The sequence below is a fragment of the Amphiura filiformis genome, chromosome 9, assembly GCF_039555335.1.
Source record: "Amphiura filiformis chromosome 9, Afil_fr2py, whole genome shotgun sequence".
In the NCBI taxonomy this organism is placed as follows: domain Eukaryota; kingdom Metazoa; phylum Echinodermata; class Ophiuroidea; order Amphilepidida; family Amphiuridae; genus Amphiura; species Amphiura filiformis.
In genome coordinates, this window is record NC_092636.1 from 27,099,340 (window position 1) to 27,243,518 (window position 144,179).

General features: G+C 38.1%; 1 protein-coding gene across 1 annotated transcript; it reads left to right on the forward strand.

Moving 5' to 3' along the window:
- The first annotated feature begins 6,363 nt into the window (after window positions 1–6,363).
- Window positions 6,364–91,343, forward strand: LOC140160822 (uncharacterized). The gene is given in 10 exon segments (XM_072184132.1): window positions 6,364–6,512; window positions 15,314–15,409; window positions 20,081–20,123; window positions 37,729–37,786; window positions 65,844–65,936; window positions 75,000–75,156; window positions 75,768–75,933; window positions 77,072–77,313; window positions 90,122–90,239; window positions 90,241–91,343. Coding segments are annotated over 10 exon segments (1,149 nt in total). The 5' UTR covers window positions 6,364–6,388; the 3' UTR covers window positions 90,293–91,343.
- The last annotated feature ends 52,836 nt before the right edge of the window (window positions 91,344–144,179 follow it).

The following is a 144,179-nucleotide window of genomic DNA, read 5'->3' on the forward strand; positions in this document are numbered from 1 at the left end:
TCAACAGATGTTGAAATCCAAACCGAGGATGGCAGCTTCCTGGAAGAAGTAAAAGACTTCAAGTACTTGGGGTCGTGGGTCAGGAGTGCTGAGCAAGACATCAGAGTAAGAAAGGCAATGGCATGGAAAGCTTGTAACAAGCTCAATAATATTTGGAAATCGTCTCTACCCAGACACCTCAAAACACACCTATTCCAAGCTACTGTAGAAAGCGTCCTGCTGTATGGTTGTGAAACCTGGACCATTACCAAGAAAATTGGCAAAGCAATGGATGGCTGCTATACAAGAATGTTAAGATCAGCACTAAATGTGAGCTGGAAAATGCATATGACCAATAAGGAATTGTATGGGGACATTCCACCTGTGACCTCAAAATCAGCACAAGACGGCTACGGTTTGCGGGACACTGTAAGAGAGCCAAAAGGGAGGATTACATCTGATCTGGTAAAATGGAAGCCCACCCAAGGAAAACGAACCAAAGGACGTCCCAAGAAGACCTTTGTGGACCTGCTTCAACAAGACACAGGATACACAGTGGCAGAAATTGAGACCAGCATGCAGGACAGGCGGTTATGGCGAGCCATCATTGATGCCCGACAGCAAGAGTCGACGGAGTAAGTAAGAGTACCGGTAAGTAAGCTTCAAATAGCCAAAATGGGGAGTGTGACATCCTAGTGAATAGCCAACTTTGCTGGGTCGGTCATGTCGTGAGGTCCGTGAGGATGCCTGGTGACATATTAACAAAAGCTATACTATGTATGGTGAGCTCACAGAAAGAAAGTGAAAGCTTCAGTATAAAGATCGTCATCTGAAGACAGTTCGATGTTACATGGGAGACGAAAGCTAGTGATCGGGTCACGTGGATGAAGAAAAGTAAGAAAAATCCACTATGCTAGGAAAAAGTACCTTGAAGGATGGAGAAAGAGGCATCCATCAACTTTGACAACTGAGCCTTCAGTCCTTCACCGGGTCACGATGGGCAGTCGATGATGATGATGATGAATGCAGATTGGACATAGTATAATGCCAAAATATATATGGAATTCCGGTCACAACTTCTAAACCGGATTTCCCAAATCCTCTAGCTATGCCAGAAATTTTGGTATCGAGATATTGTGAAGCGTTTTCTGAAGACAGCTGATTTTTTTGACGTTGAGAAAGACGAAAGCTAGTGATGGGTCGTGAAGATTTACGATGCTGGAAAAAAGGTGGAGCGGAAACTGAAGGAGAACTTCTCCTTCTCTCAACTTGAAGAATAGTATAATGCCAAAGTATGACGGAATTCCGAAAACTTCTAAACCCTGATGCAAAAGGGGGGCCTGAAAAATTTTGACTCTCCTAAGGGGGGCCCTGAAAAAAATGACCACAAATTTTCCTGGAAAAATTGAGTTTATATGCTTTTCTATGGGGTTGACCCATAATTTTCATGTCAAAAAGGGGGCCCTGAAATTTTTGAGGTCTGTAAAGGGGGGGGGCCGAACAATTTTCGCGATAAAATTTTTTTGCATCAGGCCCCCCCCTTACAAGTGTTTGTGAACGGTCCCCTATGTACCAGCTTACGAAATTACCTTGACGACTAAGTAAAATTTAATACAATCAATAAGTGACATGTTTGCCTAATACTCTTTTCTAAGGGACCGTTCACAAACACTTGTAAGGGGAGGGCCTGATGTAAAAAAAATGTTATCGCGAAATTTTTTTCGGCCCCCCCCCCCCTTTACAGACCTCGAAAATGTCAGGGCCCCCCCTTTTTGACATGAAAATTATGGGTCAACCCCATAGAAAAGCATATAAACTCAATTTTTCCAGGAAAATTTGTGGTCATTTTTTTCAGGGCCCCCCTTAGGAGGGTCAAAAAATTCAGGGCCCCCCTTTTTGCATCAGGCCCCCCTTACAAGTGTTTGTGAACGGTCCCTAAATTGTATACATTTTTTGTTACAACCTGATTATAGAGATGTTATGAAGTGTCAATTCTGAAGACAGCTGAATTTCAGGGGAGGGGTGGTAAAATAAAATGCTTGTAACTTTACTTCTTGAGATCACATGGGATTGCAGGATTAGATATTGTATCTATTATTTACCCAAAATATGGTTTAGTTTTAAAATTGGGATTTTCCCCCCAAGTGTTCGGATACTTTTTTGGCGCAATATACTATGTAAACATTACAAATATACCAAAAAATCAGTTTTGAAAAAAAAATGACCAAACTCGTTAATTTTTAAAAAGATCGCAGAGGCTCCGGAAGATGTTAAATATTAGGGGGGGGGAGCCACTGGATCGTACATTATGGCTCCAAGGAAGGAAAGAAAAGAGGAACCGATAAAAAGGGGGTCCCTGCATTGATATGGACTAACTTCAGGTGGTGACCATGACGATGGGGGCCAATTTGTTTGTCTACAGATCACTTTCAGAAGTTGGGTTGGTCGTTCGAGAAAAGAATTTTTGTTTTCGTTATATCTTTTTTTTTCAGTTACCAAAAGTAAGAGTTTGTATGTAGCACCCGCTAACCAAAGAAATTCACATCAAAAACCAATTCAAGGTAAAAGTTACTCTTTGACATGTACTTGTCTGACAGACTTGAAATACTGCATTTATAAGGAATCGGATAGTAACGTTTTCACAGTATTTTTTGTGGGACCTGAGAGCACATCAGATACACCAAATTGCCATTCTGAATACTAGTACTAGGAATGTCCTTCTGATATTAAATCATTTTCGTATCTCAAAATGCCAAGAAGGTATGAACCCCCGAGTGGTGTCAAATGAAAGCGAAAAAAGTAAAGAATATGATAAAAAAATAATTTTCCTCACCAGGGGTGACACTCTTGATAAGACCTGGGTCAATATTCATATTTTGGGTCCTTCTCATATCTCGAAATGCCAAGATGGTATGAGCCCCCGAGTGGTGTTAATTGAAAGAGAAGTAAGTAAAGAATGTACTAAAATTATTTTCCTCGCCAGGGGCGACACTCCTGATAAGACCTGGGTCAATATTCATATTTTGGGTCCTTCTCATATCTTGAAATGCCAAAAATGTATAACCCCCTGAATGGTGTCAAATGAAAGAGAAGGGAGTAAAGAATATAATAAAAAATAATTTCAGGGGGAGACACTCATCATAAGACTCGGGTCAATATTCCTATTTTGGGTCCTTTTATTTTGGGTCCTTCTCATATCTTGAAATGCCAAGAAGGTATAACCCCCCTGAGTGGTGTCAAATGAAAGAGAAAAAGCAAAGAATATAATAAAAATAATTTTAGGGGGAGACACTCATCATAAGACTCGGGTCAATATTCCTATTTTGGGTCCTTTTATTTCATATCTTGATATCCCAAGAATGTAATGATCCCGGGTGAAAGTGGTTCGAAACATGGTATTTTGGGCCCGGGAGTACTCACGTATATATGGGAATGTAGCCTACCGCTCTAGATGGTCGTTTTTTTGCAAGAAATCCTTAAGGGAGTGTTCAGAAATACTTTAGTGGGGGGCTGGAATTTTCATGTCAAAATATTTGTTAACCTCCCCCTATTCGTGAACCCAAACCTTTTTGACCCCCCTCTAAATGGACCTAAAAAAATTGACCCCCTCATATTAGGTTCAAAATTATTTTGCCATTCTACATCAAAGGACAGAGGAAACATATTAATGATACTAAAATTTGTATTCATATACAATGTCAAATTGTACCCATGTCATTGATTTTAAAATATGTGGAATTGTGGAAATGTTTTATCATTTTCTAAAGTAGCTCATAAGTATTTATGCAACCCAGTATTAATAACATTTATGATTGAAATCAGTGGCGATGGAAGCATTACAATTTAGGGGGGGGTCGGGGACAAGCATATTTTGTTCTGGTTTTACTGGGACTTTTTGTTGCGGCGAAGCGTTCAAAAATCTTAGACCATTTTAGCCCAAAATACAGGGGCGCAGTAGCGTAGCCAGCGGGGGGCAGGGGGGACTGCCCCCCTGACAAAAATGAAAGAAAAAAGTGCCCCTCTGACCAAAGGGCAAAGGAAAAGAAAAAGGGCAAGGAGCCCATTTTTCATCAAAACTCACCCCGATCATGGGCCAAAATAGTGTCAAATACAAAAATTTCGCACATTGTCACAATAAAGCAATTTTCGTCTCGATTAGGGGCAAAAATAGTGTCAAATTCAAATTTTTGGCGCGCTACGCGCGCATATCGTCCCAATAAAGCCTTTTGGAAGCTCGAAAACATGTACAGTCTCTCTAAAAACAAAAATTTCATGTTGCAACTGCAATTTTTTCAGCTGTGCCCTGAAATTTTTTGCCCCCTCGACCAAGAAAGCTGGCTACGCCCCTGCAGGGGCGTATAGCCAGTTTTCTTGGTGGTGGTGGTAGTGGGGGGGGGGGGCAAAATGAAATTTCGGGGGCACAGACGAAAAAAATGCAGTTGCAAATACACATACTATACCAGTTTTGTTTTTTAGAGAGACCGTACAATGTATTTGAGCTTCCAAAAAAGTCTTTATTATGACAAAAATGATGAGATGAAAATGCCTTTATTGTGACAATGTGCGCACACAGCGCGCAAACATTTTGTATTTTAACACTATTTTGGCCCAATATCGGGGTGAATTTGGATGGAAAAAGGGCTCCTTGTCCCCTTTCTTTTCCTTTGCCCTCCAGATTTTCTCTTTCATTTTTTGTCAGATGGGCACTTTTTTCTTTCATTTTTGGTCAGGCTTCGCTACTGCCGAAATGATGTGTTTTGCTATTTTGAGGGGCCAGTTCGCGTGATCGCGAAGCGCCAAATTGTGCAATTTTACCCTATATTTGGGCCCAATGAATACGGTGCTTTTCGATGTGCTAAAAAAGTTGCACATGGTAATTATTGCTTTATTTTTTCTTTTAGGATTTTTAGGGGATGTCCCCCATGGAAAAAAAAGGGGGGAGGGGGACGTGTACCCCGGTTCTCAGTAAAGCTTTCTCCGCCTATAATGGTAAAGCAACCTGATTTAGTTGTATATCAGTGATAAATAAATTAATAATCTGTAGGCCTATACTATACATGAAACATTAGTTGTAAAAATTGTCAACACTAAAGAAGAGCAAATAGGCCTATATTGCAGCTTTTTAGTGATAAGAGCAAACCAGAAGGAACTGATACAAACCTCAAGTTATAGACAAGATAATTTTTAACACTTCATAATTATAGGCCTATATCTCTGACTATTGAATGACTTATCAAAATACATAAAGCACCTTATCAAATGTACTTTTGTTCCGGAATTACTGGAACATTTGCGCGAGCAGCGCGCGAAATATTTTGCCCCCCCCCCGGCCCTACGGGCCAAAAAACTTTTACCCCCCCCTGTTCATATAGGCCTACCTACAACTTTTTTAACCCCCCCCCCCTACTCAGAACTCCTAAAATTTTATGACCCCCTACATATTTTCCAGCCCCCCGGCCCCACCAGAGTATTTCTGAACACTCCCTAAACTTGAGTGGTCCCGAATTGAGAACATTTGGTTGAAAACTGTCAAATCAGCTGTTTTTTATGTTTAAAAAAAATCAAAAGCTATCAAACATCTGTCCCGATTGGTCAAAAACTGTCAAATCACTGAGCCGTTTTTCAGGTTGAAAAAAAATCCCTAAGGGAGCGATCGTTATTTATGGCAGGGGGGGGAATGGGTAAATTTAGGGGGGAACACGAAATTTTTTTGTGGTCTTGAGGGGGGAACCTGAAATTTTAGTTGAACCAGGAGGGGGATTGTTAAATTTTAAATGGAGAAAATTGGGAAAAATAAGGGGAACGCGAAAATTTTGAGCGGACGCGAGGGGGAACGCGAAATTTTTGTCGATATTTTTGCCAAAACACCCATTCCCCCCCCTGCCGTAAATAACGATCGGTCCCTAAACATGGGTAGGGTTTCAGAGTTCCAGTGGTATATGCTATACCCCTGTTCGAGTAGGCCTACCCCCTGGTTTGGGGGCTAAAAAGGAAGATGAATAGGGCAATTATTATTTTATCTTTTATTGTGTTATAATTTTAGAGGGGGGGGGTGCGTTCCCCGGTCAAATCCCATGCCGAGCTCCCATACAAAAAAAAAAAAAAAAAAAAAAAAAAAAAAAAATAGAGCCTCCCCCTCCCCGCTAGCTATAAAATAATCTTTTGCATTTTAATGTTAAGGTGGGTGTGGTCCACATATTAAAAATTAATATTTATTTATATGCATGATTATTTTTTTCCATTTATTCCTCATTTTGTTAATTATTCCGATCGGCGATGTTCGCGTTGTCAAGTGGGTGTGTCCTTCGAAACGACCCGACATGACCCGCAGGTGGAGCCCAAAGTTACCCGGATGAAAAAGAGGGTGTGGCAGTCGCAGCTGGGGCGAGCAAAGCAGCTGAATTCCAAAATGGCTACCCAGGCCCATTACATACACAACTCCACCCCTCCGAGTGACGGAAGAAATGACAGTAACGGAACAAATCTAGGCGCTAGGAATAAGTACTGTGATTATGAAAAATGCAACGAAGATGGTGAGTTGATTTTAATAGTATAACACTAAAGAACTAAGTTTTATTTTAGTCCGTTTATGTTGTCCTGTCAAAAACCGTCTGCTTTGCCCGAATGGGCATTTAACACGGTACGGGTTGGGCACATGCATTGTAAACACACAGCACCGAACCTATACGCGGTGCAATGCCCTACCCAAAATTTATTATCACCCGCTACCATTATTGTTTGGCTCGAGTCCTTCGTAATTTTAACATATCGTTACCGAAATTAGTAAACTACTGTAAAAAAGATTTGTAGAAATAATCGTGACATGCATGTTAGTGAATATGTGAGAAGAAAACGAGTCTGATTCTTGCGGGATTTTCCTTCACTGTGATCGTGCTATGCTTGCGATTCCCACACCCATTCAACCGCACCCTGCTGTATGCCTGCATGTATACTGTGTACTGTATTTACGGATGCGCTCACTGACACCGGGTTGTCTTCCTGTTATCACACAGCACAGGCATTAACATGACATGACCAAAATCGGCAAGAAGCTAACAGAATTGATTTATATGACAGGAGAAATATGATATTTGGATATAAAATTATTTTCATGTTTAGGTGTTAAAATCAATTGTACTAGCTAGCTACCTGTGTGCTATGCCTGTACGAATTATGTCAAGGTTTCATGATTTAGTGCAAGGCCCAGGTTCATCATATGACTGGTTCATTGAGCATGTATTATGTATATGTGTGTGCACAACCTGCCTATAGTACAACCAGTACATGTTGAGTATAATTCTATACTACCTGTACAGGCAAAATGATCATAAAATTTGTATGATTGTGTTTAAAACAGAAGACAAATCTTGATATTTATATTGATGTTTGGATCCAGTACAATTTTGGAAAAACCACGGTCAAAAATGGAAGCGATTGAATGTTACTGTATTTTATGGGTATTTCCATTTATATACACAGTGCAAATTCTTTATCTTTTATTAGTTATTTTAAATGGACACCACATTTATTTTTTGATTTGGTTGTGTTGCTTTGAGCATTGAACTGAGTTCAGGGGGTTTTGTGGCACCTGGGCCAAGGATATACAATGCGGCCCTTTTTGGGGGCCTGGATGGGGTTTTCTCTCATAGTCGGAGAAAATTTAAGGTTTCAAAATAATTTTGTGTACCCCAAATCAAAGGCCAGAGGGGGGGGGGGGCATGCAATTTCTGGTATCAAACCATTTTGAGATACATTGTACCACCCTAACCCAGGGAGTACACATTTAATCGTATCGGGGGTACTCAACTACTCAAGCATTTTTTTTAAATGGAGCAATGCAAGACCTCAGATAAAACAATCAAACATTACCCTACCAGTATTGTACAAAAAGAGCTAGGGTGAAACTAATTGCATATTATTTATTATGGCTTCTAGGGCAGAGCCGTAGCCAGGGGGTGCGATGCATCCCCCAAATTTGCAAAAGTATACAAAAAGTCCCAAAAAGAATTTGCGAGTGTAGCAATCCAACAAATCAGATTTTTAAAGCTTTTTTGGTCAAAAAAGGTCCAAATTTGGGGAAGAAAGTCCACTTTTCACAAAATTGCTCCCCCCTGGAAAAAAGTCCACATTTTCAAAATCAGCACCCCTCCCCCAAAAAAATCCTGGCTATGGGTGTGTTCTAGGGGATTTGCACCACTCCTGATAGCAACCTCATTTTCACACACCCTGATCTTGAATGTATGTCATCTTATGGTGTTTTAACTTATTTGTCCCACTCCTGACACCAGTGTCGTTTACAGTCTACACCGCTGCTCCCTATGTGGCCCGTATGATCACACACTTGGATGCAATGGCATAGCCAAGGGGAGGGGGAAAGGGGGGTAGGCTCCCCTTGTGAGGGGGTAGACTCCCCTTGTGAGAAATCTTGCCCCCCCCCCTTTGCCAAAGTTTGCCCCCCTTGAAAGTTACCATGCTCCCCGTCCCTTTGCCCACCCCCTGAAAAAGAGATGGCTGCACCACTGCTTGGATTAGCACATTATATAGGGCTGGACCAAGTAAAGTGCTCCTCTGAAGCACTGGACTTGATGTAGTGGCAGTGCCAGGAATTTTTTTTTGGGGGGGGAGGGGGGGCAAAGTGAATTTTGGGGAGAGGGGAGAAATCAATGAGTTTTGTGCAAATTTGCTGCAAAAAGTGGACATTTTCGCAATTTTGTGTTTTCGCAATTTTGACTTTTTATTCGGGGAAGAGTTCAGACTGGGTGGGATTTGTCCCACTCTTGACACCAACTTCATACTGTCACATAGACTAGTCTTACAATTTTCAGCACCAACCCTCATATTGCCAGTGGTAGTCCCAGTGGTTGGTGGAGAATGTGGTGGGGGTAGTGACATGGGGGGGGGGGAGGGGGGAAGAATACCAATTTTGAATTACTTTTTAATGTCCAATTTTACCGTTTTTGTTTTCATGGTGACTGCTTGGAATGGGAAGCCATTTTCTGATTTTATTTAGCAGGCCATTTTGATATTTAAATACTGAGTTGATTTGTTTTTATGAAGTGTGAGAACAATCACCTTAGCAGCAATGTATGCTGAAAAGAAGTCAGAGGAGGTCACAAAGAAGGGGGAATAGGTCAAGGGTAGGCCTACTGAAGGATCCCCCACTACCACTGCTGCAACCATGGCATGTTTTACAGTCTATTGTTGCAACACAAGGCATTTTTCAAATGGAGTAAAAAAGCCAGTATATTTTGGTTTTATACATGCATGCATTAGGACTGCCTTTTGAGGGGGGGGGGGCAAGAGCAATCGCTTTCTACTGCTCTCCTTACATCTGATATAGGAGAGTGATTTTTAGCTCTCCTTAGTTGACCATTCTCTACTTACATTCTATTGTAAATGCTCTAAACAGCTCTCCTTGAAGACTCCAGAAGAAGGCAGTCCCTGTATAAAACATGTCTAAATTAATTTGAAAATGCCCAAAGAGTTTACTTCTCTGCAGGAAAAATACTGAAAGAACAAAGATAGAAACATGTACGCTAGAGATATGGTGTGAATAAAATACCAAACTTGTTCTGAATCAAGTTCAAGTGAACTGAAATGAAGGTTACAGACCTAGTGACCTTGATGTATTGAGGGGAAACCTGGTCATATCAGAGAGTGGGATTTTAAAATCGGATTTAAAAGGTGAATGTTTGAAATTAGCCTCAGGGTTGGTTTGTGATCAAGTTCAGTGGTCAAACCACAGGTAAACTGCTATTAAAGGAGCTGGGTTATAAGTATGAGCCCTGGGAGGAGGGTTAAATTGGGGGGGGGGGGCAGTGGGGGGGTGCAAGAATATTTTTGCAAGCCAAAAAGGTGGGGGGGGGCAAGCAATTTTAGCATGTCAAAAATGTCCTGCCTGCTTACACTTGCATTTGTTATACCATTTTAACCAGAACAGTATACCAGAACGAAATTACAACAGTGGCCTATGGAGCAGTACAATACACATAACCCATTAACCATGCATAACTCGCAAACGCAAAATCGGAATCAACTGAATTTTTTTTTGTGTGGCTCTACTGACAAATGTCATAAAAAAAAGAGGATGCCAGGATCGCGAAATCCTCCTTTAGGTTTGAAAATGGAAATCTAAATATTTGGCATACATGTACATGTGCAAAGGCCGGGGGGTCCAAGGAAATAAAATTCCATATTTTTAAAAATGAAACTCAGTTTTGATAAATCTGAAAAGAAATAGTTTTACATTGTGTAGTTTTACCTTGTTTTGATTTCAAATATTTCCCAAACCATGAACTGATGAAGGACCTTTGTGAAATTTGATCACCAAGAGATAATTTGAATACAATACATTGTGGCTGACCTCCTCTTCTGTATACCAGTATGTGTAGGCCTTGTAACATGGAGGCCTACATTTATTTATGCTAGTTGCCACTGACTTTCTAGGCTTTTTTTCAGGACAAAAAATAGTGGAAACTCATGCTCTATGATAAACATTAAAGGTGATTTTTTTAACTCTCCCTTCAGAGCAGTGGCGTAGCCAGTGGGGGGGCAGGGGGGCTGGTTCCCCCCCGCTCGTCATGGTCGTCGGTCCATGTAAGGCCGTCGGTAGACGGAATGCATTGGTGAAAAAAAAATTGGGTTAACAATAGAATGTTTTTTACCCATGGTGACAGAAAAACGGTGAGAATTGTAAAAAAATATGATGAAAAATTGTGAATATTTTTTTTTTGCTCTTCACTTTTTCAAACCATGCAAAACTTTTTTGGGTCAACGAATCACAACTTAATACATTGGCAAACATATTTCTGTTGGTACATACAAGTTGTGCCCCCCCCCGGTTCCAAAATCCTGGCTACGCCACTGCTTCAGAGGGATGCAAATTTTCATGGCCCCCTTTTTTCATCAGCCTCTCCCCTAAGGGGTACTACATTGTACACCCCTGCCTATTTTTTGTGCCTATTTTTGCATTTTTCTAAAAAATTATAGCACATTGGTGACAAGTAAGATTTGTATATTATAGGGGCAAGGACTACAACTACTGCACTGGAAATTTTATTTCAGCACAGACAACAGTTGTGGAGTTACAGTCAAAAATGAGGGAAAACCAATATTTGATCAATAAATCAATAACTACTTGCCTTGAGTTGCTGAATTTTCAGTGCAGTAGTTGTAGTCCTTGCCCCTATAATATACATATCTTACTTCCCACCAATGCGCTATAATTTTTGAGAAAAATGCAAAAATAGGCACAAAATTGGCCAGGGGTGTAGTACCCCCTTAAGGTTAGCAACAACTTTAACCTGTTGCGATTTGGTAGTTTACAGCATCTTGTGAATGGTAGTGAGCTTTGGCAAAAATTGCATTGCTCAATTCATAGCGAGCTTGTAAAAGAATCTAAATATCATAGATACACTTTTGTAGGTCCTGTGGTTCTTGAGTTATGTTGTAAAAAGGGCTGGAACAACAACACTTTTGTAAAACGTAGATAACTCATTAGCAGCAATAAATTAAGCAAGTTTTCAAAGTATATGATTTGTAGAATAAACTTTTGCAAACGATCAAAGTGTTATTTTTCAATAATATATTGATTTCGATAATGAAAATCGATTTTTCAGTTGCTTCGACCAACAATACCTCGTCTCCCCTTAAAGTGTTTGTGAACATTCACTAAGGCCTACATATTTTGGTCTTACTAACTGTATAGTCAGTAGCCTAAAACTGTATAGTCAGTAGCCCGATTGTGAAAGCAATTTTGGAACTACACAATCGACATAGACTAAATCTACTTCAATATTATTATTATTTTGGTTGGTGTTGTGTGCTGCCTAAATCCTATGTTATATTTTGTTCACCACGCCTTATTGTGTTTCGGAACCCACCCATGCTTTTCATTTGCCCTTTAGTCTGACATAGAACAATAGATATCAAGTTTGTGTGGTTTAGTTGGAATTTAAAGTGATTGAAAAAGTTGGGCAAGTTCTTCCAAGCAGAGTGCAACAAGTGTCGCTATGACTATGAGCCAAAAATGGTTGCATGTCCTATGTCGCATGTCATTAACAGCTATTAACCTCCATGTAATAATGTGCAAACGTCTGGGGTCAGATAACTGTGTCCTGAGAGATGAGCATGTTCAAGTTACAAAGTGTAACTTTCCTTTTACCTTGCCAAGAAGGCTGTTGTATTCAACACTCAACAGCTCAGTATTGTCATATTGGGGCCCTGTGTAGGGAATTGGAATGGGATCTTTCTTTGGAGTGAATTTCCCCCCAAAATTTTATTGAAAGTCAGAAGGTATACATTTATAATGCCCATGTTGAGTAACACCCTAGAGTCAGTGGCATGCCCAGGGAGGAGTCTTTAGGGGGGGGCTTCTCAGGTTGGCACAGGCACCCCTCTGCATCGTACACTGCGATCAAAGTAAACTTTCTCTAAAATCTCCCCCACTCCCACCCCACCCAAATATTATTCTTGGCTATATGGGCCTGGTCAAGCCCCCTGGCGACTGGCGAGGTTTCTGGCATACCTATGCGAGACGTTTATGAATACAGTGCGTCCATGCGTCTCAATGTGTTAGGATTTTTTTTTGCAATAGGCAATTGTTTAGGCCTTATACCCTCTTTAGGATCAAAATAATGCTAATACCTATGGTTTAATAGCGCATTCTGAGGACCCGATTTTTGGCCACTATTTACAGTTTCGCAAGGGGAGGGAGAGAGACAGAAGTTGAGAGAAACAATAGAATAAAATAAAATAATTACAGATTCTATAACTCAATTCTCAATAAAAATAAGGTCTATGTAGGGCTTGTAGGCCTTGCATAATTCATAAACCTTGAAGAGAAGGATACATGTGTTTAAAATGAATAATTAAAGGTAATTTAATAAGCTAGCTATCCATTAGACTAGGAATGTTAATTCATCTGTTTCTTGCTTTCTGGATTAAAATTTAGACTGTAATCCAGGGTTGATGATATACAAACATTTTGGAGTTCAATAGGGAGCTGGAGACCAATCAGATGAGGATCAATTTATATTGGACTATGTTTTGCCCCGCCCCTATGTCTGTTACCTTTTTACATTGTATACAAAAATGCCGCTTTTTTAAAGTGGAGTTTGATGAAATTGTTGCCCAGGAATTGCTGCTCTTGATTTTCTTGCTAGACCGGTGTGAAACCAAGACTTTTCCTGTATCCATGGTCGGGCCCATGGTACCAGGATTCAGGACATCTGCATCAATAGTTCATCAATGCAAAGATCCAGGATGCAGCTGCATGAACCATATCTCAAGATTTAAACATTCATCTCTAGGAATAATGAGTGTGAATCGACCCATGGACCTAATACAGAGCTAGGGATCTTCATATGGAATAACTGGTAACTAGAATGAGTTTTATGTGGAGCATATGTGCAGCACATCCCCAGCTTGTGTTAGTGTTACCGGTACCATGTTCCATTCAGGGCGGATACAGGATTTCTAAAACCCTTTGTATCTCATTTAACCATTTGCAAGTTACCCCAGGCAAGTTAAAATACCCTTAAATAGTAGATGTAACGTTATGAAGGGTCCCTGTCAGGGGTAGCACTAGGATGCATTTCACTTCTTTTCACTTTATATTTATAATCAAAATATGAAATGTACAACTATATGTAAAGATCCTTGGCGATTAGATAAAACGCTCCTAATCAGGGTTCGGTTTTTGCCGGCAAAAACCTGTTTTTGCCGCAAAAACCTGCAAAAACTATTTTTGCCAGTTTTTGCCTGGTTTAAACCGGCAAAAATGGCAAAAACTGGCAAAAACTCACATATAGTCACTCAAATATTAAAAAGTGACACAGAAAGCTCATAAACAGTAACACACAACTTTTAACGAATCATTCAACATATTTTTTGTCTCATTAAGTCCTTAAAATGAAAAAGTTTTGAATTTGATACATGCCACATTTCGGTTAACTGCACTTGAGCAATGAAAATGCATGCCTTTAATTTCTTAATATATTGCTTATAATTACAAAATCTGGCCTTGTTACACTCGGGAACTTATTTTTGTAACTTAATTATTTGTTTTGAGATGAAATAAATCCCTTTTTTAGTTTTTGCCATTTTGCCGGCAAAAACTGCCAAAAAATGTTTTTGCCAAGTGGTTAAAACCGCGGTTAAAACCGCGGTTTTTTCCACCTGCGGCAAAAACCTGCGAACCCTGCTCCTAATTTAGGAGAGTACGCACTCATTCATGTTAATGCCTGGTGCTCATGCAGAAACAATAGTATACCTTATTATTTTGCTGATAATCATTGGTCTGGCAAAATTTGATTTTGTTGTGTGCATGTGTGCGATATATGCATTCTTTTAAAGCCTTAATGTACGATCTTTTTAAATTTTTAGATTTTTCTTTTTTTCTTCTAAAATGATAATATGCAATCATTATGAAAGTTCCCAATACATTTGGACGCGAAAAACATTGGGAATTTGCAAAGAAACAACATCATAAACTTCACCTCTATCACTCGAAACATCTCGCACGATTTTGATTAGGACAGCGAATGCGGCCTCAGAGTTAGTCTCCTACGCGGCCAGTTTGGTTATGTTCCCTCCACATGTGGAGGGAGCGTAACCAAGCTAGTTTTGTAGGAGACTACGGTTTGCGATCGTGGCCGACATAAAGTCATAATAAAAATTATGACTTTATGTCGGACTAACAGAAAAATCGTCCCGTTTTACTACAAATAGGGACGAATTTGACAGTTTGCTCATAGATTTAAATTAGAACATGTGTAAGTATTACAAATATGCCAACAAATCGGTTTTGAAAAAAATAAAGGTAAATTCTGAAAAAAGATCGTACATTATGACTTTAATGCATTAATATGCTGATTACGTGCACTGTCACTAGGATCCACAACATGCTCATCTATCAGGGGAACAGTTCTTAAACCCCAATACATTTGTACATTCATTGAATGACCTTTGAAGATTTGGGTACAAAAACTCATACTCTGCAACTTGAGGTCAAATTTTGCACTATAATTATGTAATTGAGGTTATTGGACTATGACATTGGGATGAGGCTCTTGTAGTCCATAGTGTGTGCTTATCATTAATATACATGTGTGTGAACCTTTGCAAAAGGTTCAGAATACATGTATTGTTTATTGCAGGATGTACACAATTTGGTCCCCATCTGTGACATTCCAGTATGTAGATTGTCATTATGTTATGCAAAGAGCTTTACAGAATCTGGATGCTAATTATGTATGTTTTCTCTGGGCAGTTTTAGGTGGGATTTAAATTCCACAATTCATAATATTTTAATGTTGAAATCTCTATTTTTCAGACACATATGCCCTGCCCGGCATGGCTTATGACACAGTGACAAGCTTTGAAAATCCTTGTAATTTAGAAGGACCAGATTTATATTGTTGTAAAGAAGGTAAAACATTTTCTAGATTGCTTCGCCGCAATTTATCGCAAATGTAGCCAAGGTGGGGGATATTAATTTTGCATCTAATGCTGCTGCTCTGAACAATGTGTCTGTAATTGCCATGGTAGCGTAGGAAAGCCTTATTTCTGGATATTCATGTTCATCTTTTAACATACTGCCCAGGGAAAATATAATCCCATTTGCACTAACATTTAATTGGTGATGGGAGTAGCTCTAGCCAGAAATGGCAGGGACGGTGAATGTATTCTGCCATAATAATAGCCAAGTGCTAGGCACACAACCACTTACAAATTGTGATGAGAAAACGTAAGCTGGAGGGGGAGAGAGCCCGGGAGAGAGAGTAAGAGAGAGGCAGGGTAGGAAGAGATGGGGAAAAGAGAGTGGGTGGGAGGTGTGGTGATTAATATTCAGATTTGTGTAAAGTCCACAGTTTGAGTAGTGATATGTCATAATTTTTAATATCCTCAGTTGCCTTATATACATATTCAAACAGAGTGCCCCCCTGACAAAAAATGTAAGAAAAAAGTGCCCCTCTGACAAAAAATGAAAGAGAAAATCTAGAGGGCAAAGGAAAAGAAAAGGGGCAAAGAGCCCCCTTTTCACCAAAATTCACTCGGATCATGGGCCAAAATATTGTACGCGCTTACATCATCCTAGTAAAGCCTTTTGTTGAAGCTCAAAGACATGTACAGTCTCTCTAAAAAACAAAACCGGTATATGTATGTAACTGCAATTTGTTTTCGTGTGCGCCCCCAAAATTTTATTTTGCCCCCCCCCCCAGACCAAGAAAGCTGGCTACGCCCCTGCCTCTGGGAGAATCCCCTGGTCAATTTTCACTTTGAAAGCACAGTTAAAGCAAGATTTCATATTCATTGATTGATAATTGCATAGGCCTGGTAGATTTCAAGATTTTACACAGGTTGGAATCAGTGTGCATGTAGGCCAAGAACCTTTATTTTGTAACAAATGAACTTTGCCCGGAAAAATATAGCTGAGATTTGATTTCATTGTGATAATATCAGGGCCAGGCCAGGCAATGCAGGCATACAGTGTTACCTGGTAATACAGTCGAGCACCACACCCAAAAGTATATGCAAAGCTAGCTAGATATTATTGTGCAGGGGTGTGTGCAGTAAAATATTATTGGGGGGGGGGCATTGAGGCAAAGTGAATAAAAACTGTACAAGCATTCGTACGCATTCAGGGACTTCCACTTGCAGCCATGGATCTGTCTTCCGTTCTGAAACCTATGTCTCCCTCACCAAATATGTTATTTATTTTACTTGGCCTAAAGGAAAATATGAAGTACATGTACCTTTGTTTAAAACAGAATGCATGGACTGATATGGGGTTGAATGATAGTGTACATGTAAATAAAACATACACCTTTATGCATTTGTGGCTTTAAAAAAAATTGATTGAAATTGAATATGAAATTTTATATGTAATATTCCCAGTTAGGTCATTTTACAGAATTGGGGTCAAGTTGCGTTTCATCTGGCAAGATTGTGTTTTTTAATTCCAAAAAATTTGGCGAATTCTGTATTCTGGTAGTCTTCAGACAATTTTTATATCAACCTACAAACTACTGCAGTGGTGTAGCCCGAGGAGCAAAGGGGGCAGCTTCCCCTGTGAAAAGTCTTTGCCCCCTCTTGCCCCCCATGGGATAGTGGCCACCATGATATTTAAGAGTTTTAGGCCTCTTTTGTAATTTTTAGCCCATTTTTGGCCATTTTCGTCAATGTTTTCCCCCTTAAAATTTGTCTTGGCCCCCCTCTTAAAAAGTGCTAGCTTCACCACTGAACTATTGCATGTTAACATAACTGCCTTCAAGTCATTTACATAATTTTGGATATCAGGATCATATTCTGATTCGATGAACCTTCTAAAGTTTTTGTCAGAGAAGAATGGCACTTGTGCAGGGCGTAAACACGAAAGCGGGATTCTGATTGGCTGAATCAATCGTTTGACAATCATAGCAACAGACTGATAATCTGATTGGCCGATTGTGCGTCAAAATGTTGCTCGGCGCAGATCGGCGCCCTTGGAAGGGAACTCGGGAACACAAGCTCTGTGTATGTCGCTCATTAACAGGGCATGCACGTCAATTTGAACAAGGGACCGCCGTTCAAACCGTGACGCCCCTCGAATAGCACGAATGGGTGAAGATAATCTGTAGCCCTTTTGGCTGCTCTTTTGAGCGTTGAGAATCAGAGAGCACTGTCTCAGTCACCATTGACTAGTACCCACAACATGTCCATCTATGATGGGCACAGTTCTTTAACCCCAATACATTTATACATTCATTGAATGACCTCTGAAAATTTGGGTACAAAAACTCATACCCTGCAACTTGAGGTCAAATTTTGCACTATGATTGTTTTAATGAGGTTATTGAACTATGTCATTGGGATGAGGCCAATGTGGTCCATAGTGTCAGTGCTAGTTGGGTGTGAAATGTTGCATGTCAGCAACACCTAAACCAAAACAGAAAAGTGTATTGACTTGGGTGTGGCATTACCAACTGTGCATGGTTTAAATCTACACTGTGATTGCTGTGTTAATTTTAAAGGAGCAAAAAGATAAATAAACGGCTTGGTAAGCTTACAGTCTATGCTACTTACATTTGTAGATCATGCTACGTTTAATATGGACATTGAACTGTGCATAATCAATGAACTAGAGCAAAATGAAAGGAACATAATGTAAGTTACTAGTGCCGTCGTCGACATGCCTTATGTCGACATAATGTCAACATCGGCACGTATCCCGACATGTCGACAAGAAAAGCAAGAAAAGCAAGTTATAGGCCCAAAATTACTTGTTATTCAAGGTTGAAACCAGAGAAATACTGCTACAAAAAAACCCAAAAAAAAATGCCAATTTATTTTTACAAAGTTGGATAAAGTTGTATATTTTGATTACCTTTGCTTCTATTGAACAGTCAGGGACACATTGAATTAGTATGCATTGCTAGCTGTTAAATAGAAGCAAAAGTAATTATAATGTAAAACTTTATCCAACTTTGTAAAAAAAAATTGGCATTTTTTTTTTTTTGAGTAGCAGTATTTCTCTGGTTTTTTTTTTTTAAATAATTTTTTATGTCGACACACTGTCGACGTCGGTATACGAATTATATCGACATGTCGACATTAAAAAACGGTGCCGACGACAGCACTATAAGTTACTCAATGCAGGGAATGTTTTAGGCATTTTATGAAAAAAACTGGGATTTGGTATGTCTAAATATTGATTGTATTTTTAAGATTTATGAACATAAAATGTCATTTTTTAATTCAAATAATTTGCGGGGGTTCAAGACTTCGCCATTTTCATACAAAGCATACAAATTGTACATATTATTTTTACCAGAATACATAATACAATTTCATAGGCCTAATTTTCCTGCAGGGGTGGAGGATCACCATTTACTTAGTTAAATGTATAACATAGTTTTACCCCCTCCCCCTCTCATACATACAATTTGGAATTACATGTATAAGAAAATGTTTAACAACCCCTAATACATTTTGAACATAAAGTTTGACATTATTTTATTTTACTATGGACTCAAAAGCAAAAGCAAAGCAAAGCATAGCAAAGCAAAGCAAAGCAAAGCAAAGCAAAGCAAAGCAAAAAGCAATGCAGAGCAAAGCAAAGAGCAAAGCAGAGCAGAGCATAGCAAAGCAAAGCAAAGCAAAGGGCAGAACAAAGCAAAGCAAAGAAAAGCAAAGAGCAAAGCAAAGAGCAAAGCAAAGAGCAAAGCAAAGAGCAAAGCAAAGAGCAAAGCAAAACAAAGCAAAGCAAAGCAAAGCAAAATGAATTAAAACAAGGTAAAACATAACAAACAAAGCAATACAAATCATATTCATGACATGATTTTAATGTATAAATCTAGTTTGGTAAAATATATAAACCCCAAATGTAAACATAATAACAGTTTCATGAAACTAAACGTTCTACCACTTTGGTTTTACAACTTATTTTTTTATCCTTTGACGTTACAAGAAGAAATCAAGGGACTTAATAGTGCCAGAAGGACCTATCTGTAATAGCTGCCTCAATTCTGACAATTTGTGATTTCTATCTTGTACACAATCTAAAAATACATGTATGACACCTGGCAGCTATTGCAGATAGGACATTCTGAAATGTAATTGGGTTTGTATTGAAAGTGTGAGTGTGTTGACCACAAATTATATTTGAAGAAACAGTTTAGATCACGAGTCAATCATACATGTAGACAGTAGAAGGTACAAGTCATAGAACATGTTGTAGAAACTGTTGAATTCAGGAGGGGGGAAGGGTACGTGTGGGGGAATGAATGCCCCCAGTCAGAATTCTTTCCCCCCCGGTCTTTCCCCCAAATCAGAAGTCTTGCCACCAGTAAACCCCTAAATTACAAAAAAATTCACCTTTTGCAGAAATTTTGCCCAAAATATGTTGATTTTGCACCCCTTGAAATCCACTTTGCCTGCCCCAATGCCCCTGAAAAATATTCCGGGTGCTGCCGCCACTGAGTAGATACTTCTTGAGAATTAATCCTTTAAAAGTCCAAAAGTCCTACATGTACATGTAGACCTGAACATAAAAAACTAGTCACTGTTACTAATTTTATTTTTTGTTTTCTTGTTTTTCCTCTTCTACTTTACCCTACAGACCAAGTATATAATCTCTGTCAGCACTGTAGTAAAATGTATTGGTAAGTATATGCAATTGATGACTTTTTGGCATCAATTACAGGTCTTTCGACTAATTTGCTAATCATGGAACTCTCGGTGTGCATGCAGCTTTGCAGGCACCAACACAAGTACAGTACAGCAGAAACCTTTGCAGAACATAGAGGCCTATGCTATATCACGCACTATGGGTATGTTTCATAATGGCCACAATTATTTGAAAGACCACATAATAGATTTTTTTCAGTAAAATAACCATCAGAGGCAAAATAATGAGTGCTATTCCAAAACTTAATCATTCTACACCCCAAGTTTCTTCTTTTACAATGTATGTTAGGCCAAAAAAAAAGGTTGTTTGTTTGTCCTCCACCGCCCACTCCTCAGATCAAGGCCTGACCAATATTTTTTTTTTCTATTTTTTTTCTATTTTTTATAAAAATAAGTTAAATTCAATTATTTTTTTCAGATTTGGAGTATCTCTGGACCTAGCTAGAGCTAAATACTAAGATCTTTCATGGTTGAAAGTAAAAAAAGCCCCCCAAAAACATTTTGTGTCTTCAATATGCAAAGTTATAACTTGTGTTCATGTCATAGTCTAATATTTTAGTGACTTCAAAATACATTGGATTTGAAATCATTAAAAGACTATGACATGAACACAAATTATAACTTTAACTGCATATTAAGATTGTACTCGGACACAGAAAACAAATAAAACTCAAACTATTAGTTTGCCACTTATGAAATAAAAATTTGGAACACTAGTCAGATATGACTTCACTCCACAACAGCAGACATAAGAATGATTTGAAAACCCATTGAAACCAATTCAATCAATCAATCAATCAATCAATAATGCCAGTGGAAAATAACAGGCACTTAAACCAGCCAATTGATTACATGAACCAAGAAAGTTTTATCGCCTTGCCAATCTTAATCTGTGATTAAATGCAAAAATTTCATTTGTCATTTAACTTTATTTAAATAAACAAAATTTTTTTTTAAGTGACCATGAATGATTGTAGCATTTAGCTCTAGCTAGGTCCAGGAATGTGCCAAATCCAAAAAAAAAAAAAAAAAAAAAAAAAAAATCCGCCCGCCCGCACGTCCTCTTTCAAAGCTGTGGAGGACAAACAAACAATTTTTTTTTTTGGCCTTATTGTTAGGTTATTAGGTAACACAAGTCAGTATTTCATCAAAAATGGGGCTACAAAAAAAATGGATCTCTTTTTGGTAAAATAATACATCATTCCCAGTCAGGGATGCAAGTTTTCCGAATTAATCCTTCCCGATGTTTTTAAGTGTGAGCTAGTAGTCCTTATTTTTGTATTTTTTTCGGATTGTGATATTTCATTTGCTAAATAGATAATAATCCTAGCAAGCACTTTGCGTATTCACATTTCGCACCTTTAATCCCCCGATTTATTTCAACCGATATAGATTATGACTACAGAAACATGGTGGCCATCTCATCATAGTTGATCTCAGGTGGTGGTCACCGTGCATTCTCTAAATTCAGTAAATTTTCATCGTCAACCATGTAATTGAATGGGATTATTTTGAAATTTTAAAACGCTTGAAATATCACAAACAAATAGGCCTATGTTAATAAATAATGTAAATACAAGCTAAAACCGTTGGGGTTCGATAATGAACCCCACAAAACTAACCGACATATGGAAAATGCCATACGGCCGGGCGGTTTCACAAGTTGCCGGCTCTATCATGCCACTCGCCGCCTGATTTATCTTCTTAACATTAGTGATAACTTGTATTTGTTTGCTCCTATAAAAGACTAAAGGAATGAAAGAAAGAAAGAATGATGGGAAAAAAAGTGGGAATCCTTTTTTTTTACATGAATTTCAGCGGGAGACTTTATTTAGTGTTGTGTGCCCTTAGTGTGTGGGCAGATGTAACAAGACTGGACCCATACATATCAATAGAGGGCAGAGTGCTCAAATTCACAATTTGAAGAGTTGATAGCAACTGGTCGTAATAATTTTCCACATAATAATATGATATTAGCTGTGAGTGAGACAGCAATTTAGTTTTGTGGAAGTGCACCCATTAAAAAAAACCCTGTTCTTGCATTGAAAATTAGTTTTCCTCATTTTATGATTCAAAAGTTTGTTTTCATTTGAACATTTGAATGCAGGGGTGGAATTTCGGCGAGAGTCCGAGAGTCGACTCTCGCAGAGACTCCCGTAAAAGTCCTATTGCGAGAGTCCATGTGGACTCGCGCTGGACATTATCGGCTCAGCGAACTTACGTTTTTCCATGTTTACAACAAGAGCAGTTTCCGATTTTTATCAATACTACCAATTAGTCAATAGCTGCAATGACATATTGGAAGTGAGAGTATTATGATGACACATATATTAAAAACTTAACTTTGTCAGTTTATTTGTTAGTTTGTTTGTTTGAATGCATTTTACGTAGGCCTATTTGTAATACCTTTTGGACTCCCGCAAGATTGTACAACGAGAATCCATTTACGGGAATCCATGGACTCTCGTAAAACTCTCTTGCGAGAATCCACTTGGACTCCTGTGGCACTTTACGAAATTCCACCCCTGGAATGGGTAGTGTCATTGTTTTTGTTGCAATGTTGGGCTTTTAGTCAGCCGGCCACTAATAACCCTGTACGGTAACAGGAAGTTGAAGCTTCCTTGGGTTTACCACTCAGAATGAACTAGTCAGTCATTTACACAGGTCTAGATTACATGGTCAATGACCACTCTGATAACTATCGCATAATATGATCTCGCCACTGTGTATATAATCTACGTCACTTGGTTGAACAAGAGATATAATTAATGATAATTAATTTGTCCATTATTAAATCAAGGCTGAGATTTGCATGTTCTAAATTTCAGGTATTTGTTGTTACAGGCCTTTAATTAACATGATTACATTTGAACCGAATATAATAATATTAGTGAATAGAGATATTCATTAGTAGGTAATTCAGGTTTGTAGACTGAATAAATTTCTTTGGCACAAAACCAGAATTTTACTCATGATTTACTGGGACAATGCAAAAATCCTTTGTAAGGAGTGTGATACAAACTCTAGACACATATCAGAGATGATCCATTTGGACCAGGAGAAGAGGGATGAAGGGGCCCACTTCTGAAGTCAAATATGCGATCCCCTCCTAACTGATCAAAATACACCCTCTGTAGTCGGGATCCGGCAAACCGAAAGTGAGAATCATATCATCCTGAAGTTGTCTATCGACTATGAATGATGGATAAAACCGTCAATTGGGAGTAAAATTCTGATTTTGTGTAAAATTTTTTTATTCAATCAGATATTTCCCAAGTTTGGTTTAGGTTTTAAACCAATTTAAAAATCATTTTTTTGTTCAAAATTAACTGTCACTTCAGCCATCAATTGAATAAAAAGCTGACAAGTAATAATATCCAAAAAATTTATAAATTTATTAACTAAATTAATGAAAATAAAGTAAATAGTTAACAAAAAAAATATTTATAAATGATTAAGCAAATGGACAAATAATAGATTAGATAAATTTCAATAAAAAATATGCTGTAAGAAATATGGCTATAATGGAATTACCTATAAGCTTATACAGAGTCAGGACAGGGGCCCCATGGTTTAATAGATGTATCTATGTGTCTATGCATGTAAAGATTGTATTTCATGTGAGCAGTATGAAATATGCTATTCTAGTTGAAATCTACACCCCCTATGAAAGACATGACTTTTAAGCTTCCAAACAGGGAGTGTGAATTTCAAATGGGGTTACCTGAATGGGTGACTCCATTTGAATTTCATACCCCCTGTGTAGGAGATAAGTCATGTCTTTGGTGGTGTGTGGATTTTAACTGGAACAGCCCAATATGGATCCTGTTTTGGTTTGAGGATAGATTTAAGGCATGTAATTCCAGACTCCATAAGATTATAGAATTTGCGCATCGAAGGAAGCGACTTGATTAGGGGTTTCACGTCCCATAGCGCCTGGGCCATCATGGATCAGTGTTAATGCATGATTAGAGCTCCAATTTGTTGATCAAATATTTTGTGAAAAATGATCCTGTACTCATTTCTTGCTTAAAACAACTTTTAAACCTATTTGTAGTATAGATTCCAATATTAATTAATCAGTCGAAGCAATAAATAAAGTATTTGTGAACAAAACAAATATTGGAACCGTAAGAATTACAATTTGAACACCAACAGGTAGTGAAAAATATGTGTAAACAGTCGTGAAAGACCTACTTTGCAAGTTTTCACATCGGTGATTGACCCTGCGTAACAGATAAGACTAATTAGATTAATTGGGACCAATAATAGGGCTGGGCATTGAGGCACCTGAGGCATAAGGCAAAATGTTGTGTCAAAACAAACGTAACAAGTTTTTGTCGAAAAGTTGCAACAAGAAAGTTACAAATGTAGGTCAGAATAGACATGATTTTATTTGCACAGGGATTAAAGGTCAAACACTGTGCTCATCTGTAGAAATCTTGTCGTCGTTGTGGATCTGGTCTGTGCTATACATAGCAATTATTGAAAGGAAAGGGATCCAGAGTTTTACGCTTTGCGATATTTATAGAAAATTATGAAAATGAGCAGGATGAATAAAAATTCCTTTAAAAAGGAAATGGGAGTACAAAGAAAAAAGTGCTCATGATGTAGGGTGAATTATGAGTGAATGGTGATGCAAATAAAATAAGGAAGTTGTAGTACTTGATGATTTGAAATACATATAGCAATTATTGAAAGGGAAGGAATGCAGAGTTTTACGCTTTTTATTTATAGAAATTCATTCAAATTACCAGGATTAAAATGCTCGGTAAAAATGGTGTTCCATTTTTTGATAGCTAAACAGATTTACTTCATTTGTGGCAATCAAATTTGCATTCATTTCTCCAGGGGGTCATTTCCTTGTTTCTCTTTAATCTTGTTTCTCTGCCATATTTCCTCGTTTACAAGGCAAGTCATGTTAAGGAAAAGAGAGCTACTAAACAAGCTTATAACCCTTGAGAACTCACTTTCTGTTTTAGAATCGCTCAACTCCTATCGGAATTTCCAATATATGAAGAGAAAAGCTATCCGGTATTTGACTACTGAAGAGTGCAGTATACTATTTCTGGCATGCCCGATGCTACATGGCAGCTAATTTCCCTAGGAGCTAAGTAGCTCCAACTATGATTGCTCGTGGTCTAATAGCTATGGACAGTGCCAGGATAGGGTAGAACACGCGAGAGCCAGGAAAAGACGCATCAAGCTAGCTTACTAGGCCCCCGATCCTGATTCTATAGCATTGTGATGGGCAATCTAACACACTGCAATTTAAAAAGAAGACACTCGTGGCAAAAAAAGATATCCCTCATACATTAAAAAAAATCCTGAATCCCCGATTGACCATTATTAAAAAAAAAACCAGAAATTAAAGCATTCGTAAAATGGCTGCAACGATTATTTTTCCATGCGTGAAGTATAAAATCACTGTCGCTAACTGGTAGAATACTAGGAGTCTCTGTATCAAATTGTCATTGAATACTAGTAGTAGCATTTTGGTATGTGTTGAAATAGCCATAATGGATTTCAGTGGTAAAAAAAACCACTGAGACACATGATTATTGACCATAATTAATAATAATTATTAGTAATAAATTGCAGAAAGTTTTACTGTCCAATTTAAGCTGAAATCAAGGTAAAATGAAAGAGACCCTGGCATTAATGATCTTGGCAGTTTAATGTGGTTTATTATCTGAATTCCGTTTGGGGGGGGCTCGAATATGAAAGTGATGTACCTGTGCCCACCAGCATATGAAACTAGGGGTCTATCGGTGTAGAAATTTTCAAAAAAAAGGGGATCATTCCGTGTTGGCATCATCAAAAATAGGGTGATTTTGTATGTGAGCACCCAAAATTTCACATCATTGATAATCAAAAAACTCGTTCATTTTGCTGAAAATTTCAATTTCAATTTTGAGGACACAATAGATTTGGCTGATTTGGACACATTTACGCTTATTACAAAATGCCTGAAAGCTTCATCTGAAAAGTTTGAAAACAATTAACCAAATTCATTCAAAAAGATTTATACAAAAATTGCTTTAAAATTATTTGTCACTGCATTGTGAATATGATGTATTTTATAATTTATTGAAGAATAAATTTGTTTGTAATAAGGGTGCTATAGGTACATGTATAAACCACAGTATCAGCACTGGTAGGGCATATTTTTTCAACAGGAGTACATATTGTTAGTCTTGGAGCAAGTTGGAAGTATTATAGCAAAGATAGACTATTTAGTACATGTACAGGTAAATGATGTGGATGCAGGTATCAGTCAGACAGGGAAAAGTGATACTTATCATGGGGTGGGGAGTAGACCTACTTATTAAATTATTAATGAAGTAAAAGTTACACAAATGGGAATGTACATGTATATATGCATCACATTCAAAATACAATGTGTTTGAAGTCAAAATCATCAGAATTCTAAACTGGAAGGTTTCGAAAGGAATTTTATTCAGATATTTGATGGAATTTAGTTGCATTGAAAAGGGAGCGCTTTAGACAGTGATCGACATTTGAAAAATTATGCCGGGCGCTTGTTAGGGAATTTAGGGGAGGGGGAGAGCACTAAGTAGATCTAAAACGGTAGCTGATGAGGCCCTACTTGATTTTGTGAGGAAAATTTGTCAATGCAATATATTATAAGCCCCCGATTGTCAAAAACATTTCAGCTCATTTTGTGGGAGCCACACTTGAAAAGTTGAACAAATGCACAAAAATCCACCAAAAATGGTACCTTTTCAGAAGTCAGTTATTTATAGAAGACATTTTTTGTGTAATATTGTATGATTTTCTGTGAAGTAATCTTATCCAAAAATCATTTTAAAAATCCATGATAAAATCTTTTAGTACCTGCTGCTGTTCTGAAATAGAGCACTCAATATTACAAAGGCAAATTATTCAGTCATGTGATGTTTGATCAAAGTCACGCAATTGGGCTACCAAACCACAAGTCTGGCAACCCTGTTATAGCGGAAAAATCCAAGTCTGTCTCCCTCTATTGGTGGTTGCTAATGACCGCCTACACAGATGTCATGGAGCATCCGTCCCATCTGACAGTAAGTAATATGTGCCAGTAATCAATCATTTACTTGTAGAGTGAGTGACACGATCTCATTTCCAGGGGAGGATGGACGTGAGCTTGACGTTGTTTATCATGATTATCATTTCAGAGCTGGGTAAAAACTGGCATGGTTTAATGTAGCATTGCAGATGCGAGAAAATCAATAAAAGTGGTCTTTCGGAGGTAATTCAATTTCATCACTGCCCTGTTTCTAATATGGTGGACATTATAAATATAATAAAGGATGATAAGATGGCTACTGGCTAGTACAGTGTGAACTTTTTTTTTTGGGTGGGGGGGGGTCCAAGTAATTACATGTTCAGGGTCAGTTGTCTGAGGGAGCAAATATAAAAAATACTTGGTGGGCATAATTTTGGGCCTGTGATACTGCGACAATTATACCTGCTAAGCATGCAAAAATGTACTTTAAGTGGAATGTTGTCGATTATCAGGCCAATTTTCAATTTTACACTATGGGGGTTAGTGGTTGAAATGTTCTTTTGGGGGTTGGTTTTTTTTTTTTTGGGGGGTGAAATGTTCTTATGGGAGTTGAAATCATGTGGGAGGGGTTATACTCTAACCCCCTCTCCCGGTCAACTAAGAATGTAAATTGTAAAACCTTAAAACACATCTGTGATTCTGAAAGATTCAGAAGAAATAATACATATATGAAAGTCAAAATCAACAAACAAATAAAAATTAAACCATAAGGATGCTTAAATTTAATAGAGAAATCCAACTGCACATGTGTGTTAATTCAAATGTCATGTGTAAGTTTTGATCAATCAATGGGAAAGGCTGTGTTGTTTTAAAATAACACAACTGAAAATTTATCAATTTCCCAAGGAAACCAATGAAAAATATGCTTCTCATTAAAATACGAATCTAATAATATACAAACTCTATTTAGCAAAAGCAATATAAATGAAATTTTAGAGCCTATATTGGGACATGGTGGCTTCAACAAGTATGGAGTATGCCTAAGACTAAGAGGGTTGTCCTACAGGTGCCTATTTTGTTGGAACTGGTCAGCTATGCTAATATCATGAGCACTTACATTCTCGGACTTCCAAATGTAATCAAATGAGTTAAATTTCAAAAAATCGGGCTAAGACTGGAATTTCAAATCTACATCTGATTGCCTTTTGGAAATGTGACTACCTGATGTCCATCTGAAGTCCTAGTACTAGTATATAGTTACGCATTCCTATAGCTTCTACATGTAATTGAATTGCTGTCAGTTGAATTCAAGTTAATTTAGGGGCTGTGTAATAATTATGAGCTCGGGGGGGTAACATTTCCAAACGGCTCGCCAAAAATTGCTTGCCCCCTTCTCGGCCTGCCAAAATTGCCTCCCCCCTTACACATGCCAAATTTTGGGGAATCCAAATTGTGGATTGTCCATTGAAGACAGGAATCCTTGATTTTTGTGATGCCTGATGATGTCATTGGGCATAAATTAGGGGACAAACTTAGGGATTGGAATCCACAAGACATAATAGCAACCCGGACTAACAGTTCACACAGCAGATTATACTTCCAGTATATGATATGGATATCAATTTCACATGTTTTATCATAATGAGCCATCAGCTTGTATGCAAATTGAAAATTTGAATTAAAGTGAAGACTATTGATTTAATTTGTAGTTTTCAACCCTACTACATCGTAACCATGGTAACTGGTTATTTATACTTTGGATAGAATTTTGCAATGAAAAAGGAATCTATGAAGCTAACCTCATCAATATCGCTATATCACCATATCTTGCAACCACATTTACCTTTAACCCTTTACACGCGGGTGTCGACTGCAGACGACAAGTTTCAATTTTCTCTTTTCCAAAGTTCAAAAATTTCAGAAATGTAACTTTTCATGACCATATTTAGAATCAGCATGAAAAATGCATTAAAATGAGTACAAACAAGCCTAGTATTGGTTCAGTAGTTCTTAAGAAAGCTCTTGATATTTTGAGAAAATACCTCAAAACTTGGACTTTTTATGTTGAAGCTTTTGCTGTTGATGCAGAGCATTAAACATGTTGTATCTGTATCATGGGATTGGGCTGTGTTGATGTATACCGTTACAATGAGACATTACAACCTGCAATACAGCTTTATCACCCTTTTCAAATTTCCAAACGACTGGCCAAAATTGCTTTCCCCCCTCTCAGCCCACCAAAAAATGCTTGCCCCCACTCTCGGCCTGCCAAAATTACCCCCCCCCCTTGCACATGCCATATTTTGGGGATCCCAATTGTGTCCACACATACAACTCCTTTGAAGACAGGAATCCTTGATTTTTGTGATGCCTGATGATGTCATTGGGCATAAATTAGGAGACAAACTTAGGGATTGGAATCCACAAGACATAATAGCAACCCGGACTAACAGTTCACACAGCAGATTATACTTCCAGTATATGATATGGATATCAATTTCACATGTTTTATCATAATGAGCCATCAGCTTGTATGCAAATTGAAAATTTGAATTCAGTAAAGACTATTGATTACTTTGTAGTTTTCAACCCTACTACATTGTAACTATGGTAACTGGTTATTTATACTTTTGATAGATTTTTGCAATGAAAAAGGAATCTATGAAGATAACCTCATCAATATCGCTATATCACCATATCTTGCAACCACATTTACCTATAATCCTTTCCACGCGGGTGTCAACTGCAGATGACAAGTTTTAATATTTTTTCAAAGTTCAGAAATGTCAGAAATGTAAATTGTCATGACCATATTTGGAATCAGCATGAAAAATGCATTAAAGTGAGTACAAACAAGCCTAGTATTGGTTCAGTGGTTCTTAAGAAAGCTCTTGATATTTTGAGAAAATATCTCAAAACTTGGACATTTTATGTTGAAGTTGTATCTGTATCATGGGATTGGGCTGTGCTGATGTATACCGTTACAATGAGACGTTACAACCTGCAATCCAGCTTTATTACCCTTTTCAAATTACAAAGTTTTCCCAAACACCCATTGCGAGATTAGCTTCAGTTACACACCCAAGGACTGGGCTGTCCCCAGTGTGGTAAACAGGAAAAGGGAGGGGGTAAGGCAAAGAAGAATGGGCAGGTCTATGGATTGGACAGGATATTAATCGGAGTCCCCAATCTTTAGCTACCACTCCTGCTTTAGGCAATGTTTTACTAGTTGTGTTCACATTGTCGGACGTACGCCTGGCGGAACTTGGTTGTTGCAAGTTGCTACGAGTAGCAGTAGGTGCTGCCAGGAGTAGTTGCGGTGTGAACGATGGTCAGCATAAGTTCCGCCAGGCGTACGTCTGACGATTTACTCCTGACAAAAGTCGGGAGTAGCGAGCTGGGCGTAACCTTCGCCAGGCGTAAGTTACAACATGAACTCTGCTACGCCTGGCAACTGGTGTAAGTTTGACCTTTTGTTGGTCGGAACTAAGAAATTACATATCGCGTGGTTGAAAAAGGTCACGAAAACACCGGAAGTGATGGCCGATGTTTACGCCAACCAGAAGCAGAAGTTAATGCTTGGTGGAACTGGTCGGCGTAGTTGCCGTAGTGCTACATGTGTAGGAGTAGGTTAGGTGTGGACACCCGGTAGGAGAAGGGAAAATATTTGTGGAATTCTTATCAATGTTAGCGTAAGTTTCCTCTGGGTGTAACTCAAAATGTGAACACCACTACCATTTAACCCCTTCTCCGATACTTAAGTCAAACGGGGAGGAAGGGAAATACTTACAATGTGTTTTGGGCACATCATGCCATCATGTTCATAAATGGCTCAACATTCTGTGTCCTGTAGGGTGGTACTTTGGCCTACATAATTCATTCTATACAGTAATCATTACTAAAAAAGCAAAATATCATCATACCAATGTAATGTATACTCATTTATTTTAATTGCTTTAATTGTAAATTTCCTGAAGCCTTCGTCTAATGAAAGGGGCGCTTGTACCCCCCCCCCATTGTTTACCATCTTGCAAGCTTGGTTACACGAATATAATACCAAATGATGGAATATCAAGTGGGCCCATCCTTTACACTCATTTGCACCAGAAATCCAGCAGCGTAGTATCATAGGGGCACAGGTAGGGGGTGGGTGGACGTGCCCCCAAGCCCCAATCATTTGAAATTGTAGGAAAATTGCTGAAAATGACTTTTGCCCCACCAATCAGGCCCAGTGCTCCCCAATCATGGTTGGTGCCCCCCAAAATGATAACTCTCCTATGCCACTGCAGACAAGCACAACTTTTCTTGACCCCCATTGTAAGGCTGACCTCAAGGGACCTTTGAACCACAAGGGTCAGGAGATGGTAGGGTAAAATCCTACCATATCTTTCTATTTTTACTCTTCATGATTTCAAATAAGCTGAAAGATTTTGGACCCTAAATTGCATTTGGCACAAAATTGTAGCTACACATAATCAGTGGCGGTGCTACAGGGGGGCAAGGCGGCAAAACCCCCAACATTACGTAAAATTCCACTTTTGTGCAACATTTGTTGATTTTGCACCCCCCTGAAATTCGCTTCCCCCCATGCCCCTCAAGAAAAAAATTCCTGTTGCCGCCACTGCATGTAGTATAAAACCTGTTCTTCTTTCTCCCCCTTCTCCTTCCCTTTCCACCTGTAATCAATCCCTAAGTGACTAGATAGCCATATGGAAGGTAAACTTGTGGGTACCGTATAGGTAACCCAATACACCAGGGGCTTGGGATGGCCTACTTCTATAACATTGCAGGAAAAAGGTAGGGGGCAATTTGCGCTGGTGTTTTTTAGTCAAGCTCAAGGTTTACACTAGGGAACGGTGAATATGTGGGGCAGGGCATCTAAATATGAAAAGTAGGGCGAGAGCCATGGCGGACTTCATGAGACTTCATGAGCAACATGTGGTTTTAACTCGTGTACATCCCACATCATAAATGCTCAACAGGCTTCTGAAGAAGGGTTTTATTGATACTTTTGATTTTGACTAAACAAGCCATTTCCACTGTTTTATTGTATGGGTAGACATGAGAGAAAGAAAGTAAAATGATTTGATGATGATTTCAGGAACCATTTACAATATGTGCTCGCCATATGACCCCTGTTGCAAGTTTTTTATATCGATGGAAGCAAATTTTCTTTCTGAAGAGGTAAGGCCACAATTTGGGACCATTTACTCTTGATGTGTAGGATCATTTACAGGCTTTCTGATATCATAATTTTGTGAATGTGATTCTATGTGTGTGTGTGTGGGGTGGGGGTGGGGTGCACATATACAAGGGGTTTTGCAAATATTGGCAAACGCTGACACACATGACATTTCTGTGTAACCGCAGACTCACAGAAACTGGGCGTCTGCGGTTCCTGGACGGTCTTTCAAGACTGTAAACAGCATTTTAAAACATTGACCACAGTTAAAAGTCAGTCCGAACTTGGCTGTTTTGTAGTAGGTATTGAAGAAATTAAGGATTTACTTATGCACTGGGATTCAGGGGTAGCGCTAGGTTTTCAAACAAGGGGTCAAAAATTTGAAATTTTTTGAAACTATAGATCCAAAACAATAGATATAAAGGGTTAAAATGACCCTTCAGCAACCTCTAAATGGTAATTTTGTGCGCCAAAAGCTAAAAGAATGTGCCTATGACCCCATGGCGCAAGTTAGCGCTACCACTGCCGGGATTGGCCGTTGTTGATACCTAAAGACCCCATCATAGTTTTCACCCATTTCATAAAAAGTATAATAAAATTCCTTTAAAAAAGGAATGGGGCGCCCAATGGGAGCTTTGTTGTGATGTGCAGTGAAATGTAGCTGTTTGTCTGATAATAACTTGATGATAGAATCAGAAGATGATGTAGGACAGTCATGTGTGGTATGCATGCATGTGTCTGTAGCCATGGGATTGTTGTCTCAGCAGTTGGGTGTGGATGTGTTCCGCTCCATTCCCTTATGATTGCTACACAACAAATTTGACACATAAATAGTCAACATTTTGCTTGTTTATCATAACAGAGTTATGCTGAAGGGAACGTGACTGAAATTTGGGCATTCATTCATCCAATTTTCTCTCATGGATGGTCATCACGTTTTGTAAATACATCCCATCTTGCATGGTGCATGTTATTTTACACCGATTTGCTACATTTTTGATTGGCATTTTGACGTTAGATTGGCATCAGTTAAAGTCTGTGGGTAGTACATTTACTATTAATGCTCCATCTCTCATTATCTGTGTCAACCTGTATCTCTCTCCCCATCTTTATTGCAACGTCAGCTTTCTGTCTCTATTTGTATGTTGGGTTTGTAGACTTGTTTGTCTGTCTTGGAGGGGGGTGGGGATACTGGAGTACAAGTGACCATATGGGGATGTGCTGCTCATATGGGACTCATTTTAGGGCCTCCAGACTCCAGTGTAACACAGTCAATTTTGGTATAAAAAAGGGGAATTTTTTCAATATTTTGAAAAGATTCAAATTCACCTAAAGTGGAGCCCAAATTTCAATTTTTGTAAATCATTTGTGAACTTGTGTTAAACATAGCCAAAAATCAGCAAGGACCTCTGAAAGTTTTTAAAGTTGTGTCCAATCTTTTTTGAACATTGGACAAGGGTCCACTTTCAGATTGTTGGGGGGCACCTCCGTACCCAAACTAAACTTCAGTAGCCCCTGGGGTCTTTCTCTCTATTTTCCTTCTTTATCTCTCCCCCCTTCTCTCTCTCTCTCTCTTTGTCTTACTCTCTCTATAAATATCTCCTATATCTTTTTTTTTTTCGTTCCCCATCCCCATCTCTTTCTCTCCAACTCCTCCTTTCTTTCACACACTCATTTCTCACCCTCTTGCTTTCTCACTCACTCTGTCTCCTATGTGTCCTGTCATTCAGTACCAGTATCTTTCTCTATATTCTCTATATATATCTCTCCCTTTATCCTCATGTCTTTCTCTATTTTGTTTCATTAGTACCTGTCAGATTGTTCAAAGTCAACGAACTTGCCTGATGATGCATGTGATGCATCGTCATAGTGAGTTCCCACATCCATTACAAAGGAAATCACTCAAATCTTGGGCATGCACAACCAGTATGATTTCTGTATACAATCACTAAAAGCATCTCAAGTTTATTGGAATACCTCTATTTTTATCCATTTGAATAAATCTAAACTCAAAGGGATTTACAATGCTCTTGTGTTGTTTTATACAGGAAGGTTAACAGTATTTAACACACAAGGGATCATGGTTTAACTGTAGAGGATATATCAGTATTTCTACATCAAATCTGTGAGAAAATGGATTTGTAAAAGTTCTGCTTCCTTCTGTACAGGGAAATCATTCCATTTTACGCCTACATTGTACATTAATAACCCTAACACTACTACACTGTGTCTCATCTCAATTTGAGAGTAACGCCATATTAGATTTTGAAGTGGCAGACTCGAATCAGTGCGTTTAAGCGGTTGCGTCGTCAGTGTACGGACAAATCGTCCTTATACGCAAGTGGATACACCCCCCAGGATTATAGCGTGCGCGATTTGAATCTGCCACTATGAAATCCAACAAGGTGTTACTCTCAACTTGAGACGAGACACAGTATAGACCGTACAGCGACTGCTGGACCATGCATGCCACATGATACAATTGCATAATCCGACCAAACTATGCACGAAACCGTTGGCTGGGCAATGGTCACACGCGTGGCTTGCTACCCCACGATTTGCTGGTTGGCACCCAAGTGGTCAGTGGTTCAAAACCGGACAGAGAAAATAGCTTTTTCTTCATCTTCTTTCTTCCTTCCTTCCTTCCTTCCTTCCTTCCTTCCTTCCTTCCTTCCTTCCTTCCTTCCTTCCTTCCTTCCTTCCTTCCTTCCTTCCTTCCTTCCTTCCTTCCTTCCTTCCTTCCTTCCTTCCTTCCTTCCACATCAGCAAAAAAAGCAGAAAGGGAGCTGGGGTTAATGCATCAGGGATTGTGTGAAGTTCAAAGCAAACACAAGTTCGAGTCATAGGATGGCATCATATACATGTAATCAGCATAATTACCATTGCAAACTGAATACAAATGAATAATTTATCAAGAGAAATGTTACGAGTTACTGATGAGTATTCTTGGAGTAAAAATAAGTCAAAAAGGTCTCACGTCTAAGGACTAAGTTCATTTATCCTTATTCAACACTGAGAGCTCCATATTTGACTTCATATTGTGTGGGTATGAGATTTTGTACCCAACACATCCAAAGGTCATTCTATTAATGTACAAACATATTCGGGTTAAAGAACTGTGTCCTTCCAATGAGAATGTTTAAGATCCTAATGTTGTAAACTTTGCACTTGCTGTGTAACCAATTGAACCATAAGTGAAAAGGTTACTGCCATTCCCCCTCTCCATGATGTTACAGCTTCCTCTTGACCTCCCGCAGACTCATTCCTCTGTGACCACAGTTGCTACTGGGAGTCGCTAGTATTGGCAAGGGGAACCTATAAAGCATAGGCAAGCAGTAAAGCTAGGCAGTACAGGGAGGCAAGCAAGCCCCTTGTCATTGACCCAGTTTACCCCGGCTAATAAGACCTGTCAGTGAGTGAATCTCATGGTGGCTTGACTTCATAAATGTGCAGTTATCCACGTTGCCTGGACAGTTATATATATAGGGAGCTTCCTATGCAGGGTATGCTGGTTATAGCAGCAGTATGCAGTAGCAACGTCAAGTGTACTCTGTAGTAGTTACAGCCAGCTGTAGATGATAGTTGCGCACTCTGTCAAGCGCTTATAGTGCATTTGCATCACACCCAGTGCCACCTACCTCTTTGCGTTCTCAGGAGCTGTCCTGATGGATCATGGTTTACAGCCATAGCTATTGTGTCTTGCAACATCTAAAGATTACTACTGGATGATCTCAGAGCCTGGCTTATGAGTTGGTCATCCTACAGGTAGAACATCTATACTAGCAAAGGCCTACTAGTTCTACTGATGAGCTGCATCTTGCTGAAGATTTGATATTCCACCTGTGTGCCTATCATCTTTATCATCTAAGTGTGCAAGGATCACTGGGTTATTCAGTACAGTTGTTTATAGGAGGCAAGTTTAGGTGACAAAACCTTTCTGTGATAAAGGTTTGACTCGATTAAAGCTGTTAGTAATGTGTGAAGCCGTCCTAGGTGCACTTATGTTGCATGTAGCTGGTGCTAGGGCCTTGCCCTCTTATGGCTGTATTAACAGAGTTACCAGGTAGGCAGGGTGTTCTTTGAGTATACTATTCTTTTTAGGGAATGATAAGTTGCATGAGTCTGGGTATGAATACTACTAAAGGCTGATAAAAAAAGGATGGTGGAGCTGCCTTGGTTGCCTCCTGTTGATGAATAGTTTGTGAGCTTCCCCTTAATTCTAGCATATCCCTGATTCTAGCAATGAGATTTGCATGCGACTTCTAGGCCTTCTCTACCATATCAACAGGTGCTGTGATGCTTTCACTGGCAGTTTGTATGCCCAAAATAAGTTTGCCAATGCATAACTTTAAATTTACCTTTCCCGGTTCTACTGGAAGAATGTACATAAAGCCCTTTGCACTTGATTCCCCATCACATATTGGGCTGTTACAGAAAAATATGTATAGTCCCTGTAGAGGAGTACATTTTCAATCAAAGAAATGTCTGGATTTCCAGGTTTGCGTCTTGAAAACCGACTGGTATTCCAGTTGCCAATGTTACTGGAAAAGGCTTGGAAATGCAATAAAACATATAAAAAATGATGGAATTGTCTGAAATGAGCCCCTCAAATTTAGGATTTTTGTTTGTAATTTAAGTTTTTGCTATATGCTTTTGTGTGTACAGAAATTTTGACAAGTCTAGATTTCTAGCAATCACAACTGGTCAAAATGTCTGCAAATCCGAACTCCTCCATCTATTTCCTGGAATAGACCATTATAAAAAAACAAATGAGGAAACTTTTTCATTTTGCTTTATTCATTATTTTCCCCACGATTCGTTATCAGTCAAAATACTGAGTTTAACGCACTCTTCTATAAGTCAATTTACCCAAAAAAGAAAGGAGGCACGTTCCAGCAGGTGTTTTATGTGAAACAAATTCAGATCATGAGCTGATTCAAACAAATGTACAAATTCAGGGTTTTTACTGCAAACACGCAACTTGTTTTTTGAAAAATCGTGCGACTGAATTCAGACATGGGTGTGAATTTCAAACACTCTCTCTGGTTTTACCAATTTTATACCATTCTCAGTTGGACCAATAGTTTGCTCTGGTTTAAATTTGTTTTGCATATTTTTATTCTGCAATAATTATTTGGATCATTTGCAACTATTTAAAATGTAGGTAATTTCATTGGCAGAATGTCCGCATTCCTGCTATTGCTTTCTGTATTTTTGTTCAAATTTTTGGTTTTCTTTTCTCTTGCGACTTGAATCCCTAGGCAAAGGCGCATATAAATACTTCTTGTTATGTTATGTTATTCTTTGAAATGCATCATTCATACAATAGAACTGAATCAGAAGTGCCAAAATAATAATCAATATATTTTTTGTGTTTTTGTTGTTTCAGTGGTAAACATGTAATAAGTCAAGAACATCCGTGTATTAGTAGACTTTCACCATCTCAGGTAAGTTGGTTTCATCAGTTTTTTTCATCCGTTTTAAACTTATCACAACTGCAACTTAATGTTCCTGGACAAATTCAGATCAGGGAAATGCATGTTCCCGGGGGAGGAGGGGGGGGGGCACATCAAAAACTTTTGGTGGGTATGTTCCCCGGAATTTTGAGGTGGTGGGTCTTTGGGAACTGGTGGCGTACCGGTAAAAGGGGGTCTTTTGGAGCTGCGAACAAGTGAATTAGAGACTTTTGGAGCTGCAAACTGTCAAAATCATGGGTCTTTCTTGGCTTTCTGGTTGAAAATTGCCTAAAAGACCTGAAATTTGAGAAATGAGCAATTTTGGAATCTTTTAGAGCTGAAAATATCAAAATAAAGGGTCTTTCAGAGCTCTATTTTGGTGAAATACAGGAGCTGCGAAATCCAGAAAGGGGGGTCTTTCCAGGGGAACATACCCGTATGGTAATTTGTGTTAAGTGCCTCCCCCGGGGCATGTTCAGATTGATTCATGCCTTGATCATGTCCAAACTCCTGATATCATGTGGGTTGGCTATTTGCTGGATCAAATTGGATCACATTTGAAATGAGGAGGAAAAGTAATGGAACAATGTGAAGTATGTTGTGAAAAGTTTGTTCAATGTTTGATAAATTTTCTCCAAACTATCCACCGAATGTTCAGCGGGTCATGATTCAAAGCAGTGTAGGAAATCCAGCAAGAATCTAGCTACCTGTTTTAACAGGTATTAAAATACCTGTTCAGGCTAAAAGGTACTAAATTGTATTTATACAATTTCTCGGTACCAGTGCCAAATTTGACAAAAAAAAGGGTAAAAATTGGTGTAGAAATTCAGTTTAATTTACTCAAAGTATGAAAAGACGAAAATTATTGCTTCAAGATAACTGCTGGCCTAGACCGGACAGGTTCATTGGACCGGAAAACATATCGGATGAGAACATAAGATATGTGTACCATTCCTTTATACTACACATGCTCCAAGGCAATTGCATAATTGAATACCTGAGTGGAAGAAGGGCCCAACTCCATTTTTTTACGAAAATGAGTTAGACCCAGCATTTTATTGCCAGTAGACTGTGTTTCCTTGTGTGTGATAGATGAGCCAAAATCCACTCTCGAAATAGTCTTCCACTTAATCTTAATCATGGTTTTCATGGAAGAAAGGCCCAACTCCATGGAGTTGGGCCCTTCTTCCACAAATATTGGGTTAAAGAGGAATTTTGTTCATCCATGAATTCTGCTTTTCACTACAATAAACATTCTTGCTAACATATTACATGCTTCTATTTGTGCAATTAATGGATAAATACCAAATTTCTGTCGCCATTTATAACACATCTGCTTACGGAATTGGCGCTTGCAGTATATTAGTGGAAGAAGGGCCCAACTCCAGCTCGTATTAAGACCTGTACCGTTACCATGGAAACATCATATATAATTTCGAATGTACATTTAATATTGTTTGTTCATGTATCAAAGGTCCCCTGAAGATGAAAACATTCTGTCTATAAAACTTTTCCAAATATTAAGTGTTTTCTTAATATCTCGAAAACAGTTTTGATGGAGTTGGGCCCTTCTTCCACTCAGGTATTCAATTGTTCTTGCACTGTGAGAAGGTTGTCTCATTTTTGGCAAAGAAAACATGTCGGATGTCATTGTTGGAGAAAATTGTGTCAAATTCATGTTTTGTGTTCAGTGTATTCCTATCCCCCATTCTGATAACCTGTGTTTGCATGATTCTTTTTATACATATTCAAAACCTTTCATGGTGTGTAACATCTTTTCTTCAGCTGCAACTAACATTTATAACATGAATCTTTGTGTAGGAGTAGCACTATCCATACCTTTATGTTATTCTGGACTTACCATGAAATGAGAGATGGTCTCTTGTAGGGTTGGCGTCGGCACCATTTTTTTTAATTCAGTATACCGGCGTCGACACACGTCGACATAAAAAATTCTAAAAACTAGCTTTTCTGGCCAAATTTTTTGTTGAAAATTAAAAAAAAAAAAAAAATTTTGATGTCGACATGTCGGGATACGTGTCGATGTCAACATTATGTCGACGAATAAGGCATACTCTCCAACGTGAGGTCAACGCTGGCCTTAGTCTCTTGTCTCAACCATTGTATTCCTACTTTTTTTGTCACATTAAAAAGTATATATGTGACTCCTCGCCACAACTGAGCCCGGATGTCGCCAGTGCCACTATTGAGATATGCTCCATCGAACTTAACAATAAACAATAGGAAAGAAAGGATTTATTGACTGTTTTATTGATTTTTCACTACTTAAATGTCAAGTACTATAGACATGATATACATCATTTTAAAGCTAATTTCAAGCAGAATATTTTGGTTGAATATCTCAAAAATGATGATTGGCGACATCCGGGCTCAGTTGTGGCGAGGAGTCACATATATTTTCTACTAATGACCACTCAGAATAAACTAACTTTGACCTCTGGGACTCTTTCGTGTTCAGAAGCTAATCGGGTGTCGTTGACAACATGTTGTGCAATGTATTTCATACAATTATGTAATTCTCATTACAAGTTGCCTTCAGTTTATTTTCTATCAACTATTTCAAGATTTGTTCTGATGAAACAGTGGACCATATATGTGAGCGCCATGTTCTTTCCACGTACTGGATATTTTATTTTTTCTAACCTTAACTGTAATCTTGTACATGTACTATATCCCTAATCTCAAATCCTAACACCAAAACATGTAACCCTAATCAACACCCAAACCAAATTATATTATTCTAACCCTAAAGATTTTGACCAAGGTGATGTCGTTATTGGTTGCCGAATTTTGCTCCTTGACTCGCATTAACAAATGAAATTCTATATGTGGATCCTGGGTTTTTCTACCAATAGTCAGTTTGTACCGAAATTCCTCCCCACAAGGTAATAGGCATACCGTAAAAACTTGATAGTTAGCATATGTGCTTACTATCAAGCGCTTTTAAAACGTGCAGACATGAAGAGCCCCATCCACAAAAGTGTAAAGGGTTTTGAGCAAATCATCGATACACATAGTTATATATATGGACAAGTAAACCTGCAAATGTGTGTCACAACCCCATTAGCTCAGTTGGTAAAGCGCCAGACTTTGGTACAATTTCATATTTTCAAAAGAGCTTGATAGTAAGCACATATGCTAACTATTGAGTTTTTACATTATATTGCATAACAATAGATACAATCATACAAGGGGATCTAGATAGATCGCAGGTTATTGCATCTATCTCCTTTGTTATTGTGGGAAGGAATTTTGGATGACTTCTGGAGGACAAATTAACCCAGGATCCCAGGCCCAGGATTTGCGTATTGAGAACAACCTGTGATTTGACAGGTCTGTGTTCCCTGGTCTGTGTAAACTTTCCATATAGACCATTGTCATCAATATTTTGTAGGTTAAATTTACTCAATCCTCTTGAGTATAATAATTGTATTCATTTGTGTCAATCATGATTATATTACATTGAATCACAGTCCATACATTAACCTTTGACAAATTTGCCATATATTACAAAGATAAGATAGCAATGCAGACTATATGTATCAGAGTGAAAGCTTTGTTTTGAAATCTTGTTAAAAAATTGAAATTTGTTTGGTTTTTGAATTGGAATAAACGCACTAAGCACTTAGAAACCTTTCCAAAATGTGAAAACAGAAAAGTAATGTTGATTTTGAGATATAGTCGAGTTTGAAGCATTTTTTTCAAAGCACAGATCCCGGCACAGATGTGGCAAGTGGCACTGAAAAATGATAACAATTATTGAAGTCCTAAAAGCCAAGTGTGTTGTCATGGCAAGTCCTCAAAAAATTTGTCTTACGGAACAAGTCACCACAAGATATGAGAGGATGCTAGAGGGGTACGTAGTAGGGTTTTCATAAGACTTGTGTTTTGAGGACATGTGTCGTGCACAAGTTCTTCATTATGAAGGGTGTTTGTAGTTCAGGTGGAATTCCGGATAAATGCTAGGCAATCGTAAACACACAAAAATAATGAGAAGTGATCAACCCATCATTTATTATATGAAATTTGTTTAACCCCATAAGAACTACCTGCCGATTGGCCAAAATGAATATTGTGTCCAATTTTGAACCAATCAAAGAGGGTATTAATAAGGTCATATGCAAATACAAGTTTGACCATAAATAGTTGAAAGCCTTATCATAACTGACAATTGCATGAAATGAGCATTTCAAGTTATCAACCAATCAGAAATGCCGTAAGATGACCAGTAGTGTCCAGGGGGTTAAACTCCCATTTCTCGCCACTTTTATGGTGGAATTTAACGCTTCGCACAGCCACTCTGTTTTGCAATTTCGCGTGTGTAATGCTCATGTTATGGAACTGACATATATTATTACCATGTCTCGATGCAATATATTGGGGTGTTGTCACTCAAAGACCTGCTTACAGAAATGTATTGCAGGCAGTACTGCACCTTGCTTCAATATTATCATAATAGTTCAGGTTCTTATAATCGGGACTGACATATTTTGAATTCTTAAATATTTGAGAATGTTATTGCAATCTTATTGGTTCTTACCCATGTGACATGACACGCTATCACACACTTTGATGCGTGCGTGTTGATGCGATACTCGTACACGCTATTTGAACCAATCGGAGGTGCATAGCTACAACGGGACTAGAGTTATAAGAGCAAGTACACAAACAAATTTTGGAACTTAAATACCCTATTAATGTACATCATTTCCCCCCATATGTCCCCACCATATCAATTGATCAGGTATCCCAAGTATTCTGTACATTGTTGTGATATGAGTAACCCTGTTTTCCTGCATGGTGGTCAGCCTGATACCCAGTCAGATCCTGTGCTGCCAACAGATTCTAATCCAGCCATTCTTCCCACCCTCATCCATCCAACCATTTATTTAGGATGTCAGCCTTAGGTGATATATTTTATTGACCGTGAGATGACTTAACGAGAGCTGTCAGATAAGGAACTATGGACACAACCCGAGGAGGAAAATCTAGTGGCTATGTCTCCTAGCTTCTCCTTCAGGGGGACAACACGCTGTATGATTTTTCTTGGAGAGTTTAAAGATGCAGGAATGGGATCTTTAAGAATCTGACCATCCGTACTGGCCTGCAGTAAATAGGATGCTAATTACTTGGAGCATTAGGTCAGAATATTATATCATGTGAAGTTGTATTTGACAAATCAATGGGGTACCAGGGGGGGACTTTTTGGGACTTGAACCGTCCATGAATCAATTCTGAGAAGGTTCTGGGCATTGTTAGAAGTCGCCACTGCTTCTTCGGCTGTTAATGCCCCCCCTCCCCGCATGAATGTAATACCTATAAAATGGTGTGGGGGTGTGGTTTGAGCGGTGTTTCCTTTTAACTTTATGATGGTGATTTGTAACCCACATCCATACCTTAGAGTGGTAATCGGTATATAAATGATCAAACGGGGATGTGCCATAATCAATTTTGGGCCTCACCCTTTGCTATAACAATGGCCCCATTTTCATAATCAATTTCAAATTTTCCCCCGAAACACCCCAATTTCATGGATTTTCACTTTTGGAGTGGAGCCTAAATGTCAAAATTTGGGTTTCTTGTATAAAAATGGGTCAAATTTCATGGAAAATTGACCAGTATAAAATATGCGGGTCTACTTTCAGATTCTCAGAGGCACAAGCTCCGGGGGTGGGGGTGGACTCAATAAAAATGGGTGAGAGGGATGTGCAGCCACATTGACCCCCATTTTTCAACTCCCTCTCACCCAATGACCCACTTTTTTGTTTTACTGAAGTCCCTCTCACCCAATGACCCCCTTTTTTGTTTTTCTGTCACTAAAAGACCTCCTCTTTTCAAGAATTTTAGAAAAATTTCTCACCAAATTTCTCACGGTTTTTTTCATTAATTTTCTTTAAATTTTTCAAAAAATGTCAAATTTTGATGAATTTTTGAAAATTTTATATCAACTTTTATGTTTTGACCCAAAAATGTTCCCAATCTCACGGAAAGACCCCCTTTTTTGGTAAGATTTTTCCCAGTCTCGCCATAAGATCTGACATGTTTGGGGCCATCTCACCGAAAGACCCCCTGTTTTTGGTGTCTAGGCTCTCACCGAAAGACCCTTAGTTTTGAACTGCTGTCCGCACATCCCCGTGACTTCCAAAGTCGAGTGCCCCCCCTCCCCTGGGCCCAAACTAAGCCTGAATTATTGAACTGAGCAGCAGTGAGCCCCGAGCATACCTGTAAATAGAGTTTTTCAGTTCTTTTTTTTATTTCCCAATTGATCCCCCTATCCTATACATTGATAGCACAGGAGACTGAAGATGTCACTCTGTAAGAAGAAGCTTCATGCTAAAAGTACACTGACTTGAAGATGATACAGATAAACCTACTTGCGATAATTAACATCCCTTCAAATGTCATTTCCCGTAAAGTCAATATTTTTTTCTCTATTTTGATTTGAGAGACCTTGATTTGGTATTCTGATATTTAGATATTCTGATGAGCCAAAATGGTCTAATTTCCAATGGCAAAGTTCATAACCCCCCATTCAACGATCATATATTAAAATTTGACCTCATTTGTGGAGAATGAGTTTTTGTACTCATCGACACATTCAAAGGTCATTCTATGACTGTACAAACATATTGGGTAGAAAGAACTGTGTCCTGACAGATGAGAGTCAGAGAAGATTTCATATACTTCCCATAATGCATTTCTCCTGTTTCAGTTTTCTGTACTTATTTGCTATACATTGCAATATGGGTTGATAGTGATGAAATGTACATTGCACCTCAATGAACAGAGCATATATATCCAGATCCTGCAAAATATGTTTATTTCTTGACTATCGACCCATGTTTAGCCAGTCTGTTCTCAACATGAAAACAAAGGGAACCAGTTACAATTTAGTAAATGTAGGAGTGTCATTTGATGTAATAAGTTGATGCGTCATGTTGCAAAGGATTCTGGGAAGAAGTAAGATATCTGTGCATGAGAGTGTTTGAAATCCTCGGGTAAGTGGTAGTCTAAATGATATCGCACATAATTGCAATTGGTTGCTTTTGATCAAAATTATTTTAGACATTATTTGTTCTTTTATAATGCTTCAGAATTAAGCAACCATCTTTTCTAACCTGTCCATGATGCCCTACTCCGTAGGATCTTAGATTTTAAGGTTAGATGGCGGTGAAATTATCTGTTTTATTTCGGCACCAGAGTAACCGTGGCAACAAATATACACTAGCATCAATTGATAAATATGTAGAGATTGAATGAGATATGAAATGGATGTTGCTGTAGTAACAGGTTGGTTGTGTAAAATGTTTTGAACATTTTTGAAACATTGTTGTCAATCATCGTAGGCCATAAATGTCCTTTGGGTAATTTTGAAAATAGGCTGATGAATTCTGGTAACTTTGCTAGCTGGCGCATGCATATCAGCTGTGTTTTGTAGCACATACTCTGCTATAATACCTGTGTAATCCCAAATAAGCCATTTCTAAATTGCTCTCCACCTGTCGACACCGATTTACTCAGAACTTGTTCAGATTACAAAGTACAGGTTTGTCGTTACCGCAACCATTGTGTTAATTCCTCGACGTGTGAAAGTGCGTCTTTAGGGATTTCCCACCAGGGGAAGCTCTCTGTGCAGCGATGACAGGCAAGCCTGTGTCAGAGATCTCTCGCTCACTCGATGACGGGTCATGGGTCAATCGCAGGTGATGCGGGTCGCTCGGTTTTGGGCACCAGTGACGTGGTGCAGGGAGGAAAGAGCTCGTTGATTGTTGTCATTGCTTGCTTCCTTTAATTAGTGCTAGAGATATCACTAGCATCTCAAACAACCTCATCTACAAGGAAGCAGTTCATTTATCCAATACTTGTACACTTATAAAATGATCCAAGAAATGTATTGGGTACGCAAACTCATACTCTCCAACGTGAGGTCAACTTGTGAGGTATCCTTGTTGTATGGGGGTCATGCAATAATGCAGTTGAGAAGAGACTGTTTTGGTGTATGAGGTATGTTGCAGTGAAATTTCAAGAGCATGTCATCATGTTGATTTGAACCAAGTAACATGAACATGGCCGGGTTGTATGTTCTGAAACTTTAATTAGTGGTTGCGGAGTGGATGTTGCTAGCAGGGATAGCAACTCCAAAACATAGTAAATGTGATTGGTAAAGGGGCTATTCCAGTTGAAATCCATACACCAACTGTGGAAGACATGCCATTAATTTTCTACGCAGGGGGTGTAGATTTCAAATAGAGTCACCGTGATTCAGGTAACCCCATTTGAAATTCACACCCCCTGTGTGGAAGAATAAGGCAATGTCTACCATAGGGGGTGTGTGGATTTCAACAGGAATGTGAAGAGGTTCAGAAATGAATAGGCCTAGATATTGGAACAACAACATGAGCAAGCATTAAAATGATTATTATGCCAAAGTCTGATATTTATGTGGTAAAAGTATGGGCTGCATTTATTATTAATAAATTTATTAATTTTGAAATCGAAATAAGGAAAAGAACACTTGGCAATGAAAAATGTATGTACTGTACTGGTATACTTTATCAACCATTTATTGTCACAAATTATCATAGGCGTAGATCCTGGGGGGGATGGGGGGATAAATCCCCCAATATTTTGCCAGGGGAATGGTCCATACAATCATCCCCCAATGTTGACGGCTGTATGTGGGTTACTGACCATATTAATCTCATATTTGGCCATTTTAGCCCCCAAAGTGCAAGATTTTGTACGCTGCTGTGTTTTTAATATCCATGGACACTGGACAAATGGAATATCAAATATACATAAATAAACCATCCTTATTTTCTGTGTTAAAATATTGTGAATGCAAATTATAGTTCTTGAGCTGGACATGCATATAAATGGCTGCGATCATGAAAAAACACCCCTTTTTACACATTTGTTGGTCACGCATGTGTACACCATTGTACCAGTGGTACCACGGGGCATTTAACCAAATGAAAGTAGAAAAAAATGGAAATGTGATGAGCACTCGTTCTTTAATTTTTGTGCATTATGACAGTTGAAATCTAATCTGCAGTGTAAACATATCAGGTTACACTATGCACAATTATTTTCACAAAATGGGATTTACCTGGCTTGAAAAATTGATGAAATATCAGCAAAAATTGCTATAGGCAGGAATAGATGGAATATGTGAGTGACTGGTTGTATATTAGAGAGGGGGGAGCAGATGGTCACCCATAATGCTTTGTGATTTTTTTTAAATAAGAGGTCATTTTATGTGTGAAAGTATGGTAAAAAGCTTCAGCTTAGTACCTTTAAACTATACATGTTTCATTTTGTTACAGACGTCTCGTCACAAATAAGGGTCCCAGGAATAAAGCCAGGAATCAATTTGTAAAAAAGTATGTGTGCCAATTTAAAAAAATAAGTGTGTTGTTACAGTTCAGTTCAGTATAATTTATTTATCCACTAAGTCATACAAAATATAAATATAAATATATAATGGAAGGATGGTCAAAAGAGAGCACAGCTCGAAAATATTTGGCCACCCTATAACAAAGAAAATGTTGAAAAGTGCAAAGAGACTAAGGACAAGTCACACAAGACAAAAAGAGAGACATGGTGAAAACAACAAGAAGACAGGACAAGTGAGACAGACAACATACGTATGTTGGCATAGACAAATGAAATATGAATCAAGACTAATACACATTGAAAAGTATAGAATAATAATTATTACAATAAACATTTGTACTACAAGAGATTACTGATTTGATAATAAATGAATCTTATAAAGTGACTTAAACCGCTTGATTGATGTTGAATTGCGAATAGAAATATCAATGTTGTTCCACAATTTTGCAAAGATTGCAAATAACGCTGCAGGCATGCTGCAATTTTCAGAGGTTTCAACAGTAAACAATGGATTCAGAATATGATTTTAGATGCTTCACAACATGCTGCTTTGTACAGAATTATCTATTACCAGTACAGGTACATGTACTGTACATGGATGAGGTCTTCATTGGGGTAGCGTGAGTCCTCCTATTGGATGGGCACCAACTATAATGGAGGGGGGGGGGACACAGGGCTGATTGAGGGGCACAAATTATGGTATTTTTCGGCAATTGTTTTGTGGGATTTTCTAATTTTTTCAATGTTGCCCTTATGAGGCTATGTCACTGGAGGTCTTCTCAGTGAATTGTGGGTAGATGTAGTATGCCAGCTCTGGTTGAAATAGATGGTAGGACACTCCTGAATGACAAAATATGATTATGCAGGATACCTTAGATAGCTGTGTGGTGAAATGAAATACAGGTAACTGAATTTAGGAATTCGGAAATGTATTTCCAGAAAGGACAAAATTAAGCTAAATTAAATATTATTATAATTTGTAATCGAGTCATTTTGAATTTAAGAAAAAGAAAGAAAATTAAACATGCTATGATGCTAGTATTAATTGCTAGCGATTCATATATTTATAAGTAAATTTTAAATTTTAATTTTTTTCTGAAAGTAAAGGAATAACATGCTTGAAAAGCTATGATTTATAAGATATAAAACAGAAGAACAACATCAAATTGTTCTTTAAATTGAATACAATGGACAATGGTAAATCTTTATGCAGTAGAGCTTTGGTGTTATTCTGGAATTTAGAAAGAAAACCGCCAAGAAATTAATTTTAAAAAAATCACACATGCACAGAAAATGTGGTTTTATCGGACAGTGCTGTATCGCCCTAATCAGAGTGGCTCTGTACCACAGATACTTGTTTGTGGGCGATATATACATAATGCGGTGTCAATCCATCTTGTAAAGGGGGAGACATCATTCTGGCCTGAATTAACAAAAAGTGGCTCATTTTGCCAAAAAGTGTGGGGGGGAGATATGCCCCGTCTCCCCATCAGTTTGATGCCCCTGGCGATAAGCACTCCTCTATCCTTGTTGTCCCCCAGTCGGAACTCTTGCCCCCCTGTTTTCCCCCCAGTAAAAACCCAAAATTGCACAAATTTCCACTTTTTGTTGCAATTTTGCACAAAATTTGTTGATTTTGTCCCCCCCCCCCCCTTGAAATTCACTTTGCCCTCCCAATGCCCCGAAAAAAATGTCTGCCGCCGCCACTGATCACAAGTCTTGAAATTAGTGGTAGGACACGCCTAAACAAATGAAGTAATGTATTTAAGATGTAATCTATGCATTTTGAAACAAAAAATATAAGCCTATACAGTTATTGTAGAAAATGTGCTTTATAATCGGACAGTACGGTATCACCCTAAGCATAGTGGCTGTTTATCCAACACTGCTCAATATAGATAGATAGTTAGAGGGTGATAAGCACTCCCCTCTCCTCGTTATCATCACAAGAACCTTCAATGTGACAAGCTTAAGTCAGACTTTTTATTGAAGAGGAAATCCCGGAATTCGCGCCAAATGTGCTATCTATGATGTATAGTCGTACAGGTTGTCCCATAGTGCTTGGTCAGTCACAAGCAATAATAGTTGAGATGTGAGGAGTGCACTGGGTGCAAGGCTCATCATGGGACAAACTTGGCTCTCAAGCATGCTCATCTGACTACACAGTTCTTTAAACCTAATAGGCTTCTATGTGTCTAGAATGACCTTTGAGTGTGGTGGGTACCTAAACTCATACTCCATTACTTGAGGTCAAATTTTGAGCTATGTATGTTGAATAGAGGTACCTGAACTGTGCCACAGGTAATGAGAACAATTTGTCTCATAATGACAAGATATGACGAAAATGCATGGCTTCTACTTCATATACATGTATGTATATACACCCCGGGGGGTCACTCCCATTGTGGCCTGTACACCATCCGCGATAATCAACTTTTGAAAAGCACCCTAAACAAGGATTTAACCCTGGGCTAAAACGACACCCTAAACAGGGATTTCATTCCTAACATCAAATTTCATACCCTAAATTTCATTTCCGCGTATTTAAAAATTACAATTTTGCTACCCTTTTTCCAATTTTTCATGTTTTGACACCCTAAGCGCGACACGCAGCGTGATCGTGCCTACCCAATAAAACTACCCTTTTACAGCGTTTTTCATTATCGCGGATGGTGTACAGGCCACAATGGGAGTGACCCCCGGGATATACACACACGCTGTAGTCATTCATACTTTACAATTTAGTAGAAGAATAAGCAATTGTTTTGAAATTTGTTAGATGGTAGAATCAGTGTTCCTGAATAATAATTTTTGAATATGTATTATCCCTGAGGTTTGAAACAAAATGTGTTTATACAATATACATTTTGTACTATACCCCAAGATTCTGTAGAATTCCATCTACAAGCACTATAGGTTGTTGCCTTGCACCACTGAGTCCCGGGTTCAAGCTCCGTTCGTGCTCAAGGACTGTATGCGCACTTTATAAGTTATCCCGATCCATGCTCACTCTCGCAGGTTTGCTCTGGGATCTCCGGTTTCCTCCTGCTTGCAAAATCTGTGATTGTTGTTTAGTTATCAAAAACTTTTATTGGAATTTGGGGGCTGTTACAGATAATAGGTGGATGTTACAATCTTGGGTGCGGATAGGTTTACGCCGGGTTTCGGCTGCAATGGGCCTAGTTGATGAGATCTGATTGTGATGATTCACCAGTGGCAGCGAAATTACAGTGCTTTGAATCCTCTGGAAAAATGAGCTGTATAAATCCAAAATTTATTTATTACGCCTCTAAATGAGTTTTTTTTTTTTGACAAAAGAGACTTTTAAAAGGCAGACACCCTCCATGACCTCATACACATCACTCTTGTTGATGAAAGATAGAGGAACCATCTGAAAAGTCAGAGGTATATAGGAATAATTTCTTGTTTTTGGGTCAAAAGTTATAAACTTGAATCTGAGACATGAATAAAGAATGAGTTTTTTTTATGTTAGCAGGTAGGGGGAAGGGAAACTGGGGGACGTCTATAATTGCAGGGGTGTCCACAGTTTTTCTGTATTTCCAGGTGTGTGTTCATGTGTGCTGGTCTTCACAAATGCACCCACATATTCATGTCTTTTCCCATTTATTTTACAGTTCTTCCTCATACATTATTCCACTACAATACACAATAATGTACCTTCAGCTTTACCAATAGCTCAAACACACAAAGAATACAGTGTGTAACATCAATGCTGGCTTCTGATATCATTTTACACTAACTATCATTTATCCAGAGCCTTACAACATTTGCTATGTTATAGATCCCCCTATACACAGTCTAATTACGGAAACCAAATAACGTGTACCACCTGTGCGTTATGCCTAGCATTATAAGCTAATGTATATAGCCATATAAATACATGGGACACTCATGAACAGGATGGGACAAAGCTTATCGCCGCAAATCTATGGGATTCAACCTCAAAACAAAACATTATTTGTCCCATTTGCAAGTTGAATCCTAGCCTCGATGATGCTATCGCATAAGTCATAATGATGTTATCACCAAGCTTTGTTTGATTTAAGAAAACTTACTCTGAAAGCTTTGTGTATGTTTGAACTTGTGGGCTCGGCTCTTGCCGGCAACATGCGATTTTCATCATCTTTCTAATTAGGCAGGAAATGTTCGAGCGACTGTTTTCAAATCAGAAAAATCTGGTGCGGATCCATTAAAAGCAGAGAACACTAAAGGGAGGTACTGTGTTACGAGCAACCAACTATGTCTAAATAGTTTTATGAGGCTCAGAACAAAGTGTGTAGACATTTATTAGCAGCAAATAAATGAAAGGGTTGTTCCAATTTCTTGTTTTTGCTTTTTTATTTCTTTTTAAACTTTGCAGTTGATTATTTTGTGTAATTTGGAATTACGATGATTCAGAGATTAGGCAGGGTTTAGCAGGATTTGGGGTTAGTAGTTAATGTGTCCTGCGTGACACCATGCTCTTGGTTTCTTGGGATGTCGGGATGCTTGGATGGAATCATTGCCATGTTTGTAATGAAGTTCTAATTATTATTGTGCATGAGTTTGATATGTTCAGGTTGGCACAGTGCATATTTTCATTTGTTAAAACCAATTTTAATTTATATATAACACGGTGTAATGTCACCGTCTTTTATTATGTTCAAGATATTATTGATCAAAGATGTTATAATTATTTGACAAAAAATAGGATCATCATATCATAGAAATTTATCAGATACAGAAAATGACTCAAATGTTTATCAACATGAAAACTGGAGACACATTGAGTGTATGACATTATACAAAACAATTATTTGTTATATGAAACTCCAACAACTTCAGGGGGGACTCCATCGAGGGCACCACCCCACAAAAGGACCCCACCCTATTACTTTCATGACTTTTGTCATCCTAATAATTTCCTCAGGTATGAATGTATAGAGTTGGATACAGATTTCTTCAAAATAAAGTGCTTGTTAATTACACTTTATCACATTTTTGAAGAGTTTTGTAACCAAACTGATTTAAAAATGAACACAGACCTGAAGCCATAATTACTTTGTGAGGAGTTTGGAATTTCCAAACTGTTCACCTTATTCCTCAAAAATAATTTGCTTCTATGTAAAAAGTGGACTTAATGCCCTTAAAATGGTCTTAATGTGGCTCTTTTGAACAGTTTAATGTGAAAATGTTGTCTCTAATCTACAATTAGGATTTATAAAAAAACATAAACAAAGCAAAAACAAAGAAGATAATTCAGATTGTCCTATACCCCAGAACAAAAATGATGGAGGACAAGTAAACATTTTTTCCTAGCCTAATTGACTTGGATTTCTATAACTTTGAAACTAGCTTCCAGTGAGTATAAGCCATAACAACAATCCACCCACCACCGCATACATGAATCAGAGGATTTCAACGCACTCCACGTATCCTGTTGAGGCTCTAATGGTAATGATTTGTAACAGGCAGTTTCTGCCAAGGCAAATTTCTGGTGTGGTATCGCTGATAGTCTCTAGGCCTGATGTTGTGTTTGCCACCTAAGCCAGGCTTCCCATGTGTGGATTTTGCTAGCACCGTTGCGGTGTTTTCAACTACCTTTCATAAACACCAGGAGCTTATTCCTCTCTGAAAAGAAGAGATTTCCCACCAAAAATCTGTTGCCAGATTGGTTTTCAGATTCTAGTAATCTGAATAGTACAGATTTCCTATTTGCATATACAAATTGAATGTACCATGCATTGGGATATTCCAGTTAAAATCCATACACTCCCAATGGAAGACACAACCTTAATCTCCCACACAGGGAGTATGAATTTCAAATGGGGTTACCTGAATGGGTGACTCTATTTTAAATCTAAACCCCCTGTGTGGAGGTTAAGACCAAGTCTTACATAGGGGGTGAATTTTAACTGAAATAACCCATACATTTGGTTTCTGTAAAATAAATATGGGGCAGTGTTTAAGTATGAAAGGGATCATGTACTTGTCAAGTAGGTGCCCTCCCCCCCCCCATTTCTATGTAAAATCACATGCAAAAATGCTTTCTTTTAGGCAGATCTGATTCAGAGGTGAGCCTACTGCCCAAAAGTGGGGTTCAATTCCTCCCTTCCAAAAAAACATGAAAATTCAGCCTCTTTTGGGACTTTTTAACAGCCACCTCAGCCTCAGCTGAGTCATGTGAGTGTGTTCCAAACCATTTGGGGTTGGAATTGAAGTTTTTGGGTACACCCCTAAGATTTTTGTTCCCGATAGTGATATTGATACATGTAGTCCCAAATGACATATCAGTAGGAACAGTGAAGGGGTCCTGGTACAAAAAGTATTAGGTATGTCCCTGGGTGGGGCTTCATGATAAAAGTGTTTTTGAAGAGCATAATACAGAGATTAGTGCTATGAATTATGTGATCCAATTTGTAGGCATAAATATGATAATAAAAAGTATAAAGTTCACTGTCGCAACTTAGCTTCATCATACAAAAGGAGCACATTTATTTTTGCCCCACCCAACGTATTTCCCATCACTGGAATAATTAAATCTGTAATAGACTTGGTCAGTATTATTCCGTATTAGACCATGTGGCATTTTGTAAACCCGGAATCAGGAAACAGGGAACTCTGGCATCTATTTCTCCTGGGAGTGGAGGATTTAGAAACACAGGATGGCACAGTCAATATGGCAACAGATGGGTATTGCCAGCTGTCTTGTGGTGTTCTATCAAATTGACAATGAGCATGATACAGGAGGCTGAATGTTCAATGTAAAGAGGGTAACAAGCTTGTTTGGCAAATCATTCTTGTGAAGCTGATTGGTAAGAGTGAATAGTGCAAGGGGGGGGGGGCTGGGTGAAATTGTTTCAAAAGGAAGTTTCAAGTTGGACAGAAATAATTTCACAATCTTGGCTATCTTGTTGGGTCTTTGTTTTAGTTTAACATATAATTTTGGGGTTAGTTTTCAAAATACTGTGGTGGCACCAGGATTATTTTTGGAGGAGGGGTATTGGGGTGGAGTACGCGGCAAAGTTGACATTTTCATAATTTCAGGTTTTTACTGGTGTGTGGCAAGACTGGGGGAATTCCCTCCCTGTCTAGAAGAAAAGCAGAAATGTGAGGAATGTCCAATTTATGGGTCTTTTAGAGCTGAAATGACCAAAATCAAGGGTATTTTTCAGTGCTTGGTTTTCTTAAAATTCAGAGGACTTTGAAGCTGCGCGGTCCAGAAATAGGGGTCTTTCCAGGGGAGCATATCCGTATGGTCATTTGTGTTAAGGGGTGCCTATCCTTTTACGGCGCGGGTGTGGCTACCTCTGACCAAAACCTCCTGAAAGTAGGATTAACATTTTTACTCTTGCCTAATTGTAGGTGAAGTTGTCGAATTTGGAAATCATGGTTTAGCATGTACGAATGGGAGCTTACAGTTGATAATGGGGATATCACAGAGCAAAATATGATCAGAGCTCAGAGCAAAGTGCTCAGCTGTGACGTACCTGGTGTGAAAATAAACTCATTAAAAAAACCTGACACTTAAATATTACATTAGAACCAAGCATGGGTTTTCAATTTAATGTATGTGAAATTGATTTGCATGTTGTCAACATGTGATATGTTGAGATAGTTCTGCATGGATGGGTGGTGTATTTGATCCATCAGCGCTGACTGCATAGTGAACTCCACAGCCAATGTACATGATGTACATGTACAACTAAAATACAGGTAGAGACTTTAGTGGGAGTTGCAGCTGCGGGGGCAAGTTATTTTCTGGTGGAGGTGTATTAGGTATTCGAAAAGTGCTATCTGGCTTGATATCTAGTGCACATCTATGGCAATTTCTTCCCAAAATTTTGTTGTTTTTTTGACCAGAAATCCTGATTTGGGGGTGGGGAGTTTTTTATACGGGGGAGGGGTGGGGAGCCTACCCCCCTGCATCCCCCTGTGTACTGGCCTGTTTCTATAAGGATTTAATTTCATAGAAGTGGTAAGCAGCTTTTGGAGCTAGAGAAAGTAAATTACCACGTGTCCAGTTTTTGTCTCGCCTGAACTTTGTTCAGGATGGGACTTAGTAATCACTATTTCTGTCTGTCCGTGTGTGGGGGTGTGTGTGTGGATGGATGTATGTATGTGTGTCCGTCCGGAGCTGTATCTGGGGAACCGTAAGACTTATGGCGACGCTACTTGTTGGGAGGAAGGGTATCCAAGTTTGCTCCGTAACCGTATGTTTTCGGTGAAAAATATGCAAATTAACATAGCTAATTTGCATAATTTATGCAAAAAAGCAGCGCAAATTGATAGCGGAGTTTGTGGACAGACTATCTCAAGATCCGTCGGGCGCATGGTAACGAAACCTGGTGGCAGCTATGATACACATCTGCTGATCACCTGATTAGTTTTTCGGCGAAAAGTATGCACATTTAGTTGTTAATTTGCATAATTTATGCATAACGATTCTACAAATATGGTTGGAAATCTGAAGAAATCCGCCTTGTGGAGCTGTATCTGGGGGATTCAGTAAGAACCCTAAGCCCTATGATGATGAAGCGTGGTAGGGGGTAGTATGACCAGAGGATCTCAACCCGATTCGATTTTCAGCGCAAAATATGGTAATTAAGTACCTAATTTGCATAATTTATGCATAAAATGCAAAAACCTATTTTCTCAGAGACTAGGGGTTGCACGTTCTTCAAACTTGGTGGGTGGGTGCATCTTCACCCCAGACAGAACAAGTTTGTGTTGGTTAGTGCGTCAAGGTCATCCAGGGGTCATCTGAGGTCAAATGACTAAAAACTGTCGTATGGGCACGAAACGTGGTGGGTACGGTCAACATAATGTGGTAGGGGTAGTATGACCAGAGGATGCACACTAGTACCCCCCCATGTGGCCCCTCCCACACACTCAAAGTTGAGGGGGGGTCAAAAAGTTAATGAAATATTGGTTTTATATTGCGCATTACATATATCAATTTCGGTCGTGTAGGCCAAGTTATTAGGCCAAAAAAAGACTTTGAAGAATGTCTCTCATGTACAAAATGTCTAAAACAGGTTCACTAAGCCCTATGATGATGAAACGTGGTAGGGGGTGGTATGACCAGAGGATCTCAACCCGATTCGATTTTCAGCGCAAAATATGGTTATTAAGTACCTAATTTGCATAATTTATGCATAAAATGCAAAAACCTATTTTCTCGGAGACTAGGGGTCGCACGTTCTTCTAACTTGGTGGGTGGGTGCATCTTCACCCCAGACAGAACAAGTTTGTATTGGTTAGTGCGTCAAGGTCACCCAAGGTCATCCAGGGGTCATCTGAGGTCAAATGACTAAGTAAAAACTGTCGTATGGGCACGAAACTTGGTGGGTACGGTCAACATAATGTGGTAGGGGGTAGTATGACCAGAGGATGCACACTAGTACCCCCCATGTGGCCCCTCCCACACACTCAAAGTTGAGAGGGGGGTCAAAAATTTAATGAAATATTGTTTTATATTATGCATTACATATATCAATTTCGGTCGTGTAGGCCAAGTTATTACGCGAAAAACAGGCTTTGAAGAATGTCTCTCATGTACAAAAGTATAGGAAACTGAATAATTAAAACCACCTTTTTAGGGTGAAGGAAGTATTTTTTCAAAAAAAATGTCTAAAACAGGTTTTATGTCAAAAATGGTCTCTTTTGGGGTGCTACATCGAGTCAAATGTTCACAAGATTATTTCGGGGTCATCCGAGGTCACCCAGGGTTCATCTAAGGTCAAATCACTAAAAACCGTCGTATGGGCATGAAACTGGGTGGGTACAATCAACATTTAGAGTCAAATGTTAGGAAGATTATTTCGGGGTCATCTGAGGTCACCAGGGGTCATCTGAGGTCAAATTACTAAAACTGTCGTATGGGCATGAAACTTGGTGGGTACAGTCAACATTTCGAGTACAATTTTAGGAAGGTTATTTGGGTTCATCCGAGGTCACCCAAGGGTCATCTGAGGTCAAATTACTAAAACTGTCATATGGGCATGAAACTTGGTGGGTACAGTCAACATTTAGAGTCAAAGTTTAGGAAGGTAATTTGGGGTCATCCAAGGTCACACAGGGGTCATCTGAGGTCACATTACTAAAAACTGTCATATGGGCATGAAACTTGGTGGGTACAGTCAACATCTAGAGTCAAAGTTTCGGAAGGTAATTTAGGGGTCATCCAAGGTCACCCATGGGTCATCTGAGGTCAAATTACTAAAAACTGTCATGTGGCCAGCCGAGACCCACCAAAATTTAGGGATCAAAGGTCAAATTCCAATATTGGTCCAAGCAAGCTCAAATTGAACAGGCAAATCGCCATGGGTTGTTGCAGGTTCATTTACTTCTACCAAAAGTAATCGTAAAAGCAGGCGATCGCGAAAGCAGGCGAGACTCGTGGTTCGAGAACCGCCTTGTTCGTAAAAATGGAAAGTTTGTCTCCAGATTGCACAAACAAATTGTGCTGCAGTTTGTACTTGAACAAGATGGTATTCTTATCTTAGCTTTACAACCACCAAATTTCATTGATATCGGTCATTAAGTTCTGAAGACAAATTTAAATTATCACAGTAGTCAAAAATGACCCCAATGCAGTCATTTTGACTCCATTTTCAGGGTCAACTATACACCGAACCCAGAAGTGTCAAATTTGACCAAGGTGATCAAGTGAAAAATTTGACCCATATTCTAGTTAAAAATGACTACATTTAGGGTCAAAAAATGATTTGACCCCTAATAGAGTCAGTTGAAAAATAACCCTATTAGTGTCAAAAAATGACTATATCCAGAGGTTATGATTAGAAAATTACCCCTAATGTGGTTGAAATGACTACAATCAGGGGTCCCGGTTAGAAAATGACCCTGAACGTGGGTCGAAAAATGACTATTTGGGGTCATTTAAATATGACCCTTTTAGGGGTCAATTTAATATGATGTCAACAACTGAAAATGACCCGACAGTGGTTGATTTAACCACCAATAGGGTTAAATAAAATTGACCCCGTAAAAGGGTTGATATTTTGACCCCGTCGTTTTAAGTGTGTATGCACATTTGTACTTGAATCACTATGCAGTGTGTTGACCGTGAGTATATGTTAGGAAAATATGTGATTCAATAAGCAAAATAGGTCAACTGATGTGCAAAAATCTAATGTTTCAGTTTCATTTCACAATCTCATTATAATGTAGGCCTACATTTAAAGCCACAATTTTTCCGTGTTACAAAATGTAAATTCTGTGTTACAAGTTGGATGATTCCATGATTTTCCGTTTTACATTATAAAGCACTGAAAAGTGAATACAAACATGTTTTTAAAAGTGTAATTTGTCTTATATAATTATATGTACCTTTTTACTGTAGTCTCCCCTCAACATCCCCATTAAAATTAAGCATCATCAATTGTCTTGTGTGTACTTCCGATAGCTGTATCGGCCAGAATCTTGCATCGTAGGCCTAGAATAAATGCTAGAATGGATTGTTTAATGGTTGATTACTGCTAAATTATCACTTTTCTTTGTTTTCTTTTGCAAATCAACACAAAAGTTAGACATTTTACAGAGTTTTTTACTATTTTGTGGCATTTTCAAATTTCCGTGAGCAAACCCCGAATTCTGTGAATTTTTCTGTTTTTCCGATACGGAAAAATCATGGCTTTAGCCTACATATGCACTGCCAGAGGTGTAACATCATGGTACATGAGCCCAAAATCAAAGAAAATGTAAAAGTGAAAATGGTTGAAGAATGATCAAAGCCCAAGAAATTTGGTGCCCAACCCAACCCAACCCAATCCCCACCCCATACCCCATCCCCACCCCATACCCCACCCATTAGGTGACTCAATGTGGTTTCTGCATGCTATTCATTGTAGTGAAACTGTTGGACATGTTGCTCATTAATATCAAATTTTGGTGGGAAAATGATTCAAAATACATTAATTTGATATTCCTAAAGATCATATCAGAATGCAGGTTCAAAAGGTGTTTGGAAGAGTAAAACCGTTCGCCCCCCCCCCCCCTCTGTGAGGTGTTGTCCATTTCTATGGGTACTTTGAAAGTACAGTATTGACCCAAGCCAGGGTATTTGGTTTCTAGACATGCCCAGGTGCACTCTACACGTTCTTATCCTTAGCGAAAAAGGCTCAACAATATGGGAAATGTCAATTCTCTAGCCCTGTTCTCTAGATGGACTTTCCTGTAAACTTCAGCCTACTTATAAGACCTTCTGGAAACATTAAGGCGGGCTGTCAGGTGTGCTATTAAATTGCATTCTTTAAGAAGTTTAGGAAATTGAGGTGTGCTGTAAAAACAGCCAGGACTGGTGATTTAAAGTGTGCGTTCGCACTTGTACACCTTAAAACTCAATTCCTGCACATCAATTTTGATATTCATTGAAAAACCATACAACATTGGATACTCTTGAAATGTCTAGAATGTATAGTTTATGACTTGTTATGAAATTAGGTGGATCTTTTGTTGAATTTTTATCAATGAAAACTGATGGGTACCAATCATTTTGATACAACTTGCATGTGCTACATGTGCTATAATTTCCATCCTACATAGTCTAGATTACATTTATATCCAACCCATAAAAAGTGCAATGTTGCATTAACTTAATAGTATAATTGATTGAATACTAACCATGCCAATATCTGAACAAGTTCGACATTCTGATTTCTGTGGGAAGTTTTTGCCTTATTCCCAGGGCTGTTTTATTGGTAGGTATGGGACCACTCCCCAATTCACTGTTGGCTTGTGCTTGGACATTATTAAACAGAACTTGCCAGAAAAAAAGCTTGTGCTTGGACACTTCAGGAGTATAACCAGAAGTCGTCAGAAAATTAATTTGTTGTGTAGACTTGTTTGAACCAAAGACCAAGAGGCATATTTGAACAGTTGACCTTGGCAATAAAAATCCTCATTGGACAATAGATTTCTGGCAGTGCAGAGATTCAACTTCTTCCTTGTTGTGTATGTTGTACCTTTTGACCATTGACAATACACCTGTTGATTGTCTGGTTGTATATGCAAGAAGGATCTTCTGTTGCAGCTGACTCACTACACACTCAATCACCACACTAATTAAAAGCTAGTGCATTAAAACACAACAGTAACAAGAGTGGGGCAAGGGGAGCCCCCTGTGATACACCCTTTTTCAAAGTCATTTTCATTGCTTATTAACCTTATTTGTGGGGATATAAGAAGGATCTTCTGGTGCACCTGACTCAGTTATATGTATGCATACTCAATCACCAGGCTAACTGCATGTAGTACATTAAAAAACAACAGCAACAGAAGTGGGCCAAGGGGTAACACCTGTGATACACTCCTTTTTCATAATCATCATTTTCATGGCTTATGTACTTCCTTTGCTTGGATATAAGGATCTTCTGGTGCACCTGATTCAATTACATGTATGCACATTTAATCACCAGACAATACATTAAAATAAAACTGCAACAGGAGCGGGGCAAGGAAAAACACCTGTGATATATTCTTGTGTATACCTCACTTCCATATAGGTAGTAATACAAGAAATGACCTTGAATTATCAAGTCAATTTTGGCAGTGAATGAGATTCAGCTGATTGGAAGACTTAAGGTTCTGGGATAGAATTCAACCAGGTGGCATTCTGAAACTTGTTCCTCATTTTGGCAAATATTAATATTACAAGAAATGACCTTGAATCATCAAGCTGTTGAGCTAAAAAAAAGTTTTTCCAAATTTGAGCTTAAAGAGCTACAATTGTCAGAGTTTGAGGCTCAAAGAACTGGAGCAGATTCAATTGTGGGGCTTATAAGGAGCTGCCGGAGAGCCTGAAAAAGGGACCCTTGACCGCCGCACATACCCGTACCACCTTAACATGTGAGTGCCCCCCCCTGGAAAATTGGATGAAGCAGGTGGTACCTCTTTCATGATAGAGAATTCATTGCTTGTAATAGAGAGTTTCTGATCACTGTGGTAGTCGGAGTTGACTGCAAGTTCAACTAATTTCATTTTACAAAAAGGATAGATAAAAAGATTATTTGAGTTAACAGTAAACAGATAGACATTAGTGAGAAAACCTATAAATGCTACAGCTAAGTTGAATAAAATACATTTGATTGGGATTTACTAATAAATTGAATAGATTCAGTTCAGCTGTTGGACGGGAACAGAGCTGACATTGATCTTTCATTCGGGCTCATGCGACCCGCAGCTGCCATACAAGGCTTTTAAGAAGATATGAAATAATTGATTAGGATATTGTCATTTACTTTATTTTCACATAAAACCGTCAGTGTAGATGGGTCTTAGCATTTATGTATTGCCAAGTCTCAGGGGCTGGTTGGCATCAACATTTACTATGTACATTGGATTTTTCCTGATCCCACCTGCGTCACTCACTGTTGTATATATTTATAAACGGGCAAATCTACTCGTTTTAACTCAATTTCCAGGAATGTAGAAACACGTTATCAGAGTTCCTTCCAGATTGAAGCAAATTGATGTAAATATTATGGCCCAGCCTAGTCAGACCCCTAATTAGTTAAGTACATTGAACCTGTACAAAATACAGAAGAGCAAGTGGTCCATCATGTTTCAATGTCACCCATGAAATTCAAACTGATGTAACCTACGAATAAGTACAGCATATTATTTTCTGTAATCTTCATTTCTCATCCACAGTAGTTAGTATAAGCTTGAACATGACCTACACCATATAGACCCTGCCATCCAGGGTCTATGCCTACACCAAATGCATGGATCTTCCTCAAATAAGATAAACTGCTGATAGAACATACTTTAGTTGTTAGAGATCATTTAGTGAAAGATGGAACCCTGGATGTGAAATGATTTTGGACAGGGTGTATGAGTTAACAAAATGTTAGTGGCAGGCCTGGAATGGAAAAAATGTGGAAAGTGGGAAGCTCCTTCCCGGGAAATTTGGAAGTTTGAAGGGAAATTAAAGTCCTTAAACAAAGAAATACATAAGAATTTGGAGGGAAATTTTGATCATCTTCCAGGGAAATTTTCATTTTTTCTAGCCCTGGTTAGTGGATGGGGTCATGTTCAGAATAACCATATGAATATGAATATGATGATGAAAAACAAGTTTTTGGGTGTGGTCCATACACAAGCATGTTGTGGTTAAAGAACTTTGTCCTGCCAGATGAGCATGTCGACTGCACAGTACCAGAAGTGGGTAAGTGCAATAGCTGCCATGTGTAGTTGAGTACAATATACTGTGTGTAAATTGCCAAAAGTTCACAGGGCAGCTATTGTAGGCTACTCACCCACTTCTGGCACTGAGCAGTCGAAGTTATGACCTCAATCAGGTTCAAGTCAAATCGACAAAATTTGGGAGGATTTCCACTCATATAGATCCCAATATTGGGTTGATCCTCTTTGGTTGCCAGTGCAGGATGCTATCATTAGTTTGTTGTAAAATATTTTGTAATAGTCATTCCATTGATTTAGTAATCTTAATTGTAAACAAGTTGTATGTGAAGCCCGGGGTGTGGTGAGATGTGCAACATGGATTCAGAGAACAAGCCTAGAAGACATACCAAATTTGATGAAAAGAGACCTAAAAATATATCTGATGTTCTGAATTTGGAATGATTGTTGTTCAAAATTTTAGGACTTTTTTTGCTTGTTGTAAATTTGCTTGCAAAAAAGAGAAGAGGGGAAAAACGGTAACTTTTCCAGATTTTTTGGGATAATTTTAAATGAGCACCCCCTTGTCTGACCCATTTGTTAGAAATATGTGACTCATAGCTAAACCTACTAGAATCTGCCACACGAATCTGTACCCACCTTTCTGCTAACCACCACCCAAGTTGGCACTATTGCTCCTCCTGATTGGTCAATTACATGATATAATAATCTGAGTAACCACTTGAAATTGAGCTTCTAGATCTTTCAGGAATTTGAAGCTGAATCTGCTTCAAATCTGCAGACTATTCTTACCATATCTCTGATTGGCTAAATACATGGTAAAGCCCTCTTTGTAACCAATCAAAATAGTTGTTAGAAGCTATAATTTGGCTGGTAATGCCCATAAATATGGTAACTACTTTCTTGTGTTGACATTTTACAAACAAGTCCTGTGTTACAACATGGGACCATGGGACTTACTAAGTGTAAAAAGTTTTAACTGGCTATTTCTCTCAGTTGGCCTATTAGCATCAATCATCTTGTCAATCCGTCATTTAAGCCGCCAATCACGACTCAAATCCTTGCTGTAAACTTACTTAGGCTAGCTAAGGAATGAGACACATGGATGATGAAAATACTAGTCAATCTGAACAAAGTGTGTCAAATCACTGGCAAGTGACGCTAGCCACAGATTGATTCTAAAGGAATCTGTGCCCTACTATCTTTCTCTCAACCATACTGTGGCTATGAGATTGGAAACCACCAAAAATCATGGTGGTCAAATGACAAAAGGGCCCACATTTCCCCCCGCATTTTTCTTTCTTAATAATTGGTGAAAAACATCGTAAGTCGCCCAATTGGGCGATGAAGTGCTGGGCTGGGCAACTGTGGTGAGGCAGGAACCAAGTAATTTACCTGAATACCTGACTACATGGGTGCATATATGTTCACAGGACCCATGATGATGGAGACTTCATTTCCCGACACATCCTTCACATGACACAATAAATGTAAACAGTCTGACATTTTCAGCCCTTGTTAACTCAAGTTGAAGGGTTGCTTGATGGACTGGACTGAATAGCTATAGGGTGGGTTGGTTGGTTTTTACCGAATCGCATTATTTTTAGTTTTTATATGCGTCAGAGAAAAAATATGCCAAAATAGTAGCATTTTCTGGGCTTGTTAACTCAACTTGATGGGTTGCTCGACGGAAGACTGGCTAACTAGGGTGTGTTGGGTTGGTTACGGAATCAGCTATAAATGTGCACCAAGTTTTTTATTTTTGGTTTTTTAAATACATGTGTCAGAGAAAAAATGCCAGAATGATAGCATTTAATGGGCATGTTAACTCAACGTGAAGGGTTGCTCGACGGATGGACTGACTGGCTGGGTTGGGTTGATTTGTTACCGAATGGAAGATAAATACACACAAAGTTGTTTTTTTCTTGCGTCAGAGAAAATATGGTAACTGAAACATTTTCAGGGCTTGAGTAGTTGCGTGACTGACTGGTTGGGTTGTTAGTTTCACCATGCTTTCACTGAATCAAGGATGAATGCACATTGCACAAAAATTCTTACTTTTTAGTTTTTACATGCGTCAGAGAGTAAAATGGTAAATAAACAGGAATACTGAATCACTTTGGTAAAGAATAATATGAGGGGTAATACTAGAAATTTGATGAAAACTTTTTAGCAGCTTGTTGATTGAACAATAGTGATCACATTACTTGTAGGATTTTATGAACCATCGTCATGCAAAGATATTTGAAGACTGGGATTTCAAAGTGTGGAGGTGTTGCTGTATATGACAATGCCTATACTTGCATAGGTATTGCGTCCAATCAGGAAGCAGCTGCCTCATTTTCCTTTGAACTTATCCAAATGTAAAATCCTACAATTGGCTATTCCATTTAAAGTCCACACTAACCCTGTGGAAGATTTAGCTAAAGTCTTCCACAGAGGGAGTATGAGTTTCGAATCGAATATACTGTTGGGTAACTTCTATTTGAAATACCCACTCCAGTTGTGGAAGATAAAGGAAAAGCCATAATACAGAGGGAGTATGGGTTTTAAAATGATTAACCCTGACCAATTACATTTGAAAAACATACTCCCCCTGTGGATTTTCAATGGAATATCCCAATATACCTTTAGATTGGAAAGTGGCTTGCCCATCGATATATTACATGTAAATAACTAAATATTGTTACTGTATTGGTAACTTAGCTCACAGACCTTCTTTCTAGGGTCTGTGCACAGCTAATATATGCACAGGCAGGATACAAGATCTCTAATTAACTCAAGATCCAATTGCTATAATTGGAGTTCATGACATTACTGAGTTCAAATAAACACGAAAGGAAGCACGACCCGAAAAGTAAAAAAAAACATTTCTTCTTTCTTGCCCACTGTTGCTGCAGAAGTGGACAGAATTTTGTTTCACTTCAACTAGTGTGTGTCCATGTTTCAATGTCTTCAATCTTGTTTGTTTCCACGTCTTGAGTCCACATCTTCTATAGGCAGGTAGTCTTCTCTTCTTGAGCATCTTCTTCCAATGTCTTGTCTGCTATTTTTAGAAAACCTTCTTTAGAAGTACCTACGCAGTACCTATGCAGGTACTTGATTTCCTATGCAGGTTCTTGACCTATGAAGTACCTATGCAGGTACTTTTCTCTTGTTGAATTTCTTCTCCAACTGTATTGTGCATTCTTTACAGCTTCTAGAAAAGTTTTCTTCTTTTACTGCTGTAAGCAAACACTTTCTATACTGTTGAGTATCTTCTCTCCCTTTATACATACAACTTTGTAGAAAAGACATGCTAACAATAATTATACTTAAAGAAAAGGTGATTTCTTTAGTTAGCATTTTGTAGATGGCTTACTCTCTATGGTCATTGGATTAGTGTAGCATCAGTTTGCAGCTACTGGAGTGTTTATTTTGTTTTTTCAATTTCACTATTTTTTATTTTGATTTATGTTACATACAGGATTTACAAATAGATGAATCTAAAGATAGTCCTACCAGAGATGGGGTAATTGTTTATAGATCAAACAACAACAACAATACAGAAAAAGACAAGGTATGTTGGATTGCAGTGCTGATGATGTAATGCAATGAATATGCATGAGTAGCATGAATATGCATATTTGAAGGTGGCAGTTAGAATTGTGTTCAATCAATCACATTGCACAGGGTTCATTTAGATGAGGTGTTGTGGTTGCACATCGCAGAGATGGAGCATGATCTTTTTCTAGGGTGTGATGATTTCGACATTGGTGACGGCTAGTCGTGGTTGATCTTTATGCATCATTTCATACTGAACATAGCTGAGCCTGTTTATCATGTTCAAAAAATTATACATGATTAACTTAACTTCAAATTACGGGAGTTGACTGCTCAGTGCCAGAGGTGGGTGAGTGCAATAGCTGCCCTGTGAACATTTGGCAATTTTCCCACTGTATTTTGTACTATATACTACACATGACAGCTACAAATGGCAGCTATTGCACTTACCCACTTCTGGCATTGAGCAGTCAAAGTTTCCATTGCGATATTCCATTTGAAATCTACCATCCCTCTGTGGAAGTCTTCCACAGAGGGAGTATGGTTTTTCAAAAGGAACGGACTATTATGACCTATCCATATACCAAAATTGGCCTAGAAAAATGGGTCATTGATATACCAAAAGGCCAAAAATGCTCCCCATGTTTGCGACACTACCGTATGATCATTTGTACTGCAGGCATGAGTAATTTTCCTGCTTTTTTGTGGTCCAAATTTCGCACTTTCTTTTAATTTCAGCCCATTTTTGGCCTTTTTAGCATCATTTCACACGCTTTTTCAGGCTTTTTTCAAACTTGTCAGGGTTTTTCATGGATGATCATTCTCATGCCTCAGTGGTACTGAGTAACCCCCCCGGGTTGCAATCTTCATTTAGATTCATGTACATTACTCAATTTGGCGGATTCAGACAACTGTGGTCATCCTCAGTTGCAGTAAAATGTCATCCTCGGTTGCAGGTATCCCCATGTAGGCAGTAAAAAGTCCGATCACTGTTCCAGTTGCTGGCCATACATCCCCTATGGAAATAGGTAATTGGTGGGGTGTAGATTTCAAATGGAGTCACCCATTCAGGTAGCCCCCATTTGAAATTCACACCCCCCGTGTGTGAGTTCAAATGGAATAGCTTATTTGCACGTCTTTACAAAGGCACCCCCACACAGAAGCACTCACATGCCATTGCATGAGTAACTACACCTATTTCACTTGGGACTTATCAGATGAGAGCAAGCATTTCTTTCAGTCTACCGTAATAAAACTTGGTAAGCATTCAAAATAAGAAAGTTACCGTCAAACAACAAAATTACGATCAGCAACATAGGTGTTTCCCAGATTAGCACCTACTTGTTGAATCAACACGACATTTGCTACTGAAAGGGTAATTATAGGGTGTGCCCTATCCGCTTTGCCCACGAAAAAAGAAATGTATTTCTTCTCTTCCACCTTAAGTGTCTTGTAAGAGATCTCCAAGTGTTATTGCATGTGTAAAAGGCAGGAAACGCCTGCAGAAAAACTAGCAGTGTTTAAACGAACTTGACGATCAACTCGAAAAGTGTAAGCGGTTTAGTTAATGACATTACTGAATTGAGTTAAGTAAGCATAATTATGAGAACCAGACGCTGGGTTGCCCAGCCCAAAGCCAAGGAATTAAGTATAGATTGACATTTTTAAAACGGGATCTGTTTTGTGTGCGTTTTTGATTTGACCTAATTGAGGCGTAACGGGGGAAATAAGTGCCAATGGAAACAGGCTGTCAAGTTACATTTTTGAGCGAACAATTTAACCTTTCTTGAGACTTCAATAGGAAGTTTCCCAACTTTTATCAAGTTATTATTAGCAGTGTACTTTATACCAGGAGTGTGCAAAAGACAGGCCAGCACACAGGATTATTTTGTGGATGATGCGGAAGTGGGCTTCACTCCCCCCACAAAAAAGTGGTCCTTTTGCTTTCTAATTTTACAGAGGAACTCTGCTACCTACAGCTAAAAGAAAATGGTATATCTACTTTTTACCATGTTGTTGGGTAGGGTCATACAGGGACATTTAAAAGACATATGGGTTATGGCCTATGTAGTATTATCCAGAACCCCTTAATTAATACAAAGATTGGGGCTATTTTAGGCTCTGGAAACTCGCTGAAACACATATCAGGAAACATTACAAGGTTAACACTAGGGACGATAAACTCTACAACCAAAATGTTGCTTTGAAGCATGGGTATGACTCATTTATAATGTTGCTATACCTTGGGACATTGATAACAAGGTTTTTGCTCTTTATTAAAATTATTTGTATAGGGAGGGTTCCCATGGTATATACAGTGCGCAAAATAATTACAGTAACAGTTGTGTTCACCCCTGTATCCTAAACAAAGATCAGTGTGTTCAAAATTAAAACAAGCAGCTAATACCTGTAGCTCTGATTTAAGACCTCATTTGTTGAAATTGGCTGAGAATTAGAGAAACAGTGATCAAAAACCAAAGTTTTATGTTTTAATCAATGAAAGCATAACACTAGTTTTAATGTGTTAATGGAAAGCACAGCGCTAGTTCTCTTGTTCAAGAACTCTTTGTGTATAAAAAAACAAGAGGGTATGCAATGGAGTAAACTGCAACTTTTGAATTTACATTTTCCTTGGGTCAATGAATGAGATACTAAATATGAGCTAAATGATGCATATATTGCTGCTTGTTGCAATTATGACATATCTGTTTATTTGTTTAGGATATTCAGGGGTGAACATAACTGGTACCTTAATTCTATTGCACACTGTGGCTGACTCCCAATATAACCTTACAGTTCGGACTGTGAATTTATATCTGCTCCAAACGAAGCTGAGTATGTGTGAAAATTTTGCTGGAAAATGATGAAAAATAAGCTTGACTACAGATTTTTTGGGGAAACTTAGGAAAACATGTAACCAGTTTGAATTTCATACTTGAGACTTGAGCCTAAAAATGCTGCCTTTTTCAACCCTGAACCCACCTTTCGATTACCCCAGGGCAGCTTCTGCCACTTAACAGGGTAAAAACTTTCTGATCCAACAATTTAAAAAGCCCACAAAGATTCAATATTCACATCCTACGCTATAGAATTACAACCTCATACCTAAATTCCGGATCTTGCACATTATTTTCAAATAGGGCAACACTTTAATTTTCATGCTCCGAAATCTCAAAGCTAATAAGATGTTAACTTAAATTCCATTTCACGGCAATCCTCCTTCAAGTAAAGTAATATACTCTGGTAGGCCAACACCCTTAAGGAGCCCGTCCACACCCTTGTCATTTAAGCTTTGTTGCCGTACTCTGTTCCCATAGCAACAAGTCGCTCGGAACATCCCAATTTCCAGGATAACTTCCGCTAATGTTTTTAACCATCATGAATCATATTAACTAAATGCTTTTATTTTTTTCCAAATCACATTTCTAATCCCTCTTGTTCCCTTGGTATTTGAAGGAATGAGTTAGCGGTTTCTTTGAACGAGAAACGGGAAAGTGACTGATGATTAGGACACGGCTAGAAAGTTTTTGCCGTTGAAACTTTTTTTCTACTATTTATGATTTCTGCAATAACTGATGATTAGGACACAGTTTAGAGCCTGTATGGTGCTAAAAATATTTACTTTTATAACTATTTATTTTAAGTTGATTTCTGCAACTCACATTGCCGTAGGACAGGGTGGGATAATTTTGTAGCATCAGAGCAGCTTCTTCTGCTTGCTGCATGAACAAAAAATTGCTATTATGTATTACAACACTTTAGTCTAAAGGATGTGGTTTATAATTAAAGAACAAAACAAATCACCCAAAAGTGCTTTGCTTGTGTTAGTCAGAAAAAGCCAGGGAGACATGTTCAGTACATTTTATGTTATTAAAATTTCTCATATTTTTATGCAATTAAAATGTCTTTTCGTACACTTTTCATCGGATCACCATATACCTAAATTCTGTACCCCTGGTCTCAACCCCAGGTGTGTGGCAAGGGGGTTGATCTGGGGCAGTGGAGCAGGGCAATGGGGCAGGGCATGGGGGAATATGCCCGCAGTCAGAATTATTTCCGCCATCAGAACTCCCCCCCTAGTAAAAAAGAAACAAAACCCAAAATTATGAACCTTTTTCCTTTTTGTAACAATTTTGCAATAAAATTTGTTGATTCCCCCCCCCCCCATTTTTTTCTGGTGCCGCCACTGCTCTTGGGGCCCAAGCCCCAGGGGTTAACACCAAAAGAAGAGCAGTCAGCCTATTTTTGGCACATTTGAGACACTTACCCTGGCAAGTGTGCTTCCTCTCCCCTAGGGTTTAGGGTTGATGAATACGCCCCTGTACCGTAACCCTAAGACCCTAATCATAACCCTAACCTTAATAAGAAACAAATCCCATCCCAATTTCTAAAACACAGGATACATAGTATACATTCTATAGTTATGCTGTTTGTATTTGCAAGATCGTAAGTATTCTTCCGAATTTTCTCACAAGTTCTCCAGAGAGAAATTTCTCAATTTATACATTCTGTGACTAATAAATACACTTATAGATTTAGTCTCGGTTACATTGGCATGGTTTGTTACTAGCTTCTACCTTCAAGCACTTAACCATTTCCTGATAATTTTAAACCAAATATTGACTTTCTTCAATACTCTTCCAAATCCCACTGAAAGAAATCCCTGAATTCTGTATTGCAGTGATACAGCTTGTTATTCAGGGTGGGGTGGAGGAGGGGGCACTCAAATATTACCATCTTTTAGCAAGCCCTCACATTTCCAGCCTAAAAGACTTGACCTACTTCATGTGAAAACACCAATCCTAATCACCTGCTTTGAAATCTTCTTGAAAAGGGGACCCTTGTCACTGATTTTGAAATCAGATGTTGTAGGTCTGTGTATGAAATTTGGGGTAAAATGAACATGAAAAAAGAGTTTAATATAACTTCATAACCTCATTAATAAACGTGATACATGTAATCCAATTACATTTAGTTATTTGTGAAAACGCGAACGCAAATCAAGGTCATTAATATCTCACAATTGACCGCAAAATGCATAATTGTTCGAAAGTTAATATTAGTAACCTCTGCGCTGCGAGCGCGGTATTATGCGCCGCACAAATTGCACGCACGCTGGCTGCCGTATTTGGATTGCGCGCTACCAGATTGTGATATGCACTTTTGTTATTTGTTGTCCTGTTTTAGTCTGATCGATTTTTGGAAAAGGGAAGATGTAAAAATCATTTATTTTGAGCAAATTTTGAGCAAATTTTCGTGTTATTTTGTACAGTGAAGAGATCAAAGTGACGGTTATGAATCAGGTTAATAACTTTGCATCGGTAATATGTCGGGCATTGTGAAAAATCTAAACATTCTGCTTTGGACCTCGGAATATCCCGAGGGGCGTAGCAAAATGTTTAGATTTTTCACAATGCCCTCCAAATAACCGATGCGCAGTTATTAACCTCTAATTAGGTCATATCATCGAAATAGCTACCATAAGCGCTGATTTGCAGGTCAATTGTGCCAATAGCTTACCCTTATTAGCAAAGCAGCCTAAATTGGGACCCTAAACACAGTCCATGTTGTTGGGTGAAATCACTTTATCTGTCCTGCAGAAATGTTCTGCTCGAGGATGGCAACACATAGGGTTTGAGTAGCCCCTGGGCTTGTTATCCACTTCCCCCTTAGATGAATTCACCCTTCTTTTGTGTTATTTTTGTCCAGACATTGACTCGCAAAAGAACTCTGTGGTTTTTACAAAGTTGCCAACTTTAGCATGGTGGATTAACGTGAGGATTTCAAGTTACTTGAAGAAGAGTCCATGAAAACTTAATTGGGTTAAACATGGACTTCAACTCTTGCACTTTATATTAATTGGGCTTGAAGGTGCGATATTTTTGGGATAAAATGATGCGCTTTATGGTGTCTCAAGGGAGCAATTGTAATCCGGAAGGAATTCCTGGATCAGGATGCGGGGAATTATCTCTGAATAAACAAGAGAGCTATGTTCCACAGTGCTGTGTGCTTGTATGGGTATCTTCTACTTCATTATTAAGTAGGCTAGGAAAATTGAGGTGATTTGGGCTATTCTAGTTGAAATTCATACACCCCCTATGGAAGACATTTCCTTAATCTTCCACACAGGGAGTGTGAATTTCAAACGGGGATACCTGAATGAGTGACTACGTTTGAAGTGTACACTCCCTGTGTGGGAGGTTAAGGACATGTCTTCCATGGGGGGTGTATGGAATTCAACTGGAATAGCCCATCTCAAACATGCTCATCTGTCAGGACACAGTTCTTTAACCCCAATACATTTGTACATTCATAGAATGACCTTTGGCTGTATTGGGTACAAAAAATCATTCTCTACAACTTGAGGTCAACTTCCAAGCTATGTTTGTTGAAATTGAGATGACTGAACTTTGTCACAAGAGATGAGGCTTTTTGGTTCATAGTGTATTTTCTCTATATCAAAAGTAGGCCAGGAATTGAGGTTATATTTGACCAGCACACATCAGGAAACATAACTCACAAGTTTGTAATTCTCACTGGAATTTGTAGATGTGTTTTATAATTTGATGTGTCAAATAAACCAATTATTGTGACCAAGTTGTGACAAATGTTGTACGAAAATGGTTATGTTTTGCTGTTATGGTTATGATATATCACCATTCTGGCTGACAGGAGAATAAATTGTTTGAAGCCTGTTCTTATCACATGTATGTGCAGCTGCAAATTTCAACATGGAGGGGGGGTGTTGTGTGAAAATAGGGTCTTTCTTCTTCTTCCAGTTATAGTGAAGGCTTCTTGAAAAGAGGATTACTCACTGCAGAGTGGTGGGTAAAAATGCTAAAAAATGGAGGTCTTTCATGGTAGATGCTAAAAGTTGGGGCCGTTTGAGATAAAATCCTAAAAAGTGGGTCTTTTGAAGGAAGATCCTATAAAAATGTGGTATTTTTTGGGAGGAGAGATGCTAAACATTGGGTCTTTTGAGGGCAGGTGATGTAAAACTATGTTTCCACCAAAAGGTCTTTTTTAGGCTAAAACAAGAAAAGTATGGGTCTTTGGGAGACAGAAGGGCTCTTTGGGAGACAGAAGGGGTCTTTGGATGGAAAACAAGGTCTTTGGGTGGAAAATAAGAAAAATATGGGATTTTTGGGTCAAACAGCCATAATCCCCCCTATCAAGAATTGACATCACCTGCAGTTGGTGGTTGGTTGTTTAGGTGACTGACTGGGTGTTTGGTTGGCTAGATGACTGCCAGGATGGTTGAGAATTGATACTCTGATACTCAGGATCCAGCCATTAAGCTGTGATATTTTGGCTTTCAGAAATCTGAGCATGTTGTCCCTCTTCACCAAATCTTGGGGTACATGAAAAAGCTGTGCATTAAGTCGGTTGCTTTTCAACATTCCCACTTGTATTATGTGTAGGGCTAGCACTGCTGAATGTTGCTTTGGTTGGCAAGGTTTGAGGGGCCACAAAATGTACAAATCAACCCTTTTAAGTCTATGAAGGGGCGGCAAAAAAGAGCGTGCATGCCCATTGCGGGAAGATATTTGCAGCCCCATGTGCAAGCCTGTTATGTTTGCCCAATCTGGAGAATGCACAATTTGCACATATTTACTCTTCTATTAAAAAACACCAGTTTTGATCCAAAACATGTTACATATATGCTATGTTTTTGAACAGGTGGTGCTACAAAGTGTTGAAGTACAGTAAGGAGTGTATGGATGATGGGAGGAAACCGTAGTGCCTGATGATGTTCTCATAGTCACAGATATAAGCACTTCTAAATACACAGGGGACTGATAACTTTGTATTGTATTCAGCAGATGCAGTATGGAAATTGAACCTCAGACAACTGGATAATCCCAGTTAACACATTGGAAGCTTCTGGACAATATAGCATTAATAGTGCTTGTCATGAATCCTGTGTGTTTTCACTTGCTATAAATGTGAGCACATTTGTGCTAATGTGAGAAGAGAGAAGAGGAACAAAGAAGTCACTTAGAACTCCTGGGATTTGAACCTTAGACCTCTTGTGTGCCAAGCCCACGATCACCGACCAGTAGCCATGGGGGTTTCGCTGGCCCGTCAGCAATTCCATTCATATATAGGACTTTTATATAGGGTGATTGTGTCGTGACATTTATGAAAAGTCCATAATTATGCAAAAATATGAACAGGCTTACAATATAATATTGGTTAAGTGACTTTTGAAATAGGCCTATATATCCATACTTGATGTGAAGAATTTTGGGATTTTTGGTAATTAATGATGGCTCTGCTGGCATGGAGCATTGTTGAGGTGCTTGCATGTTGTTTGTGGACTAAACCATTGTACTGGAGGGGGGTATCAAATAATAGATAGGATCTGCAATTAAAACAAACACATATTTGGTTTGTAGTTATTTATATGAAATGGTTGCGGAGAATAGGAAACGATGACACAGCACATCCTGCTTAGGTAATTTTCCACTGGTATTGTCCTGTCAAAGCGAATTTGTCCCGTGGCAATATGAAGCCGAGGAACAGTGATTCGGCTCACTATAACTGGGTTAAGACAGTAATGATGACACTGTTGACTTAACAGATTGGTAATCTTTCCACTTAAGGGCTTCATTCCCATATCTGCGGCGGGTTTAAACGCCGGTTTTGGGTGAAGAAAGACACAGAATGGAACGTTGATTGATTAGATATTGCCTGACTGGATGTTGTGATAAAGAGTTATTAATGTAAGCCTGCAGGAATTTTGTGTCAAATGTTTTGATACAATTTACTAACAATGACTTGCTTGTTATCTTACACTTTTTGAGTTCATTCCATGTTATGATTTTTATTTATTCATTTTAGATTAATTCTTATCGTTTCTTCACAGCAATCTAAGTGTTATTATATTATCATTAACCTGATGAGACAAATGCCAACTGACACAATTCGTCATACTTAAAATACCAATGATCCGTCATTTCCTAAGTTCCTAAATATAACCAATCAAATGAGTGGACCAACTTCGGAACCTTGTGGAACACCTCACAAATACGACCAAATGGTTAACCAAACACGACACTTCTTTTTCTCATCACAGTTATACGTGGCATCATCAACAGAAGAAGATGACTACCAAACAGAACCTGTAGATTTATCAATGAACGGCAAACAGAGAGACCCGTCGTCATCACCTACTACGTCAGTCCAAAGCAAATCCCCTATTATACAAAGCAATGCAACACCCATAAAATTAGGTAAGACACTAGGATCCCCAATGTGTTCATCTGTCAGGGCACAGTTCTATAACCCCAATACATTTGCACATTCATTGAATGACCTTTGAACATTTGGGTACAAAAACCCATACTCTGCAACTTGAGGTCAAATTTTGCATTATGATTGTTTAATTGAGGTTATTGGACTATGCCATTGGGTTGAGGCAATTGTGGTCCATAGTTAGAGATGGTCATACTACATACTACAACATTTATAAAGGGCCCTTCCAGAACAGTTGCAAAGCACCCGTAAGCAAATCACAAAGGATTAAAAAGTAATAATAAAATATATGCAATGGTGGCATATCATATGATGTACTAAGTGTTATGGAGAACAAAATCACTGCAGATATAGATGAGATTTGAGCTGGGTTTTGAATGTCTTGTTACTGTTTACTGCAGAAGTTTAGTTTTGAATGTGCTCACCGATAGCTTCACAAAATTTTTTTTTGATAGTCTACGCGCGCACACTCAATGACCAGTGGCTGGTTCTTCGAAATGTTATAGGGCAAGTGAAAACAAACAAACAAACAAACATGTGTGGCACATTTTATAACATGACCAATTTTATGATCATTGCATTTTTTCAGAAAGTGGTCCGTTAGACCTTAAAATGAGAACTAGCAGTCCACCCATCACAACTCCAGTTGTACCACGTCGAACAACGCATCCAGATGACGATCGGCCCACAGTCACGTTAGAATCTGTCCAAAGATCAGGAGCTGGCGCTCTTATCAAATTAGCTGAAGTTACAGAGTAAGTCAAACAACATAAATCAATAACAAATAATCTTTTGTCATCTTACTGCCTGATACTTACTGATTCCAGAAAAATGCAGCACTAGTTTTTTTTCAGATAAAAAAAGAAAAAAGATCCTGTTTCACTAAATAAAACATAGCTGAATCCTCATCCTAAACACTAATTGACAATTAAAGTTTTTAAATTTCAATATTTTTGTAATTTGAGGGCACATGCAATTTTGTATGTTTTCAAACTATTACAGTCACAAAATGAGTATAGACTAAGGGTGTGCTCATAATTTTAGTTTTCATGTACATTTTGATACTAGGTTAAGAGCTCGGATAGGGACGTTTGCACAGTATTTTTGTGGGACCTGAAAGCACATCAGACACACCAAATTGTATTCTAAATACGAGGAATATCCTTCTGATATGAAATAATTTTTTTGAAATTTGTGATATAATACAAGTTTTATGACTTGGGAAGATTGCATCACCGCATCACGCAAGGTACATGCATGGGCAGTGCACACTGCACATATCATGTAGTATTTTGTAGCACCTGGGTATAGGGTTAAGGTTAGTAACTGTTGCGATTTGGTAGTTCACAGCATCTTGCAAATGGTGTGAGCTTTGGCAAAAATTTCATTGATCATTTCATAGCGAGTGTGTAGAAGAATTCGGATATCACAAATACACTTTTGTAGGTCCTGTGGTTCTTGGGTTGTGTTGTAAAGAGGTCTGAAACAACAACACTTTTGTAAAACATACATAACTCATTATCAACAATAAATCAAACAAGTTTTCAAAGTACATGATTTGTAGAATGAACTTTTGCAAAACATCTAAGTGTTATTTTTCAATAATATATTGATTAAGATAATGAAAATAATTTTTTTTTGGCTGCTTCGACCAAAAATATTATGTCTACCCTTAATGGATGACTCCATTTGAAATCTTTACTCCCTGTGTTGGAGATTAAGCGCATAGGGGGTGTAAGAATTTCAACCAATCTGCCCTTCATCACTTAACCATTATAAAGTAGAAATGAATTGGTTTAAGTTAGTTTTCCATGTGAACAAATTCATGTAAAGATTGATATTAAGTTGTTTTAATTGACCTTTCTTTGTTTTGTTTTTTTGTTTATCGTCCAGTCCTAGGTTATTAGACTATCATGGCCAGACCACTCCCTGGTCACCTGACCAGATACTAACCAGCCCACCGCAGAATGCCGTCCTTACGCCACCCAAGGCAACGATGGAGATACTACAGCATGTCAGGCGACCAGGTCCAGATAGAAATAAAGCCAGGAGAATACATAAATGCAATTTCCCAAACTGTAATAAGGTGTATACAAAGAGCTCACATCTCAAGGCTCATATGAGAACACATACAGGTAAGCTGTAAGGGACATCGTTTTCTAGGAAGGGGTTCAAAATAGGTGGTGTGTCACAAATGCAATTTCCCAAACTGTAATATGGTGTATACAACGAGCGCACATCTCAAGGCTCATATGAGAACAGGTAAGCTATAAGGGACATCAGGGAGGGGTTTAAATACTTTGAGTTATCAAGGCTCATAATCAGAATACATACAGGTAAGCTGTAGGGGGACATCGTTTTCTAGGGAGGGGTTCAAATACTTAGGGTTATCAAGGCTCATATGAGAACATACAGGTTTTGTAAGGGACATCGTTTTCTAGGTAGGGATTCAAATACTTAGGGTTATCAAGACTAATAATGAGAAAACATACAGGTAAGCTGTAGGGGGACATCATTTTCTGGGGAGGGGTGCAGCTAAATGGTTCAGCTAAATATTTCAGCTTGGACCAACTTGGTAATTTTGCACCGAAACTGTCGTGAAATTATTTTATTTGTTTTCTTGTTCTCATTCTTCCGAGCCAATGTCAGCACCATATGGCTGTTGAGAAAACACTGATTTACACACATACATTGACACTCACTATATGCATGCAAGCATCAGAGAGAGGATTTTGCAAAGGGGAGCATGCCTCGTTTTTATAGCTGACAGTTACCACATCACAATAACATAGCAAGGAAAACATTTTTTGGGGTACTCAGTTTTTTAAAAAAGTACTTTGCTATTATGTAGGATTCAAAAATACAAACTTGCCCTCACACATAAACAATTAAACATGCCACTCATACACACATTTATTAGTTTGGCTTGTAGATAATGCACATAATACAAATAAATATGTAAAATTATCAAAACGTATCATTTGAAGTGACAAGGTATTGATAGTTAACAAACTATGTATAATGAGCCTCTTCCAAATAGGTTTCTTTGTGAACTTTGAACTTATCAGTAAATCTAAATGATTCACTAGGTAACTGAACTTACAATAGGCAATTCCAGTTGAAAACCATATGCCACCCTATGGAAGACATGACCTTAATCTTCCACACAGGGAGTGTGAATTTCAAATGGAGCCACCCATTCAGTGTCGTCTGCTCCAAAATGGGATATTCCAGTTGAAATCCATACACCCCCTGTGGAAGACATGACCTTAATATTCCATGCAGGGAGTGTAAATGGGGTTACCCAAATGGAAATGGGTGGCATCATTTGTAATCTATACCCCCTGTGTGGGAGATTAAGGTCATATCTTCCACAGAGGGTGTGTGGATACTAACTGGAATAGCCTAATTTGAAGACTAGTTGAGTTAACAAATGCTTGAAGTAAACCAATACAGATTTAATAAATTAATAGATAAAGGAGGGATTTATAAGGGCCCAATGCAAGCAATCCACTTAGCGCTGTACAGATATGATAAAAAGCAAAAAACAATGATATACATTTCAGAGATCACATAGAAGTATGAGTCCTATATTTCAAGTATAGAACAAAATGCGATGAGATCTTGATCCCCCCAATTGTGTTACGGCTGTTGCACACCATTTCAAAACTAGTTTAGTCATAAGAATACAACAAGCGTGTAGGGGTACATTACACATTGCTTGATTTGTATCGCGACATGGCAAATAAAGTTTGACTGCATGTATTTAGAGCACCGATGACAGCTCCTTAGACAAGGCGAGATTAACACCCCCAACTCGCTGGCAAATTATGCAGTAAGTACTTTGCACTGTCAAGCAATGTGCCGACACTTCTAGTAATTCAGCCTGTCTGTTATTGGAGATTCTTTGCTGATGACAATATTCGGGAATCTTCTGCCTGCCTGTATCTGTCTCCTTCTTGATTTGTACTTTACTGTAAATAGGTCTTGTCTGACACAAACAACATTTTGTTTCTATCTTTATTGGACCCCGTCTCTGAGGGGGGGGGGGGGATTACTCGCGTTCAAACGCTATACGGGGATGTGCCGCCCAAATGGGTAGGTTTTCCACAAAAAATTCTTAGACATGGGTCTCCCTTTTAGATTTTCCTTGCTATGTGTGAAAAACATGCTGGAAACATGTTGCTTTTACTATTTTCAAGCTCAAATCCTTAGATATGGGTACTTATTTCCTGAAAATCCTTAGATATGGGTCCCTGTTTTTGGTAAAATTACCCTTAGAAATGGGTATGGGTTCGGACGCTCGGGCCGCACATCCCTGTCGAAAAATAATCCAAGTACACCCCCACCCCCCAGGCCCCTCCCTTTCTTCTTCCCCTCATCCTCTTCCTCTCCCTTCCTTCTGTTTGTCTCTTTGTCCACCTCTCACCACTCACCCTTTCTCTTTCTCTCCCTACCTTTCTCTTTTCTCTTCTTTCTCTCCTTTTCATTTCTTTCCTTCTTTCATTTTTTCTGTCTCCCCTTTTCTCTATCACTTCATCCCTTGCCCTTATTTCTATCCGTCTCCTTTCTCTCTGCATTTCCCTCCCTTTCTCTTGCTCTTTCTCACCCTCTATTTATCTCTCTCCCACTTTATTGTGTTTTTAAGGGGTCGGTCACCCACCTTTGCACAGTATTTTTTATGGGGCCTGAGAGCACATCAGACACGCCATATTGCATTCTAAATGTGAGGAATGTCCTGATAATATCAAATAATTTTTTTAATTTGCGATATAATACAAATTTTATGGCATATTATTAAAAATTGATGCAATTTGGTGTGTCTGATGTGCTCTCAGGTCCCACAAAAATACTGTGCAAATGTTGCTATCCAAGCCCTTAATGCTTTGATGCCTAATTTCATGCTATGAAGTATGGATGTAGAAGGACATATTGTTACATACAGTACTCAAATATCATCTCTCAGTGTTAGTTACTCAATATGAGTAATCTTCAGCCATTCAAGTTAGCTCAATCGTTAAGAGGTACTACACCCCTGGCCAATTTTGTGCCTATTTTTGCATTTTTCTCAAAAATTATAGGACATTGGTGACAAGTAAGATATGTATATTATAAGGGCAACGACTACAATTACTGCACTGAAAATTCAGCAACTCAAGGCAAGTAGTTATTGATGTATTGATCAAATATTGGTTTTCCCTCATTTTTGACTGTAACTCCACAACTGTTGTCTGTGCTGAAATACAATTTCCAGTGCAGTAGTTGTAGTCCTTGCCCCTATAATATACATATCTGACTTGTCACCAATGCGCTATAATATTTGAGAAAAATGCAAAAATAGGCACAAAATTGGGCAGGGGTGTAGTACCCCCTTAAGGCGTTCGGCTATGGTGTGAGAGGTTGCGGGTTCGAACCCTGTCTGTGCCTAGTACGCTCTTGTGGAAAATTCGAGTAAATTCCCCTGGACAAGGAACTCGCTGCTAATTTGTCTTGTTGTAACCCGTACGAAACTTGGGGAGCTGATCCTGGTTGCGATGGTTATTTGTGGAATGTCTAGGGTGTGCGCTCTTGAAGCAGCAAATTAAGTCCCTGAATTGTTGTTTAATGGTTTATGGAATGATGTGGGGCCATAGTGGTCAGCGAAACCTGTAAAGTGTGCTGAGGCTTGTGGATCAACGTCTAGGTGTTGTGCCTGTGCATAGCGCACTATAAATCACTGCGCTTTTTTTTTTTTTCAGCCATTCAATGCCGAATTACACATGAATCACTAGATTTTTCACTTATCTGGTCAAAGCTTGGTCCCATCATGGTCGGATAAAAGAGATTGGAAATCAAATCAGTTATATTGGTGGACATGTAACCAATCTGTGAACATGATGACTTGTAATATGGAATTTACTTGAACAATTTGTAACAAACCTATGTGTTTATTGAAATCCACACACCCCCTTTGGAAGACATGACCTTAATCTCTTACACAGGGGTGTAGATTTCAAATAGACATTGACAATAATATTGTAAGGTTAATGATACATTTAGAATTAGGGCTAGAGTTCTGTTGGCAGGAGAGTTAGAATCAAACATTTTGCATGCTTTTGTCGCGACAAATGCCCAGGGGGGTACTCGGTACAAATGACCATACTGGGATGTGACGCAAACATGGGTAGCATTTTCGACCTTTTGGTATATCAATGACCCCCTTTTCAAGCCAATTTTGGTATATGGATGGGTCCTTCTTTCAAAATCTTATCAAATTTCTTTCAGAAAATAGCCCAATTTTGCCTCACTGTAGCTACAATTTTGGAAATTTCCACAAAATTTGGGGGAAAATTTGTAAAAACTAAGACAATTTGTGTTAGATTTGGCTGAAAATTTTGGTTTTTGGTATATCAATGGGTCCAAATTTCTTGAAAGATTAGGATATTGATGGCTCCACTTTCAAATTCTCAGCAGCACTTCACTACCCAAACCAAACTTGAGTACCTCACCCACGGCCCGGAGCAAATGGGCTATTCCCATTTAAAATCCACACTACCCCTGTGGAAGATTATGGAAATATGTGTCACAGGGGAGTATGAATTTCAAATGGAATGAGCACATTAGGCAGCTCCATTTGTATTTCATATCCCTCCGAGAAAGAGTCACCCTGAATATTCCACAGAGGGAGTGTGAATTTCAAATGGAGCTGCTAAAGCGTTAATTCCATTTGAAATTTATTCTCCCCATCCATGTGGCAGATATTTCCAAAATCTACAGGGGTAGTGTGAATTTTAAATGGAATAGCCCAATGCTGTGTTTACCATGATTGGCTGCCAGATTTGGTGCTCCTCTTTAATTTTCAGCTTAAATGATTATCATTTTTATTGGGGGTGTTTTTCTTGATGCTATCACCATTGCCTATTTTGCAATGGCAAAATACATGGAAAAAAACACACTGGCCCTTAGCAGTCATTGAAGTGTGGCAGGCATCTCCTTTTGGAAAGGTCATTGATGAATTCATTGAAAGTACTGCAAATCATAGAAGGCATGCAGGGGGATTTGTCCTATCACATTGCTAATGTTGTTCCTTTCACTTGCATGGATTCCTCATTCAACAGGCCTATCAGATTACGTGAGACGAGGGGGCTCCTACTTCCAAATAAAACTGTTATTATGTCTGGTATCTTGGAGACCACGTCCTCAGTTTCTCACGAGATGTAGCCAAACAACAAGTTTATTGCGCAGATTTTTCAAACCATCATCACCTATCAGTCACGGAGTACCCACGATACTTTGCAACACATGTGCATCAGTATAAGTTTAATGTCTCAAGCTCGTAGGAGATGGATTGGGGATTTTATCGTTTATGTTAGGTTTTTTTTTGCCTAGGTCATGACAGTGCCAAATGGTGCAACACATCACCCGCTCAAGGGATGAAAGCTGGCTTCCTAAAAAACAGCACGGCTTCCCCTGACTAGGACCTTGTTAGCAAGGGTAAATGCAAACGATTTTGGCAGTTGAATTGCCAAAATTACCTCGCCGGTTTCCTCCTGTCACTCCCCACCTGTGCTCCCCTGGCACAACCAATCAGTGTGAGAGATTGAAATCATGTAGACTCTTTCACAGTCCTTGTTTTCTTGTTTGCTCCCATGGCAGAACCGATCAAGGGGGCGCAACACTAATTCCGCATCCCATAGAAACACATGCGAATTCAGCTTAGTTTAAGCGCTATTTTTGGCTTCCCTGCAAATGCTTAGCATAATAAATAAAGTTTCAAATTAAAGCATTGTTTCTTTTATGTGCATATATCGCTAGCCAATGACTTTTTAGTTACTTTGCGATGCAAAGAGCAGGGGCAAAAAATAAACTTTCAAAGTCAGAGGTTGCCGAAATCTGCCGCAAAACATTGATTTTGAGATAAAATGGTAATTTTCTTCTACAGTCGTGTAATTAATGAAGGCACTAGTCTTATTCATATGAGCTATTATTGAGTGATTTTAAGTGGCCAAGCCGGTAGATATGGTCGCTAAAGTGTCATCTTCACTATGGACTATATGAACAAAATTGTGTTACTTAAAAAATGGACAGAGATTTAGTGGTGCACCCTCTCAGTGAGAAAATGAAATTGGAATCATGCAGTCTCTTTCACAGTCCTGGCTTACTTGCCTGGTGTATTGGGTGTATGTGTGATTCTATCTGATCCCAACCAGGATAAATTGACAATTGGGATCAGTGTTCTTGCTATTAAGGCACACAATTGGTGCAGGACTATGATATAGTGATGATGATACTGGGATATGCCAGATGAAATCCTTACACCCCCTATGGAAGACATGACCTTAATCTGACACACAGGGAGTGTGATTTTCAAATGGAGCCACCCATTCGGTGTCGTCTGCTCCAAAATGGGATATTCCAGTTGGAATCCATACACCCCCCATATGGAAGACATGCCCTTAATCTTTTACACAGGCAGTTGTGTAGGAGATGAAGGTCATGTCTTCAACATGGGGTGTATGGATTCCAACTGGAATATCCCATTTAGGAGCAGACGACACTGAATGGGTGACTCCATTTGAAAATCACACTCTCTTTGTGTCAGATTAAGGTCATGTCTTCCATAGGGGTGTATGATTTTAGCTGTAATAGCCCAAATGATTATGTTTTCATGTAAGTAGGGTATGGTGAAGGCTTTCCTATTTCTACACTTGTTGGAGCTAGTGGGTGGTGCATAACATGCTTCATATAGTCACAGCCATGTTTCATCAGCATATATTTGATAGTCTCAATAGTCCCAATTTTTCACAAATTTGCACCATTCCACAGGGTAATATATTAGGTAATTGCAGTTGAATCATTCCAAAGTGGAAATGCCTGTTCCAATTAGTCTTCCCATACAGGTGTTTTAAAACAGAAATAGTCATCATTTGATCAGACCGTGTCTAGAGATTCAGATTAGCTGTTTTGGTACAGCTTGATTCAAGGCAGTGGGGATTCCAGTTGAAATCAATACACCCTCTGTGGAAGACATGACCTTAATCTCCCACACAGGGGATGTAGATTAACAATGTAGTCACCCATTCAGGTAACACCGTTTGAAATTCACGACCACCTGTGTGGAAGATTACGATCATGTCTTCTATAGGGGTGTATGGATTTTAACTGGGATAGCCCATTTTACACCCCTGGTGTGCTTCATATATCAATATTCAATATTCATAATAGTGGTATATCTTTTGTCAATATCAGAGCCAGATAGTTGAAACCTTAGATTAATAAACACACAGATTGGAATTTTCCATGCCTGTGCCCTCTCAACGTACTTGAATTCAGATGATGCCGGTACAGCGTTCAGACCTGGCGACATCGCTCATCATACTCGCAAAGTTTCTTTTGTATATGCTTGCACTATTTGTGCTATTTTTTAGTATGCTCACACGGTATCTAACTTAGCGTCGATCCCCATAGGCAACATGATTCCGCGGTATGGTTGAAACATAGAGAAACCCAAGCCCATTGTTCCTTGCCTGGCAGTATGCGGGCGCATCATGTTTTGTTCAGAACCTGTGCTTTTTAAACTCCTGCCACATCATAATAAGGCTATTGAACAGTGCAGTGGACTAGTGGTCATATGCAATTCGGTTAAGCATATCGATAGACCAGTCTGGCCTTTGTTAATAAATACCGATGTCACCCCGTCTTTACAAAGCTGGGTATGTAATACAGGTGTGGAAAGAATTGCAGATATAACCCCAGTTTGGGCTGCCATTATTTTCCAATTTGGAACCTGGTCTGATCTGGGAAGTTGCACCTCCGTGTTTGAAATAGTCTGTGTGATGAGACACTTGTAGCAGTTATTGTGCAGTCTGTCCAAATATTTTTCAAATCTGATCGGCATAACACGAGATAAGAGGAAGTACGGTCACAAAGTTGTAAGGGCACTTCAGAGGTTTTGGGATTGGTTGATAGCATGGATGATGGTTATACTGTGGTCCTTTTGTGAATACATGTAGAACAAGGCATCTGACCAAAATCTCAATCGTTTTGTATCATCAAGTACTGAAAAAGTGGAAATTATTTGTTGTGGTACATTAATTTTGTGGTACATTAATTTTGTGTTATATTAATTTTACTGAAAATCAACGAATTTAAAAACATGTGGTAAAACAAAATTGACAAATAATTGAAAATAACCACTGTTTCAGTAATGTTATACGAGGGGTATCAAAAAGTTTTTTAAATCGTACAGAAGTGAAAGAGCTATATCAATGACATTTTGTCAGTGCAATCACAGGTCCTGATGTACACCATGGTTCAAAGATGGTCTCATAAGTATGTTTACATTTTGTACAGGTGGCGCTAAATGCCAATAACCTGCTGCCACAGTTACTGTGCATAAACTGCAAGATTGAGAAAATTGAAGCAAGCAGCATTATTAAGATCCTGCTTTTGAAGGGTTGCAGTGCCTAGAAAATCGATGATGAAATGAAAGTTATCTTCGGTGGTGATTGTGATATGTCACTGTTGCTTTTTGGAAAAGGAATTTTTATTTCATCACAGATTTTCTGGGCACTGTAACCCTTAAAATGCAACTTAATCATGCTACATGCCTCTATTTTCTCCATTTTGCTGGTTATGCGGTTACATAGGCAGGTACTGACATCTAGCGTCTGTACAAAAAGTAAACATACTTATGAGACCATTTTTGCACCATAGTGTACATAAGGACCAGTGATTGTACTGACAAAATTTCATTGATATAGCTCTTTCACTTCTGGGCAATTTGAAAAACTTTTTGATACCCCCTCGTATATGAGACTAATTCAGGACAAGTGAGTACAGATGTCTATGGAGGCAAAATTGTAATTTCACTTGAGAATCTATTTCAAGTGCAAAATATTTTCAATGTGTTTTCACCTTAAAAAGCTAATGATGATGATCCTTTGTTTTTGAACTGCAGTGTTTGTTTATTGTTTTCCTCTCTCTCCCCAGGCGAGAAACCTTACAAGTGCACGTGGGAAGGTTGCACGTGGCGATTTGCTCGATCCGACGAACTCACACGGCATCATCGCAAGCACACTGGTGCTAAGCCTTACGTATGTCCCTGCTGTCAGAGGCGTTTTCCCGCAGTGACCATCTCTCTCTCCATATGAAGAAGCACGATATGCACTGATTGAGTGAGCGCCGATGAAATTGATTATGTAAATAAAGTGAATCTTTTCAGATTTATCAAGCACTTATAGTATCCATTCTGCTGTATTAACTTTATACCCATTTCCCAATTCCATTTTAAACTCATCACTAATAATACATTTATTTATTTGTAGCTATGCTCAAAGAAGCAGATCTGAAATGTTATTCATATTTTTTCAGGAAGTTTCATATGGACGGGGAAAAGCGTTACCTTTTTAATAAACATTGTTGGAGCGTAATGTTTGCAGAATTTGATGTGGTAGTTGACAGCCGAACCATTTGACTGTGGATCTTTAGTTGTAACACCCATTTAACCCCCTGAGCACTACCTGCCGATCTAACATTGCCTATGATTGGTCAATTACATGATAATTTCACTTTAATCACCAATCAGAATGGAGCTTTGCAAATAATTCACCCCAATTTTTGTGTGGTGAAATTATTCTAACAATGTTGCTGATTGGGTCAATTGATCATGAAAACTTCTTTTTGGCTAATCGGCAGTTAGTTCTCATGGGGTTAATACTATTTGTGCGTAGGTCATTGCCTTTAGACTGAAGCCTTGATCATCATTGACATAACTAAAAAGTGACACACTTTGTCATCTCTGATTACTGCAGATTTTTCCTGGGTCTGGATATTTCTTGGTAGTTTGTTTGTATCCACTTTTCTGTATGTTGTGTTGTGTATTAATATATTCACCTTTTAAACCAATCATAGCACAATCCAAACCATTTAATACTGTCATATTGTAAGGATGGCTGTTATGCCTCCACTATGTTTTCTGATCGTCTGTCGGTCTGTCTGTCCATTCCATTTGTCCGTCTGTCCAAGCTTGTGCGCATAATTTCTCGGAACTGGTAAAGCGTATATAGACTTGTTATATAGACTTGTTAGATGGGTGGCGATTGCCGGTCTTCAAACTCCATTATATTTTGCATCCAATTTGAGCTATTCCTGTTGAAATCTATACACCCTCTGTGGAAGACATAACCTTGATCTCCCACACAGGGATTGTGGGTTTTAAATGGAGTCACCTATTCAGGTAACTCCATTTGAAATTCTTTTGTAGACGGTGATAGGCCTTCTGACAATTTTGAACCAAAAAATCAACCAGTTAAATATGTCACGTTATTGTGGTGTGGTTTGTCAGATATTTTTGTATGTCTTTTTCTATTCCCAACTTTCATGATCTCTTTCATCAATGGACTTTTCAAGTTGAAATCCATACACCCACCTATGGAAGACATTACATGTACCTAAATCTGCCCACAGGGAGTGTGAATTTCAAATGGAGTTACCTGAATGGGTGACTCCATTTAAAACCTACAATCCCTGTGTGGGAGATTAAGGTCATGTCTTCCATAGGGGGTGTAAATTTTTCAGCTGGAACATCCCAATGTTTTCTTCATCCAGTGATATTAATTCTATTATTTCTTGATAAGCATTCTTTAGTTCCAAGCACATAATTATACATGTTTCATGTAATACAATACTATATCACTATCACATAGCTACAACAACAGCTAACATAACATTAGAAAGCATAATTACAGGACTTGTGTGTATGAATACATTAGATACGTTGCAAGGTTGAGAAGGGGGTCGGGGGGCAACCTTGTCAAGCGGTGTGCAATGGTGGTGCCAGGCATATATTTCAGGAGGGGAGCAATTGTGGCAAAGTTGATATCAGGGGGTTGGAGCAAACATCCAAAAATTTGCAGGAAGTGGTAATTTTTTAAAACCTCAAATGAAGTGCGACTCTCAATTCAAGAGAAGTGTATTGAATGAAGTGTATAACCGTAAAACCTCGTCTACAAGCATATACATATAGAGTATTTTTGATGAAAGCTAAATTCATACGAAACAGCTGTATATATGCCAATGCAATTGAATGGTCTTACAATAGTACTTGTTTGTTAATGCTTGTATCGGTAATTTATTTGCTCAAACTCCATAATGTTATAATTTTGTCGATGGATGCCGTCTGGATTAAACTAGCTTTCATTAAAAGCACTATAGGCCTATATGCTTGTAGACGAGGTCTTACGGTAATCCCAAGTCCATTGATTATGACTTCAAATTGTACAGAGAAGAGATACATTTTTTCAACTCCAAACTTATCAAACCATCTTATGACTTGTTGTTCTTTTAGAAGCATAACAATTAGTAATACCATTGATTAGTTGTGCAATATCACACTCAGTAACAATTCTTGAAGATACAGGACTGTTCATGATAAACTGGTATTTGTAATTTCCACAGAATTAAAACCAGAGAACCGGGACTCGACCGCCATCTTGATACAGGCATGGAGCAAAATTTGGGGGTATTCGGTTTCCCTCGGAATGCGCTCGAGGCATTCGTTGTCTCGGCAAGCGCGATATGGATGATGGGCGATTTGAGAGAGCGCACTTGATGCGACCTGCACACGAAAGTACCAAGGCGCTTCAGATGAGGCCAGAATTGTTTTCGTTAGTCTCCGCGCACCGTCGGCAAGGACCCGAATACCCCAATTTTCTCCCCATAGCTGGGCGCGATTTATGCGTGGCGGTATAGGGAGTCCCGGTTCTCCTTCTCTAATTCTGTGGTAATTTCTTACAACTAGCCCAAAGATTTCCACGATCTGTGTACAGCTGATGATTTCTGATGCTTGGCAACTTGAGTCACAATTTGACGATCTGATTTGCCAAGCAGCAGAAATCATCAGCTGTACACAGATCATCATTGCAACAATAGCATCAATAAAGAAAACTGTCAGTTTTCGAAACGTCTGCAAGTAAGTGGAAATCTTTGGACTAGTTGTAAGAAATTACAAATACCACTCAGTAACAATATTTTAATGTATTTAACTCGAGCTACAAACTCTATCACAAACATGTCATACCTCACAAATGTAATCTAATAACTAACTTCTTTATTGTGTTTTAACAGAATTTGATCAAGGGTGTTTATATCTTGAGTCAAATGCTAAAAGGGTGAATTATAGATAGCTTTTCATTTTGTAGCATCAGAAGCTTAGGAGAGGCTAGATATACTGTGCTGGATTTACACCATTACGCATATGTCTGCCAACACAGATGATTACATTCTGTGAATTTAAAAAGGAATTTAATTCATCTCAAAAACAGTGCATATAAGATGAAAAAAATCTGTTACATCTGATCATATCTTTACCCCTGCAAAAAACAAGGATAATTAGATGGACAAAACAGGAGTGGAATTCTGTTTTGATGATCATAGACTAATAATATTAAACAGACGAAGCACCGACTGGGAAAGTGCATCCTCATCTGTTCATGAAGGTCAAGCATTCCGTAAAGTGTGAGAGATGAAAAAGCTACACCCACTCTGTGCCTGCTTTGTTGGTATATTTGCTAAAGTGCAGTCTTCATAAACGTTCATGGAAGTGTGAAGACGCGCAACACTGTGCACAAGTTGTTGGACACAGGCGATAGAATAAGTGGCCCTCATACATGCAAAAAAATACATACATACATACAAAATGCTTATATGGCTGCTACATAAAGAATGCAGGGCTGAACAATTATAGAACCAGAAAGGCGAGAATTACAAAGCTCAGGAATTTTGCCAGTTGGTACAATATCATTTTATTATTAGTCTATGCTTTTTGATACTGATTGATGGCAGAGTCATTTCTATCCCCTGTTAGCAATGGATGCAGTACAGTGACTTGTACAAAACTCTTTACGATCAGTTGTAATTTATCATAACATAACATAAATTTTCCGTCTTCTTTCTTTCACACAGGTGAGAAACCCTACAAGTGTTCTTGGGCTGGGTGCGGTTGGAGTTTTGCCAGATCTGACGAGTTGACGCGACATTACAGAAAACACACAGGAGATAAACCATTCAAATGCCGCGACTGCAGAGGCGTTTTCAAGGAGTGACCACCTCTCACTTCATATGAAGAGACATTAAATGCACTCATTGAGGGCGTTTTCCAGGAACAACCATGTGAGAGGGCGCTTCCAGGAACGACCACCTTTCACCTCATATGAAGAGACATTTAGTGACAGCACTGTGAGAATATGTTTGCAGGAGTGACTACCTCTCACTTAGTATCATATGAAGAGACATTGAGATTTTCAAATTACCATGCTCTTTAGAGGGTGCTTTCCAGGAGCAACCATTACTTCACCTGATATGAAGAAACATTGAGAACTTCTAACTATTCTTGCTGTAAGAGAGCGGTATTTTAATCATTTTTTTGCGCAAAGAAATCGTTTTAAGATGAAACCTGTACATTCTTCAGAGAATGGCGCTTGGAAGATGCTTAGAAATGAATCTGAAAATGGTTCTGTTTTGATCAAATGTATTGCAATGAATTTATGCTGATTTGGGCTATTCCAGAAATAAGCACACACCCCTGTAGAGGAGTAAATTTTTAATAAAAAAGAAATATGTGTGAATTTCAGGTTTTGCTTCCTGAAAACTACTGGAATTCCAGTTGTAAATGTTACTGGAAAAAGCTTGGAAATGCAATAAAATGTATAAAAATTGTTCAAATGAGCTCCTCAAATTTAGGATATTCGATAATGAACTATTTTTGCTGGATTTTTTCTTATTTAGACACATTGAAAATAAAAAAATCCAGAAATCAGAACTCCTCTACAGGGGGTGTGCATCTATTTTTTTGGAATAGTCAAATGATGGTCCTACTTTGTAATAGATACAAAGGGCAATAGAAAAAACTGTGGTGCTGGGAATGAATTGACAACTATCAATGGCAGTTGAATGCAAAAAAGTTGTAAATGCTTAGTAATGACAAAACACTTAATACGACCTTGTTGCATGGAACTGTCAATATTGTTTATTGTGATTATTTTTAGTCACATTGTTAAAAGTGATTTGGTAGCTTAATTTGTTTTAAGAAAATTGTATTGAAATACTTATAAACTATTAATTATAGTTAAGTCTTTGTGTCATCAGAGATGGCGGGCGTTTAGAGGCGGTGCAATAATTATGTGCTCTGGGGAGGGTAAAATTGGGGGAGGGGTGGGGTTGAGTATGGTTGAGATGGGTAGTTGAGTCATTTTTTTGGTACAAAATTGTAAGAATCGCTTTTGTTATTTTCAGAAAATGATTTGAGTATTAAAAAAGGTAAAATTATCGGCTTACTGTTCCCAACAATCTAGTGTGTGTCATTTAAGATGGGGGGGGGGCAAGTTATTTCTTTTTGAAAATGTTATCCTCCTTGGGCTCATAATTATTGCACAGCCCGTATTTAACAATTGCTAAATATCCATTTTAATAAGGGATAAAATCAAAACTCGACCAGCGGTTCCGTCCGGTTGCCATTGTTTAGAACAAGAGAAACCGGACGGAACCGGATGGAACCGCCGGTCGAGTTTTTATTTCATTCCTAAGTGAGAGTTGCAGGACAACTTTCCGTCCCTCTTGAAAAAAGCCATCAAGCACTTCATCAAGTTAGGTTGGAATAGGTTAGCAAATATCCTGGTAATCGGGCATCTTATTTTGCAGGGTATATTTCAAACTTTGCAAGCTTACTAAGAAACTTGGTAAGCTTACTAAGAAAATTAACAGAAAATTGAGGAAACAGCATTAATGTTGGCAATGGGCTGTTCCATATGATATCCATACACCCCTATGGAAGACAACTCCTTAATCTGTAACAAAGGGGGTGCAGACTTCAAATGGAGTCGCTCATTTAGGTAACTCAATTTGAAATACATACTGCCATACTGCCTGGTCTTCCATGGGGGTGTGAATTTCAAATGGAATGGCCCATTGATTTTCACAGCTGTGCAATGCTGTCAGTTGTGAAAATCCTCACTGTGAGTAGGAGATAAATACCTCTTTAAGCATCATCTATCACAGTTAGGGCCACTACAGACTTTTTAGTGTATGTAGAATATTCGATGCAACATGTCTTCGTAATTTGATATATTCCCATCTAGCTATATCTATTCTCGATAATATATTTCCAGCAGACATTTGACATAACTTATTATCGATTTTATGTCATCAAACATTTGTTAGAAGTTAAACATTACTGGAAATGGAATGGGAATAGACTAAATAACAAAGACATGTTGCATCAAATATTTTATGTCAAATATTCAGAGTCTCTATGGCCGCTTAAGCAGGGAATGCTGATTTTGTAGTAATTATTCAAGGTGGTTCATATCGAGTATGTAACAAGTAACAAATTACTTAACTTGTCACTTTATGTATAAGATTGTGCACCATTTAACCAAGCTAGCATTTTAAGCCAAACTAGATGAACCGAATTGTCCTATAATTATACATCTTCTGAAAAATCCTTGTTAATGTCCTTATTATAATTATAGTATAAGAGTTCATGGTTAACTACTTAATCTACAAGGTATATTCTCTTTCATTATTAATCTATTTGAATTTAGTGAAACTATTAATTATCAAATCAACTCTAATGTTGTGTATAATGATAAACATACACATATGAAGAATATATTTGCTTCTTAATCATGATATGTAACACATTCTGATCCAGTGGTTTATTCCATTTAAAATCCACACTACCCCTGTGAAAGATTTTGGAACTATCTGCCACAGAAGGAATATGAATTTCAAATGGAATGAGCACATTAGGCAGCTCCATTTGAATTTCATACATCCTCTGAGAAAGATTCAACCTGAATCTTCTACAGAGGGGGGCATGTTTTGAAATGCATACTCCCTCTGTGGAAGATATTTCCAAAATCTTCCACAGGGGTAGTGGGGATTTTAAATGGAATAGCCCAATCAGACCAAAGGTGGAAATTGTGAAATTGAGATATAGGTGAAAATAGGGAGCAAATATTATTAAGAAAATTGGCAATATAAATGCAGATAACTTTGCAACCAATTATGCTAAAGATGTAAAGATTGGGCGATTCGAGTTGCAATTCATCTCCCTATGGAAGACATGACCTTAAGGGTGTAGATTTCAAATGGAGTCACCCATTCTGGTAACCCCATTTGCAATTAATACTCCCTTGTGTGGAAGATTAAGGTCATGTCTTCCATGTCTTCATGTGGGATGTATGGATTTCAACTGCAAAAATTGTTGATACAAGCATGTGAAATTTCACAATTGCCACCTTGATTATTGCTGGATCAGGTTGTGTCATATCATTTGGATGGTTTACATGTATGAAGGTTGTATGTGAATTGTAATTGGTATCTACTTAAATTTGTAATTAACGATGATTTGTAGGGATATGCTAAGCAGATGTAACAATGTTGATGAGTACTGAGTAAGCGTATGTTTTTGTTTCTGGAGTATTCGTACTACATCTTTGGGTCGTGAATCTCCAGGGACAAGCATAGGCTTCCGTGTGAACAACAAGGTGTCATCTCTGGACATACAGAGAAAGAGATCAAGCGCTGAATGCAACGTCATGAACTTCATCTGTGCTTGAACATGTTGAATTCTTCTTTAGCTCAACATCTATAACCTTCCAAGTTTGTTCCTTAGATGGGGAAAAGGTTGAATTGCTTATTAGCAGAAGTACTTATGACCTTATTGAAACCCATACACCCCCTATGGAGGACATGTTCTTAATCTACAACACAGGGAATGTAGATTTCAAGTGGAGTTGCCCTTCCAGGTAACCCCATTTGAAATTTACATTCCCTATGTGGAAGATTAATAATAGGTTGATAAATGCGTATCACTTGTTGGGAGTGAAATTGTAGAAAATAATGCACACGTACTGAGATGTTGATGCATCTAATGCACAAGCCACAAATGGGGGAGTGCATTAAACGCATCAACATCTCAGTACAAGTGCATTATTTTGTACAATTTCTGGAGTGTTGACAAATCCAAGCAAATATAAATGCATCAACCTGCAAGAAAAATGAACGCGTCCGAAAGCACTGCGCAGAGTGCGCGCCTGTGCATATATACACAATCAATGCATGGTTTGGATTTTTCTAATGCTTGCTCTGATTGGTTCTTCTCGCTATCTAAGAGTCTATGAAGGTCATGTTTTCCATAGGGGGTGTATGGTTTTCAAAACCCATTCAAGTAATGGGCAGACCATTATTTCTAACCCAAGACGACTGTACGGTATTTGTAATGGTTACTATGAGTGATCTTGGAAAGAAGGAAGTCGTTTATTTTCTTTATTTCTTGTACAATACTTAATACGTCCATTCTTCTGCTAATATTTCCTTTCCAAATAAACTTTTCAACTTTTCCTATTATTAATGTGAATTTAGAAATCACGTAGTGAACCAGGTGCACATATTATCAATGGTAGGATACTGCCCTCTGTTGTTATAGATAAGAGAATCACTAATCATAGATTATAGTCCCCAACAAGTAGCTCAAACCACAGCAGCTGAAAGCACTATTCCATCATAATTTGCGGTACCATAATAGACTGAATGTGTTGTAGAAATTGTACACAAATCATTCTCATCAACTTTCAATAACATACTTAAACCAGGGGTGCTTAGATGGAAGAAAATATGACCCCTAAAGTATTGTGAAACTGTAGCTTAAATATTTAAGTGGCTATTTAATACTTTGTGTATACATTTGTTATGGAGCGAGCAGATCCACTGCAATGCATGATGGGATACTCCTTTCAGCTGCTGTGAGCTCAAACACTGCCATGTAAAATATAATCAGCTGACAATGACATGTCTTGCAAATTATAACTTGAAAACCAACAATTGCTCAGAATTTTTTTCAAAATAGACATATTATACCTCAAACAGTTATTTTATCAAATAAGCAGGCTGCTTTTTACATTTTATAGTATCGGACCAACTTCTTATGAACTTCGAACATGTATCATGGTGTATAGTTTAGGAATAGGAAGTTTGCTTCTATGTGTGTATACTATATATATTAAGGCAAATTTGGTGCATTATGAACAAATTTACAGCAATATACATATATATAATTTATATATTCTGTTTTCAATTCTACACAAAAAGTATGATTAGCTCTGCACTGAAGGAAACAGAATTTAGGGATTTTACCAGTAATGAATAAGGAATAATTAGTCGTAGTGTCACAAACCACCAAGCCATCAGGCGTAAATTCATCAAAGTATCCTGCACTATCTTTGAGTCACTTGGTCCTCAAAGCCATGATTCTGTGGTGAAAAGGTGTGCATGCTAGCGTAGGCCAAAAGAGGACTTCCCTGTCTTGTCTATGACACTAACGCACCTATGCCTCGGTGACAAGTGTGAAGTTTTTTGTACGCAAAAAATTCACAACTGCAAAGGAAGGATTCGTGAAATTTTCATTCATATACCGTAACCACTCGGGTATAAGCCCACCCCCCTAGATGGCAGATTTCACTTCAAAAATGGGGGTGGACTTATAACCGGGGAAGGGCTAGTGCATGAATTTTAAAATAAGAACAATCTTCCCCCATTTGTATATGCCCAATGTACCAGTAATTTCTATCATCTATGTCAATTTCTTAAGTGTGATGAAATGTTAATCATCAACTGATATTTTTTTTTTATTTGTTCTTAAATATGAGAGCAAAGCATTGATTTGTTTTAAGAACTTGGCCAAAATTTAGTACTGGGCTTATACCTGAGTGCACCCTTGTTCCCAGAATGTTTTGAAAAATAGGGGGTGGGCTTATAGCCAATGGTGGGCTTATACCCGGGTGGTTACGGTAATATTTCTTATCATGTTTCATGTCCTATCCTAATTTTTGCTGATCAGCAGACAGTAGTTGATAACATTCGAAATTTCGTCCTGAAGTATAAGGCCTGCCTATAGTACCTACAGTAATAAAATTTATCCCAGTAGGAAAGAGTAGGCAATAAACAAAAAAATGCCCCTATCATAAAGAAATACTGCATTTACAAACTTGCATCAAACCTATCATGTAATTGTCCATTTCAAGCATTCTGGTTTGTAATAATTTCAATAGATTTGTCATATTTTTACACAGGATAATTGTTAGGGATAGCTTCAAATTCCAACCACCAGTTGACTGCTGGTGCCCAGGCAGGACCACCAAAATGGGCATGGATTATATTGTTCATAACAATAGAATGTGGTTTAGTTGTCGTGCCAGGGCGTGGACAGGCAACCAGCTGTTCAATTTTGATGCCACCCCTTAGGTTTCTACTTTAGTATAAAGTCTAATATTACTCTCGTAATTATTTTTACTACATAATTATTGGATGTACACGGTTGACCGGAATTTGAGTTTTGAAGCTATCCGATAGGTTGGTTTCTTCTGTAGTAAATCTGCTAAGGTCCATTCATACTATTCTGCACTTACGTTGTGTTTCTGATATATCAATTTTTGCCGTAACTCTACACAACTCATCGCATTCCGAAGTTTAAATGTATATAACTTGATTGCGATACCGCAATGCAGTAGGATACAGTGCGGCAACGCAACGCAAAGCAATTGCAACGTAGTATGCATGGCTCTCTACTCTTGTAATGATTTTTATTACATACTTATGGAAGTTGACAAACTGAAGATGCTTAATCATAAGCCATCCACAACCAACCAATTAATGTAACAATGAATTTAACAAATACAATGAGTTTTAGAGATTTTGATTTTCCATGGTCAAATGAATTTTGATTTTCCTCCTGAGAAACAAATTACCATTACTTGAATTGAAACAAAAGTTGATCAAGGTAGCTCTATGTCCAGAACAAATAATGAACTGTATTACAATTATACTCACTACCATTGTGAATGTCATATCTCAGGAATTTCCTGACTGGTAGAAAACTTGCAATTCAATTTTTATTCATAATAGAGAAACACAAATTAATGTCTAGGATTACTACATGTAGTAGGTAGAAGCATATTTGAGATTCTGTCAACAACATGTGCTCTTAGAGCACAACTACTTTATAGACAGCTATATGAACTGGTCACCCTAGTCCTGCCATATGTGGGTACTGCAACATGAAAAATGCCATGAACGGTGCCCCTATGAGGTCAGGAAACAAGTTTGTGCTCCAGGAGCACAGGTTATTAACAGAATCTCAACTATACTGTCATAGTAATTATAGCTTTGACATGGGAAGCAATATTGTATCATAACAAAAATATTTTACGAATAAGTTGACATTGTCATCTTACGGGACGGTAGAAATAGAAATCGGTCGTAACGTCTGTTAATGTTTTTGTACTAAATCTTCTAAAATTGCACCGAAAGAGTGCTTCCTAAATAATTGTAGTTTTTAATAATTGGTGTTTTTGTTGAGCTTTGCAAATTTTTTTGCTACGAGTCTAGTTTTCAAAACTTAACGCTTTTGAATTTCATATTAATATTGCTATTGTGCATATTTGCCGTCCACTTGGATAACGATATAACGGACTTAAAGGATAGTCCATAATATTGCGTGTGATCATATATAAGTAAGCAAATTTCAGGAAAACAAGTCACCTTTTTTACTCAATACTTAACCACACTTAATTGTATGTTCTATATCTAATAACTACTCCCTATTCCAGAAAAATACAGCACTATTGTTTTGGTTTAACTGTTTCAAAACTCTATTGATGATCATAAATTGCTAAAATTGATCATGATAGCTCATACTTTTCCCAAAACAGGTCAAGTATGTCCTTTCGTTAATTGACCTATTTTCGGCACTGAAATTATCATGAAATATATTGTGTGTTGGTTAGGAAAGAGTACCAAGCTTTTTAAAAGGACTCTTTTGATATTGTTGTATACGCTTGCAACATCCTCTGTGACAATGCTGTACATGTTGCTTTGGTTAGCCGATATATAAATGCTTTTAATTAAATGCACATTTTTTCCCATTATTATATATATTTTGGATTCTCAATTCCTCGAGTAGGCTGGACTAATAAAGAATCCTAGAGACCTTTTCCCCGACAGCACATCATGCTGCTATTCTATGAAGTTGCATACGTCTCTGTTCTCTGAGTATGAGTTTAACACGATGTATAAAATTTCCAAAAACCCAACATTTGTATGTGGATATTATGGACAGATATACTGTGTAGTGCATTGTGGGATATAGGGTTAAAGGTCAATTCTTTGTTTAAGGATGAATATTCTCTTTGATACAATCATATGTGTGTTTTCTGAAGTTATCATTTATAATTGGCTTTTCCAGTTGAAATCCATATACCCCCTGTGGAAGACATGACCTTAATCTTCCACACAGGGAGTGTGTATTTTGAGTGGGGCTACCAGAATAGGTAACTCCATTTGAAATCTACACCCCCTGTTTGGGAGATTAAATAAAGGCATATCTTCCACAGGGGGTGTATGGATTTCAATTGTAACAGCCCAATGTGACAACTAATGGAACGTGTACTCGGTAATTGTGGTATGTGCATGCATGTTTTGTAGTGTCACAACATTGTATAAAACTAACTTTTGTTGATGTACCCTTGTATAATAAGTAACCTACCAGGGCTATTGGTGTTTAATTGCATCATGCTTTTGGTTCCATTACACATTTACTGACCAATGTTAAAGGAGGATGTGCTAAGTTTGTCACACGCTGTTTTTATCTTTACTGATCCACACTTATTATAGTACTGGAATATATTGGCATCTTTTTAACATGTTGCGAATCTTGAAAGTGTTATAATGGCTTAGCCACTAGATCGAAGAGAACCCTGCGATTGATTGATCCAAATTGTGGAATTAAGCAGCTTGCAAGTTACAGCTGCATAATCCTTCAATAGATTTCTGTGCTATGCTAATTCTGTACTCTTCTATGTTGAAGATAAACCAGAATTTGATTGTAGAGCTTTTGCTTTGAAATGTTCTGCTATTATGGGAAAATCTGTATTTTCAGAAACATTTGTTTCTTCTAAACTTCCATTGTGATGTCACCAGAAGTGTGTGGATGTCATCATTTGTACATTTTGATCACATTTGGCTAAATCTGTGTTTGCCCAAATATTTTGCAGAACAAGAGAAATTAAGAAGAACATTTTTGCATTGCCCACTGTTAAAATATGGTGAAACTTTGGCCAACTGATTGTGCCCTTTGTTCTTACAGTACATGTAATTGTATGTAATATAACAACAAAAGTGATGGTTTTAATTATAAAGTTTTTACAGCATGAGAAAAAAGTGATGGATTTTAATAACTAAATTAATGATTTAACAGCATGAGAAAGTTAGATTGAAGAGTTGCAGTGTTGCGGAGGAATTTGCTCTTTCTATTGAACAAAATATGCAAAATTTAAGCTTGCGTAAACAGTAAATAGATATTATTTTGTGTATAGATAGTCTTTTATTGTAATGTATACTTTTTTGCCAAAGTTTGGGATTATTACTGCTAATGTCAAATTACTATTGATGTTATTACTATTTTTGTTATTCCGTTTAGGTCACCGGTTCAAATCTCCACAAAATGGTGGTGGTATACTAGGGCCATGTTTGTGAAAAAACATCAAAAATGCCATAGTTGTTGTGTTAAGTTTCAAGACTTTAGGTCCAGACATTTTTGGTCACATGGGTTGATTCAATAGGGTCAAACAGAAGTAATATATCGTCGTTGGGCAGGAAAAACCTCCTATGTACTTGTGGCCCTTGAACATGTTTAAAACAAAACTGCCAAGAGGTTACATAGTAAGTTTTGCTCTAAACATGTTCAGGGGCCAATGACACATAGGAGGGTTTCCCCGCCCAACGACGATATAAGGACTGAAGATGATGTTGCGCAGTAACTAATCTTTCCCTCAAGATAGCCGGGATCTGGGAATTGAACCCGGGACCTCCCGTTTATAAGCCAACGCTCTTATCAGAGTTGATGGCATTGAAGCGCTACCAGATGGCGTTGTTTGCGGTGATTTTGCAGCAGTAATGACTAATGAACCTATGTTTATGTTGCTATATATTATGTATGATGTGTATGTATCATTTATAACTCATGTATCTTTCTAATTATGTTTGCTATGTCAATGTAGCAGCTGTTGTGATGTATAATACTTGTAATATTGATAGCATTTATTTACTTGTATCTATGTATGTATGTATGCCGTTTGGTCTTGTCTATATCATGTTTTTTTAGACTTGCAGTGCGAGCATGTTTTGTTTAATTAAGAGCTTTTATGAATGAACGGACGCAAGTTATCGAGTGTAAATTGATGGATATATTGGTGGCAAATGAACAAGAAGAGATGGTTGTGTACATTGAATTTGCTACACTTGGTTCATTATCAGATACAGAAGATATAGTGCCGAATTCGGGGGCTTCCTTATGGCCCCTGATATGCTATAATTTGACAGTTGTGGTTTTTAAAACACACAAAAAAAATGCAAATATTTTATTGACCAAATACTTTACTTGAGTAACTTTTGTGAGTCAAGCCATCCAGATATATTCAGCAGGGTTGTTGTGACTCTGAGCCAAAACGATCTCCTCTCCGATGACAAAGTTCAACCTCCATTCAACTTGGGGAGTATGAGTTTTTATATCCAACAAACACAGAGGTCGATCTATGTATGTAGAAGCCTATTGAGGTTAAAGGATTGTGTATTGACAGATGAGTTTGTTTTGATCTCATCTCCAGCAACAAAGTTCAATAACCTCTATTCAGCAATTATAGCTCAAAAGTTGACCTCAATTTGGGGAGTATAAGTTTTTGTACCCAACAAACACAGAGGTTGATCTATGTATGTAGAAACCTATTGAGGTTAAAGGACTGTGTACTTACAGTTGAGCATGTTTGAGATATGATTGAGGGATGGTTGGTTATTCAGGCTTCAGTAACCGTATGAATATATATGTGCCAAAAACAGCACATCCTTGATTTGGAAAATGTCTGATAATGAATCCAGTAAAGCAAAATAAATGTGTGTACTAATTTCTTTAATTGTTCATGCAAATGTGTGTGTTATGTGTACAAATACTGAAACTATAGAAAGAATTGTATAGTTTATCAAATATTGTAATCATGGAACAGTGCAAATTAAGACTGAGAGCTACAACCTTTAGTAATGGTGCGGAGTGACTGCACTGCATGGGTGATGACTAATCAAACTAACTGATAAAATGTCACTGTGCCACACAGTGGATTCACTCCACATCTTAACTTAAGGTTGATACTGGTTATATTGAGGGTGAGAAGTACGGGTAGTACATTATGTTGTAAGTTACAGGTATATGAAAAATATGGGCAAAATTTTCTTGCACTATGATTTATTCTATCGTCCGTATATAAGCTTCATTAATTGCAATGAAGTGATGGATTATTCTAGTTGAAATCCACACACCCCCTAGGGAAAACTTGACCTTATTATTCCACACAGGGAGTGTGAATTTCAAATGGGGTAACCTGAATGGATGACTCCATTTGAAATCTACACCACCTATGTGGGTGATTATGATCATGTCTTCCGTAGGAGGTGTATGGATTTTAACTGGAATGGCGGAATTAAGGTATGAATCATGGGAATAAAACCACAATGGAACTAAAGGAAAATGTAGTGAGGCTCGCTTATCTGTCTTAAGTAAAAATGTGACATCTAAGTGAATATAAACATAGCATATAATGCTTTTTTTTTACTTGGGAGACAGATACAGGCTATTCTATTTGAAATCCATAAACCCCCTGTGGAAGACTTGACTTAAGTCTCTCACATAGGGGGTGTAAATTTCAAATAGAGTCACCCATTCCGGTAGCCCCATTTGAAATTCACACTCCCTGTGTGGGTGGTTAAGGTCATGTCTTCAACATGGGGTGTATCATGGATTTCAACTGGAATATCCCATTTTGGAGCAGACGACACTGAATGGATGGCTCCATTTGAAATTCACACTCCCTGTGTGGAAGATTAATGTCATGTCTTCAACATGGGGTGTATGGATTTCGACTAGAATAACACAGTATAGCAGGTACTGCATTGTGATTATTACGAGGCTGACATTTCTAAATGATTCAACACTCAAAGTAAAGATTGTATCTGGTAATAAGTAGCAATGAAGGTATTGCATTTATACCGGAAGGGTGGAGCTAGGATGTGTATGTAAAAAATTGTAGTGCAAGTTGATTTATCATATTGTAGTAATTGGCGATGGATGTGAGAAAACTTTTATTCAACTCAAGTAATGGGTATTAACTTCATGTAAAAGCATACTCTGAGTTGGCCTAGTATTAAGACAGGGATTATAAAGCTGTGTAATCCGTCAATGAAGTCTTGAAATTTGGCTAGTTTTGTGCATGCTTACATGAAGAAAGAATAGGCTGAGTAAAGTGTTTGGGGTTTGGATGTTGGGCATGCATGCATATCAATCATGCTGCTTTTGTATGTTTTGTATTGTTGTGACTTGACATGGGCATTTTTCAAAGGTTTGGCAAGGGCATTTTCAGCATTCCAGGGTCTGAGATAATAAAGGAGCTGCTCATTTTGAAAAACGAACCTTCTTATTTACCCAGAACTTTGTTTACTGCTCTGTATGCTGTAGGTAGACTTGATCTGCTAACAATACAAAAATATATATGTAAAAAAGAGTTTGTGCATACAGAACAAAATTTGAATTAACTTTGGAATTAATTTTGGGGTGTCATGTCTAGCTTCTTGTTAACTGTTTATTGTATTTTTTGTGAGAGAGGAAATTCATAATACAACATGTATTAGGATGTCCAATGCGGTATTCTATAGTCAACTTGAAAGAATGTTGGAAGATAAAATTCTAATATGTTGCAAAAAACTTTATGAAGAATGTGTAAACTAAGATATATGGTCCTTCAATTTTAAGAAGGCTTTAATGTTAAAGACTTTTTTCAAAATTTCTTGTGTTTATCCTATATCATTGGTGACTAAACTGTTTTCTGTATCTGTGTGTTGGTTTGTACGTAATTTTTTTTAACTAGCTTTGTTCTTCCTTGTGTTCAATTATCAAATTTCTTGTTACTCGCTGCTCGTAAATGGTGCAAATTAGATGTTATATTCATCCTCCGTGAACGGGAAGGAAAAACAATATAATTAAATTTATAATTTTTCAATATGTACCCATCACACACAGTGAGATGTATCGTTGAGGGTGGTATTTTCATTCAGATTTGTTGAATGTAAGTACCACTGTTTCAAAGTTTCACGTCAAAGTCTGTGAAAATGAGGTATAAACTGACACAATTTGGTTTCTGATAAATAAACCACACAAATAAGGAATGTTCCAATAAAAAGGGCAATATTTAGAATAAGTGATGCCATCAAAGGGTCTAGGATTAGGTTAGGGTTAGGTTAGGATTAAGACTTGGATTAGGATTAAGAGTTAGGATTAAAAGATTAAAGGTTAAGATTAGTCAAATTAGGATTAGTAAAATAATTAGTGTAGCATCCTTCATTCTGAAGTTGCCCTTAATATTAGGCAATTCCAGTTGAAATCTCTACACCGCCTGTGGAAGACATGACTTAATCTCCCACACAGGGGGTGTGAATTTCAAAGAAGTCACCCATTCAGGTAACCTCATTTGAAATTCACACTCCCTGTGTGGAAGATTAAGGTCATGTATTACCTACAGGGTGTAAGAATTTCAACTGGAATAACCGTATTGGAATATCATACTGAACCTAAAAGACTTACTGGGCAGTATATAATCTGTCTACATACTACACACAAGTTGTACATCTTTCTCAATACAAAACTACCTAAGTCTTATTATTATAATTATTACGCTTTTTTTTTGTATTTTAACAGATATTAATATGTTGCACATATTATTTTATAGACAATTATAACATGCTTAACATATGCAAATATATGCAAGTGTTTAACTGCATTTTTCTTATGAAATTATTGTGTTGTGTTTTTATTACTGTTTTTATCCATTTTATACATCACATCATGTTAACCCCCTGAGCACTACCTGCCGATCTAACATTGCCACTGATTGGTCAATTACATGATATCTCCACTTTAATCACCAATCAGAATGGAGCTTTGGAAATAATTCACCCCAATATTTTTGTGTGCTGAAATTATTGTAACAATGTTGCTGATTGGTCCAATTGATTATAATGAAAACTTCTTTTTGGCCAATCGGCAGGTATTTCTCATGGGGTTAAGGGATTGGTCACCCATCTTTGCACAGTATTTTTATCGGACATGAGAGCACATCAGACACACCAAATTGCATTCTGAATATGAGGAATATCCTTCTGATATCAAATCATTTTTGTATTATATTGCAAATTTTAAAAATCTAAATTATTTGTTATCAGAAGACATTCCTCGATATTCCGAATGCACTTTGTTGTGTCTTATGTGCTCTCAGGTCTCACAAAAATACTACGCAAACATTGCAATCCGAGCTCTTAAAACCATTTGCACACCATTTTGTACATCATTTTACAATAATTCTTGTTCCTGTTAACTTTCATGATTCACAAATGAGATAATTACAGACCTGAAACTTTTCCTCTTTTCAGCTGATTTCCTCTTTTTTCATTCCTGAAATTTATGTGTTTTCTTTTATTTTCAGCCCAATTTGAGCCATTCTACCCCGATTTTAGCGTTTTTTTGAGCATTTTCAGCTTTTTTCCTCTTTTTTTTATAAAGACCCTGTTTCAGGTCTGTAATTATATGTATTGTTGAAGACTGGGTCGCAACGGTCTGAATGGCATTACAGCCTTTGTATCGAGGCACGGAATAAGAATTCCCAATTTCTTATTTTTTGACTTCAAGGCTAAGAGCAACATTATTAATTGATTTCCTGGGATAGGCCTCACCTGTCGTTGCTCCTTTCTTCAGTTCTGTTTGTTTCTTTTCTCTTCGTACAGGCATGCATGATTATTATAAGCTTGACAGCTTGAGCCTGGTCCCATCAGGACCCAAGTGTGTCTCCGCCTGGACAACATGTTATAAACAAACAAACAGATCATGAAGCAACAGCTAGTTTTATCAGTGATCTTTGTTTTAATGGCTTAGCGGCACAAAGATGTATGTCCAAGCTGCTACCAGTGGCGGCACCAGGAATTTTTTTTTTGGGAGGGGGGCAAAGTGAATTTCTGGTTGTCTGAAATCTACACCCTCTTCCACAGGGTTCAACTGGAATAGCCCATTGCAAGTCTCAATTCCAGCACTGTCATAAATGGTAGTGAAAAGGGCTATTCCAGTTAAAACCCATACACCCTATGGAAGACATGACCTTAATCACCCACACACAGGGGGTGTAGATTTCAATTTGAGTTGCCTATTTATGTAACCCCCATATGAATTTCCTGTGTGGGATATAAAAGTCATGTCTTCCATAGGGGGTGTATGGATTTCAACTGGAATACCCAATGCACCCTTGATGGGATTCAGACTATTGTTTTTTCATCTCCCATTTCATCAGAACACCTCCATCTCCATCAACTAATATTATAACATGTTTATAAAGAAATTACATATTGGATACGATCACGCCAAATGAGTCATTTTTTCCTCTAACCTGATCACATTCTACTTTTTGTTATATAAGGCCATCTTAATTAAATCCTGTGTCTCAAAGCTGCTGCGCGCGTTAGTAAAATCGTGCGCGTAGTCCTCTTTGAAAATCAAGAAATTCATTTTTTTTTATGTCTTTTTATTTATTTTTTTAAACAAAGAGGCAAAAATAAAACCCAAAATTCATATTTGATCATAAGTTTCAGAATTTTTTGCAAATTTTGGACACGAAAACAATAAAAGAGAAGAATATTAGTTTGTAGCAGCGACTTTATTCGTCTACTATTCCAACATTTGCAACATTGGATAATTTTTGCACAAAATTCTTGTCGAAATCCTGAACTGACACATAAAAAAAATAAACATAAAAAAATACCGCATTCCGCATTAAGTTTTCAATTTCTCACAAGCTTTGAGACACAGGATTTAATTCAGATGACCTAAGCTTGTGTATTTAGTAGGTTATTATATTTATTTATATTTTATCTATAACATTGGGCTGAAGCCAGGCAAAGCCCAATAGTGCTCAGAGGCTACTAAATTCAAGGGATGCCAACCAGACTTTACAGGACAGGGATATGGGAAGAGGTCCGACAATCGACCTTTTCATCCTTGAAAGTAGAGCATGTCTCTACTTTTTTTGCATGTTGCTCAGGGTATCAATTTCACCATGCAAATCCAAAATCCTGTTGCAAGGTGGTCTGCAACAGGCAATTGCTTAATTGCATCGTGTATTTAGCCATAAGTCTCGGCTATCAGATTTTTTTCACTCAAAAATACCACCGATTGTGACTAATTAGTGGCCACCCCCTTACCAAAAATGTCAAAGTAATAACTGTACAATTACTGGGCAATTACCCCATTTCAATGCACCTGTATAACAAATTACTTTCAAATGTCAAAAGAAAATTACCATCTACATGTAGACCCTCCGGCTTAGGACAATGATGTTGCCTTTAATTAGGTTGAATATGATTATTCAAATGAAAGTTGCAGTATAATTTGCACATCGTTTAAAAACAGCTGGCCTTATCACGTGAGTCGGTCTATTTCGGAGGAATTTCAGCTCCAGAAAATTTGTTCACTAAACTGTATCATTTGTATTGATACTGATACAAAATTGAGATATCAGAACATTAAGTACATCAGCTGTTTTATCATGCTCATTCACACCATCATCCATGTCCATCAGTTAACATGCTTTATGTGCTTTATTGACAATGGTCACACTTCATATAGCACACATACATAATAGGATCACAGGCTTATTCGGCATGAGATACGATTGTCAACTAATGAGACATGTAAGACCGATTAAGCGAAACACACATACATGATTGCTCTTCAAGTGTCATGCATCCTTTAATCGTTAAAAAGACAAGGTTGCTACGTACGTGTGGCACGCAAAGTATGGTTCCAAGTAAAGTGGTGGATTACATGGTGTTAAGACCATAAGGACTATAAAATATTAGCACTTGTTCAGTGCCTGTATGGGACCATGACAACCCCTCTCTGACATTACAAAATCCACCACCTTGTTGGCCGCTTCACGTGCACCCCCCCCCCCTCGAGGAACTAGAACTAGTTCTATAAAATATAGGCCTAGGTCTAAACATTGTGTCATTAAAGTCCTTGAACATGGCTAAGGTTTCAAATCAGCAGAAACATCTGAATCCAACAATGATAAGGTCTTTATCAGTGCTGGGGCTGGGGGTGGAGCCACTTGTATTTTAAATTGCATATATCGCCTGCGTACAAGGACTTTCAGGGGAAACATAGACTTTTTTTGTGGCCAGGTGTAGGGCAGGATACTGGATATGCCTTTTGGGGGCCCATGGCTAGGCCAAAATTTGAAAGCCCCAAAATGTGGGTGTCCTGGGCCCGGGCCCATCTGACCCAATGGTAAATCTGGCCCTGGGCCCAGGTACATAGCCAGGTCTCACTTTTGTAAAGCAACCTTTTGACTTTATGTTGACGTATTGATTTAAAGTCCTCATTCTGGTTTTCACATCCATCCGCCAGCGAATCCCTGAATACACATCTGCCATGCTTCAAGTGCATACTGGTTCCAGATGCCTCCGTTCTGCATCTAATTTCGCATCTCAATTTGTTGAACTTCATGCTCAACACTCAACTTTTGCCGACCAGTCATTTTCATGCCAGGCTCCTCGCATTTGGAACCAACTGCCAGATCACAACAAACTTGCTGGGTCTTTGGATATATGTGCCCATCCACCACAAACTGGTCGTAAAGTCGGCATTTTCCATTTTGAGATACAATCAAAAACAGTGTATGGATTTCTATGTAAAGTATATTAGGAATTTGACCTTTGATGAACCATAACTTCACTTCCAGATGTCCGATGAAGCTGGTTGAGGTGTCATTATAAAGCTGAAAGTGCATTCTTTCAAAATCTGCAATAAACAGAAAATGATCTAGGTCCGAATTTACTACCACTTCGTGGTGGATGGTCACATATTCAAAAAACTGTTGAAACATCATCTTTTCAATGATAATTATTGCTTAATTACAACCAATGACAGTTTTGATTTTAATTTAATGTAGTAGCAGTAGTCTATATTGCTTGTATCACAGTGTATCACCTATTCACCTTCCTTCATTGTGTAATCATTGTTTATTCTTTGGTTTTTGTGCTTTGTTCATAGTGCCTTAGTGCAATTTCTTTTTGGTTTTGATTGATTGTATTGAAAAACCTTTAGAGAGACATTGAATCTCTGTAAATATTGGATGGCATGTTTGTGTCATTGATCATGTTTAGGGACCGTTCACAAACACTTGTTAGGGGGGCCTGATGCAATAAGGGGGGCCCTGACAAATTTTGACCCTCCTAAGGGGGGCCCTGAAAAAATGACCACAAATTGTCATGGGAAAATTGAGTTTATATGCTTTTCCATGGGGTTGACCCATAATTTTCATGTCAAAAAGGGGCCCCTGAAATTTTTGAGGTCTGTATAAGGGGGGGGGGCCTGAAAAATTTTAGCGCTGAAATTTTTTTGCATCAGGCCCCCCCTTACAAGTGTTTGTGAATGGTCCCTAATGCCCAGTCTTGTGACAGCGACCTTTTTTCCCTCTTCATCTTTTCACCACTCATTTTATTGTGAGGTTTATAGCCCTTTAGTGTGTTTTTAGCGGGTTCGCCGGCGGAAAAGTTTAGAACAGTTCTAAACTTGTCCGACGGCGAACCCGCTATAAGTATAAACCCACTAATTGTTATGAATTGCCGTCGTAAAAGCCTATCCCACAATAAGTTTATAGCCCTTTTGCAAAAGAAATTGTAAAGGTCCACTTTTTTTAAGTTCCGCCTCCTCAAAATGATGGTCTGCTTGAATGATTTGGCATCAAAAGTGAACTCCACATTGCTTATGAAATGATTCTTTACTCCAAATATGTCTAGCATTTTTGGAGCAAAAATTCCCCTCTAATTATTGTAGCATAAATGGCAACAACAATTAAATCCTTGTGCTGTTTTTCACAATGACTTTTTGGTGTTGACTTCAACATATAAAATCCAAGTTTTGAGATATTTTCTCAAAATATCAAGAGCTATATTAAGAACAACTTAACCAATACTAGGCTTCTTTGTACTCATTTTTAATGCATTTTAATACTGATTCCAAATATGGTCATTAAAATTTACAATTCTGAACTTTTTGAATTAAAAAGAAATTGGAACTTGTCGTCTGCAGTCGCAACCCGCGTTGAGAGTGTTAACATGTGGTTCCATGCGAGCGGTTTCTATTCAAAATTGCCAATGACCGCATATTTTTTGTCCAATTAAAATGATGTAATTGGATAATTGCCAGGTGATAATTGGTTGATGGCCGGCTTACGGTGGAAATTGGAGGTTTATGTTTTGATGCACTTTTGATAGCACATTAAATAGTTGCTTGGATCATAGTGTACGCTTGATCAGCAGGTGCATTATTTGGACTAATACTTTTTATTTTGTTTGGTGTCACAACAAAGGATGACACAAAAATCTAAATTCTCATCATTAGGAGAGATTAAATGTACATATCAAGTTCATTGACAGGAATTTCAACCTTCCGCTGTCAAAATGTTTTGATAAACATCTTAATTACCAACTTTTTTTTGTTGTTGGATGACAAATGATTACTAAGTGTTTGTCTCACCTGTCTTAAAGGCAGACTGCAAAAAAATGGGCTTTGAAGTTGCCGGATTGTTTTCTGCAGATGCCAAACATACATTGCTAAAATCACTTTAGATGTCCTGATAACAGAATTATATCCAAGTCCCAGATCTTCACAATCAATTGCACATGATGTTAGGTTGTCAACTTTGTAAAGCTCGATCATTTATTTTGATCTGTGATAAGTTAAAGCGGTGCTGAGACTGGTAGATCTGTAGGATTAACAGCGACCATTGCTTGAAATGTATTTTTGTTTATTTACTCTCATACTCTGTCAAAATTTATAAGACTGAAAACTTTCAAAGCTTAAAATTCTTCTACATGTAATGAAATATTTTCACTTATTTAAGATGTTAATCACACAATTCTACCAACAAATGCTTTTAAAACATATTTTTACTAATACTTTTGAGTAGTTATTTTTGAAAAAATAGTAAAAAAAGTTTAATTGGCCAATTTCTCCAAGAGAAATATGCAGTTCAAAACAACTTGCATGGCAGATTTGAACATTATTTGAAACATACTATTTACTTTTTGGCCTAAGAGAGTACCTGATAGCAGAAAAGACATCTTACATTTCCCATAATGCATTTCTTCCATTTAAATTTTTTGCACTGATTTGCTATCTAGTGCAAGTTGGGTCGATAGTAAGACGAAAAATAAGTACCTCAATGAACAGCACATCCAGATCTTGCAAACTCTGTTTATTTCTTGACTATTGACCTGTGTTCAGCCAGTCTATTCTCAACAGGAAACCTGTACAAGTGTCATTTGACGTAGTAAGGTGATGCATCATGCTGCAAAGGATTCTGGGAATGGTAAGATATCTTTCCTGATCTGATATGTTATTTTCAATCTGCAAGTGAGTTGAAATCCTGTATACATTCCCTATGGAAAATACAATAAAATCTTACACACAAGAGGAGTGTGAATTTGGATGGGGTTACCTGAACGGGTGACTCAATTAGAAATCCCCTCTTGTATGGGAGATTAAGGTTACATCTTCCATAGGGTGTAAGGATTTCAGTGGGAATAGCCAGAAAGAGCAGATGCTCTCTTCCCTGATGATAATGTGCATTTATTTGCATTTTCTGACATTGTTTTTTCTTTCAAGTTTTTTTGCTTCATGACTCTATTATGTTGAAATGTTTTTGTTCTTCATTACAATCGAGTAACGCAAGCTGCACATGAAGAGACGTACCCCTCCCGAGTCCGGAGCCGTAAATGGCCCAAGGCTGACGGTTGGATGTCCCTGAGCAGTGTAAGGTGCGGTCATTATTTTTACATAAAATGGTGATTATATTTGTTTGTTTCACATGGGAAAAAATCATCTGCAACAATATTGTCCATGTTCAGCAAATAAAGCAAAAAATGAAGAAAAATTTGAAAAATCAAACTTTACGCTTTTAACCATGCTCTAGAAACTTTTAAGGGTCCATCTAGTTTTTTTTAAGTGCAGCATGAGTGGTCAAGCGTTAATGCCATATCATGTAACTTGTCACTTAGGCGCCGAAAATATTTTAAAAATCAATTCACGCTGCATTAACTCTGGTTGCCAGGATGATTAACATACCCTAGAAATGTATTGTTACATTTAGATTATAAGGTCGTTTATAAATGGTGTAATAAATTTACCTACTAATCCATTTTGAACTTTTTTTTATGTGTCTTTGCATATTTTTTATTTTAATACACGGTTTCAAAATATTGAACAACCATTGAAAAGATAAGAAGAGTCAAGCTGTAAAAAATCTTGGACTCATACCTGTGATTTGGCTCTTCGTGGAGGGTAGTCTGCTCAGTGGCATAGCCAGTGGGTGCAGAGTGCCCCCACAGAAATTTTCAGGGATAAAATGGGGACGGCAAGGAGTAAAGTGTCCTTAAAATGACTAAAAATGGGACAAAAATTGACAAATGGGGCTGAAAATTTGGCTTTGACCCTCGCACCAAATTCCTGGCTTTGCTACAGAGTCTGCTGAATGGTTGTGCATTGGTTTGTTTATTCTCAATTCGTTTTGTTATGTTTTGTCCAAGACCAACTTTTGTCCAACACTTTGTTAATATAAGTTTTTTGTTTATTTTTCATGCACAAGATTTCTCGGTGTTTCTTTAGTTTTGTGTAAACCAATTACTAGTAACAAAAGAGTACAAATATGCCCGCTGGAATTTGGAAATGGTGGGTCTTTGGGAGTTGACAGCATACAGGTAAAATCGTCGTCCGTATTCCATAGTGGCGTATAGTGGGGCGCCGCGAATAAACAACTTTTCGAGAAAATCGGGTTTGAAGAAATGCCAATTTAAAATCGAGTTGTGTAAATCAGACATTCATTATATTTTGTAAATGATGTGAAATTTCTGTAGTAAACTAAATAGATTTTATTGTTATATATTTTCAAAAGAAATAAATACATACTATTGCTGGCAAACTGAAAATAAAACTATACGTCACTATGGAAAACGAACAAAAACGCAATACCCTAACCTAACCTTAACGTGCACGCCACCTCGGTCGCCGTGTAATCCCTATGGCGTTACTTTTTTGCCGTCGTTAAGTATTCCATAGTGGCGTATAGGTCCGATACGTGTACGCCACTATGACATACGATGTTTTTCATTTTTGCCGATATTTCATAATTATTAAATGTGTATAAAAAGTGGCGTGTGGTCGATACGCCACTATGGAATACAAAAAATGTCACTTTGTAACTATACGCCACATTTAATTAATTAATTACTAATTAATTAGTTAATTATGACTGATGAGACTTAGAAAAAATGAAAGAGAACATCATTAAAAACATATGTGCCAATTTTCAAAAAAATGACCAAAAATCACTATACGCCACTATGGAATACAGCCGACGAAATGGGGTCTTTGGAGCTGCGAATGGTCAAAATGGTCAAACCGCATGAAAAAAAAAACATGGAAAAAACCAGAATGTGTGGGATGAGCAATTTAGGGGTCTTTTTAGAGCTGAAATTATTAAAATCAGGGGTCTTTCATTGCTCTGTTTTGGTAAATTCATGCATCTTTCTGAGCTGCGTGGTCCAAAAATGGGTCTTTCCAGGAGAGCTGTACCATATGATAATTGGTGTTAAGTACCCCCATGATTTTAGCCATATACACATGCAATATTTCAATCATATGATTTTAAAAATCTTGTGTTCTGTGATTTTATTAAAAATCTCCATATAATAATCATTTTTATTTGTTTGATTATGGATATTGTGGAGATTTGATTGATTAATTTTAACACAAATGAGGTTTTTATTATTATTGTTTTAATACATCATGATCAGTTGGCCAAAAGATGTTAGAAGACATTTGAAGATAACAAGATTGCACTCATAGCATCTCTGGAATTCCATCTACCAAATGGAAACTTGAGCTGAGGTAAGTTAGAATTTCTTTGTAGTCACATCTATGACAATGAAAAGGGTACCAAAATCTGAATTTGGATAATTTTTACGATTGTCCGGATGATCAAATCACTGAATGGGCCTTAAATAAAGAGTTTGTCTCAAAGCTCATGCGCGCATTAGTTTATTCATATAAAAAAATAAAAAAAATTGCCTTTCTTTTTTTTTTTTCAAAAAAAGTGTAAAAATACAATCGAAATACCGTTTTGACAATTTTAGACCCCTGCTCTACAATAGCAGCATCACTTTATTGTTCAATACAACACTACATACAGTAGAATAGGACTTTGAGGTTTTTTCACATTTGAAAAAAATCTTTGTAAAAAAAAACCACATTTCACATTAGTTTTTCAGAGTTGGAGAGCTTTAAGAAGAACCTTTTTTCTAATTTAGCCTTATAGGCCTATCCATTGGATAGCTTGAATAGCTAGAGGGCAGTATTCAAGGTACACCAGCAACATTGGGTGTGCTGCTTGTCGGGTAATCCCCATATTATGCCAGGCACTCTTCAATAGATCGACTGTAAACTCAATCACGGTTACAAAAAGTAGTGTAAACTAAACAGAAAAAAAATGAAATATTGAGGTAAATGGCATGGTAATGGAATGAAATGACGGTGTTTTTGTTTGGGATATAGGGATGATCTACCCGGGGTTAGGAGGGACTTTGAAAAAATTTGTACAGATGTGCCACATAGACTTTCGGATGCTGACTTTCTCTATGTGTACTTTTTGCTGTTTTTGCAACCCATCAGTATACAAAAGTTTCACAAAAAAACTACAAAAAACCTCACTTTGTCCAATGTGACCAATAATCATTGGTCTCCACTGAAAACCCACCCATTGATATACCAAAATTGCTGAAAAAGTACCCTAAAACTGTGACACATCCCCATATACACCTTCAACCAGGTAAAGTACTCCTGGGTTCTCAAGTTTGGTTTGGGATATTATAGGGATGTGCCACTGAGAATAATATTTGAAAAAGGAACTATGGCTATACCAATTTCTGAGGAGATTATCCTGGTTGAATTAGAAACAGGATCGACCCGGCTCCAAAAAGGTTTCACTAAATACATTGCATTGCTTATTGCAAACAAAAGTCTGAACTTGAGATATATTGGGTTATTCCAGTTGAAATCCACACACCCCCTATGGAAGACATGACCTTAATCTTCTACATAGTGTGAATTTCAAATGGGGTTACCTACTTCATTTGAAATCCACATAGGGAGTGTGAATTTCAAATGGGGTAATCTGAATGGGTGACTCCATTTGAAATCTACACCCTCTGTTTGGGAGATTAAGGTCATGTCTTCCATAGGGGGTCACTGGGGGTGTATGGATTTCAACTGGAATAGCCCAATGAGCTGGTTGAGCAGACCATTACTGCAGAAAATTTTAACGATTATACAATGTATTGTCATACTTTTGTATAGGTATCACTGTGTACCAGGATCTAGCAAGCATTTACAAGTCGCCATAAAAATAAAAAAGTATGAGTCAGTAAAAAATATTATGAGGAATTTCCTGAATTCACTTTTTCATCTTTAATACATATGGCTTGATGATTTCTACGATCCTCCGGATGAGCAAATCACTGAATAGTCCTCGGACTGTAAAATGATGGAATTCAAACCCCAATCACACCATTTTGTGTTGTGATAAATAATATTATATCATTGCAACCTAAAACCATTGAGACCCCACTAATTGAACTTCAAACAATTAAACACCATGCACAAGCCCGTAATGGTTTAAATAAGAACCCGGATAAGAACCGGCTATAAGCAGGCATTTCAAATATTAAATGAAGGGCAAACTCAAGAGTTAATTATATTAATTCTTTTCTGAAATTGCATTTGTATTTTAGATGTAAGTAATTTTGTTCAGCATTATAACCAAACTTCTGGTCACAACTAAGATCAACATTTTTGGCTCCTGCATCATATTCTATCCCTGTATTCATACGAATCCGATCATGCCAGGCCCTGGTGAGGATGGAATTTTATAAATGAAAAGGGTTGCTGTTTATGTTGCAGCAAAATGCTGGATCTTGGCTTGAAATGCCCTCGATCGTTATCATACGGAATAAAAAGGGCTAAGTTACTTGTTGGAATGCAAGCATTAGTGGACTAGGATATGATGGAGGTTAATGGTTGTGGTGCACACCACTTGTAAAATTGTGGCCTATTTTGGTTACATTTCATTCTCTTAGCCCCCCCCCCCTCCCCCTCCTCCCCCCACACACCCCCCACCACCACCAACAACTAAAGATTTCTGGACAGATATGAATTTACATATGTTATGCAATCGAGCAAATCAAACAAATCACTTTTCATTTTACAGCAGTGTTCATTTTGTAGGCTGTAGAATACTGATAAGGGGGAAAGTGCAATAGTGAACCCTTTTGAGGTTAAAATTAGGGTGGGCAAGAATTTTTTGGCAAGCCACAAGGGAGTGCTGATTTTTTTAAATCAAACTTTATTTTGAGCAAAAAGTAAAACTTCAATGTGCCCCTTTACTGGGACTTGGTGACTTTATTTCTGTTTAAACTGCATAATATTTCAATAGAAAAACCTGCTTACAAAGCAGAATAAAACCCCATTTTTTTTAAAGTTGCAAAGATATGATCATTTCAGGCCATTGCATTTTAAGCTAGCTTTCTCGGCTAAGGTATCAGGCTAATGTGTCATGCACAGTGCCGGGGATATATCAGTCTTTTTCGGCACATTGCAAACAAGACAATACACAATACAGGGCGTTCTATGTAAATATTGCCACAAATGGGGCCAACAATTAGCGTTATCACAAGAAATCAAGCATGCCTTGGCTTTTTATGTATCGGTGAATAGGCTAATACCTGCTATTAGCCCGATTATTGTCAATGATTGGCAAGTTGAAATGGATCGGAACATGATATGGAAACAATGTGTCTGAAGTCAATTACATTGGATTAACAATTAATCGGCAGAGATCACATAAAATATTGGGAAAAGGGCATCGTGTTGACTTTTTGAACCAATTTTTGTTGAACCCATGTGCGTGCCAGTCTACTGCAACTTGGTGATTCAGTATTTGGAAATATAGAAAATAATCAAAATCAGATTTTTGCATTTTTGTAAAAAGTATAATGTTTGCATGGCCGGCGGAGCTGGTGCAGCCGTAACACTTTTCAGAAGAAAACAAATAAAAAATTATTAAAATACATATGTGGCTTTCCAGAAGGCGGCAAATGTGATTTTGAGTTATGGCAAAATATCCAAATATTAGCATATTTTGAGGAAAATTAGATTTTCACAGATTTAAAGTATTTTATACTTCTCTTATACAGCTGCAAAGTTACACAGCTATACAAACACTAAAAATAATTAAAAACTGACATTGTTTAGAGCTGCTTTCAGCAGAAATAATAGAATTTTGAAACTTGAAATGCAGTTTTCTCAGTGTCACGCTCTGTTGTAAGGCAAATTATGAAGAGTCGTAACTTCATTTCAGGATATTGTACAAAGTTGGTTGAAGTGCCATTTTGAAGCATTAGGTATGATCTTCCCAAATCTGTAAAAATTTCAACTTTATGTAGGGCCAACTTCTGGGCTCATTTGTGGTGGACGGTCACATATTGTCTTTGACAATGATCATGCCTGTAATACCATATCAACTTGAAGTGGCAGTAAGGTCATTTCATTGGGTGTAGCTTCAAATACCGTATTTCGTCAAATAAACGCCCCCGGGGGCATTACATTTTCCCAAGGGGGGGGGGGCGTTTATTCAAGGTCAATTTTAGAACAATAATTCCCGTTAAAATCATTAGGTAAACTTAAAACTCGCGCTAAAATGACGAACTATGAAAACACTTCCGGGTTTCCAATCCAGATTTTCGCCCATTATTGACGCTATTATCGACCATGTGGGCAACTTGGTAAGCTTACTACACAAGATAGCACAGTTCGGGGGCACTGCTAATTCAAAGACGTCTCTGATATCAAAGACTCTTCAGTGCCGAGACACCTGACAGTATCATAATTCAGAGACGTCTCATAAATCACATACTCCCTAGTCTCAAAACCCAGCCGCAAACGATATTAGTAAATGTTGGTGAACGTGAACCGGCATGAGCGGGAATAATTTTATGAGTAAGCCTAATCAGGGTTGTAGCTAGCCCAAGTTGAGTGCCTGCTAATTTTACTATCCAATTCATGAATTAAAGCGCAGGCTCGGGGTACACTCTTTATATTAAACGTGAGAAATCAGGGAATGCTAAAAGAAATTTTGTTGCTCTTTTTCATTACTTTGAGCTTAAATGCTGCAGAATAACTGTGCTTCCTCGACGACATTTTGCAGACTTTCATTTCTCAAAACTCAACATGTGGTGATGAATGCACCAAAACTTTTACATTAATATTTCATAGAGTATTTATACTTGAACTGCAACATTATATGGGGAGTAGTAAATTAATTGTTCAGGGCCCGACTCATGGAAACAATTTCAACCAATACCAAGAAGAAACTAGAAACATTTTTATTCACTATTTCATTAAAACATTTTTATTTCCCAAAATTATTATCATCGTTATTATTTACAGGGCGTTTCTAGATTTCGAGACCGCCGGGGGCTGAACTGAACAAAATTTCAAAATGTTGAACATCGGCGTGGCAGCGCCGCTAGGGTTGTCTGAGGCGATGTGCCCCTCACCCTCCAATTAGACATTTTTTCAATGTGAAGGACCCAATGGAGCTATTTGGTGCAACATGTTTATTGGTTATTTTCGAGCATATACTTTTACAGATTTCCAACTGAGCTGCAAATTTTAGTTTTAAATGAATAGGCCTACTTGTGCTCAATAACTCCTACAATTCAGCCTAAGTGTAGCCTTTTTTTTTTTTTTTTTAAGGGGTGCTTGAGGTCTGTAATTCATAACAAATTTCCTGCGGACCTGGGCCGCAAATGTTATGGGTATGAACCTGCTCAATTAGGCCTATATGGATACTTGCAAGTTAGCCTTTTCTTTTTGACGGATAAGGGTACCTGAGGGGGATGTGCTCTCTCAGAAGTTGGGGAACTTTTCAAAAAATTAATGAAAGGCACAATAAAGTCATTTTGTGTAAAAGTTTACACTTATTTATTGGTATTATTTTCGGCATAATATATTTCAACGGCCGAGTTGTGGGGGGTGGGGGTATTATCCTCAAACTAAAAGCCATTTGGTGCAACATTTTGCATTAGGCCCCTATTATTAACTTATTTTTCCGACCATCATGATTAAGCCTATATGCCATTATAATCATGTCATGCTAATGCATAATATGTATTTTAGAACGGATTTCCAGTGGATGCGATTTCCGTGTCACAAATTTCAAGCATGAACATATGATGCCCAATAACTCAGAACGTACTCTTCTTCTTTTCTTCCTTGTTTTCTTTCCACTTTTCTGCCTTTCTTTTGCCTAAAAATGCCCGGACATTGAAATGAGCCTAGGTGGCTGTGGCAAAACAAAATTTTCATCCCAGTTTTGCTAATATTTTGTGCCGATTTTTGTAACATTTTCGTCCTGGTATTGGTATTATTTTATATTTGTTTTCAGTTTTCGGGATATTTCTTTCTTTCAATTTTTGGGAAATTAGACCGAAAAAGTAGGCCTTTTCCTTTTCCCTCCCTTTTCCGTCCCTTCGATTTTTTAGAGGGCACTGTCTGCCCCACTGGCTTTGCCCAGGCCCGTACGCAGGGGGGGGGGGCGTGCAGTGTGGCAAAAGGAAAAAATAGGTTTTTTATGCTTTTTTAGTCAAAAAAGTCCAAAGTTTTGGGTAGAAGGTCCACTTTTTACAAAATCACACCAACCTCTGGAAAAAGGTCCACCTTTTAAAATCAGCACCCCCCCTAAAAGAAATAATGCGTACGGGCCTGGCTATGCCACTGCTCTGTCACTCCCCTTCCTCTTCCCCCCTCTCTTCCCTCTCCCTTTTATTTATTTAAACTTTCTTTACCCAGGGTAGCTCCTTCAATGTCAAAACACTGATTTCCAAGGAGGCCCTGCATTTACAATGTGAACAAGAAGCATATATATACAGTAATAAATCAGAAAATACATAATTATAAATGCCACATGAAATTGTGAACATTTGGGAAAACATGTAAATTCAGATAAAAGGCATATTACACTGGTTTTATCAAAAACAACTGCTTAAATTGATCAATACTCATTGACTTAAAATTACATCTACTATCATTTGGAAGGCTATTCCACAATTTAGTAGCACGTGAATGAAAAGTTCTTTTACCTGCATTAATATTATATGGTGGTTCAAAAAGAGCAAAGTTGGTTTGACTCCTGGTTCCTTTAGAGTGCATATCATGCATAAAAGTGAAGTGAGAGGAAAGGTAATCAGGAGCCATTCCTTTCAGGCATTTGAAGGTGAGTGTTGCCATATAGTTGAACCACCTATCATTTAATTTATTCCAGTGAAGAGTACTCATCATGTCATCAATTGGTGTTCTGATATCAGCAGAAAGAATAATACGAGCAAGCCTATTGTGAAGAATTTGAAGGGAGTTGTAGAGCTCAACAGAACAGTTAGACCAAACAGTATGACAATAATCAAAATTAGGCATAACAATTTCATTAGCAAGCATGATGAGTGTATCTTTTGGAATATAAGGTTTGACACGTTTAATTACACCACATCGCTTAGAAATACAGGAAGACATTGCATTAATATGATCAGACCAAGCCATGGTAGGATCAAATGTAACACCAAGATACTTAAATACATCTACACGCTCAATAGTATCATTATTGTAATATAAACTAACATCTGTAAAGTTTTTTAACACCCTGCTAGTGCCAAACACCATGAACTTAGTTTTCTGAATGTTTAATGTAAGATTATTATTCTTGAACCAGTCAACAATTTTAGATAAATTACATTGAAGCTTTGATTGAAGAGTAGAAGAGTCATTAGCAGTACATAGTAATGTGGTGTCATCGGCATACATAGTACATTTACAATCAACACTATTAGAAAGACTATTAACAAATATTATAAAAAGAAGCGGGCCTAAAATAGAGCCTTGAGGAATGCCAATATTAATGTTCTTAAAATCAGATAATGTGGCATTAATGTTAACAACTTGAGCTCTATTACCAAGATAAGATTCAAACCACTCAAGTGTTGTACCTTTAATACCATAGTTGCTAAGTTTTTCAATTAAAAGAGAATGGTTAACACAATCAAAAGCCTTTTTGTGATCAAGAAATATTGCACCAGTGGCTTGTCCATTATCCATGTTTTTTAAAATGAAATCTTGAACATCATTCAGGGTAGTTGCTGTTGAGTGATTGCTACGGAAACCAGATTGGTTCTCTGACAGAATACCCATAGAAGTTAAATAAGAATATAATTGATTATGAACAGCTCTTTCGATAATTTTGGAAATGAGAGGCAGGACAGAAATAGGCCTGTAATTTCCAACATCCAATTTATCACCTGCCTTAAAAATTGGGGTGACTTTAGCCAACTTCCAGTCTGTTGGATAAACAGATGTATTTAAAGAAAGATTACAAATATATGCTATAGAATGACAAATGTATGGTGCAGCTAGCTTCAACAACTTGACACTAAAATCATCCATGCCAGGTGACTTATTGTTTGGAATATCGCAAATATGCCTTCTCTCTCTGTCTCCCTCTTTTTTAAAGACCCGGGGCTGCAGGCCCCAAAGCCCCACCCCCTGGGTACGTGCCTGGTTTACCGTAATTTGTTGATCTATTTTGAGCCACCTGATCATAACATAACCCACCCTTATTAATACAATACAAGTGTCCATATTTATCCAAATTCATCACATGCATGTGTACAAGAGGAGTCAGGCCACGAGGTTAGGCCTGAACGTTTCCGTAGGGGCCTACCATTTTTCCCCAAGTAATTTTTGAACATATTTTTGAAAAGGTGCCTCCAGCGTGCCGCCACAATGCATGCAAAAAATCGCTCCCTTTCCCCTCGTTGACTGGCAAAAAATTCCTTGTCCCCTCATTTTTTGCCTTGCCAAAATATTCACCCTCCCCACATGAAATGGGATTTTTTTTACTTCAAAACGTTGGAATTGGGCCGTTAAGTGGCTCGATTTTGCAATCTAAGTATTTTCTGAGACCATTTGTCAGAATTTGCACAGATAGATATGATGTTTGCACAGATAGATATTTCCTAAACATAGGAAAGCATGTTCTGATACATTCACCTTCGTGCCGATGTGCTGCATCTAGCGCCGAACTGTCAAAAAAAGCACGGCGTATGTGATATCACAGACCCCGTATGTGAAATCACTGACCCGTCTTTGATATCAGAGACGTCTTTGAATTAGCAGTGCCCCCGAACTGAGCATGGAAATATCAGCATTTTTGAAACATCTTGGTTGAAAAAAAGTGGTGGGGGCGTTTATTTGAGGGGGGGGGCGACTATTTGACGAAATACGGTAGGTAACGTTGATTCAAAGCGCTGGTGTATGCATGCCCATACTTGTGGCGTAGCGTCATAGGGACACGGGGGGCATGTTCTCCTCAATTGATTTGAAAATGTAGAAAATCACATAGAAATATTGACAAAAACAGCTTGTGCCCCCTCCCCCCATCAGACCCGGTGCCCCAAATCATGGTCGGTGCCCTTAATAGGATGACCCATACTTACGCCACTGGCACATATAGACGTGTGCACGAAACAGCTGCCTCAATGTGTTGACGTCAATGTCACATCAGAAAAATTGTATATAGTAGGAGTATGGCTCATAAAGATTATAGAATCACGAAAAATGCAACAGCTTCATAGGGCGAAGGGACCCTTCAACTTCCAGACCACCTCCCCCCACCAGCTGTCTCACTTTTATATTTGTGACATTTACCATTTCTCGAAGTAAACTTTATGAATCTAATATGTACTGAAAGTGTATGTAGCTTTGAGGAAAAGCCATCCATCATTTGAAAAATTTGACCTTTTGTATTGAAGATATACATTCCCCCAACACCTAGAATTTTTAGGCCTTTTCTTTGCCTCTTCTTTCACTTTGCCTCCCTATGCCCCCCTCCCGTAAAAATTCCTGGTGCTGCCACTGCACAAAGCAATGATGAATGAGCACATTTCCTACTAATATTTGGATTTACAAATTTACAATCCATGTTTACTATTAACCCCCTGAGCACTACCTGCCGATCTAATTGCCTCTGATTGGTCAATTACATGATATCTTCACTTTAATTACCAATCAGAATGGAACTTTGCAAATAATTCACCCCAATTTTTTTGCATGGTAAAATTATTCTAAGAATGTTGCTGATTGGTCCTATTGATAATGGGAACTTCTTTTTGGCCAATCGGCAGGTAGTTCTCATGGGGTTAAAAGGTAACATTTAGCCCGGGATAATTTCACGGTTGCCAGAAATTTTCAGTCAGAATCGAGGTCAAATCAAATAGATCCCAATCCTTTACCATTGGTGTCTATGTGACAACAAAAATCACAGTGAAAGGTAACGGTGGTAACTTCCGTTTAGCTTTAGTGTTTTGTAGCCCTTAATCCACATAAGCCCATTGCATTCATTTCAACCATTGTGACACGATCTGGTCCATGGAAGTCAAAGGCGGCAAATTGAGATAAAGGCAAAACTATGAAGTAAAAAAACAACAAAATACATAAGATAATATATATCACGAAACGTTATAACTTATACCAATATGTTTGGACCTTTGGTGTTTTCAGCATATGATAGCCTTAAATGTTTGTATAAAGTACTGGGGTAAATTATAGTAGCTCAATTTCCAAAAATGCCTCATTTGACATCCATGGTCCAGATTGTGTCGCAATATATACCAGGGTTTCCATGGTATAACATTATTCTTGGGTCTTTTCAGATATTGATGCATCAGGTGTTACCATGGTTACCTCTGAAGTTTGGCTGCACTCTGCCAGGGCTCTGTGCATGTAGACTTTCCATTGTTGGCAGTGGTGTAGCCAAAGGGGGGGAGGAGGGAGGCAACTACCCCAATGAGAAGTCTTCCTCCCTCTTGCCCATTTTGTACATTTTCTCGGTAGTGAATTTGCTTTTTTTTTGTGCCAAAAATCCAATTTAAATCAGGTAATAAGTTGTTGATTAACCTTACATTCACTAGGTTTCATTACCGTACAAATTACCTACTTTAACCCTAACCAATTTTTTGCTATTGGAAGGGAAAGAACAAATGAAAAAGGAGAGAAGATGAACAAAGATGTCACTTGGCACCTTAGGGATTCGACCCTCCGACCCCTCACATGCTATGCAAGATCGCTGGTCTGTACCCCCGCTTGCCCCCCCCCCGGCCTGCCTAAATTGCTTGCCCAACCTCTTTGCTAGCCCAAAATCTTTGCCCCCCCTTTACACATGCCAAATTTTTTGGATCCCAATTTGCAAACCTTACATGGTCTAGATATATGTTGCGAGCACAGCGAGCAAGAAAATTTGCATATTAAAGCATTTCCGTACTGTTTTCCTAAGCCTTTTCAGAGCATTTTATTTAAAAGGCGCCCCATGAATGTGTGCCAAAAATTGCTTGCTCCCCCTTTCAGCTGGCCAAAAATTGCTTGATTCCCCAATTTTACCCTTCCCCAGGGCTCATAATTATTGCACAGCCCCATAGGGTTAATGTGCATATCACCAAAAATCTACTCACACATAGAACTGCTTAATATCCTTCCTTTCATCAGGTTTGGTCACCATAGAAGACTCATAGACCTATCAGGAGATAAAGTTGCGGACAGACACCCAGACAGATCGACAGACAATAGTGATCACAAGGTTTATTTCCTGAACAAAGTTCAAGTAAGACAATTTACACATCATGTAACACGATTTGGTCCATGGAGGCCGAGGCCAAAGGCGGCATTTTTGGTAATTGAGTTACAATAATTATTACCAAATACAAACATTAGAATATCAAATACTGAAAACACCAAAAGTCCAGCATACTTGGTTTTTAAGTTACGACATTTTGTGATGTCAATTTTCTTATGTATTTTATTGTTTTTTGTTCCATATTTTTGCCTTTATCTCAGTTTTGATTTCTCCACCTTTGGCCTGTAAGGACTAGATAATGTGCCACATTATGTACATTCTTTTAAGCAACTGAACAAGACCTTTTAAAAAAAAGGTCTTGTTCAGTTGCAGAATTTGACAAGACTATAAGATTCTATTTTTATGCTAGCTAAACATAAGAAGTGACATTATGATAAATCTATGTTCTTTGTTGTCTTGTTTTGCTTGACAAGTTCGCATGTTCTGTTGTTAATGTTTTCTTCGTTATTTGTGGAGTTTCAGGTTGAAATCCTTTGTCAATAATGTTAATGTACTAAAGATTGACAGATTTTATTGTCCTGGATTTACGCAGTTTTATGCTATTAGTTATTACTTACCTATATCCGCTTCACCCGTAGCCCAAATAATCATTTTGATGAGAATAGATTGCTTTCCGCAAACCACACGAAGCAGCTTCCTAACGGCACAAATTTGCCTATTATATTGTTGATTTAAACTACATGTAGTACATTTGATTTTCATTTTGAAAAAAAGCGTCCTTGCTTATTTTTCCCGAACCACAACAGCTTTCCATATCCTCCTGTCCTGCATCGCCGTTTCCAAGTCAGATGCTTCCAGTCCTGTGTCTTGCTTGAGTACATCTACATATGTAAGGGGTGGTCTACCAGGGTTTCTTGTTCCATGTTTGGGTGCCCAGTTTATCAGGTTGGCGACAGGTTCACACTTGCTCAGCAGGGCCCAGCGAAGCATGTTCTCCTTTCTCTTATCTTCACTGAGTCTTGAAAGGTCTTTTTGAAGAATATCTGAAAGGGGAATATCCCTCTTGGATACTCCCCTGTAAGTCCCTGTAAGTCCATATATGTACTCCCATGTAAGTCTACCACCCCCCACCTTGCCCATTAAAACATATTGGTGCCATGCCTGTTCTCATTGTAAAAGACAGTGAAAAGCTGCAACTTCACAGATTCCCTATACTGTCACTCAGGGCCGTAGCAAGGTTGAAAAATGTGGGGCGGCCATCACAAATGTGGGGCGGCCAAAATTATAGATATATGCCCAACTTGAAATAAAGATATAAAGAAAAACACTACAAATTTCTCAAAAAGTGGGGCGGCCATGGCATCCCTGGCTGCCCCGCTTGCTACAGCCCTGCTGTCACTTCCCAGGTAGTATCGTAATGTATTCTTGAAAGTACAAAAACTTTTATGAAATGGTACATGCATCATATTTGAACCCCAAAATTCGCCTTTAAAAGTGTGGTGCAAAATTGCGATACCACATGGTACTGACTATATGTGTTGATTGCCTGAGACTGCACTTCAAATTGCTCTGTGTGACATGAAATTGCACCACAACTTTCAAAATGGGGTGTAAAAAGGTCAAAAAATTAATTTAAAGACTTTGAAAAAATTAATTCGAAGATTACAAAATTTGAAGATTAAAAAAATTAATTCGAAGATTAAAATAATTAATTTGAAGACTTAAAAAAAAAAAATTTGAATATAAAAAATTAATTTGAAGATTAAAAAATTTGATGATTAAAAAATTAATTTGAAGACTGCTTGAAACAATCGTCACACTACAAGCAAACCTACATTGACGTATTCCAGTTGAAATCCATACACCCTCTGGAAGACATGACCCAAATCTTCCGCACAGGAGTCCCCCATTCAGGTAACCCAATTTGAAATTCACACTCCCTGTGTGGATGATTAAGGCTTTGTCTTCTGTAGTGGGTGTATGGATTTCAACCGGATTAGACTAATGTATCACAACTTCCCCCATCTGAACCCAAATTACCTTTAATATGCGGTATTCAGTGACAGCGCTACGTGTGGGGGCAGGGGGCATTTGCCCTCCCCAAATATTTTTCTTCCCCCCGTTTGAGTCACAACCCCCCAAATTACGTAAATTTCCACTTTTTGTGGCAATTTTGTACAAAATTTGTTGATTTTGCCCAACCTGAAATTCACTTAGCCCCCCCCCCCCCCAAAAAAAATCCAGGTGCCGCCACTGGCGGTATTATTGATAGACAATCCGGGGGAGGGGGTACTCAGTACAAAAGACCATACGTTACGGGGATATGCAGCAAACATTGGTAGCATTTTGGTATATCAATGACCCCTTTGTTCTAGACCAATTTTGGTATATATGGATGGGTCCCTTTTTCAAAATTTTCTCAATTTTTTTTTGAAATTTTGCCCAAATTTGGAGCAAAATTTGCATAAAATTTGGGTTAAATTTGGCTGAAAATTTTGACTTCTGGTATATTGATGGTTCCAAATTTCTTGAAAAACTGGTGTTTTGATGAGTTCACTTTCAAATTCTCAGCGGTAGGCCTACACCCCTAACAAAACTTGAGTACCCTGGGATAGATAGACAAACAGTATATGAATTATTGTTGAAAATTTCAAAAATTTGGAATCCATGACATGCAGTAATGCAAGTATCTAGACATATTTCACAAGATTGTTGTGATTTCAAATGAAAATAATAACAACCTTTAGCAAAATAACATTTTCCCCCTTATTTTTTCCAGTATTGGGTTTACTGAATAGGAACAATGGTGTATTGTGAAGTCAAAACCATCAGGACATGTAAAGCTCAAAATGCAGACGAAGCGAGAAGATTCTATACAAATAACATGCATTTACCCTAGCTTAATGGTAGGTGGAACCAAACCTGTCTCTGACTTTTAACAGCATTCTTTTATTTAGTCACTTGTTTGTTTATGTGCCATTAGTATCTATGATTTTGAGGTTATAGTACTTATTTCACGTTCTTTTAAGGGATCTAAAATGAGCGTTTATTGCTTTTCGACAGTATTTTTTGTGGGACATGAGAGCACCTCAGACCTATCGAATTGCATTCTGAATACGAAGCATGTCTTTCTGATATCAAATAATTTTCATTTTTGAAAATCATAATATAATACAAATTTTATGACAAATTATAAAAATTGATATTTTTCAAATTTTGATATATAACAGTCCTCGAAGTAAATTATATAAATCTAAATGATATATTCTTAAAGTGTATGTAGGAGGGAGGAAAAGCCGACGGTCAATTGAAAATTTTACCTTTCATATTGAAGATATGGATTTTTTTCCCAAAAAGACCTAATTTTTTTTGGTGTTTTGTGGAAAAAAATCCATATCTTCTATACGAAAGATCAACATTTTCAATTGATCGTCGGCTTTTCATCCCACCTACATACACTTTAAGTATAAATCATCAGATTTATAAAGTTTACTTCAAGTACTGATAAATATCAAAAATATCAATTTTTAATAATTTGCCATAAAATGTGTATTACATTGCGAATTTCAAAAAATCCAAATTATTTGATATCAGAATGACATTCTTCGTATTCAGAATGCAATTCGATATGTCTGATGTGCTCTAATGTCCCAAAATAAATACTGTCCAAACGTTCATACCCCAGCCCTTAAGAACGGGTCAATTTAATGAATGGAAAAAGATACAACACGTATACATGATTCCAATGTATAAAGGGAATTGGCAACAGACACGTAGCTAGGATTTAGTTTATTTTGGGGGGTGGGGGGTCACTCACATGTAAAGGTGTTACGGGTATGTGCAGCAGTCAAGGGTCCCCTTTTCAGGCTCTCCTACAGTTCCTTAAGACCCACATTTGCATCATGCTCCAGTTCATTGAGCCTTGAACTCTGAAAATTGTAGCTCTTTAGCTCAAATTTGGAAAAATTATTTGGCCCAATTTTAGTTCACAGACCTTCACCAAAATTTTGAAATTTCAATTCACCAAAGTTTGGCGCCACACACCCATACCAAAAGTACTGCCCCCAGGGGAAGGGGGTAGTGCAGGGAAACTGCCTCTAACCATCATTCAAAGTCAGTGGCCTAGCCAACAGCTCCCCCTTCCCTTAGCACCTTAACCCTGATGCTGTACAAAGCAGTTGGCGACTAGGCCCCAGACCAATGTACTTCAAAGAGCATTCGCTCGGAGAGTGAAGGTGCGTTATGGTTTACCTCATTGATTTCACCGAGTCTGTACAAAGCAGTTGGTGTGTACTTCTTTCACTATGGGCTAGTGCTGTAATCGATTGTCGTAAGTATCGATAGTCGGAAAATACATAGACTTCCGACATGTCGAAACACTCAATGTCAGTATCGATACACAAACGACATGGCACACATGCTTAGATTATCTCAAATCAGGTCTCAAATTACCGTCAAATACTCAAATTACCGTCTCCCAATTCCACTTTCGTTTGTTTGATGCATGATCCATAGTTTTAGCTGTATAGGCTTCAATACACTTGTTGTTAACTTGTTTCTGGAACTTACTGATAATAAAATTGGTAAACTCAAATCCGTGTTTCAAACTGCGTGAGTATCGATAATAGTATCGACATGTCGGATGTTTGCCTCCCGACATATCGATACCCAGAAAGCTTATCGATTACAGCACTACTATGGGCCACTATGGCCTCATCCCTATGGCATAGTCAAATACCTCAATTAAACAATCATAGTGCAAAATTTGACCTCAAGTTGCCGAGTATGAGTTTTTGTACCCAAATTTTCAAAGGTCATTCAATGAATGTGTAAATGTATTGGGGTTAAAGAACTGTGCCCCTGATAGATGAGCATGGTGTGGATCCTAGTCTTTCAAAGTGGAAAAATGTGTCTTGACTTGAAAGTTCTTCATATTTCTTCATGTTCTATTAACTTTAACAAAGTGTGTTCAGTCAATGAGAACTTTGTCCCATTTAAAAAGGTTTCGCATCAAAGAAATGCCGATTTCAAGCCATAATGCCAAAAAAAATGTTTGCTTGCCTTCCACCGACCGACCCAAAATTGGCCAAAATCAGTGTCGTCCCTTTTCAAAAGGTTTGTTTTAAATTTTAGTTTATTATTTTAATGTTTTTTATTACTTTTTCTGTAATTTCTCTGTTTCAAAGCTAAATAAGAAGAAAATTATTACTGTAAACTCAAAACATTTCATAACTGTCCATTCCTGCCTCCATGTTTCCAATAAACTTTGCATCTTATGCCTGTAAATATTTTTATATAAATACCTGAATATTCTATGGTGTGTCATGTGTATTGATGGTCTGAATTATTGAGTTATCTTTCCACATTTTTTTTTTCACAACTTTTTTCCTGTACTTGAGTCCGGTGGGAGAAGAAAAAAACATACAAAATGACCACCGGACCCCTTCACAAAACATGAAAATTATACAGTATATTTGTATTATATCTAGTCTATATCTATCTTTCCACATGACCAATGCTCATTTCCTAGGCCTATACAGTAGTGTGTCATTAAAAATATATATTTTTTTTTCCGACCTACCGACCCACCCAAAAATTCCCACTAAAGGGTAAGCAAACAATTTTTTTTTTTTTGCCTAATGTACAAGCTTTTAAAACGAGTTTGGTTAATTTCAGTGGAATCAGCCAAATGTATTGTGCTTGTAAGAAAACAGAGTAATTTTGAATTAATGTCTTTTAAGAATTTTGAATTAATGTCTTTAAAAAGGCACATTTAGTAATTTGCTCATGAATTTGTAATTTACATACTGACAGTATATAAATTAGCTACTAAGTATTTGAATGGGGCTTTACTTAGTCAATACTGTTGTTTTCTTTGTTTTTTGCCAAATTTTGCATTTAAAAAAAACCATCAAATGACAATTTGAATGACTTATCCTTCACTTTTAAGCAATCTAAGAACAATTTTTTTTTTTTTACACTTTCGCTGGGATCACTGAATGGGTCTTTCATAAGACATTTACCCTAACTGTGCCCATGTTTTTTTGCTATCAGAAGGGAAAAATGAAACAAAAAAGGAGAGAAGATTAACAAAGAAGGCTCCCGGGTGCCCCCAGGATTAGAACCTCGGACCCCTCGCATGCCACGCACAAGGTCACCAGCCTCTAGCCACGGGGTTATGCTGGCCCAGCCAGTGATTCCCTGGGTATATATGATTTAAGGCTGATTGCGTCATCGCATCATGTTGAAAGCATGCACGCACAGTGGTTTTAATTGTGAGCTTTAGTGAGACTTGGTTCTGTTAGGGTTTAGGAGGCCTAAATCTAGGAAAAATATGTTAATTAACCCTAACCGAGCCTGTGTTTTTTTTGCTATCGGATGGGAAAGAAGAAACAAATCAGGAGAGAAGATGAACAAAGAAGTCACTTAGTACCCCCGGGATTCGAAGCTGGGACCCCTCGCATACCACCCAGATGATCGCCGACCTGTAGCCATGGAGGTTACGCTGCCCCTGCAGCAATTCCCTGGGTATATATGACTTATGGTGATTGCATCATCCATCAGGTGAGACTTAGTTCTGTTAGGGTTAATTAATAAAATATTAAACACCTCAGTCAGTGGACAAGATAGTAAAGTGGATTTGCTTTCATTTTACCTCACAGAAACACCTCATATTATTTCGGTTTAAAATGACCAGAAAACCTTCCTGACAGACAGCTGCTATTAATATTATTTCATCATAATTTTAGCAAATTTTAGCAAAGAAGAGCAATTACAAATATGCTAAAGTATAGCCTCAATAAAATTTCACTGAAATCTTGTATTAAGGCATAATTAACATAATTTGTAATTCTTCCTGTACTGATTTCAGAATTTTTTTCTGAGGAGCAGTCTGCCACACGTACCCCTACCCTGGACACGCTCTGTAGTGGGAGTAGATGCGGTAAGTCTAAGTATCTTGTTGTTGTTTTTTCTAAGCTAATGTGCAGGCAGCAGTCACTTAGCCAAGGGGGTAGCTACCCTCTGTGAGAAGTCTTCCCTTCTCTTTAACCCTGTGGATCGCTGCCCACCCGTACCCTGCATTTTAACCCATTTTCATCAGAGTTTTCCCTCTTAAAAGTCCCCCCTTTGCCCCCCCTCTGAAAAAGTCCTGGCTACCCCACTGACAATCAGTAAATGACAGATATAAGGGGCAATAATTATGAGCCCCGGGGGTAAAATTTCCGAACGACCCACCAAAAATTGCTTGGCCTACCAAAAAATCTTTGTTCCCCTCGGCCTGCCAAAAAATCTTTGCCCCCCCCCCTTTTTGCACATGCCAAATTTTTGGGATCCCAATTTGCAAACCAAATAAATGCGATGCGATCAAGGAAAATGAGTCTGATGTCGATCTCAAAATCAGTTTTCAATTAATTTCCTATCATAATTAGACTTATAGTTCCAGAGATATGGCCATTTTAGTGTTGCTCAGACAATGAAATACAAAGAAAGTTGAACACTATTATTGGGTATGTCTCAAAATCAGTATTTCCAACATCTGACTCATTTTGCTTGATCGCATCACAAATGGTCTAGATATATGTTATGTTGCGAAAATTTGCATATTAAAGCGTTTCCGTACTATTTTCCTAAGCCTTTTTTAGAGCATATTATTTAAAAGGCGCCCCATGAATGCATGCCAAAATTGCTTGTCCCTCCACCTTTCAGCTTGCCAAAAATTTCTTCCCCCCCCCCAATTTTACCCTCCCACCAGGGCTCATAATTATTACACAGCCCCTAAGATTCCATATTCTGCCTGCTGGCATAGTACTTAGGGACCGTTCACAAACACTTGTGGGGGGGGGGGAGCCTGATGCAAAAGGGGGGGGGGGCCTGAAAAATTTTGACCCTCCTAAGGGGACCTTGAAAAAAATGACCACAAATTTTCCTGGAAAAATTAAGTTTATATGCTTTTCTATGGGGTTGACCCATAATTTTCATGTCAAAAAGGGGGGCCCTGAAATTTTTGAGGTCTGTAAAGGGGGCCCGAAAAAAAATTTGCGATGAAATTTTTTTGCATCAGGCCCCCGTTACAAGTGTTTGTGAACAGTCCCTTAGCCACAAGTTAATAGTGTATAGGTATTGTACCAAGAATGCATCTAATTCTGCTGCACACACAAAAATTAAAGCCATATTGTAACATTTGCTGAAGAGGATGCCCTCAATATGTTTCAAAATTCTGTTTTTCGGACAATTGTAATGTACTTTATTAAACTAACATACCCTGCAAAAATCAAAACTTTAGGTGCTGTAGTTTGTCAGAATCTGAGTTTTTGAATAAAACGCAGGAACCATCATTTAATTATTACAACAGACATTTTACTCGAACGCATATGCCATGTTCATAACACATTACACACATCAAAAGATCATGCCGTAGCAAGACCGATAGAGTGACACGCATTGGTGACATTCTGTCGCTCGGCATGACGTCACTCGCAATAGATCACTGCATCCCATTGCTTGTGTTTGCTGTGTTTCCATCTTGTGCACTCGGACACACAAAGGGGACACTGACCATTGCACTCAATATGGGAAATCACAAAACATGCCATAAAATAAACGCCTCTTGATGAAACAATTCCAAAAGTTTGATTTCTTATCAGGGGAAATCAACTCCCAATAATTGCTACAGGAAAAGCAAATTGGTGGTTTCTATGCGGATAAAATTGACTGGAACTGAAAGGCCTCTGTACAAACCAATAGGGATTTCGTGAAGGGTGTCCCCTTTGACAGTCGTGAGAAATGGGTAGGTGCACTGGATGAATGGAATCACTTTTCTTTGCTTTATCCGCGGCTCAAAATTAAAAGAGGACATATTTGACAGTAAAAGATAATAGAAACGGAATATTAATCTATTTTGTATTGAAATGTTACAATATGACTTCAACCTTGACACTGTTTCCCAGGTAAATGAGTATGCATTTGTATTCTTTATTTTATTCATAAATGGTGATTTCATTTTAGCATTCAACCCAATAACTGAGCCATATATTTACCCCCACCCCGCAGGGTCAGGGTCTCACCATATGCAAATGTCAGCATAGTTTGAGTAAGTCTGTATGGCAAAAAAAAAAGTTGTTTGCTTTTCCTGAACTGCCCGCATAAACATGCATGTTTTTGTTGTTACCGTAAAAAAGCGCAATGATTTATAGTGCACAGGCACAACACCTAGATGTTGATCCACAAGCCTCAGCACACTTCACAGGTTGTCGCTGACCACTATGGGCTGGCCCCATATCATTCTGCAAACCATTTACACAACAACACAGGGACTTGCAGCTAAAAAGCGCACACACAGCCTATTCGCTGGTCTTTTAACATGTTTTTTTAAAAAAAAAGCTTCTATATTTATATTTTTCAATATTTTGACGTGCAATAATTTTATATGTACCAGTGATGAAGTCTAATAAATAAATAAATAAATGAATGAATAAATAAATAAATGAAAGAATGAAAGAATGAATAAATAAATAAATAAATAAATAAATAAATAAATAAATAAATAAATAAATAAATAAATAAATAAATAATAAATAAGCAAGCAAGCAAGCAAGCAAGCAAGCAAGCAGGCAGGCAAACAAGCAAGCAAGCAAGCAAGCAAACAAACAAACAAACAAACAAACATTCATTCCACAATTTACCTCCGCAGCCAGGATCAGCTCCTCAGTTTCATACGGGTTACAGCGAGACGATTTTGCAAGTACGATCCTTGTCGAAGAAATTTAAAGCTAACTCAATTTTTCATGAGCCCATACTAAACCACTGCCGGGTTCAAACAAGGAACGTCTCGCACCATTCGCTACTTGCACGGGTCCGCCATTATGCACTATGTGCGGGGAGAGCCTCGAACTGGCAGCATACATGAATGGGAATTGAACTAGTCATAACGTTCTGTGTAAGGTTACATAATTCTTCCTTTCATGTATGCTGCCAGTTCGAGGCTCTCCCGCACATAGTGCATAATGGCGTGAACTGCTAATAGTAATAATCAAACGCTTTATCGATTGAGCTAACTTGACTGCATACCAAAGAATACCTATTCTAGTTTTGCTTTCCTTTCAGAATTTTTACATTTTAAATTACTCCTGTATGATATAAAAGATTTTAAAACAGTTATCTTATCTTATTTGTTATTTGTCCATAGGCCACTTCCCGTGGGGTGGGGTGGGGGGCACTCGACTTTGGAAGTGACGGGGATGTGCAGACAGCAGTTTGAAACTAGGGGTCTTTCGGTGAGAGCCTAGACACCGAAAAAAGGGTGATCTTTCTGTGAGACTGGGAAAAATCTTACCAAAAAAAGGGGGTCATTCAGTGAGCAATGTTGGACTGGGAAAAATTTTAGGTCAAATATAAAATTTGATAAAAAATTCATCGAAATTTGAAGAAAAATGATGAAAAAAATGGGGTCATTATCAGACAAAATTCCCAAAATTTTTGACAAAAGGGGGTCTTTTGGTGACAGGAAAACAAAAAAGGGGGTCATTGGGTGAGAGGGAGTTCAGTTCAGTTAAACAAAAAAGGGCACCATTTCTCCAAAGTGACCAACATTTTTTTTCTATATCGACTAAAATAACTTTTTTAAAGGTTTTTTCGTTTTGGATGATTGGTCGCTCAAGGACAAGTAAACAATTCTCTTTTTTTTGACTAATGGAAAAATGGGCAGGTAATATGGTTGACCTTGAGTCTATCAACAAATTGACCATGCTTGAAAAGTTTTTGACAGTTTACAATTAAATTTGAACAGGATTACAATTGAAAAACAAGTAGGCCTATTTCAAAATGTATCAACACTGCGAACAAGATCAATTAAAAAGAAAAATCTCCAAATTTTTGGTTTATGACTTCTATTAACAAAAGAAACTGGGTCATAGAAAAGGCTAATTTTATCAAATTGCCTGTGCATTGTATAAAAAGTTTGGCACTGCTTGCAAACCTAAAACAGGCCAGTGTGATTGCCTATGCAGTAGTGGTGTTGACAGGACTTTTTCAGAGGGGCAACTTGGGGGGGTTGATGAATAAATGTAAAAAATTTGCTATACAAAAGGGCCTAAAATCTTAAATCAGCGTAAAAAAAAAGTGCAGTGATTTATAGTGCGCTACGCACAGGCATAACGCCTAGATGTTGATCCAGAAGCCTCAGCACACTTTACAGGTTGTCGCTGACCACTACGTTCCCACATCATTCCATAAACCATTAAACGACAATTTAGGGACTTTGCTGCTTCAAGAGCGCACACCCTAGAAATTCCACAAATAACCTTTGCAACCAGGATCAGCTCCCCGAGTTTCGTACGGGTTACAACGAGACAAATTAGCAGTAAGTTCCTTGTCCTTTCAAGCTAACTCAATTTTTCCACGAGAGCGCACTAGGCGCCGCCAGGGTTCAAACCCACAACCTCTTGCACCATAGTCGAACCGTTGAGCTAACTTGGGTAGCCAGCATCCCTCTGCGGATTTTGACAAGTTGATTTTGACTTCAGGGCTGTCAACTCTCACGCATTCGCATACGGTATGAGTCTCCCACACTGGGGCACTCGAATATGAAAGTGACATAGGCCTACTTGTGCCTACTGAAGTACAACAAACACCAGGGGTATATCAGTGTAGGATTTTATTTAAAAAAGGTGTTTGTGCAAAGATTTGCTGTAAATATCTGAAAAAAGGGTCATTGGGGGTAAGCTGATGAAAAAGGGGGTCATTGGGTCTAGAATTTGCCTTATTTGACCGATATGTGGGAGTGCCCCCATGCCCCCCAATCCAGTAATGCATTCCTGTGGTGATTCGAATGATGAAGCATACGAATATGAATATGATAAACTTATGAGAAAAAAATTCAAACATTATATCAAATTTAAAGCAAGTGTTTAAATTTGACAGTGTTGGCAATTAGAAAAGCTTAGAAACCCTATCTTAATTTTGTTTGCTGTTTTGTTGAAAATAAGACACCATAGTTTTGAATTTTTGTTGTATCTGTGCCTAAACCAGCCTACCCAAGTAGGCCTATGTAGAATTTCCCCCGGGGGACACTCATGTATAAAAGTTGAAAGCATCCGTGTGAATTGAATTTCAAAAATGACCCGAAGCTAGGATGTCAAAAATTTGTCAAACTAACCCGAACCAAGGATTTTACTCAAATAAAAACACCCTAAGCGAGGAATTTGTTTGAACTTTACCCCTAAACAAGGATAGACAATATAAAAACCCAAGTGAAGAATTGTTTTAAAATTTGCCCCTAAACAAGGACAAACATATTGTGTGTGTCGGTACATGTAGAGTGTCATTCAGTGACAGTGGTGATATCGGTAAGCTTAAAATTGCCGCTGTTGAAGCCAGCTCCAATTTTTTTTAATCTGGGTAGTAAAATTGCTCAGAAACCACTCTTTTGTGCCGAACAACTTGATGAATATGTCACCACTAATGTCTGTTAATTGGGTAATTTAAAAAACTACACTTGAAGCGAGGATCGTCCTTAAAAACACCCCTTCTTTTAGTAAAATGAGTGTCTTGAGACCCTAATCGCGGATCCGCACAGATCCTTGTTTTGCTTTTCAAAACCACCCTAAATCCATGTTTTCTTTCACGCACGCGAATGCTTACAACTTTCATATATTAGTGCCCCCCTCGAATTACCCTATTTTCTTGTTTTTTTTAATAAACCCTAAAGCGGATTCAGCGGGCCCTGGGTCCCTCCTATATAGTATTTTAGGCAATTTTGACAGTATGTTAGCATTTTGTCTACACAGACTCTCACCAGCATATAGCAAATTAGCTCAAATTATAGAATTGCATTTACTGAAAAATTTCTTGAGTGCCCCCCCCCCCCCCTTAAAAAACCTGGATCCACCCCTGATGAGTGACCCCACTGGAAACGTGCTGCTTCACCCGGTTTGCTCAGACTCAGTGCTAACTGGAATTGCACGTTCCATGCATGGATGACAGCTTCCTCGATTTCTCCATGGCAAAAAATTATTCTTTGATAAAGTTAAGTAATTAAACTCTTGGTGGAAATCTCCCCATTAAATTTGTTGTCAATAAGTTGCTTTCAAAACTGATACGTGATTGTGGTGGTAGGCGATGCAACCATGCGCAAAGAAAGACGGATGTTATTGAAAACTGGTTCTGAGATCAAGGCAAAACAAACACACAGATTCATATGTTTTCTATTGTATATGTCACACTGTTGATCTCGATGAGTTCAAGTTCAAGTTTATTTGTTTTCATCTCAATTCACAACAAAGTTATACAAAAATGGAAATGCAAGATAAGGAATATGTAATGATATCACTTATAGAAATACAATAAGAACATGAAAAGTGAAGATATGTGAATACCGCAAAGGACAGAGCGTGAAGTTTGTGGCACCTATCTGTGGTGACACTCAATCTGAATAAAATGGAAATTTAAATTACGCTACAATATTAATGTGTTACTACAATGATGATATCATGTGTCCGAAAAAAGAATGAAAAAAACATAATTGCAAGGAATCATTAAACCAGATAATAATACTCAAAAGTACAATATAAATATAAAAATATAATAAATAACATATGTGACATGATCAAGAGGAATGAGTCGTTAATATTGTTTTGAGATATTGGCAAAAACAGTGTTCAAATTCTTTTGTTTTATATTGTTTCAGCCATTGATAAATTGCTCATAACTCGGTAACCAGATGTCCGATTTTGATGGGGTTTGCATCAAAATGTAGCATTTATAAACTAACAGAAAATAATGTAAAAAACTTCTTAATCGAAAAAAAAAATTAATCAGGGGGAGTATGGTCTTATCTTTAAATGATACCAGTGTATTTCAAGACAATAAATTATATTAGTATCATCTGCAAACATGATTAAAAGGAGATTTGGGAGGCCATAAATATACAATAAAAAAAAGTAGCGGGCCTAAGATTGAACTTTGGGGAGGTGGAAGAGGGATGCTAATGTTTTTATAGTATGGAAAATTTTGCCGCGCTGCTTGCAGATATCAAAATTGGATTGACTTAAATGCTTAAAATGGGTTTCTCAGCCTCCCCCCACAAAAGGTCCAGACACACCACTTACTATTGGGCCCCAGGCTATTTTACTGACAAGGCCTTTTTCTTTAAATCAGCCACTGGGGCATGCAGTAACCCCTTGAACTCCCTCTTCCCTATTTTCTCTGAAAGAACAAAAAAGGACATTGTCAAGAAGTAGGTTACATATCGGTTATTCACCGATTCCACAAGCAGTGGCGGCGCTACGGGTGGGGGCCAAGGGGGGTATTCTCCCCCCAATATTTTTCTTGCCCCCCCAGTTTGCCCCCCCCACCACCTTTTGAGGCAAAATCACGTAAATTTCCACTTTTTGCGGCAAAAATTGCCTATTTTGCCCCCTCTGAAATTCACTTTGCCCTCCCCCCCCCAAAAAAAATCCTGGCGCCACCACTGTCGACAAGAACATGACGATGGAGTATTGTAACACTGAAATTATTCGACAATGTTGTTGAAAAGCTTTAAACTTTTGGTAGACTAATATATATAGGCTGATGAGACCATTCACCATTTCATGGTTCAGTAAAAATATAGGTCAGGGCTGTATCCCAATTTTCTTGCTTAACTAGGGGCATGGTGCACATGGATACTGATATCGTCGGTTACAACACATGGTGGCGTAGAGTGATTTCGGCGTAAATCCGTTACTGAAAGTGAGAGGGACACTATAACAATTATTAGTAATCGATGCTTCGGCGCAACAGCGCTGTCTGTCACGTAGGGGGGTGTCTGAAGTGAGAAACTTTTGCAAAATGAAGACCTAATTGAAGCCATTTGGTGGACCATTTTGGCACTATTATTGTGTAAATTTTTAGTTTGTAAAGCCGAAAACTTGTCTTATACTATTATTGTATGAATTATTGTTTTTAAAAACAAAGTGCCAGATGTCCAAAGCATAAGCAAACAGGGCAACTTCTTTAATGCTGTTAAAATAGTTTTGCAGAAGTGTGAAGAAACTGTTTAAAAACCTTTGTAGGATGTCAAAAATTTTGGAGAAAAAATCAAACTTTCCTGGAATTTTCAAAATTAGGGTTTGTGTCCTTTTATACAGTAATGTCCCCCAAAAAGGACACACACCCTAATTTTGGAAATTAGATAATCAAACGACCTTTTTCTGTCTTATATTAGGCCAAATAAAAAAATAAACATGTTTCACATCCCCTCCCGCTTCCTTTTTTTAGGTTTCTTCAATTTTATTTTTATTTTTTGAAATTCATTTAAAACTTTTCAAAAAATATGTCTAGGAAGTAGAGATGCTTTCTATAGCCTTGCTAATATACAAGAAACATGCTTTTATAAGGTTTTGTGATAGTTAGAGGGGGCCTATCTCTCAGAACAATAAATAAAAAGAGGCCTCCTCCTTTTTCCAGGCATTATTATGTACGCTAGAACAGCCCTAATTATGGGTATTTACACTAATTTTGCAAAAATAAAATAAAAGCCCCTCTTCCTCCTTTTTTTTCAAAAATCCGGATGTGAAACATGTTTTTTATTTTACTTGGCCTTATGTGTTCAGTTATAGAAAAACAAGTAAACAAAATATTCAGAAGACAAATCGTAGTTAAATCCTGCCTTCTGTGTTGAATTGAGTGATATCTCTGTAATGAATAGACAGCTTTTCTTAACAAGGAGACAGAAATCCTAGCCTAATCTAGGCATTCAAGTTCAAATAAAAAAAAATTATACCTATTGTTAAGAGACAAATAGGCGGTGATCACCTTGGACTTAACTGGAGGGGACATTCATTTTTGCACGTAGCACACAGGTCCTTTTGAGTCTGCTCATGCATGGGGGGTTTATTTTTACGCTTGTAATTTGATTAAGTTGCCTGTATGCAGATCACGTCCCAATTTACCCATTTTTTATTTTGTCAAAAATGGACAGTTGCACCGGCGCGGCAATTTTGTTTACTTTAATAAAAATAGTGATGACGACTGTTTTGAATCTCCAAAAATGTGCCACATGCATTTTGGTTCAGCAGTTGTCACCAATATTTAGGCCAAATAAAAAAAATTATTTGTTTTGCATCCACCTCCCTCCTCACTTTCTGGGATCAGTTCATTTAAATTTTCATATTACATTTGAAGTTTTTGATACTTTAGTAAAATATTAACTGCTACTAGGCGGTTACCCGTATTTGGCGGTTCTCGGCTGTCGCGATTACGTGGCTGATGGTGACTGTACCCACCATGTTTTATGCCCATAGGACAGTTTTTACTAATTTGACCTCAAATTACCCATTGTGACCTCGAAATGACCTTCCAAAATGTGGCTCTAAATGTTAAGTGTACCCACCACGTTTCATGCCCATACGACAGTTTTAGTAATTTGACCTTGATGACCCAAAATGACCGTCAAAAATTTGACTCTAAAAGTTGACTGTACCCACCAAGTTTCATGCCCATACGACATTTTTTACTATTTTGACCTCAGATGACCTCGGGTGATCTTGGCCCACTCACCGAAACAAACTTGTTCTGTCTGAGGTCCAGATGCACCCACCCACCAAGTTTGAAGAACGTGCGACCCCTAGTCTCCGAGAAAATAGGCGGAAAACAGTTTTTACTAATTTGACCTCAGATGACCCCTGGGTGACCTTGACCCACTAACCAATACAAACTTGTTCCGTCTTAGGTCAAGATGCACCTACCCACCAAGTTGCATGCCCATATGACGGTTTTTACTAATTTGACCCCTAGATGACCTCTGGTGACCTTGACCCACTAACCAATACAAACTTGTTCTGTCCCGGGTCAAGACGCACCCACCCGTCAAGTTTGAGGAACGTGCGACCCCCAGTCTTCTGAGAAAAACAGTTTTTTACTAATTTGACCCCTGGATGACCTCGGGTGACCTTGACCCACTAACCAATACAAACTTGATCTGTATGGGGGCAACATGCACCCACCCACCAAGTTTGAGGAACGTGCGACCCCTAGTCTCCGAGAAAATAGGCGGACAGACACACAGATAGACAGACAGATAGACAGATAGACGATGCGTATTATTATATAGATAACAAGTTTACTAGCCAGCATGCATGAACAAGTGCAAGGCCAAGGGTATATGGATGGAACTCTGAGGGGTCTAACCACTCATACTCTACATCATTTTCCTGGGGATGCTGATTTTTACTCTACATCATTTTCCTGGGGATGCTGATTTTTTTTTTTATAAAAATAGATTTTTTTATAAAAATAGATTTAAAAAAAAGTGAAAATATTTTTTTTTTTTAATGAAAAATGACAAAAACAAAGTCTTAAAAGATCTTATTTTTGTTAAGGTCTGTCATAACAATTTTGTCAGATAAGGATGTTTTTTATTGTGACATTTTATTGGGACCCAGGACATTTAATGCAGGAACCCCTTTTAGGCCGCATAATCTTAACACCCAACCAGCGTGTCCAAGATCTGTTACTGTGGGGGCTCAGAGGGGCTTTCAGAGTTATGCGGGGGTCTTAATGGTTAAAATCGCCAAAAACGGCTGATTTCACACAATTTTTAACAAAGTGTGAGGGGCTTCCAGAGTTATGCGGGGGGCTTATTATGGCTAAAATCCCCCAAAATTAGTTATGGGGGTCTTAATGGTTAAAATCGCTAAAAAGCGGCTGATTTCACACAATTTTTAACAACGTGTGAGGGGCTTCCAGAGTTATGCGGGGGGCTTATTATGGCTAAAATCCCCAAAATTAGTTATTTTACATGATTTTTAACAAAGTGTGGGGGGGGGGCTTCAGCCCCAAAGCCCCCTGGACACACCACTGGACCCCTTTATTTTTCTACAAACTTCAAAAATTATTCCTCAGTTGTGTACCATTAGGTGTAGGTCATTGGAGTGTCTGCCTTAAAAAAAAAAGCAGTGTGTTTCAAAACAACAACAACAACAACAACAAAAAAGATATCAAACTTTTTCCATGACTGTATTTTGTTAGTAACTATGCTTTATCAAGTTGGCAAAAGTGAACCATGGAATTGGAATTTAGTTGTTCATTTGATTATGTCCTGAAATTGTGCTTATTACAGTTGTAAAGCTACAACGACATTCCTAAATTATCAAGTCACTTCAAATATGTAAAAATATAATTGTTTTATTCTAATTTAGATTCTTATGTTTGGTTTGCTCCGTAAATGTTCGAGATTTGGCACATCAGAACTATACTCGAGAGATTGCTAATGGTTGGAAAGGGTCCATGAAATCATACAACCTTGAAAAATTGGAACAAATTAGTGCGAAGTGGTCCATGTTAGAGTAGTGTTGTGTAACATAATGTGGTTAATATGACGGGAGATTAATGGATGATCATCTTCTTATTGTGCTCTAATTTGACAATAGATTTGAAAATAAACAAGGTTCTGTGCACTGGACTGTTCCATTATCAATCACTGTCGAAGGTGTATAGTCAGACGCGTATTGTTCAATTGTAGCGGAAAGCGGTAATGTCTCCTAATTTGTGTAATTAGACCTGTCTGTTACAGATACCATGTGTATCAATGTTTGCATAGTGCGTGCCAGAGAAGATATTGTATACTTCCCACAGTGCATTTCTTCCATTTTAATTTTCTGCTGATTTGCTATCTAGTGCAACATGGGTTGGTAGTGACGAAATGTACCTCAACATGATGAATAGAGCACATTCAGGTCTTGCAAAATATGTTGACTATCGACCCATGTTCAGCCAGTTGATTCTCGAAACAGTGGTGTAGCGTCATAGGGGCACAGGGGGGGCATGTCCCCCCAATCGATCTGAAATTTTTAAAAATCCCATAGGAAAATGGCTTGTCCCCCCCATCAGACTCGGTGCCCCCCAATCATGGTTGGTGCCCCCCCCAATGTGATGACCCACACTGCGCCACTGTCTCAAAATAAAAACAAAGGGAACCTGTACAAAGTAATGGGAGTGTCATTTGATGAAACAAGGTGATGTATCATGTTGCAAAGGATTCTGGGAAGGGTAACATATCTTCTCTGAGTGCGCACACAGCCTTTTTGGATTTCTAGATTTCCGTAAATATTGTATTTAGCTAATGGTCCATGCCGTATGTCCTTGATAAAAAAGTGATAACCGAATTAACTTCTGCATGTTTTAAGCCATCTACATTGAAAAATTTTGATCACATAATCCTCTTTAAGTGTAAAAATTATATTTCTGAAGAATGAAAGTGATAAGCTTAATCCATATTAATTGATACATTGATCATATTAACAAATGGATTGAATGTTAAAGCCAAGAATAAATCAGATATTAGTTATATATGTTACTATTCAACTTTAGCATATAATCCGCTGTAAGTGGAAACATTTTATTTTGGATAAATGAACTTGAGTGGAATGATGTTTCATGTTCGAGGCCCGGTTCCGGCACTTTGTGTATCCGTGGGTACTCATGCTCGTCGGCAAATTTTGAAAACACCCCTTTTTGGATCTCACTTTGCAAACTTTTCAGGATAAAAACACCAGGAAAGAAAAAGAGCAAGGTACACCAACTTTATGTAGGGAAACAAGTAAAATACAGACTAGACAGTAGGGAGGGGGGGGGGGGATAAAAACAGCAAATGTAGGTGTTACCGCTGGAGTAGAGAGATGGTGAGCGAGTAACGGGCAGGTTCTTGGAGGAGCAAATACCGACGAAAGTACACACACGGAATACCAATCATGAGGTTAATATATATTTATTTGGTTGGCGTTGATTCTCTTTTCAAAACACTAAGGTTCTTTATGATAAGCGAAATATCAATTCTGGTCTAGATTCAGATGATGGAGAGAGTAAGGTTGAAGATAATGTTTTCTCTACCCGTCCATTCTGATCTCCTACATAGGCATTAGAAGTAGGCAAAGCTCGATTGCCAAAAATGACCAGTTCCAAGGCCCACAGAAGTGCTGAAACTGCAAAAACAACAAGGATCAACGGGAATACAAAAGTGTACAAGAACAAGTGATGAAAATCACTGTGCATATTTA